This window comes from Sus scrofa, chromosome 1 (genome assembly GCF_000003025.6).
Source record: "Sus scrofa isolate TJ Tabasco breed Duroc chromosome 1, Sscrofa11.1, whole genome shotgun sequence".
Lineage (NCBI taxonomy): Eukaryota > Metazoa > Chordata > Mammalia > Artiodactyla > Suidae > Sus > Sus scrofa.
In genome coordinates, this window is record NC_010443.5 from 263,609,276 (window position 1) to 263,731,171 (window position 121,896).

General features: G+C 40.4%; 2 protein-coding genes, 1 long non-coding RNA gene and 1 pseudogene across 3 annotated transcripts; 1 reads left to right on the forward strand and 3 right to left on the reverse strand.

Moving 5' to 3' along the window:
* LOC110257123 lies at window positions 8,915-45,330 on the reverse strand (annotated as a pseudogene).
* On the reverse strand, window positions 71,779-72,664 carry LOC396787 (olfactory receptor 1J4). Its single transcript, XM_021075919.1, has one exon. The coding sequence runs from the start codon at window positions 72,634-72,636 to the stop codon at window positions 71,872-71,874; it is 765 nt and encodes a 254-aa protein (XP_020931578.1). The 5' UTR covers window positions 72,637-72,664; the 3' UTR covers window positions 71,779-71,871.
* On the reverse strand, window positions 72,710-108,602 carry LOC110257124. The gene is made up of 3 exons (XR_002339365.1): window positions 107,540-108,602; window positions 74,141-74,229; window positions 72,710-72,872 (listed from the first exon to the last, which is right to left on the reverse strand). It is a non-coding gene; the product is annotated as an uncharacterized LOC110257124 (long non-coding RNA).
* Window positions 116,919-121,360, forward strand: LOC100626932 (olfactory receptor 5C1). The gene is made up of 3 exons (XM_013993832.1): window positions 116,919-117,877; window positions 118,392-118,483; window positions 121,227-121,360. The coding sequence occupies exons 1-3, from the start codon at window positions 116,919-116,921 to the stop codon at window positions 121,358-121,360; spliced, it is 1,185 nt and encodes a 394-aa protein (XP_013849286.1).

The following is a 121,896-nucleotide window of genomic DNA, read 5'->3' on the forward strand; positions in this document are numbered from 1 at the left end:
CATGGACTTGAACCCTGGACCCTCAGATTAAAAGTGTGATGCTCTACTGACTGAGCTGCCCAAGCCAAGCAAATTATATTTCAATAAAGTTAATATAGTGGCTTGGTGCTAGAATATTCCACAAACTATCATTCATAATACTGAAAGATTTTATGAACTTTTGTGTCCTATGCTAAAGGCTTTACCCATGCTAAAGGCTTTACCCATGCTACTTAATTAGTACCAAACATAAAACTTACACTCCCAGATTTTTTTTAAATTGCACAGCTTCATTAAGAACTTGTGTTCTTTAGAGTTCCCCTGTGGTTCAGCAGGTTACAAACCTGACTAGTATCCATCAGGATGCAGATTCGAACTATGACCTAAGTCATTGGGTTAAGGATGCTGTGTTGCCATGGGATGCATTATAGACAGCAGATGCAGCACCAATCCTGTGACTCTGTGGCTGTGGTGTCAGCCATCAGCTTCAGCTCTGATTCTACCCTTAGCCTGGAGACTTCCACATGACTCAGGTACAGCCCTAAAAAGAAAAAAAATTCCAATTACTACTGATTTTATCATTGATTAAGTGCTTAGGGTGGTGTTTACCAGCTACTCTACAGTAACTTACTATTTTAACCTTTGTAATTTTATCATCTGGTATATATTTTGAGGCTATATAACCACAACACTTTTCTTAATACAATTAACCCACTATATCTAATGTTCATTGATGATTCTTATTTGTAAAAAACTATTGTAAATGTGGAGGCCAAATGATGATTTTCTAATTTGATCATTTCCTCTATGTTGATTAGCTGTATTCTCCTACAGGATGGAACTTCCCTTACTCCACATGCATTTGTTTCTTCATTGATTTATTTATATCATCAAGGACTCATGAATTCTTATTTACTCTCTGAGTTGTAACCCATTACTGATGTTATTCATTTTGAAGCTCTAATTATCCACATTTGGCTATTGAGAGCCCCTGCCAGCTGGTTTCTGTTTCCCAATGATTCAATGAGCACTTTTTATTTTCATGCTCAGAAAAATTTCCTTGGTCTTTTCATCTCCTTGCCCCAGACCTAAAATCAGCCATTTTTCTAAGTCACTTTGGTTCCTGTTAGAAGACACCGATATTTGAAAATCAAATTTGGCATTACATGTGTTTGTTGCTTACAAGGGTTCTAAGTGATCTCAGAGAATACAGACAGGAAATGTATATAAAAGAAACACAGGATGTAGAAACTAGAAACAAGCAAACTAAAGGAATGGTTACCCCTAGGAGATGGGTCAGGAGTGGGACAGAAAGAATGGGAGATAGAAACCAGACAGATATTGATATATAATTTCAATCTGTTTCTACACATTAAAACCCATGGTTTCAAACTGGTATCTTCAATTCTAGTTTGACAACATAGAGTTCTTTCTAGCCTCTCTTTTTCCATGTACATTGCACCTTTGTCCCAGTGAGGAGTCAGTCCCTTTTCCAGGACAAGTTTACTAATTTACTAAATCTCTGAATACACATAATTTCAGAATCTTGAACCCAGACCACTATTAATGACAAATTAAATGCAACCCCCAAAATTTGCTTCCAAAAATACGCTTACAGTTTTTTAGTTATTGTGATAGTAGTTTATAAACAAAATTCACTCTTCAATAATAACCTAGTTACTTTATTTTCCCCTAGTCTGATTATGGTATCAACTCAAAATATAGTTAGGCTCATTTTTGTTTTATTCTATTTTGATTTATTTTCCATTTCCTTCATAATATTTCTTACTAGGTAAAAATTAACATAGTCCAAGAACTCAAGGAAACAAAATTAGAAACGAAAAAGGAGAAATCACAATGGATACTGCAGAAATACACAATACCATAAGAGAACACTACGAACAACTATATGCCAACAAGTTTGACAATCTGGAAGAAATGGACAGTTTTCTAGAATCTTACAGCCTGACAAAACTGAATCAAGTAGAAACAGACCAATTGAACAGACTGATCACTAGAAATGAAATTGAAGAGGTCATAAAAACACTCCCTACAAATACAAGTCCAGGACCAGATGGCTTCGTAGGTGAATTCTATCAAACATATAAAGAAGAACTGGGGACCATCCTCCTTAAGCTTTTTTGAAAGGTTGAAGAAAAAGGAATACTCCCAAAGACATTCTATGATGCCACCATCACCCTCATTCCAAAATCAAAGATACTGAAAAAAGAAAACTATCAGCCAATACCTTTGATGAATATAGATGCAAAAATTCTCAACAAAATCTTAGCAAACCAAATCCAACAACATATCAAAAAGATCATACACCATGACCAGGTAGGGTTCATCAGAGGTTCACAAGGATGGTTCAACACACACAAATCAATCAGCATCATACACCACATTAACAAAAGAAAAGTCAAAAATCATATGATCATCTCAATAGACGCAGAAAAAGCATTGGACAAAGTCCAACATCCACTCATGACCAAGACCCTCGACAAAGTGGGTATAGAGGGAACATTCCTGAACATCATCAAAACCATTTATGATAAACCCACAGCAAATATAATACTCAATGGGGAAAAAAATGAAAGCCTTCTCACTCAAGTCTGGAACAAGACAGGGATGCCCACTCTCACCACTGCTCTTCAACATCGTTTGGGAAGTCCTAGCCACTTGTCACAGCAATTAGACAAACAAAAGAAATAAAAGGCATCCATATAGGAAGAGAAGAGATCAAACTGTCACTGTATGCAGATGACATGATACTATACATAGTAAGCCCTAAGAACTCAACCCCAAAACTACTTGAACTGATTCATAAATTCAGCAAAGTAGCAGGATATAAGATTAACATTCAGAAGTCAGTTGCATTTCTATATACCAGCAATGAAACATTAGAAAAGGAATACAAAAATACGATACCTTTTTAAATTGCACCTCGCTAAACCAAATACTTTGGAATACACCTGACCAAAGAGGTAAAGAACCTATATGCCAAAAACTATAAAACTTTTAATCAAAGAAATCAAAGAAGATGTAAAGAAATGGAAACATATTCCATGTTCCTGGATTGGGAAAATCAATATTGTGAAAATGGCCATACTACCCAAAGCAATCTACAGATTCCATGCAATCCCTATCAAATTACCCAGGACATTTTTCACAAAACTACAACAAACAATCCAAACGTTTATATGGAACAACAAAAGACCCAGAATCGCCAAAGCAATCCTGAGAGACAAAAACCAAGCAGGAGGCATGACTCTCCCAGACTTCAAGAAACACTACAAAGCCATAGTCATCAAAACACTGTGGTACTGGTACCAAAACAGACAGACAGACCAATGGAACAGAAGAGAGAATCCGGAAATAAACCCTGATACATAGGGTCAATTAATCTTTGACAAGGGAGGCAAGAACATCAAATGGGACAAAGAAAGTCTATTCAGCAAGCATTGCTGGGAAACCTGGACAGCTGCATGCAAAGCAATGAAACTAGAACACACCCTCACACCATGCACAAAAATAAACTCCAAATGGCTGAAAGACTTAAATATACGACAGGACACCATCAAACTCCTAGAAGAAAACATAGGAAAAACACTCTCTGACATCAACCTCATGAATATTTTCTCAGGTCAGTCTCCCAAAGCAAGAGAAATGAGACCAAAAAGAAACCCATGGGACCTCATCCAACTGAAAAGCTTTGGCACAGCAAAGGAAACCAAAAAGAAAACAAAAAGACAACTTACAGAATGGGAGAAAATAGTTTCAAATGATGCAACAGACCAGGGCTTCATCTCTCTATATGTATGCAATTTATACAACATAACAGAAAAAAGGCCAATCATCCAATGGAAAAATGGGCAAAAGACATGAATAGACTGTGCTCCAAAGAAGATATACAAATGGCCATCAAGCACATGAAGAAATGCTCAACAACCCTGATTATTAGAGAAATGCAAATCAAAACTACCATGAGGTACTATCTCACATCAGTCAGAATGGCTGTCATTCATAAGTCCACAAATAACAAGGGCTGGAGGGGCTGTGGAGAAAAGGGAACCCTCCTGCACTGCTGGTGGGAATGTAAACTGGTACAGCCACTATGGAGAACAGTTTGGAGATACCTTAGAGATCTATACATAGAACTTCCATATGACCCCGCAATCCCACTCTTGGGCATCTATCCGGACAAAACTCTACTTAAAAGAGACACGTGCACCCACATGTTCATTGCAGCACTATTCACAATAGCCAGGACATGGAAACAACCCAAATGTCCATCGACAGATGATTGGATTCGGAAGAGGTGGTATATATACACAATGGAATACCACTCAGCCATAAAAAAGAATGACACAATGCCATTTGCAGCAACGTGGATGGAACTAGAGACTCTTATACCGAGTGAGATGAGCCAGAAAGACAAAGACAAATACCATATGATATCACTTATAACTGGAATCTAATATCTAGCACAAATGAACATCTCCTCAGAAAAGAAAATCATGGACTTGGAGAATAGACTTGTGGCTACCCAATGGAGAAGGAGGGAGTGGGAGCAATCAGGAGCTTGGGGTTATCAGACACAACTTAGAATAGATTTACAAGGAGATCCTGCTGAGTAGCATTGAGAACTATGTCTAGATACTCATATTGCAACAGAACAAAGGGTGGGGGGAAAATGTATACATGTAAGAATAACTTGATCCCCATGCTGTACAGTGGGAGAAAATTTAATATAGTCCAAACTATACAAATAAATATACTCATCTCTCCATCTTTTCTAACCTACTCCCACTTCACCCCTGTAGTGAAGCAGTCTCATTAGTTTCAATGATTCCTCACTTATTTCTTCTTGCTAAATGGGAATATATATGTATATATTATTTTCCCTTCTTTTTCACATAGGAGGTAGTATACTATAGATGGGCTTTTATGCATTGCTCTTTTCCATTTAATACTATATCTTGGGAAATCCCTCCATATTGATTCATAGGTATCTTTGCCATTACTTTTCATAGCTTCAAAGTACTCAACTGCATTGATGCTCCATAGTTCCCTTTTGAGACCTTAGGATAAAACAGCAGTGATGAATGGACTAAATGCCACCTCATTTTATACCTCAAATGATTAAAATGGTAAATTTCATGTTGAGTAGGATATTATACCACAATAACATTTTTTAAAGGAAAAGCAAGTCTGAATCTCTACATAAAACACAGAAAAGATCTATAAAATAATAATGTATGGTTAATAAGTTAATCTAGGACTTATCAAATAAAAACATGTATTTAATTAATCAAAAGATATAAATAGAAGTAAAAATAAATATGAAATTTTGTCTCAGAAAACATATAGAAACACAGAAAACATAAATTCAGATACAATCCGATTATATTAGATGTTGAGATCAAATTCTCCAGAAATACAATGATCATCAACCTACATAAAAGAGCAAAACCCAACTTAAACTGTTGACAACTGACACTTTACAGCTGTAAGGACACAAAAAAGTTTAAGTGATGGAAAATATATGCCATGTAAACACCAACCAAAAGATAGCTGGTATAGCTAAGCTAATATCAGAGGAAGTAAATGAGATATGAGGGTAGGTGTCATGGCTAAAGAGAAAACTCCAATCACTCTAACTGCAGTGGTGTGCTCTTCAGTGAATCAGAAAGGACTCCCTATGATAGGAGAGCATGACTTTGTAGCACTGGCCAATTTCTGTAATGTAATTATGTCCCTCCTGGCTGATTTCAATCCACCTGTATGTTGTCATAGACTGTGGAATTGAAAAGAGATGTTCATAATCAGCTTGCAGCCACTACAAGCCAATTTCAGCACATCTTACAGAGAAGAATCAGTCCACAAGGAGCAGAACAGAATGCTAAATCAGTGTGTTCTCAAGAACATAGTATGAAAAATATCTAAGCAAAAATAGACATATCTGAAAAGAGAAAAAGGCAAAAAAACACAGTCATAATTAGGTGACATTTTCTGTGTAGGATTTTTCACATCTTCTATAAGAGATGATGAAGAAGCAGAAAAAAAATAAAGATCAAGAATGCCAATCACAAACTGGACCTTACTGACTTGTTAACACAATATATGACAGCTGAATGCATATTCCTTTGAAGTTACAGAGTTGCCAACCATATGATAATTTTAGGAGGTAGATCTCACTGTGCTCATGTTTGCAATAAGAGGATTTAGTGATTGTGCCTTCAAGAAGTTAGCCCTATTGACAGATATCTATTAACACCTGTTTTATGTCTCTGTTCCTGGGGCTATAGATGAAGGGGTTCAGCATGGGGGTAACTACTGCATAGAAAATGAAGGGATTATGTTTTTGTCACTGCAGTCCCATGATGATGAGAGCAAGTAAACACTAGCAAGTGTCCCATAGCATAAGGATATCACAAAGAGATGGAAGCCACAGGTGGAACAAACTTTAAAGAGTCTCTTGGTGGGAGAGACACTCAGAACTGTGGTCTCTCTACAAATACATGAGTCCAGGATACTACACAAAGGCAGGATGAATAGCCTTTCTCCCACAGAAAAGGTGACCAGATCATTGAGGGAGGTGTCTGAACAGCTCAACTTCAAGAGGGCAGTGAGGTCACAGAAGAAGTGGGAGATTGTATTGTCTACACAGAAGGAGAGTTATGCCAAGAGAGTGTGTGCAACAGGGCATGGATGCAACAGAGGAACCAGGACCCAGCTGCTAAAGAGAAACACAGTTCCTGCCTCATGATGGTGCTGTAGTGGAGAATCTGACATATGGCCACATAACTATCACAGGCTATTACTGTGAGAATGAAATTGTCAAGACAACCGAAAAGGATGAAAAATTACATCTGGGACATGCACCCTGCATAGGGGATGGATTTTTGCTGAGTCTGCATGTTCATCAGCACCTTTGGGACTGTGACAAATGAAAGGGACATATCTGTGAGGGCCAAGTGGCTGAGGAAAAAGTACATGGGGTGTGGAGGCAAGGATCCAGACTGATGAGCAGGATGAGGAGTAGGTTCCCCAGCACTGTGGTCAGGTACATGCCCAGGAACAGAGCAAAGAACACGCCCTGCTGCTCTGGCTGTATGGGAAGCCCCAGGAGGAGGAACTTGGACACACTGCCCTGGTTCTCTCTCCTCGTTCTGCTCTTGCCTCAGCTGGGAATTGGTGAAAGTGAGAAACCTCAATGAACATGCCATAAGATTATAGTCATATCCTTTGTACCATGAAAAGTCTTAATTTTTGCTACCTTTCTCTTTATTTCTCTTCATTGTTAGTGAATGAATCAGTCTTTCCAATTCTGTGTATAATAATACATCAAACCATTACATTAACCAAGGCTTTTCCCAAAGGAATGAATGGATATTTATTCATTTGATAAATAGTTATTAAACCACTGCTTTGTCCCATATTGAGTACAAGACCTGAGAACTCTCTGTGTTCAAGTGAATATCTTTACATCAAGCCATGTTCAAACCTCTATAATTTGCTAAGATGAAAATGTGAGTGGGGCACAAGAGGTATCAATCATTCATTTCCTCTTAAAAACAATATGAAAATCATTTGAAGAGAATTACTGAAGCTGTGTCATCAGCTTTTGGTGTAGTTCACTGCATCCTACGTGTTTTGAGTCACTTAAAATCCCGTTAACAAAAATGTCCAATCCAGTCTTCCAAGCCAATGTCAATTGTTCCAGGCACTGTTCCAAGGGTTTTACACACACTTTCAAAATAAATCTTCCCCATAATCCAAATAAATATTATTATACACATTTTGACCATAAGAAAACAGAAGTATACATTATTTAAATGTGCAAAGATTCATACAATTAGGTGCAAGAGATGGAATCACAACATCGCAAATCATCAAAAGTAACTTATTAACCTGATACAGCATTGCAAAGGAGAGCATTTTGGACTCTACTAAAAGTAAACATTGGAATATTAACTGAATGTTTGTAGCTTTGGAAGCCAAGGAGCCAAGACATGGAAGCAATCAAACTATCCATCAAAAAATGAATGATAAAGAAGATGTGGTAATTACATTTAATAGAATATTATTCAGCCACGTAAAAAATGAAATTATGCCATTTGTAGCAACAAGGATGGAGCTGGAGATTTCCAGATAGAGGAAAACATATGTCATATGATATTGCTTACATGTGGTATCAAAAAAAATGACACAAATGAACTTATACACAAAACAGAAGTAGACCCACAGACATAGAAACAAAATTATGGTTACCCAAAGAGAAAGAGGAAGTATAAATTTGGAGTTTGGGGTTAACATGTAAACACTTCTATATGTAAAATAGATCCTATCAAGTACCAATGGTATAGAATGTGAAACTATACTCAATATTTGTAATATAATATAAGGGAAATCAAAGACAACAAAATATAAGGTATACAATATATTTAAAACTGAATACTTTGCTCTACACCTGAAACTAACATAACATTATAATACACACACACTTTAAAAACCTGTAAAAAATAAAAATTTAATAATAACTCATTGAAAGAAAAAAATTTAACCACACTTACAAATACGCACAAAGGAGTTTGGTGCTTTGGAGATCAAAATTTGAAGGTATGATTTGGGTAATATCACATTTAAGCTTATGGAACAATAATGAACAAGAGATACGAACTAAGGGAAAGAGATTTTTCCAATAACAATGACTTTTTTTTTTTTTTTGTCTTTTTGCCATTTCTAGGGCCGCTCCCACAGCATATGGAGGTTCCCAGGCCAGGGGTCCAATCGGAGCTATAGCTGACAACCTATGCCAGAGCCACAAGACAAGCCACGTCTGCAACCTACACCACAGCTAATGGCAGCACTGGATCCTTAACCCACTGAGCAATGCCAGGGACCAAACACGCAACCTCATGGTTCCCAGTTGGATATATTAACCCCTGCATCACGATGGGAACTCCTCCAATAACAATGACCATTTAAAGGACAGTGAGTTAAAGTGCTAGAGACATGAGTGCTCAACACACTACTTCTTAAGGATTTTCTAACAAGGGCAGTGAGTGAAATAAGAATGTGGTTAAGTGATTCTCACTTGGCTAAAAGGTTATTGTTTCTGAAAAGAATCCACAAAGCCAATGTCATGTCTCTGTTTCTCAGGCTGTAGATGAAAGGGTTCAGCATGGGGGTGACCACTGTGTACATCACAGAAGCAATGATGTCTCTGTCATGGGACTGGCCTGATGAGGAGGAAAAGTATACTGCCATCATTGTCCCATAGAATAGAGACACCACAGAGAGGTGGGAGCCACAGGTGGACAAGGCTTTGCAGATCCCTTTAGTAGAGGGGACCCTCAGGATGGAGAGCCCAATGCGGCCATAAGAGAACACGATGCCACTCAGGGGGAAAATGACAACTGCAGGCCCTGTAGTGAATAGGACCAGCTTATTGAGAGAGGTGTCTGAGCAGGACAGCTTAAGCAGGGCGGCATAGTCACAGAAGAAATGGGGGATGATGTTTTTAGAACAGAAGGACAGTTGAGCCAGGAGGATGGTGTGGGTGAGGGCAATGGCACAGGAGAGGAACCAGGATCCAGCCAACAGACATAGACACAGCTCCTCCCTCATGATGACTGTGTAGTGTAGAGGGTGACAAATGGCCACATATCTGTCATAGGACATCACTGCAAGAAGAAGGTTATCAATGCAAGCAAAAATCATGAAAAAACATGTCTGTATTACACACCCTGCATAGGGAATAGATTGATCCTGAGTCTGCATGTTCATCAGCATCTTTGGAACTGTGACAGATGAAAAGGAGACATCCGTGAGGGCCAGTTGGCTGAGGAAGAAGTACATGGGGGTGTGGAGGCGAGGGTCCAGCCTGATGAGCAGGATGATGAGTAGGTTCCCCAGCACTGTGGTCAGGTACATGCCCATGAACACGGCAAAGAAGAACCCCTGCTGTTCTGGCTGGATGGGGAGTCCCATGAGGAGGAACTCGGACACGTGGCTCTGGTTCTCCCTCCTCATGCTCCTCTCCTGTCTGCTGGGGAAGGAGGGGAGCAGGAATATCAGAGACATTGAACTCATATTGTGGCCACCACATTAGGTCTCTCACCTTCTCATGGAGAAAAAGGATAACTGCCTGCATTTGTTTTATCACCTGTTCTTGCCAAAGCAAGTGACATACCCTCAACGCTCAACATGATTCCTTTCAATGAAAACCAGAGAAAATTCTACACTTTTTCTTTTTAATCAACCATGTTACTGACACTAAGCTAATAACTGGACATAGAAGAATAAATACAACATACAGGACCTCCTCCCTCAGGAGACTATCCCTCAAGGACACACTTGACCAAGGATTAACTAAATGAACCTGAAGCCAGATTCACTGTGTTATAACTTTGGTCACATCAAATTCTTGATGTAGGACTTGGAAGCTAAATCTCTATTAGCCTCATGTTGCCCTTCTATAATACCATGAGGATGCCAATATCACACTTCCATAGATTTAAAAAAATGGTTCTAATTCATGAGGCATTAATCTCCAAGAACAATTTTCTGCATAAAATAAACACCAAAAATTGCATAGATTATTTTTATGAGAGGATTTATATCCCCCCAAAAATCAACATCAAGTTCAGGAATTTAAGAGTATTATGACGTGGTCACTATAAAGGACCAAGAAACTGCCCTAAAATTGAGCAACTGAGCTCTCTCATACTTTTATTTATTTATTTATTTATTTATTTATTTATTTATTTATTTATTTATTTATTGACTTTTCTATTTTCAGGGCCACACCCAAGAAATATAGAGGTTCCCAGGCAAGGGGTGTAATTGGATCTACAGATACCAGCCTATGCCACAGACGCAGCAATACCAGATCTGAGCTGCATCTGTGACCTACACCTCAGCTCATGGAAATGCCAGATCCTTAAACCACTGAGCAAGGCCAGAGATTGAAATCCCACAACCTCATGATTCCTGGTCAGATTCCTTTCCGCTGCTCCATGATGGAAACTCCTCTCTCACAATCTTAAGGTGAGTTTCTGAGCTCATACCCTGTCACAGGGATCAGTTCCTTGCTCAAACTTTTCTTAATGTATGTTTATCTTCTTGCCAAGAAATAAACCTTACTTCAGGGCATGGACCTCCATCTATCTCCATCTACATCTGATCCTCCAAGTCGGCTCAGATCTGGATATTCATCGTTAGGAAGACACCTGAGATCTAAGATGTAGTCTGAGAGGTGAGAGGTACTGAAAGATTGGGGTGTCTCTTAGAAGTCAGTTTCCTGATTGACCAGCACTATTTCCCAATATTGAGCTTCACACTGATAATAATGGAAAGTTAATGAACACAATGGCAGACAAATACATTTTTGCATGATTGCCTCACTGAACTTTTCAAGAGTCCGAGGAGGGAGCATATTAAAACTTCACTTTGGGGAGTTCCCATTGCAGCTCAGCAGGCTAAGAACCCAAGTAGTATCCATGATGATACCGGTTTGTACCCTAGCCTCACTCAGTCAGTTAAGGATCCAGAATTGCCATGAGCTGCAGTGTAGGCTCCAGATAGGGTTCGGATCTGGCACTGCTGTGGCTGTGGTGTAGGCCAGCAGATGCAGCTCTGATTTACCCTAGCCTGGGACCTACCATATGCTGCAGGTGAAGCCCTAAAAAATTAAAAATTCAAAAAAAATTTAAAAACTGCACTATCAACATACTCAGAAGGAGCAGGAAATGAACATGATCATAGTGAGTAACAACTGTAGTCACATTTCTCTCACATGCTTTTAAATATATACTGAAATCTTTGCTTCTATGACTCTATGTTCCTCCCTCTGTTTAATTAGACAAATAGGCAGGACCTCAAGAAGAAATGTTTTGTGATTTGAAGGAGTCCTACTGCTCAGATAACTGTCCACTCTCATATTCCTGCAGACGTTTAGTTTGCCATATGCCTTCCATATCATTCAAACCATCATCCTTTATTTCTCTCTGGGAAGCAGAGAACAGTGTTTGTTCCCTGCATTTTACCATCAGGAGTAGGGATATAGTTATTGCATAGTGGAACCTTGTCTCAAACATTGATTTTCTGATCATTTTTCAGTACAGAGAATCCACCCATTTCTTTTTATGAGGGGTAGAGAAGCTAATGTGAAATGTTAAAAGTGAAAATTTCATGTTAAAACATGCCTGGGAGAGGAAAGCTATATTAACATTATGTAAGATTCTGTCAATAGATGCTCGCTTCTGACAAGGGAGTTGCTTGGGGTTATTAACTGACTCAGTTCACAGGAAGCAAGGAAGAACCAGGCACTTCACCCTCCTGCCAAGCATAGGCTTCTCACTGAAAGCTGCTGGGTCAGACTTAGCCCAGGAACTCATAGATCACCTGCAGGAGAACCACAGCTCCTAATGACACCCAGGAGATGCAATGGGAACAGAAGAGAACAATACAGACATGAAACTTTGATTCCATCAGCACTCTGTGCAAAAAGGTTGTTGGGAAACTGCTCAGTAGTGAAGAGGAGATGATGTGTGACCTAGGAGTGGGGTGTTGAGAGAGATTATAAATGAGCTCATTTTCCTAGCTTCATACCAAATACCATCCCCTGCACAATCAGGACATGGAGATTCAGGGGTGTGGGTCTCCTCGAGGCTACAATTTGCTAAGTGCTAATGATGTGTCTGGCTTCTTCAGCACCGTACATGCAAGGTCTGTCAGCAATTAGCATGACCCCATGGAACAGCACTGGATGCGGAGAATCACCATGGCCAAACCCAAGGCCACCAAGCTATTACATGGGGAATGATGAAGATCTGAGTGTCAAAGTATGTGATTCCAGAAATGAGCATTTCATTTGTAAATGAACTGACCAAAATTGAAGCAGGGTTTCAAAAGTATTGGGCTTCCAGGGGCCCTGCTGGCAGAGTCAAATCACAGGAAAATGGATGCCAATAGCTCTGCAAAGTCTGTTTCCTGAGGAGCTGCCTGTGTATCTTCTGGTCTCAGGCCAGTGGAGGGTAAAAAATGAGAGAACGTCCCCCTACACACAACACACAGATATTTATTTCTTCTCTGAAGGAAGTCAGGCATGGGTTTGGTACCCAAAAGTACTCACACACTATCACAGACACAAACTTGCCAAGTAGAGATTTATAGGTTTTTCTGATTTATTCTGTGAACTAGAGAAGTACAGTCAGGGTATGAGTCAGCTTCACACAAATCTATGCAAAACTCACAAACAAAATACCCATGTACCACACAGCTACACACACAGAACTGTCAAGCATCCTAGACCAGAGGCCTTGTTGACACAAGAAGTCATTCATATTAGAAAAACAAGCAGTGCGCAAGGTCTTATACACAGCACACAAGCAGTAGATGCACATAGAACAGGCATACAATGAGGAAATGTGCAGGCTTCTGTAGTCTGTCACATGGATTATTTGCATCTCTCTATATTCTAGTGTGTGTCATTCAGTGTCTTTGTCAGTTACACATACACACATAGACTCATACAACACCACACACACACAAATATAACTAATGTCTCTGATGGTCACACAAACACTTACACATTGACACACATGCCCGACTAGGGAGGTTTCTGGTCTCCTTCTGAGCTATACCTGTGATCTGAGTTCAAATACCTTCTGCTTCATTCTGTTACCTGAATCCTCACTTTCTGTCCAGAAGACCCAGGGTCCAATGAAAAGAGCAAACCTTGGAGGCCAGAGGATCTGTACAGACTCTCATGGTGGTTCTCCAGCTTCAAAATGATGCACAAGGGGATCTGTCTTTCTGCATCCTAAAGAGACCCCAGAGGGAATCTTCCCCAGTCAACAACTAGAGAAGCAATCCACTAAGGCAACTGCCCAACTTCTTCCTGGCCCTTTGGGAAGGTTGTTGTTTAGAGTCCACAGGGGCTGAGCTGAACCTGGCTTCAGAGGGAGAGAGTCTCCCAGATATGAGTGGTACCTTGGGCTTCAAGTCGAGTCTCTGATGAAAAGCAGGAGTTCCCCCATTTCCCGTGGCTGTCATGCATACAGCTTCTCCCAAGGGTGGTGTATGGTACAGGCAGGATAAGGGCTTCTGCAGGGTCCCCAACACTGACACAGGCTCTCATTAGAACCTAAAGGCCCTTAAAATGTTCATGTCTCCCCACTCCCCTGGAGGTTTTGTAAGGTAGGTCTATGTCTTGTTCAGGAGAAAGGGGATTGAATATAAAACTCAAAAACATTCTGGGTACTTCTCCTACTAAGAGAGCATATTTGAGCAATTTATCCAAGGTCCTTGGACCCAGTTTCTTGAAAGTGGAAATGATAATCATAGTCCGTGTGAGTTGGAAGGATGGTTTAATGAGAACCTAATGAAAGCTTACTAAATGGTTTATTGTCAATGTCTTTGTATCACTAGAGATCAGCTATGGCTCACAACAGGCAATTGTGACTGGTAACTGTTGAATGAATTCATCTGTTCATTCATTCACCCATTCCCTCAAATAATCATTAAGATTCACAAAAGTGTAATACTGATATATTCTCCAGAGACATAACAGATAATAATATAATCAGGAATCCTTTTCTTACCACACATATCCAATTGGGAGGTGATGCAAAAAAATTCAGGCAAAATAAATGGCAGGTAAATGGTAACAAGTGTTGCAGAATTATGAGAATCATGCATGGAACTAGAGGGTTCTATAAGTTAAAAAAAATACCCCAGTGCTAGAGGATTCTTTTACAAAGGAACACAGACACCCCTTCCATCAAGTGGATCCAGGTCTGTAAACTGGTTTACACAATTACATCCCTATTAGACTGGATAAAATTGAAAAGAATGATGCTCTCAGTGTCATTTAAGATGTGATGGAACTGGAACACCAATACGCTGCTCGTGGGAATACAAAGCTGTTTGAAAATGTTTTAAAAAGTTAAACATAAATTTAGCATGCCAGTAAGTATTTGTAAAGGTAAAAGAATGTATATAACTTACATAGATTTATACAAGAAGGTTCATACCAGCTTTACTAATATCAAAAAGCTAGAATCAGCCCAGATGTTCATCAAAAGACTTACTGTTAATAAGTAAGTACGTGTGGGTATATAACTAAATCATGTGTGTGTGTGTGTCTGTGTGTATAACTAAATCACTTTTCTTTACACTTGAAATTAACACTATATTGTATATGAACTATACTTCAAAAAAAAATAAACTCTGGTTAAAGTTAAAAAGGATAAACAGAAACTCTTTAAAAAATAAAAATTAAAAAAATTTTAATAATAAAAAATTAGCAATATTTTAAATGTGAGTGGATGCAACAGCTGTGGTATATCCTTAAAATGGAATGCTACACAGATTTAAAAAATGAACTATTGATACATAGTACAACATGAATAAATCTCAAAATACTTATGCACAGTGAAAGAAGGCAGGGAAAAAAAAGAATACACACTGAACAATTACACTGAAATAAGCTTCTAGAAGATGCAAATAATCCATGTGACAGACACAGAATAGTGCTTCCCCTGAGGACAGATGGGAGAAGAAAAGAGAAGGCAGGAGGGTAGACATCGGAGAAATTCCTGATCTTGATGGCTGTGGTGGTAATTTCATGTGTATATACATATGTCAAAACTCATCTAATGATATATTTTGATTTCTTTACCTTTCTTTAAATTGAAGTTGATTGGCAATGTTGTGCCCATTTCTGCAGGACAGCAAAGAGACCCAGTCCTGTACATACACATTCCCTTTCTTATATCCTCTTCCATCATGGGCTATCCCAAGACACTGGATATAGTTCCCTGTGCTATACAGTAGGACCTCATTGCTTATCCATTCTAAATCTAAAAGTTTGCATCTAATAACCCCAAACTCCCCATCCACCCCACTCCCCCCTCCTCCCCCTTGGCAAGCACAGGTCTGTTCTGTATCTCTATGACTCTGTTTCGATTTTGTAGATAGGTTCATTTGTGCCATATTTTAGATTTCACATGTAACTGATATCATATGATGTTTCACTTAGTGTGAGACTACCTAGTTGCATCATATTGCTGCAAATGCCATTACTGCACTCTTTCAATGGCTGAATAGTATTCTATTCTCTACATATACCACATCTTCTGTAAATATTCATGTCTTGATGGACATCTAGGTTATTTCCAAGTCTTGGCTATTGTGAACAGTGCTGTTATGAACACAGTGGTGCATGCAACTTTTAGAGTTTTTTTATTTTTTATTTATTTTCTTTTCTGCTGTACAGCATGGGGACCAAGTTACACTTACATGTATCCATAATTTTTCCTCCCATTTTTGTGTTGCGATATAAGTATCTAGAGATAGTTCTCAGTGTTAAACAGTGGGATCTCATTGTAAATCCATTCCAAGAGCAATAGATTGCATCCATTAACCCCAAGTCTCCAATCCCTCCCACTCCCTCCCTCTACCCCGGGCAGCCACAACTCTATTCTCCAAGTCTATGATTACATTTTCTGTGGAAATGTTCATTTGTGCTGTATATGAGATTCCAATTATAAGTGATATCATATGGTATTTGTCTTTCTCTTTCTGACTCATTTCACTCAGTATGAGAGTCTCTAGTTCCATCCATGTTGCTGCAAATGGCATTATGCCATTCTTTTCTATGGCTGAGTAGTATTCCATTGTGTATATATACCTCATCTTCCTACTCCAATCATCTGTCAGTGGACATTTGGGTTGTTTCCATGTCTTGGATATTGTGAATAGTACCTACAACTTTTTGAATTGTAGTTTTATCTGGATATATGCTCAGGACTGGGATGGCTAGATCATATGGTAGTTCTATATGCAGTTTTCTGAGTCAAATGCTATAGTCTACGTATATGAAGTTTACTGTATGCCATTTATACCTCCAAAACTCTGTGTGCTTTTAAAGAAACAATAACAAAATCAAGTATGGCCATGTTACTCCTCTACGGAATCCCTTCTAGCAGGTTCCCAAATCAGACTGAGAACCAAAAATGCAACTATAATGGTCAGTTTTATATGTCAGCTTGGCTAGGCTACAGCACCATGATATTTGTTCTAATATACTTTTAGATATTTCCATGAAGGTATATTTGTGGGTGAGATTAACATTGTAATGCACAGACTCGGAATAAAGCAGACTGTCCTCCATAATGAGGGTGGGCCTCATCAATCAGATAAGGACCTTAGGAAAAAGAAGGACCTCCCACAGAGAAGAGACACTTCTGTTGGCAGCCTGCCTTCAGACTCAAAGAGCAACTTTCCCCCGGGTTTCCAGCCTGCCAACCTACCCTGCAGACTTTACATTTGCTGGCCTCCACAATTCTAAGAGCCAATTTCTTTCTTTCTTTCTCTCTTTCTTTCTTGCCTGCTTGCTTGCTTGTTTACTTGCTTGCTTGCTTTTAAGGCTACATCCATGACCTATGGAAATTCCCAAGCTAGGAGTCACATTTGCTACAGCTGCTGGCCTACACCTCAGCCACAGCAATGTGGGATCCAAGCTGCATCTTCAACCTGCACCACAGCTCACAGCAACACCAGATCCCAGAAACACTGAGCAAGTCCAGGGATTGAACCCACATCCTCATGGATACTAGTCAGATTCATTCCCACTGAGCCAAAAAGGGACTCCTAGCCAACTCATTAAAATAAATCTCCATATCTTTTTTTTCCTTCATTTTTTGGCCATCCCATAGCATATGGATGTTCCCAGGGCAGGGATCAGATCAGAGCTGCTGTTTCAGTCTATGCCACAGTTGTGGCAACTGGAAACTTTCACCCATTGTAGAGATGCCACCAATCCCATAATGCCACAACAGGAACACCATAAATCTGTCTCTCATAGACACACACACACACACACACACACACACACACACACACACACTTGTTCTCCTTCTCAGGAGAATCTTGATCAATACACCTACTATGACCTTAAGTGCCCTATGAATCTGGTCCTCTGATGTCTCTATACTTATCACCCACCATCCCTCTCCCACTTAGTCCTGTCCAGGTACACAGGCTCCATTAATGCCCATCCCTGGGACAGACCAGGCACCATCGCCCCTCAGAATATTTGCAGGTGCTGATCTCCATGCCTTTTCCCAGGCAGCCCCATGGCTCACCTCCCTTTCCTTGCAAGTGTCTTTGGATGTTACCTTCTCAATGAGCTCTACCTAGACCACACAGTGTGAAATTATGAACCAGCACTGTTGCTCTCCAAAAATCCCTTTTTTGTTGTTGTTATTTTTTTTAGGGCCAAACCCCTAGCCTATGAAAAACCCCATGCTAGGGGTGGAAAAAGATCTGTAGCTTCTGGTCTATACCACAGCCACCCCAATGCAGGATCAGAGCTGAGTCTGTGACCTACACTGTAGCTCACAGCAATACTGGATCCTTAACCTGCTAAGAGAGGTCAGGAATCAAAAATGAGTCCTAATGTACACTCATCAGGTTCTTTACCTTTGAGCCATAACAGGAACCCCTTACTCTACCTTCTTATGCCTCCTTTATTCACAGAAGTTTTGGCCTATTGAAACATAGAATTTATTTTTTTCAGACATAGAAATCCATTATCCATAGAACTTTCATCCCAGTAAAGAAACAATGACTGTTTTGAAAATAAATAAATTTTATGGTATGTTAGGTTAAAATTTAAAAAAAGAAAAATATAAGATAAAATTATTTCTTTGAAACAACGTAAAAAAATAAAGACATTCATTCCAAAACAGAAAAAAGGGAGGTTAAAACCTTCTATGGAAGAAAAAGGAGAATGATGAGCTCAATCAGGAGGGCTGGAAGGTAAACTCTATAAGGTGATACTTTGTTTAAACTTCTATTCTCAGAATACAGAACATTGCCTGGCATATAGTGACCAATAGTCAATGTTCTTCTGTGCAGAAATTTTAAATTCAGGCATTTAGCATGTTTTCTTATTGGAAGAGAGATCTCTGGAGAAAAGACAACACTCATTTCCAAGACTAAAATTAATCCAATAGCTGTAGAATGTTCTCTACACAAACATCCAATTTAGTAGGAACAATTTAGTCTTCCTGGAATGGAAAAATTGGTAATCAGATTGACTACTCAGTGATCTCTTATTGTCAAAAGCACAATCAAAGTTTATTTAGGTTTAGCAAGCCATCACAAGTACTTCATTAACTTGATACTGCATTGACAAGATGAGCATTTTGGACTTCACTAAAATGAAACAATAGAATCTTAACTGAATATTTGTAGCTTTGGAAGGCAAGAAGCCAAGACATGGAAGCAACCCAAATGTCCATTGACAGAGGAATGATAAAGAAGATGTGGTACATGTATACAATAGAATTCTACTCAGCCATAAAAAGAATGAAATCATGCCATTTGTAGCAACATGGATCAAGCTACAGATTATCATACTAAATGAGGTAAACCAGACAGTGAAAAACATACAAAATATGACATCACTTATATTTGGTATCTGAAAAAAAAAGTTATGGGGAATTTCCATTGTGATGCAATGGAAATGAATCCAACTAGTATCCATGAGGATGTGGGTTTGATCCCTGACCTTGCTCAGTGAGTTGGGGATCCAGCATTGCCCTTAGTTGTTGTATAAATGGCAGACATGGCTTGGATCCTGTATTATTGTGGCTGTGGTATAGGCCAGAAGCTTTAGCTCCAATTCAACCCCTAATCTGGGAACTTCCATATGCCTTGGTTGCGGCCCTAAAGACACACATACAAAAAAGATACAAATGAACATATACACAAACTGAGGTAGACACACTGACACAGAAAACAAACTTGTGGTTACCTAAGAGTGAATGGACAAATTATGAGTTTGGGGTTAACACATACACACTGCTATAAATAAAATAGATAACTAACCAGGACCAATTGTAGAGTACACAGAACTGTATTCAATATTTTGTAATAACATATAAAAGAAAACAATCTGAAAATATATATATATATAATGTATAAGATACTTAATCACTTCACACTATGAAACAAACATATCATAGGCCAACTGTACCTCTAATTAATTACTTAATCAATTAAACAATTTAAAAAGCAGTGCCCAAGAATAGATGACCATAACACAACTAAATATATATATACACATTTCATAAAAGCTGTAAAGGCCTAAATGTAAGAATAATATAACACAGGGAAAAATAAATTTAAACATACTAACACATAGACATAAAAGAGTTTGGTATTGTTAAAGATGCAGATCCCAGCTCCACATCCAGGGATGCTCATTCATGAGACCTGGGGCCAGGTGATTCTCAGGCAGAGAGTTCTTAGGGTGGACTGTGAGGCAACACAGTCCTTAGGAAATCATCAGGGAGATGCCCTGTGTGTGGGAGCCTAGCAGGAAGTGTGGGGAGACCTCCTTACTGGCCCTTCCTACCAGATTCATGTTTCCGCTGACAGGTCATAGCCTAGGATGTGAAGAGGAATTTTTTCCTTTGAAGTGCAAACTCCTATTTGATTTGCTGCTTTAAAAAATCAATTCTGCATAATGATGGAAATCCAAATAAAACAAACATGAAAACAACAGATAAAGTCAAAGAACATTGCCCATCCATTTTTCATTTTTTGTATTCTACAATGGTATTTATCAAGAAAATTTTAGGTTTATATAAGTCCATTTAATTTTCTATCATATTTTATACCTTTTTTCCCATGAGAACTATTTTGATAGTATTTGTATTACTACTTCTATGCATATGAATACATTGAACACATAAAACCACCATATATAGAACTATATAATTTTTAATTTTTAAACTGAGCATTTGTTCAATGAACACATTATTTTTTAAATTTCTTTACTGATAATTCCCCACAATTTTTTTCCACTGTACAGCATGGTGACCCAGTTACACATACATGTATACATACTTTTTTCTCACATTATCATGCTCCATCATATGTGACTAGACATAGTTCCCAGTGCTACACAGCAGGAATCGCATTGCTAATCCATTCAATTCCAAAGACAATAGTTTTCATCTATTAACCCCAAGCTCCCAATCCATCCCACTCCCTCCCCTTCCACTTTGGCAACCACAAGCATATTCTCCAAGTCCATGATTTTCTTTTCTGTGGAAAGGTTGATGTGTGACATATATTAGATTGCAGAAATAAGTGATATCATATGGTATTTGTCTTTCTCTTTCTGACATACTTCACTCATTATGAGAGTCTCTAGTTCCAACCATGTTGCTGCAAATGGCATTATGTCATTCTTTTTTATGTTTGAGTAGTCCCATAAAAAAGGGACATTTGGGTTGTTTCCATGTCTTGGCTATTGTGAATAGAGCTGCAATGGGCTGTCTGCCTGCCCAGGAGCTGGAGCTGGAGGTGTGAGCCAGAGAGGGGTCAATCCATGCTCTCCCTTCAGACAGTGCACCCTGGGCAGGGTCCTGCCTGGGGATCCAGGATGTTGACTGGTGCTTGCCCATCTTCCCTAGGCCCCAGCTGGCAGAAAGGCATAATCGAAGGCAAGGGTCAAGCAAGGCCCCAGCTGGCAGCAAGGTACCATCAACTGGTGCAGGTCGAGCAAGTGTATTTTCAATGAGCAAAGATGAGTGGACTAAGAGCCACACAAGTGGAATATAAAACCTCCTGGTCCAGTGACTGTATCTGAGCTAAAGTGGTGACCTACCATGAAGCCACTCAACATTAGATCCTTTAAACCACTGTGCCATGCCAGGGATCATACCTGTACCTCTGGAGTGATCTGAGCCACTGCAGTTGGATTAACACACTGCACCACAGTAGCATATGGAAGTTCCTGGGCCAGAAATCAAATCCAAGCTTCCTCTACCACAGCTGTGGCAACCTTGGATCCTTAACCCACTCTCCTATGGTTAAGTCTGATGCAGGTGATGTGCATGATACAGACCATGCTTCAAGAAATACTAGTGAAAATGGCATAATAGAAGGACTGGAGCTCAACTTCACTCCTAAAAAAACAAAATTCACAACTAAAGACTGAGCATTCTCCACAAAAATGGATGGGAAACATTAAAAAAGATATCCTGAGGATGAGATTAAGATGGCAGAATAGAAGGACTGGAGCTCAACTTCTCTCCTAAAAACAACAAAATTCACAACTAAAGAAAGAGCACTCTTCACCCAAATGGACTGGAAACACTAAAAAAAAATCCTACTCCAGAAGAAAAAGAGGAGGACACATCAAGAGGTAGGGGGGTGATTTCATGATATAAACAATGCCATAGCTCCTGGGTGGGAAGCTCCACAAACTGGAAACAGACTAGTTCACAGAGATGCAAAATACAATAACTGAAATAAAAAATTCACTAGAAGCAGCTAACAGCAGAATACAGGAGGCAGAAGAATAAATGAGTGAGGTGGAGGACAGATTAGTGGAAATTATGGATGCGGAGCAGAAAAGAAAAAAAGATTGGAAACAAATGAAGAGAGTCTCAGAGAACACTGGGACAATGTTAAATGAACAAAACATCCATATTATACCTGTGCCAGAAGGAGAAGAGAGAGGAGACAGAAAAAATATTCCAAGAGGTAATAGCTGAAAACTTCCCTAACATGGGGAAGGAATCACTCACTCAAATCCAGAAAGCACAATGAGTACCATATAAAATTAACCCAAGGAAGAACACCCTGAAACACATATTAATCTAACTGATCAAAATTAAAGACAAAGAGAAAATCTTGAAAGCAGCTACAGAAAAGAAACAAATGACATACAAGGGAACCCCGATAAGGTTATCAGCAGATTTTTCAGCAGAAACTCTGCAGGCCAGACAGGAGTGGCATGATATACTTAATGTGATGAAAGGAAAAACCCACCAACCAAGATTACTCTACCCAGCAAGACTCTCATTCAGATTTGAAGAAATTAAAACCTTCACAGATAAGTAAAAGCCAAGAGAATTCAACAACCCTAAACCAGCCTTACAACAAATACTAAAGGAACTTCTCTAGGCAGAAAAGAACAAGGGAAGAAGGGAAGAAAAAAGAGCAACAAAAACAAATCCAAAACACTCAATAAAATGGCAATAAGAACATACATATCAATAATTACCTTAAATGTTAATGGACTAAGCGCCCCAACCAAAAGATATAGTCTACCTAAATATATATGCTCTCTTCAAGAGACCCACTTCACTTCTAGCGACACATACAAATGGAAAGTGAGAGGATGGAAGAAAATATTCCATGCAAATGGGGATCAAAAGAAGGCTGGAGTAGCAATACTCATAGCAGACAAAATAAACTTTAGAATGAAGAATATTTTAAGGGACAAACAAGAACATTACATAATGATCAAAGGATCAATCCAAGAAGAAGATATAACAATTGCAAATATCTATGCACCCAACATAGGTTCACCACAATATACGTGGCAACTGCTAACAACCTTAAAAGGACAAATCAACAATAACACATGAATAGTGGGGGACTTTAACACCCCACTCACAGCAATGGACAGATCAACCAGACAGAAAATCAATAAGGAAACACAGGCATTTAATGAAGCATTAAACCAGATGGACTTCATAGATATTTATAGGACATTCCACCCAAAAGCAACAGAATACACATGCTTCTCAAGTGCACATGGAACACTCTCTAAGATTGATCACATCCTGGGCTACAAATCCATCCTCAGTAACTTTAAGAAAATTGAAATCATATCAAGCATCTCTTCTGACCACAATGCTATACGACTGGAAATCAACAACCAAAAATTGTCTGCAAAAAACACAAACACGTGGAGACTAAACCATGTGCTACTAAATGACCAATGGATGACTGAAGAAATCAAACAGGAAATTTAAAAATACCTAGAAGCAAATGACAATGAAGATACGACACTCCAAAACCTATGGGATGCAGCAAAAGCCATTCTAAGAGGAAAGTTTAGAGCAATACAAGCCCATCTCAGGAAACAAGAAAAAGCTCAAATAAACAACCTAACTTTACATCTAAAGCAGCTCAAGAGAGAAGAACATATAAGAGATAAAGTTAGTGGAAGGAAAGAAATCATAAAGATCAGAGCAGAAATAATGAACTAGAAACAAAGAAAACCATAGAAAAGATCAATGAAATGGAAAGCTGGTTTTTTGAAAAGATCAACAAAACTGATAAACCCCTAGCCAGACTTATCAAGCAAAAAACAGAGAGGACTCAAATCAATAAAATTAGAAAAGAAAAAGGAGAAGTAACAATGTACCATCACAGAAATAGAAAGGATCATAAGAGACTGCTATTTGCAACTATACACCAATAAAACAGAAAACCTAGAAGGAATGGACAAATTCTTAGAAAAGTACAATCTTCCAAGACTAAACATGATAAAATAGAAAAGATGAATGGACCAATCACAAGAACTGAAATTGAACTGTGAAGAAAAAAAATCCAACACACCAAAGTCCAGGACCTGATGGGTTCACAGGTGAATTCTATCAAACATTCAGAGAAGAGCTAACACCTAACCTTATGAAACTATTTCAAAAAATGGCAGAAGGGATTTTCCCAAACTCATTCTATGAGGCCACCATCACCTTGATACTAAAACCAGACAATGATTCCACAAAAAAAAAGAAAACTACAGGCTAATTTCACTGATGAACATCAATGAAAAAATCCTCAACAAAATACTAGCAAACCACATTCAACAATACAACAAAAGAATTAAACAACATGATCAAGTGGGATTTATCCCAGGGAGGCAAGGGCTCTTCAATATCCACAAATCCATCAGTGTGATACACCACATTAAAAAACTGAAGAATAAAAATGATAGGATCGTCTCAATAGATGCAAAAAAGCCTTTGACAAAATCCAACACCCATCTCTGATTTAAAAAAAAAACACTTCAGAAAGTGGGCATAGAGGGAATATACCTCAACATAATAAAGGCCATATATGACAAACCCACAGCAAACATCATTCTCAATAGTGAAAAGCTGAAAGAATTCCCACTGAGATCAGGAACAAGACAAGGATGTCCACTCTCGCCACTACTCTTCAACATCCTTCTGGAAGTCCTAGCACAGCAATCAGAGAAGAAAAAGGGATAAAAGGAATCCAAATTGGAAAGGAAGAAGTAAAACAATCACTATTTGCAGATCACATGATACTATACCTAGAGGATTCTAAAGACTCTACCAGAAAACTGGTAGAACTCATCCATGAATTTGGCAAAGTCGCAGGATACAAAATTAATACACAGAAATCAACATCATTTCTATACACTAACAATGAAAAAGCAGAAGGAGAAACTAGGGAAGCAATCCCATTTACCATCGCATCCAAAAGAATAAGATACCTAGGAGTAAACCTACCTAAAGAGACAAAAGACATGTACTCTGAAAACTATAAGACACTGATGAAAGAAATCAAAGAGGACACAAATAGATGGAAAGACATAACATGCTCATGGATTGGAAGAGTTAATATTATCAAAATGACTATACTACCCAAGGCAATCTGCAGATTCAATGCAATCCCTATCAAATCACCAAGGACATTGTTCACCGAACTCAAACAAAATATTTTAAAGTTTGTTTGGAAGCACAAAAGATCCAGAAGAGCCAAAGACATCCTGAAAAAGAAAAATGGAGCTGGAGGAATCAGGCTCCTAGACTTCAGACTCTACTACAAAGCAACAGTCATCAAAACCGTATGGTACTGTCACAAACACAGACATATACTTCAGTGGAACAGGATAGAAAGCCCAGAATCAAACCCATGCACCTATAGCCAACTCATCTATGAATGACCAAGGAGGCAAGAATATCCAATGGAGAAAACTTAGCTTGTTCAATAAGTGGTGCTGGGAAAACTGGACAGCCACATGGAAAAGAATGAAAGGAGAACACTCCCTAACACCATACACAAAAATAAACTCAACATGGATTCAAGACCTACATATAAGACCAGACACTATCAAACTCTTAGTGGAAAACATAGGCCAAACACTCTCTGACATAAACCACAGCAACATCTTCTCAGATCCACCTCTTAGACGATTGACAATAAAAAGAAAAATAAACATATGGGATCTAATCAAACTGAAAAGTTTCTGCACAGCAAAGGAAACCCTAAACAACACAAAAAGACAACCCACAGAATGGGAGAAAAGCTTTGCAAGTGATTCAATTGACATGGGATTATTCTCCAAAATTTATAGTCACCTTCTGCAGCTCCATACCAAAAAAACAAACAACCCCATCAAAAAAAATGGGCCGAAGATCTAAACAGACAGTTCTCCAAAGAAGACATACAGATGGCCAAGAAACACATGAAAAGATGTTCAACATCACTCATCATTAGAGAAATGCAAATCAAAACCACTCTGAGGTACCACCTTACACCAGCCAGAATGGCCATCATCTAAAAGTCTACAGACAATAAGTGCTAGAGGGGGTGGGGAGAAAAAGGAACCCTGTTAAAAACTGTTGTTGGGATTGTAAATTTGTCCAACCACTGTGGAAAGCAGGATGGAGATGCCTCAGAAAACTAAACATAGAATTACCATTTTGATCCAGCAATCCCACTCCCTGCAATCTATCTAGAGAAAACCATGACTCTCAAAGACACATGTACTCTAATGTTCATTTCAGAACTATTTACAATAGCCAAGACATGGAAACAACCTAAATGTCCATCGACAGAGGAGTGGATCAAGAAGAGGTGGTACATATACACAATGGAATATTACTCAGCCATTAAAAGGAACAAAATACTGGCATTTTTAGCAGCATAGATGGACCTAGAAATTATCATGCTAAATGAAGTCAGCCATACAATGAGACACCAACATCAAATGCTTTCACTGACATGTGTAATCTGAAAAAAGGACAGACTGAACTTTGCAAAACAGATGCTGGCTTCACGGACATTGAAAATCTTATGGTCTCCAGAGGAGACAGATTGGGGGGTGGGGGGATGTGCTTGGGTTGTGGGATGGAAATCATGTGAAATCAGATTGTTATGATCATTATATGACTACAGATGTGATAAATTCCTTTGAGTAATAAAAAAATACTAGGATAAGCTAAAAAAATAGAGCTGCAATGAATATGTGGGTGCATGTGGCTTTTTCAAGGAACATTTTGACTGGATATATGCTCAAGAGTGGGATTGCTGGGTCATATGTTAGTTCTACATATAGTTTTCATAAGGTACCTCCAATCTGTTCTCCATACTAGCTGTATCAGCTTACATTCCCACCACCTGTGCAGGAAGGTTCCCTTTTCTCCACACACCTTCCAGCATTTGCTATTTGTGAACTTATGAATGATGGCCATTCTGAATGGGTGAGGTGGTATCTCATGGGAGTTTTGATTTTTGCATTTCTCTAATAATAAGTGATGTTGAGCATTTTTAATGTGCCTTTTGGCCATCTTTATATCTTCCTTGGAGAAATGTCTAGTCAGCTCTTTTGCTCATTTTTTATCTGAGTTGTTAGTTTTTTTGCTGTTGGGTTGTATAAGTTGTTTGTATATTCTATAGATTAGGCCCTTGTCCATTATATCATTTGAAACTATTTTCTCCCATTCTGTAAGTTGTCTTTTTGTTTTCTTTTTGGTTTCCTTTGCTGTGCAAAAGCTTGTCAGTTTGATGAGGTCCCATTGGTTTATCTTTGCTTTTATTTATGTTGCGTTGGGAGACTGACCTAGGAAATATTTGTAAGGTTGATGTTACAGAATATTTTGCCTATGGTCTCTCCCAGGTGTTTGATGGTGTCTTGTCTTATATTTAAGTCTTTCAGCCATTTTGAGTATTTTCAAGCATGGTATGAGGGTGTGTTCTAATTCCATTGATTTGCATGCAGCTTTCCAGGTTTCCCAGCAATACTGTCTTTTCCCATTTTATGTTCTTACCTCCTTTGTCAAAGATTAATTGACCATAGGTGTCAGCATTTATTTCTTCAATCTCTATTCTGTTCCATTGGTCGGTCTGTCTGTTTTGATACCAGTACCACACTGTCTTGATGACTGTGGATTTGTGATTTTGCATGAAATCTGGGAGAGTTTTGCATCCTGCTTGGTTTCGGTTCATCAGGATTGCTTTGCCAATTCTGGGTCTTTTGTGGTTGCATATAAATGTTTGGATTGTTTGTTCTAGTTCTGTGAAAAATGTCATGGGTAATTTGATAGGGATTGCATGGAATATGTAGACTTCTTTGGGAAGTATGGCCATTTTTACAATATTAATTTTTCCAACCCAGGAGCATGGAAAATCTTTCCATTTCTTTATATCATCTTTAATTTCCTTGATTAATGCTTTATAGTTTTCAGCATATAAGTCTTTTACCACCTGGGTTAGGTGTATTCCCAAGTATTTGATTTTTGGGGGTGTAATGTTAAGGGGTGTTGTATTTTTATATTCCTTTTCTAACATTTCATTTTTAGTATACAAAAATGCAACTGATTCTGACTGTTAATCTTATATCCTTCTACGTTGCTGAATTTGTTGATCAGTTGAAGTAGTTTTGGGGTTGAGTCCTTAGGTTTTTCTATGTGTAGTATCATGTCATTTGCATACAGTGACAGCTTTACCACTTGTCTTCCTATTTGGATGCCATTTATTTCTTTGATTTGTCTGACTTCCTCATCTATTGAGATGATCATGTAGTTTTTGACTTTTCTTTTTTTAATGAGGTGTATGACATTGATTGATGTGGCTAGGACTTCCAGTACTATGTTGAACAGCAGTGAAGAGAGTGGGCATATTTGTCTTGTTCCAGATTTTAGTGGGAAGGCTTTCAGCTTTTCTTCATTGAGTATTATATTTGCTGTGGGTTTGTCATAAATGGCTTTGGTTATGTTAAGGTATATTCCCTCTATACCCACATTGGTAAGAGTTTTGATCATGAATGGATGTTGGACTTTGTCAAATGGTTTTTCTGCATCCGTTGAGATGATCATGTGGTGTTTGACTTTTGTTAATGTGGTGTATGACATTGATTGATTTCATGTCTTGAACCATCCTTGTGAACCTAGGGTGAATCCTACCTGGTCATGGTGTATGATATTTTTGATATGTTGTTGGATTTGGTTGGCTAGGATTTTGTTGAGAATTTTTGCCTCTATATTCATCAAGCATATTAGCCTATAGTTTTCTTTTTTGGTGGTATCCTTGTCTGGTTTTGGAATTAGGGTGACAGTGGCATCATAGAATGTCTTTGGGAGTGTTCCTTCTTCTTCAACCTTTCAAAAAAAGTTTAAGAAGGATGGGCATAAGTTCCTCTTTGTTTGTTTGGTAGAATTCTCCTGTGAAGCCATCTGGTCCTGGACTTTTATTTGTAGAGAGTGTTTTTATGACACAGTCAATTTAATTTCTAGTGATAGATCTGATCAGTTGATCTATTTCTTCTTTTTTTTTACTTCAAAAATGTTCTTAGATTTTTGAGACATAAATTACCATGTGTACTTTACAAAACATTCAGCTCATTTTATGAATGAACTGGTATAATTCTTTTTTTAATTTTTTTAATTTTATTGTCATTTCCCCAACACTTTTTTCCACGGTATAGCATGGGGACCCATTTACACATACATGTATACATAATTTTTACTCCCATTGTCATGCTCCATTTTAAGTATCCAAAAAAAATCAGAATACACATTCTTCTCAAATGCACATGGAACAGTCTCAAGAATTGACCACATATTGTGGCACAAAGCTAACCTCAACAAATTTAAGAGTATAGAAATTATTTCAAGTATCTTCTCTGAGCACAATGGCACGAAATTCTTTCTTCTTGATTCAGTTTTGGCAGGCTGTCTCTAGAAGGTTGTCCATTTGTTCTAGGTTGTCAAATTTGATAGCATACAATTGTTCATGGTATTCTCTCATTTTTTTTATCTCTGTACTATCCATTGTGACTTCTTTCTTTTCATTTCCTATTTTGTTTATTCGGGTTTTTCTCTCCTCTTCTTGGTAGTGTCTAGCCAGAGGTTTGTCAATTTGTTTACCTTTTCAAAGAACAAGCTCTTGGTTTTATTGATTTTTCTCTATTGTTTTTGGACTCTATTTTATTGATTTCCTCCTTGATCTTTATGATTTCCTTCCTTCTGCTGATTTTAGGGGGGTTTTTTGATCTTCTTTTTCTAATTCATTCAGGTGGTGGGTTAAGATGTCTATTTGAGATTTTTCTTCTTTTTTGAGGACGGCCTGTATTGCTATAAATTTCCCTCTGAGCACTGCTTTTGCAGCATCCCCAAGATTTTGTGTGATTTTGCCTTCATTAGCATTTGTCTTGAGGTATTTTTTTTCTTTCTCGATTTCCTCATTGACCCATTAGTTTTTTAGCAGCATGTAGTTTACTCTCCATGTAGTATGTTTTTTTTCTCATTTCTTTCCCTGTGGTTAATTTCTAGTTTCATGCCATTGTAGGCAGAGAAGATACTTGAAATAATTTCTATGCTCTTAAATTTGTTAAGGTTAGCTTTGAGTCCCAGTATGCAATCAATTCTTGAGAATGTTCAATGTGCACTTGAAACGAACCTGTATTCTGATTTTTTGTATGTAATGTCAAGAAAATGTTGAATAAGTCTAACTTTTCTATCATGTCCTTTAGGATTTCTGGTGCCTTGTTGATTTTCTGTCTAGAGGATCTGTCCACTGATGTGAGTGGGGTGTTAAAGTCTCCTACTATGATTGCATTCCCATCAATTTCTCCATTTATATCAATTACTATTTGTTGGAGGTATCTGGGTAGTCCTATATTAGAGGCATATATATTGACCGTTGCAATGTCCTCTTCTTGAATGGATCTTTTAAGCATTAAATAGTGTCATTCTTTGTCTTTCCTTAGGGCCTTCATTAAAAGTCTATCTTGACATATAGATTGAAAGTGAAAGGGTGGGGAAAAATATTTCACGCCAATAGACATGACAGAAAAGCAGGAGTCACAACGCTCATATCAGACAAAATAGACTTTAAAACAAAAGACATAAAGAAAGACAAAGAAGGACACTATTTAATGATTAAGGGATCCATCCAAGGAAAGGATGTTACTATCGTCAACATATAGGCCCCAAATACAGGAGCACCCAGATACATACAACAAATATTAACAGACATAAAGGGAGATATTGATGAGAATACAATCATAGTAGGAGACCTAAATACCCCCCTCACATCAATGCACACATCCTCTAGACAGAAAACCAATAAAGCAACAGAGATCCTAAAGGAAACAATAGAAAAGTTAGACTTCATTGATATCTTCAGGACACTACATCCAAAAAAAGCAGAATACACAGTCTTCTCAAATGCTCATGGAACATTCTCAAGAATCGACCACATATGGGGACACAAAGCGAATCTCAATAAATTTAGGAGCGTAGAAATTATCTCAAGTATCTTCTCTGACCACAATGCCATGAAATTAGAAATCAACCATGGGAAAAGCAAAGAGAAAAAACCTACTCCATGGAGACTAAACAACATGCTCCTAAAAAACCAATGGGTCAATGAGGAAATCAAGAAGGAAATTAAAAACTACCTTGAAACAAATGATAATGAAGACACAACCTCTCAAAATCTATGGGATGCTGCGAAAGCAGTGCTCAGAGGGAAACTTATAGCAATACAGGCCTTTCTCAAAAAAGAAGAAAGATCCCAAGTTGACAACTTAACCCTCCACCTAAATGAATTAGAAAAAGAAGAAAAAAAAGTCCTAAAGTCAGCAGAAGGAAGGAAATTGTAAAGATCAAAGAAGAAATCAATAAAATAGAGACTCAAAAAACAATAGAGAAAATTAATAAAACCAAGAGCTGGTTCTTTGAAAAGGTGAACAAAATTGACAAACCCGTGGCCAGACTCACTAAAAAGAGGAGAGAAAGAACCCAAATAACCAAAATTATAAATGAAAAAGGAGAAATCACAACGGATACAGCAGAAATACAAAAAAACCATAAGAGAATACTATGAACAACTACACAGCAACAAGTTTGACAATCTGGAAGAAATGGACAGTTTTCTAGAATCTTACAGCCTGCCAAAACTGAATCAAGCGGAAACAGACCAACTGAACACACCAATCACTAGAAATGAAATTGAAGAGGTCATAAAAACACTCCCTACAAATACAAGTCCAGGACCAGATGGCTTCACAGGTGAATTCTATCAAACATATAAAGAGGAATTGGTGGCCATCCTCCTTAAACTCTTTCAAAAGGTTGAAGAAGGAATACTCCCAAAGACATTCTATGAGGCCACCATCACCCTCATTCCAAAACCAGGCAGAGATACACCAAAAAAGAAAACTATCGGCCAATATCATTGATGAATATAGATGCAAAAATTCTCAACAAAATCTTAGCCAACCGAATCCAACAACATACCAAAAAAATTATACACCATCACCAGGTTGGGTTCATCCCAGGTTCACAAGGATGGTTCAACATATGCAAATCAATCAGCATCATACACCACATTAACAAAAAAAAAAAAGCCAAAAATCATAGGATCATCTCAATAGACGCAGAAAAAGCATTGGACAAAGTTCAACATCCATTCATAATCAAGGCCCTTGCCAAAGTGGGTATAGAGGGAACATTCCTGAACATCATCAAAACCATTTATGATAAACCCACCGCAAATATAATACTCAATGGGGAAAAATGGAAAGCCTTCTCACTCAAATCTGGAACAAGACAGGGATGCCCACTCTCACCACTGCTCTTCAACATCATTTTGGAAGTCCTAGCCACAGCAATTAGACAATCAAAAGAAATAAAAGGCATCCATATAGGAAGAGAAGAGATAAAACTGTCACTGTATGCAGATGACATGATTCTATACCTAGAAAACCCTAAGGACTCAACCCCAAAACTCCTTGAACTGATTAATAAATTCAGCAAAGTAGCAGGATATAAGATTAACATTCAGAATTCAGTTGCATTTGTGTATACCAGCAATGAAACATTAGAAAAGGATTACAAAAATATGATACCTTTTAAAATTGTACCTCACAAAATCAAATACCTCGGAATACACCTGACCAAGGAGGGAAAGGACCTATATGCCGAGAACTATAAAACTTTAATCAAAGAAATCAAAGAAGATGTAAAGAAATGGAAAGATATTCCATGTTCCTGGATTGGGAAAATCAATATTGTAAAAATGGCCATACTACCCAAAGCAATCTACAGCTTCCATGCTATCCCTATCAAATTACCCAGGACATTTTTCACAAAACTACAACAAACAATCCAAACATTTATATGGAACAACAAAAGACCCAGAATCGCCAAAGCAATCCTGAGAAACAAAAACCAAGCAGGAGGCATGACTCTCCCAGACTTCAAGAAATACTACAAAGCCACAGGCATCAAAACAGTGTGGTACTGGTATCAAAACAGACAGACAGACCAATGGAACAGAAGAGAGAATCCGGAAATAAACCCTGACACCTATGGTCAATTAATCTTTGACAGGGGAGGCAAGAACATCAAATGGGACAAAGAAAGTCTATTCAGCAAGCATTGCTGGGAAACCTGGACAGCTGCATGCAAAGCAATGAAACGAGAACACACACTCACACCATGCACAAAAATAAACTCCAAATGGCTGAAAGACTTAAATATACGACAGGACACCATCAAACTCCTAGAAGAAAACATAGGCAAAACACTCTCTGACATCAACCTCATGAATATTTTCTCAGGTCAGTCTCCCAAAGCAACAGAAATAAGAGCAAAAATAAACCCATGGGACCTCATCAATCTGACAAGCTTTTGCACAGCAAAGGAAACCCAAAAGAAAACAAAAAGACAACTTACAGAATGGGAGAAAACAGTTTCAAATGATGCAACCGACAAGGGCTTTATCTCTCTATATATATGCAATTTATACAACTCAACAGCAAAAAAGCCAATCAACCAATGGAAAAATTGGCAAAAGACCTGAATAGACTGTTCTCCAAAGAAGATATACAGATGGCCAACAAACACATGAAAAAATGCTCAACATCGCTGATTATAAGAGAAATGCAAATCAAAACTACCATGAGATACCACCTCACACCAGTCAGAATGGCCATCATTCATAAATCCACAAATAACAAGTGCTGGAGGGGCTGTGGAGAAAAGGGAACCCTCCTGCACTGCTGGTGGGAATGTAAACTGGTACAGCCACTATGGAGAACAGTTTGGAGATACCTTAGAAATCTATACATAGAACTTCCATATGACCCCGCAATCCCACTCTTGGGCATCTATCTAGACAGAGCTCTACTTAAAAGAGACACATGCACCCGCATGTTCATTGCAGCACTATTCACAATAGCCAGGACGTGGAAACAACCCAAATGTCCATCGACAGATGATTGGATTCGGAAGAGGTGGTATATATACACAATGGAATACTACTCAGCCATAAAAAAGGATGACATCATGCCATTTGCAGCAACATGGATGGAACTAGAGAATCTCATCCTGAGTGAAATGAGCCAGAAAGACAAAGACAAATACCATATGATATCACTTATAACTGGAATCTAATATCCAGCACAAATGAACATCTCCTCAGAAAAGAAAATCATGGACTTGGAGAAGAGACTTGTGGTTGCCTGATGGGAGGGGGAGGGAGCGGGAGGGATCAGGAGCTTGGGGTTGTCAGACACAACTTAGAATAGATTTACAAGGAGATCCTGCTGAATAGCATTGAGGACTTTGTCTAGATACTCATGTTGCAACAGAAGAAAGGCTGGGGGAAAAAACTGTAACTGCAATGTATACATCTAAGGATAACCTGACCCCCTTGCTGTACAGTGGGAAAATAAAAAAAATTTATTAAAAAAAAAGTCTATCTTATCTGATATGAATATTGCAACTCCTGCTTTCCTGTCTTGTCCATTGGCATGAAATAGCTTTGCCCATCCCTCACATTCAATCTATATGTGTCCTTTGCCCTAAGGTGAGTTTCTTGTAGACAGCAGATTGAAGGTTTTTGCTTTTTTATCCAATCTGCCACTCTGTGTCTTTTGATTGGAGCATTCAGTCCATTGATATTTAATGTGATTGAGGATAGCTGTGTATTTATTTCCATTTTAAACTTTGTTTTCTTTTTGATTTTATATTTCTCTTTTCTCCCTATTTTTTTTTTTTTGGTTGGATGATTCCCATTTATTTTATGTTCAAATATTTTTCTTTTCAGTTTTTGTGAATGTAATGTTCGGTTTTGATTTGTGCTTTCCCTGTTTTTTAAATATGTTAACCCCTTCCTATATCTGCTTGCTTTAGCCTGAGAGTCATATATGTTCAAACACATCCTGAAAATAAAAAAGAACCTATATTTTCTTACTTTCCTTCCCATTGTATGGTTTTGATGTCTTTATTTTTTTCCAACATCCTCATGTTTAGATCTGCACGCTGGCTTATTTAAGTGACTGCTTTCCAGTTACGGTTTTCTCCAGCCTAATATTTCTTTTCTTCCTTGTTTTTTTTTTTTTTTATTTAGAGAAACCCTTTCAGTATTTCTTTTAGAGTAGCACTGAGAACTATGTCTAGATACTCATGTTGCAACAGAAGAAAGGGTGGGGGAAAAACTGTAATTGTAATGTATACATGTAAGTATAACCTGACCCCCTTGCTGTACAGTGGGAAAATAAAATAAATAAATAAATAAAAATGAATTGGTTTAGTATTGCTGTACTATTTTAGCTTTGGTTTCTTGAAGAAATTCTTTATTTCCCCTTCTATTTTTTTTTTTTTTTTGTCTTTTTTTGCTATTTCTTTGGGCCGCTCCTGCGACATATGGAGGTTCCCAGGCTAGGGGTCAAATCGGAGCTGTAGCCACCGGCCTATGCCAGAGCCACAGCAACGTGGAATCCGAGCTGCATCTGCAACCTACACCACAGCTCACAGCAACGCCAGATCGTTAACCCACTGAGCAAGGCCAGGGACCGAACCTGCAGCCTCATGGTTCCTAGTCGGATTCATTAACCACTGCGCCATGCTGGGAACTCCTCCCCTTCTATTTTAAGTGATATTCTTACTGGATAGAGTATTTTAGGTTGCAAATTTTTATCTTTTTAGCATTTTAAATATATCTTGCCACTCCCTTCTGGCCTGTAGTGTTTCTGTAGAGAAATCAGCTAATAGACTTATGGGGGTTCCTTTATCATTAATGCTTTGCTTTTCTCTTTCTACCCTTAGAATCCTCTCTTTAACTTTTGCCACTTTTATTATAATGTGTCTTGGGGTGGGCCTGTTTGGGTTCAACTTGTTTGGGGCCCTTTGTGCTTTCTGCATCTTGATATCCCTATCCTGTAGGTGTGGACAGTTTTCAGCCATAATTTCTTCAAATATATTTTCAATCCTGTTTTCTTTTTCTTCTCCCTCTGGAATTCCTATTGTGCATAGATTGGCCCACTTTATATGTCCCATAGGTCTCTCATATTGCTCTCATGTTTTTTCATTTGGTTTTCTGTCTGCTGTCCTGATTTGGTGATTTCCATTGTTCTATCTTCCATGTCACTAATTTGTTCCTCTGTATTATTCATTCTGGTCTTTGTCTCCTTTAGCTCAGTTTGCATCTCTGCAAATGAATTTTCTAGTTTTTCTTGGCTCCTCCTTTTTTTTCTAGTTCCTTTCTAAAGGAATCTGCATCATTGTTCATATCCTCTCTTAATTCCTTCAGTATGTTCACTATCTCCCTTTTGTCTGTCAGACTGCAGAGGTTTGTTTCATTGTTGCCTGCTTTAGGTGAATTCTCCTGTTGCTTTAACTGGGAATCATTTCTGAGCTTCTTCATCTTGATTGCGTTTTTCTTTTTCTGTGAATTTGGGGGAGCCAAACTGTAGTCTTGTAAGACTACTTCTATGCAAGAATACCACTTTGTATTTTCGGGGGGGGTTACTATTTATTTTTGGTCTGGGAGTTTGAATATTTGCTGTCTCTTTCTTCAGTGTTTGCAGGCTATTATTCCCAGGAGGCTCAGTATCTTTTCAGGGAGAAGGAGGCAATGGGTGTGGCCAATAGTCAATGCCTTGTCATTGGGCTCTCAAAAGCAGCAAGGACCTGGAGTAAGATGGCACAGGCTTCTCCTAGCTGCAGGGCCCTGGGAAGTGGTAATGAGCTCTACAAGGATCTACAAGGTGACTAGAGCATTTGGCAGTAGCAGCAGCAGGGTGTGTGAGTTCTCAGGGGAGTGAGAGCAACAATGGCTTGTGTTCCATTGCAATGCCTTCCTCCGAAGTGAATGGAAGTGAAGGTGGTGCCTTTCCATGGACCCCTAGTGGGAGAGGGGCATGACCATCTTTAGAGTCAGTGATAGCTGTGGTGGTTTTTCCTTTCCACCTGTAGACCATGCATAAAGCAATACATCTCACTTAGCCGCATAGGAGGTGCTATACAGGCTGCTCCTAGTTGCAGGATCCTGGGAAGGGACAGAGATGTGGGTACTACCCAGAACATTTGGAAGTGGAAACAGCATGGCTGTTGTGTTCCCAGGTGTGCGAGAGCACCAAAAGGTGGTGTTTGGTCACAATGCCATCCTCTGTAGTGCCTCTGAGGTGAATGGGGCTGCAGGTGGTGTCTGTTCACAGACCCCCAGGGGTCAAGAGCCACTCCCACCTCTGCAGCCAGAGATAACTGTGGTAGTTTGCCCCCACCTCCTGTAGACCATGACAGAAGCACCTCATCCTGCTTAGCCCCCACAGGAGGCGCTGCACAAGCTACTCCTAGTTGCAGGTTCCTGGGAAGGGACAGTAATAAGCATCTGGGCACTGCCCAGAGTGTTTGGTAGGGGCAGGTGCAGGGTGGATGTGATTCCAGGGGAGTGAGAGCAACAACAGGTGGTGTTCTGTGACAATGTCCTTCTCTGTGGTGCCCTCTGAAGTGGTTGGGGCTTTAAGTGATTTTTGTTCAGGTATCCCCAGAGGTGGTAGGTCATGCCCACCTCTGGAATCAAAGATAACTGTGTTGGTTTTCCCCTACCACCTGCAGACCATGCAAGAAGCACCCAGTCCCACCTAGCCTATGAAGGAGGTGCTAAACCAGCTGCTCCTAATTGTAAGGTCTTCAGAAGGGACAGTGACCAAGTATCTGGGTGCTGTTGAGCATTTGGCAGTGGCAGCTGCAGGATGGGTGTGTTCCCAGGGGAATGAGAGCAACAGCATATGGTGCTTGGTTGCAGTGCCTTTGTTTTTTCTTTTTTGCCAATCACTGTGGTGACTGGGGTTGCAGTTGGGAGCCCACTCACAAGACCCAGTGGTGGCAAGCCTCACCTCCATCTGGTCTCTGAGACAACTGCCATGTTCTGTCCATGCCACTTATAGATTGTGCAAGAGGCATCATGTTGCACTTATCCCCCTGATGTCCTTGGCCCACACAAGAGGTGCCTGGCTACTGGTAGCCTGAACAAGAAGCACCCAGTCTCCCTTAAATCAGCAAGAGGTTTCCCACTGCACATAGCCTATGCCAGAGCCACCCCATCTTCTGAGGGCCCATGGGCATGTGCATGCTCCAATGCAGGGAGTTTCTTATGGAATATACCCCCCAACTCCCCTCCCCAACAAGCTGCCTTGCCTCTCCTGTGGGCCTGGACCTTCTCCCAGGTTCTCTCTGCCATGGAATTCCCCTCTCCAGCCTGTTGTATACTGATCCCTGCCCATGCAACACTTCTCCTTAGCCCCTCGTGCTGTCACTGGGACAGCCAGCCCCAGTCCTCTCCCTGGGACTGACCTCCAGAGCCTGAGTCTCAGTGCCCAACCCCTGCCCAAGTCTCTCAGGCTGTGGTGTCCAGGCCAGTGGTTCAGGTCATCTGTGCAGCTCTCACTTTGCTTTGCTGTTCTCAGTCCAGCTGTTGTTCTTTTCTCGTGACTTTGAGGTCAGGCTGACTCAGCTCATCTTTCATCAGTTAGGTGGCTTCCCAGGGTGTGGGATCTTTTTCTCCTTCACAGCTCCCTCTCAAGAATGCTAATCCCATCTTGATTCCTTTTCTCTTTCTCTCTCTTGTTTTTTTTTCCTTTTGTTCTACCCAGCTATGTCAAGAGTTTCTTGCCCCTTTTGGAGATGTAAGTTCTTCTCCCAGCATTCAGTTGATGTTCTTTGTGAGTCATTTTACACGTAGATGTGTTTTGGGTTGTTTGTTTGTTTTTTGATGTGTTTGTGGGAGAAGGTGAGCATGACCTCTTACACCTCTGCCATCTTGCTCCACCTCCACAAATCATTCTCTCAATGAATACATCCTGAGCATTTACCATGTTACAGAGTCTATTAATAGGTGCTGAGGATAAAGTGAAAAACCATGTGTAGCAATGCCTGTCAATGTGCTCCCGGTCCTCAAAGTCACTGCCTTCAGTCAGGCTTCTCGCAGGCCTGCTGGAGATGCTGTGGTCCCTGCTCAAAGCCCTGAGCCCCAGCCCCACATGCCAATGAACACATCAATTGTGAAATTTTATTAAAGATTATAATATGCCTTGAAATATCTTTTGTCAGTTATCTAATGAAGACTACTTGAATATCCAAAAAGTACTCATTTTATTTTTTAATTTTTATTAGACAATTAATTTACAGTGTTGTGTCAATTTCTGCTGTACAGCATAATGACAAAGTCTTTTTTTCATACTCTCTTTCATCATGTCTATTAAAGTATCCACCTAATGGTCTCCATTGATTTAGCTCCAGACTGCCTTTGGCGTTCTCTGAATTTGTTTATTTTCTAATTTTTTTTTATTGGAGTATAGTTGGCTTGCAATGTTGTTTTAGTTTTAGGTGTACAGCAAAGTGAATCAGTCACACATATACATATATCTATTCTTTTTCCCCCTATAGGTAATTACAAACTATGAAGTAGATTATCCTGTGCTATACATGGTTTCTAGTTAATCATCTATTTTATACAGTGGTATGTATGTGTTCTTCCCATCTTTTGGATTCTTCCCTCCCCACAATGGTTCCACCTATGGGAACCATAAGATTGGTTTTGAAATCTGTGTTTCTTTCTGTTTTATAAATAAATTCTTTTTATCATTTTTATTAGATTCCACATATAAGTGATATTATAGTTTTCCTTCTTTGTCTGCCTGACTTCTCTCAGGATGATAATCTCAAGGTTCATCCATATTGTTGCTTAAGGCATTAGTTCAGGCTTTTTTATGGCTGAGTAATAGAGAAGAGGTGGTACATGTTGCTTGTTCCTTTGAAAAGAGAATTTAACTGAAGAATGGAAATCCAGGTTGGATCTCATGAATAGAGACAACAAAGCTTGATTACCTTCATTCATCCATGGAATCACCTGAGTCAGAGCTTAAGGAAAGAAAGAAACCTATGATAAAGGAATGTTACTATCACAAATTCTTCACATGTATCAAATACTAAACTCCTGCAAAATATTTTGATTCTGGTTCCATCCATGTTGCTGCAAATGGCATTATTTTGTTCTTTTCTATGGCTGAGTAGTATTCCATTGTGTATCTATACCACCTCTTCCTAATCCAATCATCTGTTGATGGACATTTGGGTTGTTTCCTTGTCTTGGCTATTGTGAATAATGCTGCAATGAACATGTCTAGTCACTTATTATGGGGCTTGATAATGTGAGGAAAAAGTGTGTATACATGTATGTGTAATTGGATCAACATGCTGTACAGTGGAAATTTGACAGAACATTGTAAACCAGCTAAAATGGAAAAAAATAAAAATCATTACACAAATTTAAAATAAATAAATAAATAAACTTTAACCCAAAAAAATACTTTGGTTCCCAACTTCACACTCCAGACAGACTAGAGGTGGGACCATCAGCACAACATTAAATGTTAGTCCAAATGCTAGTTCCATAATGTTGAGGTTTATATTTATGAATAAAATTTGTAAAATTATTGTACTTAAGCATAGGGCATACAGACACACACACACTCAGACAATATCAAAATTTGAAGTGACTAAGGAAAAAACCTGAGGTTCAAAAAAAATATTTACCTAAGAAGATAATAGAGATAATAATAGAGAAAATGAATAATACAGATAGTTCCCATTGTGGCTTATTGGGAAAGAACCTGCCTAGTACCCATGAGGATTTGTGATTGATCCCTGGCCTCACTCAGTAGGTAAGGATCCCACATTGCCCTAAGCTCTGGTGCAGGTCATATATGCAACTCAGATCCTTTGCTGTTGTGGCTGTGGTATAGACATGCAGCTGTAGTTCTGATTTGACTCATAGCCAAGGAACCTCCATATGTCATTGCTGAGGCCAATAAAAGAAAAAAAAATGAGTCATACAAACAAAATTAATCTAAGCATTAATTCACTGTTAGAAATACAGTGAATGAAAACAAACAAATCTCCCTCTAAATCTATTTGAAATACATGAATTTAAAAACATAGCATGAAACAAGGCTAATGAATTAAACTGAAAAATTCACAGTATGTCTCTATCCCAGCAGTAGCATTGTGAATTGAGAATTTATATATAATATTATAGAAGTAGAAAAACCAAAAAATACACAAGGATGAATTTATCAAAGCATGTGCAACACACATTGTTAAAAACTACAAAACATTCGTGGGTGAAATTAAAGAGAACATAAATAAAAGAGATATATTTTGCACATAAATTAGATAAGCCAATGAAATTACAGAGGGGGCTCTCCCCACAATTAACCTATAGACTCAAGGCAATCAGTGTCAAAATAACAGAGCCTACTTTAGAAGTTAATTCTTAATTTTATATAGACGTGAAAGGGAATCAAAATAGACAAAATAACTTAAAATGAGAAACACACCACCAGACGTACTTGACCTAATTTCAATTTCAGTACCTAATTTCAGCAACTCTTTCTTAATCCATAGCAATGGAAACAGCAATAATTGAATGAGGATAGAAATATACATCAATAAATAATTTGGATAGAGTGAATAAGTTTGAAATAGAACTATATATATATAAGTTTGAAATAGAACAATATATATAAGGTCAAATAATATTTTACAAATGCACCAAGGCATTTGAATGTGGAAAGGATATTGTCTCAATAAATGATGCCAGCATGATTCAATATCAACATGTCTTAAATGAACACTCTTGTGTTGCACCATGTGCAAAACACATAACTAGAAATGGGTTGAATTGTTAAAAATTAATGAGAAAACTATTTTGAAGAGAACATTGGACACAAAATTGGAAAATATGGGCTATCAAAATTTATGGAATAGGACACAAAAGTCATGAACTAGAAAAGAAAAAATAATAATTTAGACTTTATAAAAATAAGATGCACCTAATCTTCAAAAGAAACTCTTAACAGAATAAAACAACTAGCTTCAGACTGGCAGAAAATATTTATACAACATATTTCTGATAAAGATGTGAATCCAGAACACAGAGAGGAGATAAGAAAGTCAATTATTTTTTAATACTAGAGGTAAAAGTTTTGAAAGTATGTATCACTAAAGAAGATAGCAGATCAGTCTGTATAGAGACATCCAACATCATTAGCCATTAGATAAATGGAAATGAAAACCATAGCGAGATACCCCAGCAAACCACCTAGAATGGCTGACATCAGAAGACTGTCAATACCAGAGGCAGTGAGGATGTAATTAGAAAATGGGACACTCACTCATACATGGTGGGCAGTAACACATAATGTCGAAGATTGATGAGAATGTGTTGGTCAGTTTCTCATATAATTCAATATACACTTGACCCAGCAATTACGCTCCTAGTTAATTAAGCAAAAGAAACAAAAAAACTTCTTCCAATAAAGGGTTGGATGCAGAGCTATAAACATGAACATATACATGGGACCAAGGTGATACTGATGCATCACCTTTGATGAGGGAAAACTAATGTTCATTGTGCTTGGTCCATGGTCTTGTTAAGCCAAATTTCTTATTGCATTTGTTTCAAATCAAACATATTTTAGATGTCTTGCAATGTTCTCAATTTCCACAGAAGACAAAATGGGTATTCATAGGAGGGAAGGGAGTTGCCCCAGGCCACACACTCTGGCAGGTACAGCCTATAACTTGGATATGTTTTCCCAAATATTCTTCTCTTACAGCTATGTGGTGCTGAGCCTCAGAAGCAGTTTTAATCATATTCATCTTTAACTAAGTACAGAATGAAGGAGGAGAACTATGTGGTCCTTCACTGGATGTAGAAGAAAAGAGGTTATAACTTTGTCTCATAACATAAAACTGGTATCAAAAGGTGAGTAGAAATGATTTTCATGGTGATTCAGAGTGCAGGTATTGAATGAGACAGACACCAAAATCACTGGGGGCAACAGAAGACTCCAAACCACATGAGCTTCCTTTGTCCTCTCATTCCCAGTCTGGAATGAGCTGGAGCTGGAGTATTTTCCAAACACACTCATGCCATCAGACACTCCAGAAACAACTAATCTGAGAGGGAACTGCTGAGTGATGGGAACAGCACTGTCTTAGAGTGATCATTATTTCTAAAATCCAGAAGAATCCTTGAGTCCCTCAGTGGAGAACTGAACTCTTAGCTGTGGATTATTTCCTGGAGCAATAAAGGCTGCTCTACAATTTCTTCTCCTGACCCATCATCACCACCACCAACAACCCAAAACATGAAAAGAACACTGAATGGGAAGCAAAGAAAGGAAAAGCCATACTTTACCAAGTCCCAGTTCTGTCGCCTTGCTATGCCACAGGAGCTGGGTCAGCCTGGAGCTTCCACCAATTCATAAGGACCCTCATGTCCTCCTCCCCAGGCCCTAGCTACCACCATTCTGTCCTCTGCTCTATCAATTTGACTTTTTTAGTTTTCACATAAAATTAGATCATGCAGTATCCGTCCTGTTTTGAATCTGACTCCTTTCACTAGCATAATGGACAAAGTTCCAGTTTTGCAAAAGGAATAAGTTCTCAAGGTCGAATGCATAGCATGATGACTTGAGTGAACCAGACTGTATTGTATACACAGTAATTACTAATGCAGTGGATCATAAATTCTCTCATTGCACACACAAATAAATTAAAATGTTAAGTGTGTGGAGATGAAGAGCACAGCAAGTAACTTGATTGTGGTGGTTATTTCACAATGTACACATATCAAAATATCAATCTGAATACTTTAAATATGACACAATTTATGTATCAATTTAACCTCAATAAAGATATTAAGAAGAGAACAATAAATTCCTGGTAAATAAAAGAAGACTTAAGAACTCTTAGCTATGAAATTGCTCAATATTGTAAATAAGCAATAATCCATAACATCAATTGACAATTCATGGTTTATACTAATGAGTTGCTAGGAAAAGAAAGAATAACTGTAACAAACTGCAATTGTTACCAAATATTTACTGAGTATTCATTTCAGGCTGGGTCCAAGATTAGACTTGCAGGATATGAGGTTATGTGTCTACATGTGTCTGTTATAAAGATGAGCAAATGTCAGTAAGACAAGACTGCTGCCTTGTGGAAGAGTTTCCCTAGGGCCCCCTTCATGTCCCTATTTCTCAGGCTGTAAATGAAGGGGTTCAGCAATGGGGTGACCACAGTGTACATCATAGAGGGAATTATGTCCTTGGCACTGGAGGTGTTGGATGAGGGGACAAAATACAGCCCCATAATTGTCCCATAATACAGAGAAACCACAGAGAGGTGGGAGCCACATGTGGACAAGGCTTTGCAGATGCCCTTGGTGGATGGAACCTTGAGGATGGTGGCTCCAATGTGGCCATAAGAGGCCAAGATACATGTTAGTGGGATGGTGACGACTGCCAGTCCTACTAGAAAATGACCAGCTCATTGAGAGATGTGTCTGAGCAGGAGAGCTTGAGAAGGGCACCAAAGTCACAGAAGAAATGGGGGATGGTGTTGTCAGCACAAAAGGACAGCTGTGTCAGGAGGAGGGTGTAACACAGGACATCAGCACTGGAGAAAATCCAAGATACAGTTACTAGTAAGGTACATAGTCCCTCTCTCATGATAGTGGTGTAGTGGAGAGGGTGACATATGGCCATGTACCTGTCATAGGCCATTGAGGTGAGAAGGATATTGTCCAGAACAGTAAAAAAATAAGAAAATACATCCAAGCTATATACCATGCATATGAGTTTGATGGATCCTGAGTCTGCATGTTCATCAGCATCTTAGAGACAGATGTAAAGGAGATGTCTGTAAAGGCCAAGTGGCTGAGGAAGAAGACCATGGGGGTGTGGAGGTGAGGATCCAGCCTGATGAGCAAGATAGTGAGCAGATTCCCCAGGACCATGGTCAGGTACATGCCCAGGAACAGGGCAAAGAACACACCCTGCTGCTCTGGCCGAATGGGGAGCCCCAAGAGGAGGAACTCAGACACGCTGCTCTGGTTCTCCCTCCTCATGCTCCTCTCCTGTCTGCTAGGGAGGCAGGTGAGTGGGAAATGTCAGATACACTGAAGTCATGATTGTGGCTACCACACTAGCCTCTCTCACCTTCTCATGGAAAAAAAAGATTACCTGCCGCCATTTCTTTTACCACCTAGTGTTAGCAAAGCACATGACACACCCTCAGCACTCAACATGTTTCCTTTCAATGAAAACCAGTGCAAATGCTTCCTTTTTCTTTTTAATAAACCATGTTTCTCACACTACACTGCTATTTGGACATAGAATAAATACGACATAGTCCTTCCATCAGGAGATCAACTCTCGAGGGCTCACCTGACCAAGGACTAAGTAAAGGTTTGAACCTGAAGCCTGATTCAATGTGTTATGATTTTGGTCCCACCACTTTCTCGCTCTAGGACTTGGGATGCTAAGTCTCTCTTGCCCTTTTGTTGTCCCTCTAAATGTGAACATGCCATAATCACACTTGCATAGAGATGACATAAAGAATTCTAATTCATTAGGCATTAATATCTAAAAACACTGTCCCACATCAAAAATTGCATGGATTATTTTGATGATCTGTATCCCCCACCCAAAACTAGTATCAAGTTTAGGAATTTCATAAAACAGTATTATGAAGTGGTCAGCATAAAGGACCAAGAAGCTGACCTAAAATTTATGTTCACTTATCTGAGATCTCACACTCTTAATGTGAGTTTCTGAGCTCATATCTTATCACTGGGGTAAATTCCCTGCTGGAACTTGTCTAAATGCATGTTTACCTTCTTGCCAAGAAATAAACCTTAATTCAGTGCATGTACCTACATCAATCTCATCTAAACTGCTTCCTCCAAGGTGGCTCAGTCCTGGTTATTCTTCAGTAGGAAGATACTTGAGATCTGAGATGGGATCTGAGAGCTGAGAGATCCTGGCAGACTGGGGTGTCTCAGAAATCAGTGACCTGATCAGCACTGTTTCCCAATATTGACCTTCACACTGATAATAACTGACAGCTAATAAGCACAGGGGCAGACAAATACATTTTTCCATGATTGCCTCATGGAACTTTTCAATAGTCCCAGGAGGGCGGTGCTTTCAAAATTTCACTCTCGGGATTTCTCATTGTAGCTCAGTGGGTTAAGAACCCAACTAGTATCCATAAGACTACAGGTTCAATCCCTATCCACCCTCAATGGATTAAGGATATGGGATTGCCATGAGCTGTGGTGTAGGCTCCAGACAAGGCTCAGACATGATGTTGCTATGGCTGGGTGGAGGCCAGCAGCTGAAGCTCTGATTCAAACCCTAGCTGGGGAAGTGCAATATGCTCAGGTGCAGACCCCCAAAATTAGGAATTAAAAAATCTTCTCTATCAACATACTCAGAAGGAATAGGAAATGAGCATGATCATAGAGTTAGTAACAGCTGTCGTCACACTTCTCTCCCAAGCATTTAAAAATACCTTAGAAACTTTTCTCCTATGACCTACTGTTCCTCCCTATCTTTAGTTAGACAAATAGGCAGGACCTTTATTTATTTATTTTTCCATTTTTTTATTACTCATATAAATTTATCACATCTGTAGTTGTATAATGAGCATAACAATCTGATTTCACAGGATTTCCATCCCACAGCCCAGGCACATCCCCCCACCCCCCAAACTGTCTCCTCTGGAGACCATAAGATTTTCAATGTCTGTGAGTCACTATCTGTTCTGCAAAGAAGTTCCATCTGTCCTTTTTTCAGATTCCACATGTCAGTGAAAGCATTTGATGTTGGTGTCTAATTGTATGGCTGACTTCACTTAGCATGATAGTTTCCAGGTCCATCCATGTTGTAAAAAATGCTGGTATTTCATTCCTTTTAATGCCTGAGTAATATTCCATTGTGTGTATGTACCACCTCTTCTGGATCCACTCCTCTGTCGATGGACATTTAAGTTGTTTCCATGGCTTGGCTATTGTAAATAGTGCTTCAATGAACATCAGAGTACATGTGTCTTTGCAAGTCATGGTTTTCTCTAGATAGATGCCCAGGAGTGGGATTGCTGGATCAAATGAGAGTTCTATATTTAGTTTTCTGAGGCATCTCCATCCTGCTTTCCACAGTGGTTGCACCAATTTACAATCCCAACAACAGTTTTTAACAGGGTTCCTTTTTCTCCACACCCTCTCCAGCACTTATTGTTTGTAGACTTTTTGATGATGGCCATTCTGGCTGGTGTAAGGTGGTACCTCAGAGTGGTTTTGATTTGCATCTCTCTAATAATGAGTGACGTTGAACATCTTTTCATGTTTTTTATGGCCATCTGTATATCTTCTTTGGAGAACTGTCTGTTTAGATCTTCGGCCCATTTTTTGATGGGGTTTTTTGTTTTTTTGGTATGGAGCTGCAGAAGATGACTATAAATTTTGGAGAATAATCCCATGTCAATTGAATCACTTGCAAAGCTTTTCTCCCATTCTGTGGGTTGTCTTTTTGTGTTGTTTAGGGTTTCCTTTGCTGTGCAGAAACTTTTCAGTTTGATTAGATCCCATATGTTTATTTTTCTTTTTATTGTCAATAGTCTAAGAGGTGGATCTGAGAAGATGTTGCTGTGGTTTATGTCAGAGAGTGTTTGGCCTATGTTTTCCTCTAGGAGTTTGATAGTGTCTGGTCTTATATGTAGGTCTTGAATCCATGTTGAGTTTATTTTTGTGTATGGTGTTAGGGAGTGTTCTCCTTTCATTCTTTTCCATGTGGCTGTCCAGTTTTCCCAGCACCACTTATTGAACAAGCTAAGTTTTCTCCATTGGATATTCTTGCCTCCTTGGTCATAGATGAGTTGGCTATAGGTGCATGGTTTTAATTCTGGGCTTTCTATCCTGTTCCACTGTTCTATATGTCTGTCTTTGTGCCAGTACCATGTAGTTTTGATGACTGTTGCTTTGTAGTCTAGTCTGAAGTCCGGGATCCTGATTCCTCCAGCTCCATTTTTCTTTGTCAGGAGGTCTTTGGTTATTCTGGGTCTTTTGTGCTTCCAAACAAATTTTAAAATATTTTGTTCAAGTTCTGTGAAAAATGTCCTTGGTAATTTGATAGGGATTGCATTGAATCTGTAGATTGAATAGGCAGGACCTTAAGAAGAAATATTTCAGGATTTGAAGGAGTCCACCTGCTCATATAACTGTCCACACTCATATTCTTGCACCCCTTTAGTTTGCCAATGTCTTATACATGCCTTCAACTTCATTCAATCCATCATTATATATTTGTATATATATTTGTGTCTGTGAAGCTGAGAGCACAGTCTTATTACCCTGCATTTTACCAACAGGAGTTGTGAAATCACTTAATCTCATATAGATATTGCATAGTGGAACTGCATCTCAAATGTTGATTTTCTGATCATCATTTCACTACAGAGAGAATCCACCCATTTCTTTTTATGGGGGGTAGAGAGGCAAAGGTGAAATGTTAAAAGTGAAAAGGTAAATGTTAAATATGCCTGGGAGAGAAAATGGACACTAACACTCTATAAGAATCTGTCAGCAGATGCTTGCTCCAGACCAGGGAGTTGCTCAGGGTTCATGGGGCACAAGGAGGGACCAGGCACTTGACCCTCCTGCTAAGCACAGTCCTCTCACTGAAAGCTGCTAGGTCAGATGTAGCCCAGGATCTCACAAATTTCCTGCAAGAGAACCAGAGCTCCTAATGACACCCAGGAGCTGCAATGTTATCAGAAGGGAACAATACAGACGTGATGCATTGATTCCATCGGCACTGTCTGCAGAGGTGGCTGAGTTATTGCTCAGTAGAGAGGAGGGGAAGACGTGTGTGACCTGGGGGTGGGGTAGGGCTCTCATGTTGAGAGAACCTATGGATGGGGCTGATTTTCCTGTCTTCATACAAATATTGGCACCTCCACAATCAGGACATGGAGAGTCAGGTGTTTGGGCCTCCAATTGGCTACAATTAACTAAGTGCTTATGGTGTGCATAGCTTTTTAAGAATCTTACATGCAAGATCTATCAGCAATTAACATGATTCCATGTAATAGCAGTGGATGCTGAGAATCACCATGGCCAAAACCATGGACACCAAGCTATTACCTGGAGAAAAGACAAAACTCAGAGTGTCAAAGTACATGATTCCAGAAATGAGCATTTCATTTCTAAATGGTTAGACCAAAACTAAAGCAGAATGTTGAAAACACTGGGCTTCCAGGGATACTGCTGGAGTCAAATCACAGAAAAATGGATGCCAATAGCTCTGTAAAGTCAGTTTCCTGTGGAGCTGCCTGTGTGGATACTGATCTCAGGCAGGTGGAGAGCAAAAACATGGGAGAATGTCACAGACACACACACACAAACACACAGATTTATAACTTCTGTGTGAGAGAAGTGAAGGTGTGGGTTTGTTAAATAAAAGAACTAACACACTATCACAGACACATACTTGCCAAATGGTGATTTACAGATTTCTCAGGATTATACTCTCACTAGATAAAAACAGTCAGGGTGTGAGTAAGCTTCACATAAACTATGCAAAACTCAAAAAAAGTCATATATACAAGACAGCTACACACAAAGAACTGTCAAGCATCCTAGACCTGAGGTATTATCGTCACAAGAAGTCATTCATATTGGAAACACAAGCAGTGCACAAGGTCTTACACATGTCACACAAGCAGCAGATGCATGTAGAATAAGCACACACTGAGGAAATGTCCAGGCTTCTCTGACCTCTATATATCCCAGTGTGTGGCATTCAGTGTGTTTGTCAGTTATGCATACACACAGAGACTCGAACAACACACACAAACAGACATACCTTCTCTGACAGTCACCCACACACTTACACACAGACACATGCATGATTGGGGAGGTTTCTGGGCTCCTTCTGAATTATACCTGTTCTCTGAGCTAGAACACCTTCTGCTTCATTCTGTTACCTGAATCCTCACTTTCTCTCCAGAAAGCCCAGGATCCAAAGGAAAAGATCAAAACTTGGTGGCCTGAGGACCTTTACAAACTCACATGTCAGTTCGCCAGCTTCAAAACAAGGCATGAGGAGATCACCTTTTCTACATCCTAAAGAGACCCCAGAGGGTATCCCCATTGGGCCCCAACTAGAGAAGAAGTTCACTGGGGCAACTGCCCAACTCCCTCCTGGCACCTCAGAAACGAGGATGATTAGGGTCCACAGGGGCTGAGCTGCACCTGGTTTCACAGGAGAAAAGTACTCCTGATGTGAATGGAACCTTGGGCTTCTGGTCAAGTCTGTGATGAGAAGAAGGAGTTCCCCCATTGCCCATAGCCTCTGTGTCAAGCAGTTTCTCCCAGGGGCAGTGTGTGGCACAGGCAGTGGAAGGGCTTCAGCAGCGTCCTCAACACTGACACAGAGGTTCATTAGAACACAAAGACCCTTAAAATGTGCACATCTCCCAACTCCCCTGGAAGGTGTTGTAGACCATGGTCTATGCCTTGCTCAGGAGAAGGGGATTGAATATAAAACTCTGGAAAAGATTCTAGGTTCTTCCCCTGCTAAGAGAGCTTACTTCAGCAATTTATCAAAACAACTGAGACTCAGTTTCTATAAAGTGAAAATAATAATCAGTCTTTTTTTTTTTTTTGTCTTTTGTTGTTGTTGTTGCTATTTCTTGGGCCGCTCCCGCGGCATATGGAGGTTCCCAGGCTAGGGGTTGAATCGGAGCTGTAGCCACCGGCCTACGCCAGAGCCACAGCAACGCGGGATCTGAGCCGCGTCTGCAACCTACACCACAGCTCACGGCAACGCCGGATTGTTAACCCACTGAGCAAGGGCAGGGACCGAACCCGCAACCTCATGGTTCCTAGTCGGATTCGTTAACCACTGCGCCACGACGGGAACTCCAATAATCAGTCTTTGTGTGAGTTTGAAGGATGGTTTAATGAGCACCTAATGAAAGCTTACTAAATGTCACTGTCTTTGAATCACTAGAGATCAGCTGTGGCTCACAACAGGCAATTCTGATTGGTAACTGTTGAATGAATTCATCCGTTCATTCATTCACTTAAATAATCATTGTTTCCCACAAATGTAATACCGATATATTCCCCAGAGACAGATTATAATATAAACAGAAATATCTCTCTTAGGCCACACATACAAACTGGAGGTGGCTCAGAAAAAAATTTTAAGGCAAAATGAATGGCAGATAAATGGTCACAATAGCTGTGGAATGATGAGAATCATGCATAGAGCTAGGGAGACTCAAAAAGTTAAAAAAATACCCAGTGCTATAGGATTCTTTTATAAAAGTACTCAGACACCCCTTCAATCAAGGGGCTCCAGCTCTGTAAACTGGTTCAACCACTACACCCCTATTAGACTGGCTAAAATTGAAAAGAATGATGCTCCCAGTATCACCGAAGATATGATGGAACTGGAACATGCATACACTGCTTGTGGGAATACAAAACACTTTGAACCTTTTTTAAATAGTGTGGGGAGCCAAGAAAATGCAGGGACTCAAAACAAGGACATTGCCTGATGGCAGAAAAACCTGAAGACAGGTTCCTAACCAAGGAAGGGAGCTCACCTGAATGGTACATGCCGAAGGTGGGTTTCTGGTCAGGATGAAAGCCTGTCTGCATGGTACAAGCTGAGGGCAGGCCTCAGGTTACACAGCTCTCATTTTGATGTTGATGGGAAAGAATTGGGGCTTTCCTGGGAAAACAATTTCCATGTTTGTGCCAGAGAACATGGATTGTTTCTTGGGTGACCTAGTCTTTCCTGATGTTTTATTTGTTATTCAGTTTTCCTTAGTCTTTCCTGATTATTTACTTATTATTCTTATTCTCCATTCTTATTTTCCTGTGGTGATTTGTGATTTAACAAAATTACAATAATAATACAATAAGAATTTCATTCTAAAGGACTTTCCCCTATTTAAATCCAAATTAATTAAAACATAGTGTTTGTCTACTAACTAGTTATACAGTAAACTTTAGAGTTAGGATTTTAATGAGGTTTATAGAAGTTAGACATATATTATTCTTGATCAAAAGAAACCCAGCTGTGAGTTTTGTCCTTGATTTCAGAAATTTTAGCAGTAGCTAGCTAAGCTGATTTGTATTTTCTCACACTGTCTCTCTGCCAAAGACACTTTGAAGATAGACACTAGCCTAAAGACAGGATTTTTTGTGTTTGTAACTTCTTCAGCTTGTGGGAACTGGCTGGCCATGAGATGGTTTGTGCTGGGGGCTCCTCTTTCCCACATGATATGCTGTGCCTGTTTGTCCTTGAATTGTACTCACTAAATTTACTTAAGTTGAAGATTTTAAAACATGACATATTGCTACTGTACCATGTGATAAAAAAAACAAAGCCTAATAGTTAACCAATGTACTTTTAACACTGTGATGTAATCTGTAGTGAAAAACTGTCTATATAATCAACCACTTATGCCAATAAAATTTGAGCAGTCCAGCCCCCTGAAAGAAGGGACAAAGAGGCTGTCTCCCTATCTTTTGCTGACGCCATCCATCTCCTATTGGGATGTATACACCCTGGCTGCCAGACCTGGTTGTTGGAGCTGGCCTCCGGCACTAGAGTGAACAGGACCAACTCATTGAGAGAGGTGTCTGAGAAAGACAGTTCAAGTAGGGCAGGAAGGTACCAGAAGAAGTGGGCAATGATGGTGTCAGCACAGGACAGTTGAGCCAGGAGGAGGGTATGGGTCAGGGCATAGGCACAGGACAGGAGCCAGGATCCAACCAACAGACATAGACACAGTTCTTCCCTCATGATGATGACATAGCAGAGAGGGTGAGAAATAGCAGCATACCTGTCAGAGGCCATCACTGCAAGAAGTAGGTTATCAATGCAAGTAAAAAATTTGAAAAAAAATATGTCTCTGTTACACACCCTGCATAGGGAATGGATTGATCCTGAGTATGCATGTTCATCAGCATCTTTGGAACCATGACAGATGAAAGGGACATCTGTGAGGGCCAAGTGGCTTAGGAGGAAGTACATGGGGGTGTGGAGGTGAGGATCCAGGCTGATGAGCAGGATGATGAGCAGGTTCCCCTGCACTGTGGTCAGGTACATGCCCAGGAGAGGGCAAAGAACACACCCTGCTGCTCTGGCTGGATGGGGAGCCCCAGGAGGAGGAACTCAGACACATGGCTCTGGTTCTCCCTTCTCATGCTGATATTTTCTCTTCTGGGAATGAAGAGAAAGCAGAAATGTCAGGAACATAGATATTTGGAGCATTTCAGTTACCATGTGGTCAGCGGGTTTTCAGAGTGACTGTGTCAGTGTGCAGACAGATCTCACTGCACTGCACTCACACACTCATGCCTCATCCAGTCTAGTGAGAGGAACACAACATTACTTGTCAGAACACTGACAGTCACATGGAGGAGGTATACGACTTTGATCAAGACCTTCAGTGGAAATACGGAACAGCACATTTTCTTTTTTTAAAGTGGAGACATCATGATAAACACTAGGTAGAGAGTAATAACTAAGACAAAATCCCTGCCATGGCTCTACTGTCAGATGGCTTACATGCTTGTGTCTGTATTACACACATACACATACACAAACACAATACAAACACCAAAGTATTATTTGGAAGATTAATGTACCATGTACAAAATAAAGTGCTGAACACATAAACTTATTTTTATCATTAGAATGACTATAAGAGATACAAAGAGAGAATGAAAGACAGAAAGAAGGAAGGAAGGAAAGAAAGATGAAAGAAAGATAAGGAGGAAGGAAGCAAGGAAGGAAATATGGTAGGAAGGAAGAGAGGAAGGATGGGAGAGAGGAAGGAAGTAAAAGACAAACATGTTTACTTCTGAGGTCTTGCTCTCACATCCAGGAAACAGCACAGGCCCAGATCATGCCCCATGAAGATTAGCAGGTCCACAGATCTTGAATCATTTTCTTTACAAAAAACTTTCCAGAAATAACTTCCTTCATATCTGCCATTGTCTCTCTCCCCCTTCCATCACCAGGGGTTTAAAATAGCTAGATCTGAGCATACAGGCAAAGGGAGGGACATGATAATTTGCCTGATGAGGTGACCAGAGAGCCAAGATATTACAGATGCTATAGGACCAAGGCCCTATATCAAAATTCACAGTTGACTGATTAACAGGACAAGGTTCCAAAATTGACCCCAACTTGTACCCCGGAGTGGAAAAGTTGAAATCATTAAACATTAATGAAGAACACTGGGAGAAGTTCAGTAACCTTCAAACCATCTGGACAAAGCACCACCAACTTAGCATAAAGTTGGCTTTGTTTGGTGCCTGTTTATCTAGAGCTGAGACAAAGGAATAGTCAGGCTGCAAGGCTACATTACCAGGACAAGTGCATACACATATTTCCAAGGCCGTCACATTGGCCTATCTGCTCTACAGCCATCCAAGGAGAGGATAAATAGATTGTGAGTGTATTATACACACAAACAGACACTCAGCATGAGACATAGTGACAAAAAAACAAAACCCCAGGTGCTGCTTTTTGCTACTCTCCAACCTGTACTCATTCTAGACAGAAGTGAGGTTTGCATGGATTTGTACCAACTTACTTACAACTTTAAAATGAAATCTTTTGTCACACAGGACTTAAAAATCAAACAAACAAGAACTCTTCTACACTGTTGGTGGGGAGGTAAAATGATGTGGCCATTATAGAAAACAGTACGGAGATTCCCCAAGACATCGAACTAGAACTACATGATCCAACAATCCCACTTCTGGATGTACACCAGAAAGGACTGGAATCAGGATCTCAGAGATATATCTACTCACCCACATGCACTGCAGCTCTGTGCACAATAGATAAACTATGGAAAGAAGCTGCATGTCCATCAACAGATGAATGGATAGATGTGGCAAATACATACAATGGATTATAAATTTGGCTTCAAAAATGGAAATCCTACTTTTTCTGACAACAAGGATGAAGCAGGAGGACATTATGCTAAGTGATATAAGCCAGTCCTACAAGGACAAATATTGCATAATTTCACTTTGAAAAACTCACAGAAGAGGAGAATGAATGGCAGTCACCAAGGAATGGGGGGAGGGGAAATGGATTGTTGTTGTTTAATTGAAAAAAAAATATAAAAAAGAAATAAAGTGTCAGTTTTGCAAGATGAATTCGTCCTAGAGACCTGCTATACAGCATAATGCCTAGAGTCAAAAAGACTAAACTGTGCACCTAAAAATTCCTTAAAATAGTAGATCTCATGTTAAGTTTTCTTACCACATCAAAAGGACACAAAGACATTTTGAAAGGAGACAGACATGTTGATGACCTTGACTGTGGCAGTAGCTCCACAAGTGTGTGCACATGTCCAAACTCCTCAAATTATATACATTAAATATGTGCAGTTTTTGTATATCAATTGTACCTCACAAGCTGTTTAAAAACAACTTGCAAAAAGCATATGCAGTCGCCCATACAACTCTCAAACCATACAAACTCATACACACAGAAACTCCACTACAAGCACTGAGAATCACTTGTGACCAAACCCAACACACAAATAACATAAAAGGAAGCAACATGCACACAGAAACCCAAGCGCACACACATGTACTGCAGATTTCCAGCCTCCATGGTCTATTATTAGCAATATACAATAGCACAATCCACATGGATGAAAACACTCTATAGCTAAGTTGCTCAATACAGCAGCCCCAGTCCCCTGTGGCTACTGGATACTTGAAATATAGCTAGAAACTGAGCAACTGAAATATAGCTAGAAACTGAGGAAACCACATGTTAATTTCAGGTCATTTTAATTAATTTTAATGTTATGCTACTTGAGGCTAGTAGCACTGTAGGTCAGTGCACGAATCAGTGACTAAAAATACATGGTTACAGGAGCAAGGTAAACACACATTTTCTCTACCTCTTCTTCACAGTCCTCACAGCAATGCACACATCTAGGCCAAGGGATGGTTCCCCACGTTTCTCCAGTCTCTGCTGGTCCAGGCTACTACATGAGGACTCATCTCTTATGCCTCCATGGCCTGAGGATATTTAGCACTTCTATGCCTGTTTACAAGAATGAGAACAATGAGCGGGAAGATCCACATTTACCAAAAGGACTGAAACCCCAGGGATCACACCCCCAAGCTTCTGGTTAGGGAAGAAGACAACTGAGTTAATTGCCAAATTTCTTGTGTCCCCCTGGAGATGGATCCAGTGCAGGGACCAAAAGGGATGAGCTACGGGAGTCCCAGAAGGGTCTCTAAAGTCAGTGACACATCCATCTTCCCTCTGCCTGCTTGTGAGGAGAAGGAGAGGCCATGAACACCCTTGAACTTTGAAGAATCTACAATGGAATCTGCCACTTCATCCACTGCAGAAAGAACCAAACAGAGTAGGACAGCCCTTGAGACTCCACACTACTGACCCTGAAGTATGTTGGAGCTCATATTACATCACCATCATTTATTCCATCCATGTGAAACCACAAAAGACCCACAAAAAAAAGCCATCTTGAGCAAAATGGACAAAATTTAGGCATTACAATTCCTGACTGCAAACTATACTTCAAACATTTAGAAATGATCACAGTAAATTATTGACATTAAAATACACATACAAAAAAAATAGAAAAGAATATGGCACACAGAAATAATCACACACATATGCCCAATGGACCTTTGACAAGGGAGCCAAAGACACAGAATGGGAAAAGGTTAGTCTCTTCAATAAATTGTGCTGGTAAACTTTTTATCCACATACAAACTGGTTATCACTTTGGTGCCTGTTAGAAGACACTGATATGCAAAAATCAAATTTGGCATTACCTGCGTTTGTTGCTTACAAGACTTCTAAGTGATCTCAGAGAATACCGACAGGAAACATGTATAAAAGAATCACAGGAGATGGGATTAAGATGGCAGACTAGAAGGACTGGATCTCATCTTCTCTGCTAAAAACAAAATTTACAACCAAATACGGAGCAATCTTCAACCAAATGGACTGGAAACTTTCAAAAAGATACCCTACTCCAGAAGACAAAGAGGAGGCCACATCAAGAGGTAGGAGGGGAGATTACATGATATAAACAACCCCATACGTCCCAGGTTGGAAGCCACACAGACTGAAAAGTAACCGTTTCACAGAGACTCACCTACAGAAGTAAGAGTTCTGAGCACCACATCAAAATCCCATGTGTGGGGATCTGGAACTAGGAGAAAGAGTAGAATACAGGAGGCAGAAGAACGAATAAGCGAGGCGGAGGACAGATTAGTGGAAATCATGGATGTGGAATAGAAAGAGAAAAGAGATTGAAAACAAATAAAAAGACTCTCAGAGAACTGTCGGACAACGTTAAACCCACCAACATCCATTTTATAGGGGTGCCAGAAGGAGGAGAGAGAAGAGAAGGAGACAGAAATAATAATCGAAGAGATAGTAGCCAAAAATTTCCCTAACACAGGAAAGGAACCACTCACCCACATCCAGGAAGCACAATGAATACCATACAAAATAAACCCAAGGAGGAATAACCCAAATGCATATTAATCAAACTAACCAAAATTAAAGACAAAATCTTGAAAGCAGCTAGGGAAAAGAAACAAATAACATACAAGGGAACCCCAATAAGGTTATCAGCATATTTTTCATCAGAAACTGTGCAAGCCAGAAGGGACTGGCATGATATACTTAACGTGAGGAAAGGAAAAAACCTCCAACCAAGATTACTTTACCTGGCAAGGCTCTCATTCAGATTTGAAGGAGAAATCAAAAGCTTCACAGATAAGCAAAAGCTGAGGGAATTCAGCAACACTAAACCAGCCTTATGATAAATACTAAAGGAACTTGTCTAAGAAGAAAAGAAAAGGCTGCAACCAGAAACAAAAATACCACAAATGACAAGGCTCACCAGTAAAATATATATACAGTAAAGATAGTAAATCATCCACACACAATTATGCCACCAAAATCAGAAATCATGAGCAGAGGAGGGTACAAATGCAGGATATTGCACATACACTTGCAATTAAGAGACCAACAACTTAAAACAATCTCATATACATATAGACTCATATCAAAACTTCAGGATAACTGCAAACCAAAAATCTACAATTGATACACAAACAAATTGATACACAAACAAAGAAAAATCAACACAAATACAAAACTAAAGATAGCCATCAGACCACAAGAGGAGAGAACAAGAGAAGGGAGAAAAAAGAAAAACAAAAACAAATCCAAAACACTCAATAAAATGGCAATAAGAACATACATATCAATAATTACCTTAAATGTTAATGGACTAAATGCCCCACCAAAAGATATAGACTGGCTGAATGGATACAAAAACAAGACCCATACATATGCTCTCTTCAAGACATCCACTTCACTTCTAGTGACAGATACAAATTGTAAGTGAGAGGATGGAAGAAAATATTTCATGTAAACGGGGATCAAAAGAAAGCTGGAGTAGCAATACTCATATCAGACAAAATAGACATTCAAATGAAGAATATTTTAAGGGACAAGGAAGGTCACTACCTAGTGATCAAAGGATCAATCCAAGAAGAAGATATAGCAATTTTCAATTATCTACACACCCAACATAGGTTCACCACAATATACGAAGCAACTGCTAACAACTTTAAGAGGACATATCAACAATAACACAATATAGTGGGGGACTTTAACAGCCCACATACAGCAATGGACAGATCAACCAGACAGAAAATCAATAAGGAAGCACAGGCCCTGAATGATACATTAAACCATAGGGACTTCATAGATATTTATAGGACACTCCACCCAAAAGCAACAGAATACACATTCTTCTCAAGTGCACATGGAACATTCTCTAAGATTGATCACATCCTGGGCTACAAATCAAACCTCAGTAACTTTAAGAAAATTGAAATCATATCAAGCATCTTTTCTGACCAAAATCTCTATGACTGGAAATCAACCACAAGAAAAAAAACTGCAAAAAACACAAACACATGGAGACTAAACAACCAATGGATCACTGAAGAAATCAAAGAGGAATTTTTAAAAAATACCTAGAAGCAAATGACAACAAAGATGTGACACACCAAAACCTATGGGATGCAGCACAAGCCATTCTAAGAGGAAAGTTTATAGCAATACAAGCCCACCTCAGGAAACAAGAAAAAGCTCAAATAAAAAAGCTAACTTTACATCTAAAGCAGCTTGAGAGAGAAGAACAGACAATACCTAAGTTAACAGAAGGAAAAAAGTCATAAAGATCAGAGCAGAGACAAAGGAAGATGGCAGAAGAGTAGGGGGACACGCTCACCATTTCCCACAAACACACACCCAAAAAATACATCTACACATAAAAAGACTCACACAGAACAGCAAATGAATGCTGGCAGAAGAATTTAAACCTCCAAAAATGGCAAGAATCTCTTGACATAACTGAGTAAAACAAGAGAAGAGAGGAGAGTGAGAGAAAGGGAATCAGGACCAGACTGGCACTCACAAGAGGGAGCCGTGAAGGAGAAAGGGAACTCACACCCTGGAAAGTCACACAGCAGACAGAAAGATCAACAGAGTCAGAGGGATCTCCAGAAACTGAGAAAAGTGCAGCAGCAGGTCTGAGATCTAAAAAGGAGAGTGAGAGCCACACAGATCATCTGAACCACTGGCACAGATACCAAAAACAGAAATGCTTGGGTGGGGGCTGGGCACTGAGACCTAGGCCCCAGAGGTTAGTCACTAGGCTCTGGAGGTTAGTCACTGGGTTGGTGGTGTGCAGACAGCCCTAGGGACTAGGAAGCAGTTCATTGCAGGTGGAGGGAGCAATATGCTAAGGGATGGGGAGTGGAAAGTCACAACAGAGGGAACCTGGATCTGCAGGAGAGACAAGGTACCAGTGTGGGGAAGGGGAGAGGAGGAGGCGCAGGCCACCATAGAATACCCCTTGCACCCAAGCATGACTGCTTGCCCACCAGCTGGCAGAGAGCAGAGCTTCCCAGTGCATCTCCCCTCCCCCATCCTGCATGCACCTGGCCAAAAGCCACCTGCCATCACAACGGACTGGCCTCACCACCCACAGGAAGCCATCCACCACCATGGCATTCCAGGGCGCAGCCTGCCCACACACAGGAAGCACTCCACTCCTACAGAGCAAGCCACCCAGCACTGCTTGCTCTCGGGAAGAGCTCAGAGGCCCAGGAGCACAAGGGAAAGCCCTTCCCAGCCACAGGAAGAGTACTTCCACCACAGTGTACACCTGCCAGTCCCACCCACACTCAGGAAGTGCTCCTTTGCCTCAGAGCAAGTGGGATAGCCCCACTGCACTGGGGAAGTGCTGCACTGGAGAAAGCAGCCCAGCACCATCCACCCTCAGGAAGAGCTACATGGCACAGGAGTGCCAGGACAAGCCCTGCATGGCCATGGGAAGTGTGCTTCCACCACGGTGTGCACCTGCCAGTCCCATCCGCCCTCAGGAAGTGCTCCTTTGCCTCCAAGTGACCCAGCTAGCCCTCCTTCCTTTGGGAAACACCCCACTGACTCAAAACAGGCCAGCCAACACCACCTGCCCTCAGGAAGCACTCTGCAGCAGCACCAGGGCAAAACCTGCCCAGCCACAGGGAGTGCACCTCCACCATAAAAAAAGAAAAACACAAGCAAGATGAAGAAGCTCAGAAACCATTCCCATTTAAAGCAACAGGAGAACTCACCTAAAGCAGTCAACAGTGAAACAGAGCTCTGCAGTCTGACAGATATTGAGTTCAAAAGGGAGACACTGAATAATGCAGAGAAACAAATTAGTGACATGGAAGACAGAATAATCAAAATACCCAAACAGGACAACACACAGAAGACCAAATTTAAAAAGCATGAAAGAAGTATAAGAGATCTATGGGATAATATAAAGCAGGCCAATCTATACATAATAGGAATTCCAGAAGGAGTAGAAAAAGAAAAGGGGATGGAAAATATATTTCAAGAAATTATTGCTGGAAACTTCCCAAATCTAAAGGATACTAATTTTAAGACACAGGAAGCGCAGAGGGCCCCAAACAAGTTGAATGCAAATAGACCCACAGAAAGACACATTATAATAAAAATGGCAAAACTTAATGATAAAAAGAGGATCCTAAAGGCAGCAAGAGAAAAGCAAAGTGTCACTTATAAGGGAGACCCCATAAGGCTATCAGCTGATTTCTCTACGGAAACTCTACAGGCCAGGAGGGAATGGCAAGAGATATTTAAAGCACTGAATGGAAAAAAAATATGCAATCTACAATACTCTATTCAGCAAGAATATCATTTAAAATAGAAGGGGAAATAAAAAAATCTCTCCAACAAAAAAAAAGCTACAAGAATATAGCAATACAAAACCCATTCTAAAAGAAACACTGAAAGGGCTTCTTTAAGTTAAAAAAAAAAAAGAGGAAGAACTAGAATAGAGGAAACCACAATCAGAGAGCACTCACTTAAATAAGCCAGCATACAGATCTATTCATGAAGATATTTAAAATAAAATAACATTTTTAAAAAAGACATCAAAATATTAAAATGTGCACAAGGGAAATAAGGAAATAAATAGACTTTTTTCTTTTTTTAAATTTTATTATAGTGGAGTTCCCGTCGTGGCGCAGTGGTTAACAAATCCAACTGGAACCATGAGGTTGCGGGTTCGGTCCCTGCCCTTGCTCAGTGGGTTAAGGATCCAGTGTTGCTGAGAGCTGTGGTGTGGGTCGCAGACATGGCTTGGATCCCATGTTGCTGTGGCTCTGGCATAGGCCGGTGGCTGCAGCTCCAATTACACCCCTAGCCTGGGAACCTCCATATGCCATTGAAGCGGCCCAAGAAAAGGCAAAAAGACAAAAAAAAATTATTATAGTAATGAAGTGTTTGAACCTACAGGAATATCAGACGAAAACACTCAATTATAGGAAGGGTTAACGTACTTAAAAAACAGGGCAAGCACAAATCAAAACTGAACATTACAGGCACAAAAAATGAAAAGAAAACTACTCAAGCAGAAAATATTTGGAGACCATACAACCAAAAACAGAAAGGAAGAATGGAGAATCATAGAATCAACTGGAAAATGAGGTTTAAAATGGCAATAAATAATCATATATCAATTATCACCTGAAATGTCAATGGACTGAATGCTCCAATCAAAAGACACAGAGTGGCAGATTGGATAAAAAAGCAAAAACCTTCAATCTACTGCCTATGAGAAACTCACCTTATGACAAAGGACACATATAGATTGAAAGTGAGGGGGTGGGAAAAGATATTTCATGCCAATGGAAAAGACATGAAAGCAGGAGTTGTAATACATATATCAGACAAAAGAGACTTTAAAATGAAGGCCATAAAGAAAGACAAAGAAGGACACGATTTAATGGTTAAAGGATCCATTCAAGAAGAGGATATTATAATCATCATTATATATATGCCCCAAATGTAGGAGCACCCTGATACATAAAACAAATATTACCAGACATAAAAGGAGAAATTGATGAGAATACAATCATCGTAGAAGAGTTTAACACACCACTAGCATCAGTGGACAGATCCTCTAGACAGAAAACCAGTAAAGCAACAGAGATCCTAAGGGAAAGAATAGAAAAGTTAGACTTAATTGATATCTTCAGGACATTACATCCAAAAAAAATCAGAATACACATTCTTCTCAAGTACTCAGGAACATTCTCAAAAATTGATCGCATATTGGGGCACAAAGCTAACCTCAACAAATTTAAGAGTATAGAGATTATTTCAAGTATCTCCTCTGACCACAATGGCATGAAACTAGAAATCAACCATAGGAAAAGAAATGAGAAAAAAAAACCTACTACATGGAGATGAAACATGATCCTAAAAAACCAATGGGTCAATGAGGAAATCAAGAAAGAAATTTAAAAGTACCTTGAGACAAATGATAATGAAGACACGACCTCTCAAAATCTATGGGACGCTGCAAAAGCAGTGCTCAGAGGGAAATTCATAGCAATACAGGCCTTCCTCCAAAAAGAATAAAGATCTCATATTGACAACTTAAACCACCACTTAAATGAATTATAAAAAGAAGAACAACAAAAAAAAAAACCTAAACTCAGAAGGAAGGAAATCATAAAGATCAAAGAGGAAATCCATAAAATAGAGATTCAAAAAACAATAGAGAAAATTAATAAAACCAAGAGCTAGTTCTTTGAAAAGGTAAACAAAATTGACAAACCCCAGGCTAGACTCACTAAGAAGAGGAGAGAAAGAATTCAAATAAACAAAATTAGAAGTGAAAAAGGAGAAATCACAACAGATACTTCAGAAGTACAAAAAAACCATGTGAGAATGCTATGAACAATTATGTGCCAAAAAATTTGACAATCTGGAAGAAATGGACAATTTTATAGAATCTTACAGCCTGCCAAAACTGAATCAAGAAGAAATAGACCAACTGAACAAAAAGATCACTAGAAATAAAATTGAATATGTCATAAAAACACTCCCTACAAATAAAAGTCCAGGACCCGATGGCTTCACAGGAGAATTCTACCAAACACACATAGAGGACCAAGTGCCACCTTCCTTAAATTTTTTCAAAAGGTTGAAGAAGAAGGAACACTCCCAAAGATATTCTATGATGCCACCATCACCCTAATTCCAAAACCAGACAAAAATACCATCAAAAAAGAAATTATCAGCCAATATCTTTGATGAATATAGATGCAAAAATTCTAAACAAAATTCTCGCCAACCAAATCCAACAACATATCAAAAAAAATCGTACACTATGACCAGGTGGGATAAATCCCAGGGTAACAAAGATGGTCAAAATACATAAATCAATCAATGTCCTATACCACACTAACAAAAGAAAAGTCAAAAACCATATGATCATCTCAATAGATGTAGAAAAAGCATTGGACAAATTCCAACATCCATTCATGATCAAGACCCTCACCAAAGTGAGTATAGAGGAAACATTCCTGAACATAAAGCCATTTATGATAAACCCACAGCAAATATAATACTCAATGGGGAAAAGCGGAAAGCCTTCCCACTCAAATCTGGAACAACACAGGGATGCCCACTCTCACCACTTTTATTTAACATAGTATTGGAAGTACTAGCCACAGCAATCAGACAAACAAAATAAATAAAAGGCATCCATATAGGAAGACAAGAGGTAAAACTGTCACTGTATGCAGAAGATACGATACTATACCTAGAAAACCCTAAGGACTCAACCCCAAAATTATTTGAACTGATCAACAAATTCAGCAAAGTAGCAGAACATAAGATTAACATTCAGAAACTGGTCACATTTCTGTATAATAACAATGAAATACTAGAAAATAACATGGAAATACAACACCCTTTAAAATTATACCCCCAAAAAATCAAATACCTGGGAATACACCTGACCAAGGAGGTAAAGGATTTATATGCCAAGAACTATAAAACTTTAATCAAGAAATTAAAGAAGGTATAAAGAAATGGAAAGATATTCCATGTTCCTGGATTGGAAAAATTAATATTGTAAATATGGCCATACTACCCAAAGCAATCTACAGATTCCATGCAAACCCAATCAAATTACCCATGACTTTTTTCACAGAACTAGAACAAACAATCCAAAAATTTATAGGGAACCACAAAAAAACCAGAATCACCAAAGCAATCCTGAGAAACAAAAACCAAAGAGGAGGCATAATTCCTCCAGACCTCAAGCAATATTACTAAGCCACAGTCATCAAACATTGTGGTACTGGTACCAAAACAGACAGACAGACCAATAGAAAACAACAGAGAATGTAGAAATAAACCCTGACACCAGTGGTCAATTAATCTTTGACAAAGGAGGCAAGAATATAAAATGGGAAAAAGACAGTCTATTCAGCAAGCATTGCTGGGAAACCTGGACAGCTGCATGCAAAGCAATGAAATTAGAACACACCCTCGTGCCATGTACCAAAATAAACTCAAAATGGCTGAAAGACCTAAACGTAAGACAAGACACCATCAAACTCCTGGAAGAGAACATAGGCAAAACATTCTCTGACATCAACCTCATGAATATTTACTCAGGTCATTCTCCCAAAGCAACAGAAATAAAAGCAAAAATAAACCAGTGGGACCTCATCAAACTGGCAAGATTTTACACACCAAAGGAAACCAAAAACATAACAAAAAGACAACTTACAGAATGGAAGAAAATAGTTTCAAATGATGCAACTGACAAGGGCTTAATCTCTAGAATATACAAGCAACATATACAACTCAACAGCAAAAAAGCCAACAACCCAATGGAAGAGTGGGCAAAAGACCTGAATAGACAGTTCTCCAAGGAAGATACACAGATGGCCAACAAGCACTTGAAACAAAGTTCAACATCCCTGATTATTAGAGAAAGGCAAATCAAAACTACCATGAGATACAACCACACACCAGTCAGAATGGCCATGATTAATAAGTCTACAAATAACAAGTGCTGTGTGGGGTGTGGAGAAAAGGGAACACTCCTGCACTCTTGGTGGGAATGGAAGCTGGTATGACCACTATGGAGAACATATGGAGGTACCTTAGAAATCTATACATAGAACTACCTTATGATCCAGCAACAATATGGAGGTACCTTAGAATTCAATACATAGAACTACCTTATGATCCATATCTGGACAAAACATTCCTTAAAAAATATAAATGCACCCGCATGCTCATTGCAGCTCTATTCACAATAGCCAAGACATGGAAACAACCCAAATGTCCATTGACAGATGATTGGATTAAGAAGAGGTGGTGTATATATACACAATGGAATATTACTCAGCCATAAAAAAGAACAAAATAATGCCATTTGCAGCAACATGGATGGAACTAGAGACTCTCATATAGAGTGAAATAAGTCAGAAAGAGAAAGACAAATAACATATGATATCACTTATAACTGGAATCAAATATACAGCACAAATGAATCTTTCCACAGAAAAGAAAACCATGGACTTGGAGGATAGACTTCTAGTTGCCTGGGGAGTGGGGTGAGGGAGTGGGAGTGATTGGGAGCTTGGGGTTAATGGATGCAAACTATTGATCTTGGAAAGGATTTACAACGAGATCCTACTGTGTACCACTGAGAACTATGTCTAGATATTTACAACGCAGTATGACAATGGGAAAAAAAATTATGTATATGTGTATGGGTAACTGGGTCCCCATGCTGTACTCTGGGAAAAAAAATGTGTTGGGGAAATAACAATAAAAAATAAATTTAAAAACATAAAATTTTTAAAAATGCCAAAAAAAGAGATCAAAGCAGAAATCAATGAAGTAGAAATGAAGAAAACCATAGGAAAAAAATCAATGAAACCAAAACCTAGTTCTCTGAAAAGATCAGCAGAATTTTTAAACCCTTAGCCAGACTTATGAAGAAAAAAAGACTCAAATCAATAAAATCAGAGATGAAAAAGGAGGGAAGTAACAGCATACCAGCACAGAAATAGAAAGAATCATGAGACTACTATATGCAACTATACGCCAATAAAACGGACAACCTAGAAGAAATTGACAAATTCTTAGAAAAGTACAATCTTCCAAGACTAAACCAAGAGGAAATAGAAAATATGAATGGACTAATCACAAGAACTGAAAGTGAAACTGTGATTTAAAAACTTCCAAACAAATGTCCAGGACCAGATGGCTTCAAGGCAAGTTCTATCAAACATTCAGAGAAGAGCTAACACCTAACCTTATGAAACTATTTCAAAAATCACAGAGGAAGGGACACTCCCAAACTCATTTTATGAGTCCACAATCACCTTGATACCAAAACCAGACAAAGATTCCACAAAAAAAAGAGAAAACTACAGGCTAATTTCACTGATGAACATCGATGAAAAAACCCTCAACAAGATACCAGCAAACTGCATCCAACAATACATTAAAAGGATTAAACATCATGATCAAGTGGGATTTATCCCAGGGAGGCAAGGGCTCTTCAATATCCACAAATCCATCAGTATGATACACCACATTAAAAAACTGAAGAATAAAAATGATAGGATCGTCTCAATAGATGCAAAAAGCCTTTGACAAAATCCAACACCCATCTCTGATTTAAAAAAAAAACCTTCAGAAAGTGGGCATAGAGGGAACCTACCTCAACATGATAAAGGCCATATATGACAAACCCACAGCAAACATCATTCTCAATAGTGAAAAGCTGAAAAAATTCCCACTGAGATCAGGAACAAGACAAGGATGTCCACTCTCGCCACTACTCTTCAACATCCTTCTGGAAGTCCTAGCCACAGCAATCAGAGAAGAAAAAGGGATAAAAGGAATCCAAATTGTAAAGGAAGAAGTAAAACAATCACGATTTGCAGATCACATGATACTATACCTAGAGAATCCTAAAGACTCTACCAGAAAACTGGTAGAACTCATCCATGAATTTGGCAAAGTCGCAGGATACAAAATTAATACACAGAAATCAAAATCATTTCTATACACTAACAATGAAAAAGCAGAAGGAGAAACTAGGGAAGCAATCCCGTTTACCATCGCATCCAAAAGAATAAAATACCTAGGAGTAAACCTACCTAAAGAGACAAAAGACATGTACTCTGAAACTATAAGACACTGATGAAAGAAATCAAAGACGACACAAATAGATGGAAGCCATACCATGCTCGTGGATTGCAAGAGTTAATATTATCAAAATGACTATACTACCTAAGGCAATCTACAGATTCAATGCAATCCCTATCAAATCACCAAGGACATTGTTCACGGAACTTGAACAAAATATTTTAAAGTTTGTTTGGAAGCACAAAAGATCCACAAGAGCCAAAGACATCCTGAAAAAGAAAAATGGAGCTGGAGGAATCAGGATCCCAGACTTCAGACTCTACTACAAAGCAACAGTCATCAAAACCGTATGGTACTGGCACAAACACAGACATATACCTCAGTGGAACTGGATAGAAATCCCAGAATTCAACCCATGCACCTACAGCCAACTCATCTATGACCAAGGAGGCAAGAATATCCAATGGAGAAAGGACAGCTTGTTCAATAAGTGGTGCTGGCAAAACTGGACAGCCACATGGAAAAGAAGGAAATGAGAACACTCCCTAACACCATACAAAAAATAAACTCAACATGGATTCAAGACCTACATATAAGACCAGACACTATCAAACTCTTAGTGGAAAACATAGGCCAAACACTCTCTGACATAAACCACAGCAACATCTTATCAGATCCACCCCTCTTAGAGGATTGATAATAAAAACAAAAATAAACAAATGGGATCTAATCAAACTGAAAAGTTTCTGTACAGCAAAGGATACCCTAAACAAAACAGAAAGACAATCCACAGAATGGGAGAAAAGCTTTGCAAGTGAATTGACTGACAAGGGATTATTCTCCAAAATTTATAGTCACCTTCTACAGCTCCATACCAAAAAAACAAACAACCCCATCAAAAAAATGGGCCAAAGATCTAAACAGACAGTTCTCCAAATAAGACATACAGATGGCCAAAAAACACATGAAAAGATATTCAACATCACTCATTAGTAGAGAAATGCAAATCAAAACCACTCTGAGGTACCCCCTTACACCAGCCAGAATGGCCATCATCAAAGAGTCTACAAACAATAAATGCTAGAGAGGGTGGGGAGAAAAAGGAACCCGAGTACCCTGTTGGTGGGATTGTAAATTGGTACAACCACTATGGAAAGCAGGATGGAGATGCCTCAGAAAACTAAGCATAGAACTCCCATTTGATCCAGCAATCCCACTCCTAGCAATCTATCTAGAGAAAACCATGACTCTCAAAGACACATGTACTCCAATGTTTATTGTAGCACTATTTGCAATAGCCAAGACATGGAAACAACATAAACGTCCATCGACAGAAGAGTGGATCAAGAAGAGGTGGTACATATACATGATGGAATATTAGCCATTAAAATGAACAAAATACCGGCATTTTTGGCAACATGGATGGACCTAGAAACTATCATACTAAGTGAAATCAGCCATACAATGAGACACCAACATCAAATGCTTTCACTGACATGTGTAATCTGAAAAAAGGACAGACTGAATTTCTTTGCAGAACAGATGCTGACTCACAGACTTTGAAAACCTTATGGTCTCCAGAGGAGACAGTTTAGGGGATGGGGGGATGCGCTGGGGGTGTAGGATGGAAATCCTATAAAATTGGATTGTGATGATCACTGTACAACTATAAATGTCATAAATTCATTAAGTAATTTAAAAAAGAATCTGGCTACAAAAGCATCCCCATTTGGGGGCCCTCATCAATACTTGCCCAAGCATAAAATACACACTCATGGAGGCTCAAGGCAGCATCCCCCACCCCAATTACAAACAAATAAAAAAGTAAGAAAGAAACACAGGATGTAGAGACTATAAACAAGCAAACTAAAGTATGGTTACCCATAGGAGAATGTCAGAAGTGGGACAGAAAGAATGGGAGAAGGTGACTAGACAGATATTGATACATAATTTCAATCAGTTTATACACATTACAACCCATGAGTTCATGTTGGTAACTTCAATTCTAGTTCAACACCGTAGAGATCTTTCTAGCCCATCTTTTTCCATGTACATTGCACCTTTCCCCCATTCAGGAGTCATTCTCTTTTCCAGGACAAGTATATTTATTTACTAAATCTTTGAATAAATGTAATTTCAGAATCTTGAACCCAAACCACTGTTAGTAACAAACTAACTTCAGCTCAAAAATTTGCTTGCCAAAAAAAGTGTTTTCATTTATTTTTTATCATTGTGAGAGGAGTTTATAGACAAAATTCAGTGTCCAGTAAAAACTTAATTACTTTATTTTCCCCTTTAGTCTGATTATGTTATCAATTGGAACTATAGTTAGACTCATTTTTTGTTTTATTCTATTTTGCTTTATTGTCCACAAACTTCTTTTTTGTTAGTAGGTAAAAGTTAAAATAGTTGAAACTATACAAATGAATATACTCATCTCCCCAACATTTCTATCCTATTCCCAGCCCACCCCTGTAGGTAAGCATACTCCTTAGCTTCAAATTGATTTCTGGTGTGTTTCTTCTTGCTCAATGGGAAGATATATATGCATATTTTTTCCCATCCTTTTCACATAGGAAGTAGCATGCTATAGATGCCCTTTTATGCATTGGTTTTTTTTCCATTTAATAATAAATCATGGAAAACCTTCCATATTGATTCATAGATATCTTTGTCATTATTTTTTAATAGCTGTGAAGTACTCAATTGCATTGATGGTCCATAGTTCCCTTTTGAAGCCCTGGAATAAAATGGCAGTGATGAATGTACTAAATACCACCTAATTACATATCTCAAATGGTTAAAATGGTAAATTTCATGTTGGGTAGCACATTATACACCACAATACAAAATTTTTTTAAAAAAAAAGGAAAGTCATATCTCTGCATAAACCACAGAAAAGAATTATAAAATAATAATGTATGATTAATAAGTTAATTGAGGGGATTTGAAATAACAAAACATAAATATACTTAATCAAAAGGGATAAAGAGAAGTGGGAATAAATATGAAATCAGATGTCTCAATTAGAAAACATATAGAAACATGGAAAATATAAATTCAAATACATTCTTGTTAGATTGGATTTTTTTAACAAATATTTATGGTATATTTTAGGTAATGGATATATAGTAAGAAGAAAACAGACTGAATGCCCTGACTTTATAGAACTTATATTTTAGGAGAAACTGATAGACTAGATGTTATTAGATCAAATTCTCCAGAAATACAATGATGGTCAAATTACATAAAAAGAGTAAAACCCAACTTTACACTAATAAGAACTAATGCTTTCCAGATATAAGGACATGAGAAAGTTTAAATTATTGGAAAAGAAATACATGTAAACACTAACTAAAAGAAAGTTGGTATATCTAAACTAATATCAGAGGAAGTAAATGAGATGTGAGGGTAGGAGCCATGGCTAAAGACAAATCTCCCCTCAACAATAAATGCACAGATGTGCTGTTCGATGAATAAGAAAAGGCTTCCTGTCATAGGAGAGAATTACTTTGTAGCATCAGCCAATTTCCATAGTGTAATTATGCCCATTGTGGCTGATTTCAATCCACCAGCATGGGGTCATTGACTGTGGAGTTGAAAAGAGATGTTCATGATTAGCCTGAAGCCAACGCAAGCCAATTTCAGCACTTCTTACAGAGAAGGATCAGACCACAAGGAGCAGAACAAGATGCTAAATCAATGTGTTCTCTATAACAGAGTATAAAAAATATATAAGCAAAAACTGACATATCTAAAAGTAGAAAAAGACAAACCACAATCATAAATATCTGCATATTTTATACAGATAAGGAAAAGGCATAAAAAATTAAAGAAACATTAAAAAATGTAATTGACAAACTGGACCTTATCATCATATTAACATGATATATGATGGATGGATATTCATTTCAAGTTACAGAGTTTCCAATCATATGATAATTTTAGGAGATATATCCCACTGTGCTTATGACTGCAATAAGAGGATTTAGTGATTGTCACTTCAAGAAATTAGCCCTATTGACAAGTATCTCTAAGGCCTGTTTTATGTCTCTGTTCCTGAGGCTATAGATGAAGGGGTTCAGCATTGGAGTGACTACGGTATACATGGCAGAAGCAATTATGTCTTTGTCATTGGAGTCCCATGATGAGGAGAAAAAGTAAACAGTAGCAAGTGTTCCGTAGTATAAAGACACCACGAAGAGATGGGAGCCACAGGTGGAACAAATTTTAAAGAGTTTCTTGGTGGGAGAGACACTCAGAACTGTGGTCCCTATATGAATATATGAGCCCAGGATACTGCACAAAGACAGGATGAAAAGTGTTCCTCCCACAGCAAAGATGACCAGATCATTGAGGGAGGTGTCTGAACAGCTCAACTTCAAGAGAACAGTGAGGTCACAGAAGAAGTGGGAGATGGTATTGTCCATACAGAAGGACAGTTGGACCAAGAGGAGGGTGTGCAACAGCGCATAGATACAACAGAGGAACCAGGACCCAGCTACTAAGGAGACACACAGTTCCTGCCTCATGATGGTGCTGTAGCGGAGAGGCTGACAAATGGCCACATACCTGTCATAAGCCATCACTGTGAGAAGGAAATTGTCAAGACAACCGAAAAGGATGAAAAAATACATCTGGGATATGCACCCTGCATAGGGGATGGATTGCTGCTGAGTCTGCATGTTCATCAGCATCTTTGGAACTGTGACAGATGAAAGGGAGACATCTGTGAGGGCCAAGTGGCTGAGGAAGAAGTACATGGGGGTGTGGAGGCGAGGGTCCAGCCTGATGAGCAGGATGATGAGCAGGTTCCCCAGCACTGTGATCAGGTACATGCCCAGGAACAGGGCAAAGAACATGCCCTGCTGCTGTGGCTGGATGGGGAGCCCCAAAAGGAGGAATTCAGACACGCTGCTCTGGTTCTCCCTCCTCATGCTGTTCCTGCCTTGAGGCAATCATACAGAAGAGCCCATTCACAGGCTGGGAATTGGTGAAACTGGGAAATGTCAATGAACATGCCATAAGGTTATAGTCATGTCCTTTATACCATGAAAAGTTAATTTTTGCTACCTTTCCCTCTATTTCTCTTAATTCTTGGTGAATAAAACAGTCTTTCCGGAGTTCCCATCGTGGCGCAGTGGTTAACGAATCCGACTAGGAACCATGAGGTTGCGGGTTTGATCCCTGCCCTTGCTCAGTGGGTTAACGATCCGGCGTTTCCATGAGCTGTGGTGTAGGTTGCAGACGTGGCTCGCATCCAGCGTTGCTGTGGCTCTGGCGTAGGCCGGTGGCCACAGCTCCGATTCGACCCCTAGCCTGGGAACCTCCATATGCCGCTGGAGCAGCAGCCCAAAGAAATAGCAAAAAGACCAAAAAAAAAAAAAAAAAAGTCTTTCCAATCCTGGCTCCATTAATGCATCAGAACCTCACACTAACCAAGTCTTTTTCCAAAAAAAAAATTATAATAATGGACATTTATTCTTCATTCAACAAATAATTATTGAACAACTGCTTTCTCCCATATTGAGTACTGAGGAGTCAACCAGAACTGAGAATTCTCTGTGTTCAAGTTTACATCTTTTCATTAATCAATGTTCACACCTCTGTAATTTGCTAAGATGAAAATGGGAAAGGGGAACCAGGGAAGATGTATCGATCATTCATTTCCACTTAAAAAAACATGACACTCCTTTCATTTGAAGAGAATTACTAAAGCAATCTCATGGGCTTCCAGTATAGTTCCCTGTATCCTGCCCATTTTGCGTCACTGAACAAACCCTCTTAACAAAAATGTCCAATCCAGGCTTCCAAATCAATGTCAACAGTTCCAGGCATTGTTCCAAGTGTTTTACATGCATTTTCAATTAAATCTTTCCAGTAGCCCTAATCAATATTCTTACACAAATTTTAACAAGAAAACAAAAGTATACGTTATTTAAATGTGCAAAGATACACACAATTAAGTGCAACATGTGGAATCACAACATAGACCTGTCTGACCAAGATCCATGCTCTTAACCAATCAGCATGGAAATAATACTGTCAGTAGTTAAAATACCCAGATAAGCTATTTTATGTCAGCTACCTTTCTCCAAAATTTTCCTAACTCCCTCTAAGAAGTTTATGTCTCATATTTATATATCATACAAAAGATTTTCACATGCTTTAACCTCTCAAAGCAATGACTTTAAGTCAGCTTCATACACTGGGCAAATCTTATGTCTTCATTTTATAAATGTGGAAAGTGAAGCTAAGATCTCTTACCTCCGGTGACTTGGCTTTTTGATGATGGATTCCAGGTTAGTGTTCCTTTAGAAGTTAGGCTGGAGGTAAGGATTACCAAACACATGGCCCTGGAAAAGAACTCAAGATTCACATTCTCACTTAAGTATAGGGGCGGGATAGCAAGTCTCCCTCAGAGACTGAAACAGAAGAACAAATCTGACTCATATTGAACCTGTTTCTTTTACTTTAACCATTGTATTCTATTACTTTTGCTAAAAGTGGAAATGTTGCCTCTAGCCTGAATCATACAGAAGAGCCCACTCACAAGCCTCTGACCTTTAACGGGTTAACACTCTCCAATTCCTAAAGAGATAAAAAGTTGCAGAGCAGAGAATAAAGTTGCCTTGTTGGAGGTTTACAGGAGCACTGTGACCTGACCTATGCGGACAGCTGCAAGAACAGAATATTCCAACACCAAGAAGTTTGCACAAACCAACCATACATACACTTACCCCCTTTAGTATAAGAGAAGCCTGATTTCTAACTCATGGACGATGGTTTTTGAGGAACCATCTTATCCAACTGCTGCCTTTCCAAATACTTTCACTATTAATTGCCCCAACAAATGGTCTCTCAATTTATATGCAGCAAGCAAAACAAGTTTGGAGAGAGTAAGAGGACCAGAATCTTACTTGGCTCACTGGTTATTTAAGCTCATGGCCACCAAAGAGGACAATGACAACCACCTATAAAAGCATGGCCACTCACTCACGTAAATTGTGTTGGTCCACACAAAGAAACCAGAAGAGATGACTGGAAACACCCAGTAACCTTGACTCAGATAGGACCTTGTGAAGGAGGCAGCTGGGCCATGAGCCCTGGAAAGAAGGTCAGACTGTGACCTTGAAATTTCAGAAGGAAGCTTTGGATGGACCTGTTTTCTCAGATTTCTACCTGTCCTACCCCAGACAATATTGAAAGAAGAACCTCCAGAACACAAACATGGAGTCTGGAGTGAGATAATAGAATTGTTTTACTAAAAGTGAAGCAGAGTGTCAAAAACCTTGAGCTTCCGAGGGCCCTGCTGGAGTAGTCAAATCACAGAAAAATGGAAGACAGCAGCTCTGCAAAGTAGATTTCCTTTTCAGCTGCCTGTGAAGATTTTGGTCTCAGGCAGGTGGGGGGTAAAAAATGTGAATGTCAAACACACACACACACACACAGATATTTATTTCTTCTGTGTGAAGGAACTCAAGGTGTGGGTTTGTTGCACAAAAGTACTCACACACTATCACAGTCAGATATAAATGGAGATTTATGGATTTCTCTGGCTTAAACTCTCACTAGGTAAATACAGTCAGGGTGTGAGTCAGCTTCACACAAATACATGCAAAACTCACAGACAAAATATACATGTACAACACAGCTACACACACAGAACTGTCAAGCATCCTAGACCAGAGGCTTTGTCTTCATTAGAAGTCCTTCATATTCGAATCTCAAGCAGTGCACAAGGTGTTACACATGGCACACAAGCAGCAGATGCATGTAGAATAAGCACACACTGAGGAAATGTCCAGGCTTCTCTGACCTCTGTATATCCTACTATGAGTCATTCAGTGTGTTTGTCAGTTACACATACACACAGAGACTTGAACAACACAACACACACACGAATACACATAACTTCTCTGACGGTCGCAAATACACTTACACACGGACACACATGCATGACTAGGGAGGTTTCTGGACGCCTTCCAAGTTACACCTCTGCTCTGAGTTCAGATACCTTCTGCTTCATTCTGTTACCTGAATCCTCACTTTCTGTCCAGAAGACACAGGGTCCAAAGAAAAAGAGCAAACCTCGGTGGCCTGAGGACCTTCCAGACTCTCATGTCAGTTCTCCAGCTTCAAAATGATGCACAAGGAGATCTCCTTTTCTCCATCCTAAAGAGACTCCGGAGGGAATCCACCCTTGGCCCCAAGTAGAGAAGCAGTCATTGGGGCAATTGCCCAAATTCCTCCTGGCCCCTAGGGAAGTAGGATGATTAGGGTCCACAGGGGCTGAGCAGCACCTGGATTCACAGGAGAAAGTGTCACTGATATCAGTGGTACCTTGGGCTTCTGGTCAAGTCTCTGATGAGAAGCTAGAGTTCTACCACTTTCTCTGGCATCCATGTCATGAACTCAACTTCTCCCAAGGGCAGGGTATGGCACAGGCAGTGTAAGGGCTTTTGCAAGTTTCTGCAGCCTCCCCAATACTGACAAAGGCTTTCATTAGAACACAAAGCCCATTAAAATGCACAGGTCTCAGAGTTCCCACTGTGGCTCAGCACGTTAATAACCTGACACAGTGTCTGTGAGGATGGAGGTTCAATCCCTGGCATTGCTCAGTGGGTTTAGGATCCCAGGTGGCTGCAGGCTGCAGTGTAGTTTGCAGATGAGGCCTAGATCCAATGTTGCTGTGGCTGTGGCATATGCCTGCCACTACATCTCTGATTCAAACCCTGGCCAGAAACTTACATATTCCACCAGTATGGCCATAAAAAAAAGTGTACATCTCCCCACTCCCCTGGAAGTTTTGGAGGGTATGGTCTGTGCCTCATACAGGAGAAGGGGCATGGAATCTATAACTCTGGGGGAAAAAAAAGACTCTGGGTTCCTCCCCTACTAAGAGAGCACACCTGAGCAATTTATCAAAGACCAGTGAGACTGTTTTTTCAAACTGAATTTGAAGGATTGGTCAGTGAGCACCTAATGAAACTTTACTAAAAGTTAATGTTTATTATTAATATCTTTGTATCACTAGATATCAGCTATGGCTCACAACAGGCAATTGTGACTGGTAACTGTTGAATGAATTCAACTGTTCATTCATTCACTTAAATAATCATTAAGTCTCCCACTAAAGTAATACTGATATATCCTCTAGAGACATAATACAGAATAATGTAAACAGAAATCCCTCTCTCAGAACACACATCTAAGTGGAGGTTGCTGCAGAAAAAAAGTTATTAAGGCAAAATAAGTGGTAGGTGAATGGTGAAAAGTGCTGGGGTATGATAAAAGGCATGGAGCTAGGGAGACTTCAGAATTTTATGGAGGCCTCTGGTGCCTACTGGTTAAGGATCTGGCCCTTTTCACTACTGTGGTATGGGCTGGATCCCTGGCCTGGGAATTTCTGCATGCCATGGGTGTAGTAAGAAAAAAAAATTATTTTCAAAAAATATCCAGTGTCACAGGATTCTTATACAAGAAACCCAGACATCCCTCCAATCAAGTGGCTCCAGGTCTGCAAACTGGTTTACCCCACTACACACCTATTAGACTGGCAAAAATTGAAAGGACTGATGCTCTCCAGCATTAGTGAAGATATGGTAGAACTGGAACTCTCATACCATACACCTAGCATGTGACTAGGTATTGGTCCAAAGGAAAAGAAAGTAGACTTACACATGACATAGACTTATACAAAAGTGTTCATAACAGCCTTGTTTAATAGCCAGGAACTGGAAACAGAGCAGATGTTCATCAGTGGACTTAATGTATAGAGCAGGGAACAATACTCAGTATTTTGTAAAAACCAATCAGGGAAAAGAACCTGAGAATATATACATGAGTGTGCGTGTGTGTGTGTGTTTGTGTGTGTGTATAACTGAATTTGCTGTACACTTGAAACTAACACAACATTGTAAATGAACTACACTTCAATAAAAAATAAAATTGAATGAAAATATAAAATTAAAAAATAGGAAAACTAAAAATTAAAAAGAATGAGTGATTTAAAATTTAAAAATAATTTTAAAAATTAAAAAAAAAACTGAGATGAATATACCCAACAGCCATGGTATATCCATACAATGGAATGCTACTAAGCAATAAAAAGAATGAACTATTGATACAGGCTACAACATGAATGAATCTCAAAATGCTCAAGCTGAGTAAAAGAAGGCAGCAAGAAAAGAATAGACACTGCATGGTTCCACTGAAATAAGCTTCTAGGAGATGCAAACTAACTTATGAGACAGAAACACATTAGTTTTTCCCCTGAGGATAGATGGGAGGGGCAAAGATAAGGCAGGAGGGGAGACATCAGTGAAATTCACAATCCTGATGGCTGAGGTGAATGTTTCATTGGTCTACATGTATGTCAAAACTAGTCAAACGGTATAATTTAGTCATTTGAAGTTGATGGCATGTCACCCACACCTCAAAAAATCTCAGTGTTTTTAGAGAAATGATAACAAAATCAAGTATGGCCATGGCATTCCTCTATTGAATACCTTCCAGTGGGTTTCCAAATCAGACAGAAAACCAAAAAATTTATTATAATGGTTAATATTAATATTAATATATAATATTAATATATAATGGTTAATATACGTATCAACTTGGCTGAGCTACAGGACCCAGATATTTGGTCAAACATAATTCTAGATGTTTCCATGAAGGTATTTTTGTGGATGAGATTAACATTGCAATCAGCAGACTGAATAAAACAGATGGTTCTCCATAATGTCTGTGGGCCTCATCTAATCAGTTGACAGCCTTAAGAAATTGATCTCCCACAAAGAAGAAGCACTTTTGTCACCAGCCTGCCTTCAGACTCAAACTACACATTTTCCCTGGGTTTCAAAACTGCTAAACCATCCTGCAGACAACACTTGCTAGCCTCCACAATTATACTAGGCATTTGTTTAAAATAAATCAATCTCTCTCTCACTCTCTCTCTCTCGATCTATCTTTTCCTTCTTTTTTGGCGACCCTGTGGCTTATGAAAATTCCCAGGTCAGGGATCAGATCCAAGTCACAGTTTCAACCTATGCCACAGCAGTGGCAACGCTGAATCCTTTAAACCACTGCAGAGAAGCCACCAATCCTTTTGCATCAGAGCAGGAACTCCATAATCTCTCTCCATTATACCCCCTGCACCAACACTATTCGTTCTATTTCTCTGGAGAACCTTGACTAACACAACTTCTATGACATTAAGTGCCCTACAAATCTGGTCCTCTGATATTTCTAAAGCTTATCACCTACCATCCCTCCCCTACTCAGGCCTGTCCAGCTACAGAGGCCCCCTTAATGTCCCTGGAATAGCCAGGCACCATCTCACCTCTGAGCATTTCTAGATGCCGATCTCCATGCTTCTGCTCAGGTATCGCCATGACTCGCTTACCTGTCCTCACTAATGTCTTTGTTTGGATGTTACCAGGAGGATGAGCTCTACCTGGACCACATGATGTTAAATTATGAACCCCACTCCCAGTACTCTTGCTCCCCTTTTTATGCCTCCTTTATTCATAACAGTTTTTAATCACAAAAAAACTTAGAATTTATTTATTTCAGGTATAGGAACCCATCATCCATAGAACTTTCATCCCAGTAAAGAAACAATGACATTTTAAACATAAATAAAGCTTATGGTGGGTGAGAGGGTTTAAAGCTGCTATGAAAAACAAAAGGAGCATGATGAGCTGGATCAGGAGTGCTGGAAAATAAACTCTACAGGGGATACATTTTTTTAGCTTGTATTCCCAGAATGTGGAAAATGGCCTGGCACATAATAGTCATGCAGTAAATATTTCTGTATGCATAAATTATAAATTCACACATTTAGACTTTTCATATTAGAAGTGAGGACTCTGGGGGAGACAACACTCATTTTCCAAGATTAAAATTAATCCGATAGACATAGACTCTTCTAACCCCAAAATCCAATTTAGGGGGAAACATCAGTCTTCCTAGAATAGGGAAACTGGGTAATTGGATTGACTGCTCTCTGCTCCCCTGCTGTCTCAGGCACAATCAAATTAAAGGTTATTTAGGTTTCAGCAAACCATCAAAAGAACTGTATTAACAAGTTACTGCGTTGAGAAGATAAGCATTCTAGACTTTACTAAGACTAAATATTAGACATTAACGTCTGTAGCTCTGAAAGGCAAGAAGCCAAGATGTGAAAGCAATCTAAATCTCCATCAATAGAGGACTGAATAAAGATGTGGTACATATATGTAATGTAATACTACTCAATATAAAACAGAACAAAATAATGTCATTTGCAGCAACATGGATGGACCTAGAGATATCATATTAGGTAAAGTAAGCCAGACAGAGAAAGACAAATATCATATGATATCACTCATATGTGTGAGCTAAAAAATGACAGAAATGAACTTATGTACAAATCAAAATAGACCTACAAATAGAAAACAAGTATATTCATGAGAGGCGGAGCAAGATGGCAGAGGAGTAAGAGGTCACGCACACCTTCTCCCACAAACACATCAAAAAAACACACCTACGTATAAAACTACTCACACATAACATCAACTGAATGCTGGAAGAAGAACTTAAACCTCCAAAAAGAGCAAGAAACACTTGACATAACTGGGTAGAACAAAAGAAAAAAAGAGAGAGAAAAGGAATCAGGACTGGAATGAGAGGGAGCTGTAAAGGAGAAAAGGAAGCCACATCCTGGGAAGCCACCTAACCGATGAAAGATCAACTGAGTCAGCGAGACCTCAAAGTCACCAAGAAAAGCATTGCAGCTGGACTGAGAACAGCAAATCAACGTGAGAGCTGCACAGATCATCTGAACCACTGGCCCAGAAACCACAGCCTGAGACACTCGGGCGGCGACTGGGTACTGAGACTTGGGTCCGGAGGTTAGTCCCAGGGAGAGGACAAGGGATGGAATGAGGGGCTAAGAAGCAGTGCACCACTGGCTAAGGAGGGGAACACCATGGCAGAGGGAACCCAGGAGAAGGCCCAGACTCACAGAAGAGGCAAGGCACCATTATTGAGGAGGGGAGAGGAAGAGGGGCAGGCCACCATAGGAAACTCCCTGCACCTGAGCAAGTGCATGCCCTCGGGCTTAGAGGGCAGGGCAGGTCTGCAGAGACTATGGGTGGCCAGAAGCCTCTTGCTCCTTTAGGGAGATTAGGTGCCTCTTTTGCAGACTACTGGTGTCCAGGCACCTACTGTGTGGGCTAAGGGCATCGGGAGCTAAGTGTGATGTGATGCCTCTTGCACGATCTACATGTGGCAGGGACAGACTGCAGCAGTCATCTCAGAGGCCAGAGGGAGGTGTGGCTTGCCACCACTGGGGGGCATGTGAGTGGGCTCCACCTGTGACATCGGTCACCTCAGGGATTAGCAAAAAGTAAAAAAGAGGGCACTACAACCAAACACCATACACTGCTGCTCTCACTCCCCTGGGAACACACCTGCCCTGCTGCTGCCACTGCCAAAAGTTCTATGCAGTAGCCACATGCCTTATCTCTGTCACCTCCCAGGATTCAACAACTAGCAGAACCCTGTAAAGCACCTCATACGTGGGCTAAGTGAGATGGGCTTCATGCATGGTCTACAAGTGGTGGGGGCAAACCACATCAGTTATCACTGTCTCTAGTGATGGTCATGGACTGCTCCCAATAGGGATCCCTGAATAGGCACCACTTTCCAGTTCCAATCACCCTGGAGAAGGGCATTGCAATCAAACACAAACTGTTGTTGCTCTCACTCCCCTGGGAACACACACAGCCTTCTGTTACCACTGCCAAATGCTCGGGTCACCTGGAATATCTGCCTAGAGCTTATTACCACTTCCCATGGCCATGCAACTAGGAGTAGCCTGTGCCACCTTCTAGCAGGCCCTTGCTACTGTTGAGAGCCCAATGACCAGGCACTGACTGCTGGCATAGCCAATGCCTCCTTCTCCCTGAAAACACACTGAGCATCCGGGTGATAACAGCCTGGTCACACCAAAGAAAGAGACAGCAAATATTAACTCCCACACCAAAAATAAATAGTAACCCCCCCCCAGAAAATACAAAGGGTTATTCTTGCACAGAATTAGCCTTACAAGACTATAGTTTGGCTTCACCAAACTCACAGAAAAAGATGAAGAAGCTCAGAAACCATGCCCAGGAATAGGAACAGGAGAATTCACCTAAAGCAGTCAGCATGAAACAGACCTCTGCAGTCTGACAGACAGTGTGTCCAAAAGTGATGTGTTAAAAATACTGAAGGAATTAAGAGAGGATATGAACAGTAATGCAGATTCCTCAAAAAGGAACTAAAAACATAAGGAGGAGCCAAGAAAAACTAGAAAACTCATTTGCAGAGATACAAACTGAGCTAAAGGTAATAAATAGCAGAATATATGACAAACCCACAGTGAACATCATTCTCAATGGCGAAAAGCTGAAAGAATTCTCACTGAGATCAGGAACAAGACAAGGATGTCCGCTCTCACCACTACTCTTCAACATCCTTCTGGAAGTCCTAGCCACAGCAATCAGAGAAGTAAAACAAATAAAAAGAATTCAAATTGGAAAGGAAGAAGTAAAATGATCAATATTTGCAGATCACATGATACTATACCTAGAGAATCCTAAAGACTCTACCAGAAAACTGGTAGAACTCATCCATGAATTTGGCAAAGTTTCAGGATAGAAAATTAACACACAGAAATTGACGGCATTTCTATACACTAACAATGAAAGATCAGAAAGAAAAACTAGGGAAGCAATCCTGTTTACCATCACAGCCAAAAGAATAAAATACCTAGGAGTAAACCTACCTAAAGAGACAAAAGACCTGTACTCTGAAACTATAAGACACTGATGAAAGAAATCAAAGAAGACACAAATAGATGGAAGACATACCATGCTCATGGATTGCAAGAGTTAATAGTATCAAAATGACTATACTACCTAAGGCAATCTGCAGATTCAATGCAATCCCTATCAAATCATCAAGGACATTGCTCACAGAACTCAAACAAAGTATTTTAAAGTTTGTTTGGAAGCACAAAAGACCCAGAAGAGCCAAAGACATCCTGAAAAAGAAAAATGGAGCTGGAGGAATCAGGATCCCAGACTTCAGACTCTACTACAAAGCAACAGTCATCAAAACCATATGGTACTGGCACAAACACAGACATATACCTCAGTGGAACTGGATAGAAATCCCAGAATTCAACCCATGCATCTACAGCCAACTCATCTATGACCAAGGAGACAAGAATATCCAATGGAGAAAGGACAGCTTGTTCAATAAGTGGTGCTGGGAAAACTGGACAGCCACATGGAAAAGAATGAAATGAGAACACTCATTTAATATTACCAAAATGACTATACTATCTAAGGCAATCTACAGACACAAAAATAAACTCAACATGGATTCAAGACCTACATATAAGACCAGACACTATCAAACTCTTAGTGGAAAACATAGGCCAAACACTCTATGACATAAACCACAGAAACATCTTCTCAGATCCACCTCTTAGAGGATTGGCAATAAAAACAAAAATAAACAAATGTTACCTAATCAACCTACAAAATTTCTGCACAGCAAAGGAAACCCTAAAAAAAATGAAAAGACAACACACAGAATGGGAGAAAATCTTTGCAAGTGGTCCAACTGAGAGGGGATTCATCTCCAAAATTTATAAACACCTTCTGCAGCTCCATACCAAAAAAACAAACAACCCCATCAAAAAATGGGCAGAAGATCTAAACAGACAGTTCTCCAGAGAAGACATGCAGATGGCCAAGAAATACATGAAAAGATGTTCAACATCACTCATTATTAAAGAAATGCAAATCAAAACCTCTGTGAGGTACCCCCTATACCAGCCAGAATGGCCATCATCAAAGAGTCTACAAACAGTAAGTGCTAGAGAAGGTGGGGAGAAAAAGGATCCCTAGTACACTGTTGGTGGGATTGTAAATTGGTACAACCACTGTGAAAGCAGGATGAAGATGCCTCAGAAAACTAAAAATAGAACTACCATTTGATCCAGCAATCCCACTTCTGGGCACCTACCCAGAGAAAACCATGCCTCGCAAAGACCCATGTACTCCGATGTTTATTGTAGCACTATTTGCAATAGCCAAGACATGGAAACAACCTAAATGTCCATCAACAGAGGAGTGGATCAAGAGGTGGTACACAGAGTTCCCATCGTGGCTCAGTGGTTAGCGAATCCAACTAGGAACCATGAGGTGGCGGGTTTGATCCCTGGCATTGCTCAGTGGGTTAAGGATCTGGCATTGCCATGAGCTGTAGTGTAGGTTGCAGACGAGGCTCAGATCCCACACTGCTGTGACTGTGGTGTAGGATGGCGGCTACAGTTCCGATTAGACCCCTAGCCTGGGAATCTCCATATGCTGCGGGAGTGGCCCGAGAAAAGAAAAAAAAAAAAAAAGAGGTGGTACATATACACAATGGAATATTACTCAGCCATTAAAATGAATGAAATACCAGCATTTTTTGCAACATGGATGGACCTAGAAATTATCATGCTAGGTGAAGTCGGCCATACGATGAGACACCAACATCAAATGCTTTCACTGACATGTGGAATCTGAAAAAAGGACAGACTGAACTTCTTTGCAGAACAGATGCTGACTCACAGACATTGAAAACCTTATGGTCTCCGGAGGAGGCAGTTTGGGGGGTGGGGGGATGTGCTTGGGTTATGGGATGGAAATCCTGTGAAATTGGATTGTTATGATCATTATATAACTACAGATGTGATAAATTCATTTGAGTAATAAAAAAATAAAATTTAAATAAAATCTTTAAAAAAGAAAATAGTTTCAAGTAATGCAACCAACAAGGGCTTAATCTCCAGAATATACAAACAACTCAAAGAACTCAACAGCAAAACAATTAAAGAAAGAAAGAAAATTGGGCAGGAGCCCTGAATAGACATTTCTCCAAAGAAGACATACAGGTGGCCCACAGACACATGAAAAAATTCTCAACATCATTTATTATTAGAGAAAGGCAAATCAAAACTACAATGAGGTACCAATTCACATTGTCAGAATGGCCATCATTAGTAAGGCTACAAATAACAAATGCCAGAGAGGGTATGGAGAAAAGGGAACCTTCCTACACTGTTGGTAGGAATAAAAATTGGTACAACAAGTTTGGAAAGCAGTATGGAGGCACCTCAGAAAAATAAACATAGAACTACCATATGACCCAGAAATCCCATTCTTGGGCATATATTCAGATAAAAATTTCATTGAAAAACATACATGCATCCATATGTTCATCACAGCACTATTCACACTAGCCAAGACATGAACACAACCTAAGGGATGTCCATCGACAGATGAGTGGATTAAGAAGATGTGGTACATAGACACAATGGAATACTACTCAGCCATATAAAAGAACAAAACAATGCCATTTGCAACAACATGGATGGAACTAGAAATTCTCAGACTAAATGAAGCAAGTCAGAATGAGAAAGACAAATACCATATGATATCACCTACATGTGGAATCTAACATATGGCACAAACGAACCTACCTATAGGAAAGAAACACAGGGACTTGGATAACAGACTTGCAATCGCCAAGGGGGAGGGAATGGGATGGACTGGGAGTTTGGGGTGAGTGGACGCAAACTATGGCATATGGAGTGGATAAGCAATGAGATCCTGCTGTACAGCACAGGGAACTACATCTGATCACTTGTTTTGGAATATTATAGAGGATAATGTGAGAAAAAAGAATGTATGTATACATACATACACACACACATATATGTGTATGACTGGTTCACTTTGTTGTACAGTAGAATTTGACAGAACGTTATAAATCAACTATAATAACAATTTTTTTAAGAATAGGTTGCATGAGTGATTTGCGAGAAACAGGGCAACTCTCAGCAATGGAAGTGAACAAATTACCACTCCATATGGCTACCTGGATGATCTCACAAAAGTAAGACTGAACAAAATAGCCTGAAAAAAGAATGCATGTTGTTTGAGGGCACGAATATTAAGCTCAAAGGCAGGCAAAACAAAAATAAAATGTTATCAAGATGGTAAGGATTATTTTACTTTGAGAAGAGAAAGTAATGACTAATAGGATACAAAAAAGGAGACTCACCCTGCTGGTAATGATGCTCTCCTTCTAAATCTGGGAACTGATACATACGTGATTGGTTTCTAAGAAATTCTTGGGCCTTACGCTAAGAGAACTATGTCACACAGAAGAAGACAAACACTGTACGATATCACTTATATATGGAATCTAAAAAATACAAGTGAATAAAGCAAAAAAACAATAAGACTCACAAATATAGAGAACAAACTGGTGGTTACAGAAAGGAAAGGGTAGTATTAATGTGGGGGAGTGGGAGGTACAGCTTTTCATGTGTACGATAGGTTCAAGGATATAGTGTACAACATAGAGAATACAAGCAGTATTTTGTAGTAATTGCAAGTGAAAATTAAGGTTTAAATATTGCATTAAAATATTTTCAATTAAAAAATTTTAAACAACCTATCTTGGATAAATCAATAAATCAATTAAAGATTGACCCATATACTATTTAAGCTGAGTGATGGGAGAATAGGCATTAATTTTATAAACATTCTTAACAGAACTTAATGTTTCAAACACTCTTTTTTTTATAATTTTTTTTATTTTCCCACTGTACAGCAAGGGGGTCGGGTTATCCTTACATGTATACATTACATTTACATTTTTCCCCCACCCTTTCTTCTGTTGCAACATGAGTATCTAGACAAAGTTCTCAATGCTATTCAGCAGGATCTCCTTGTAAATCTATTCTAAGTTGTGTCTGATAAGCCCAAGCTCCCATCCCTCCACTCCCTCCCCCTCCATCAGCAGCCACAAGTCTCTTCTCCAAGTCCATGATTTTCTTTTCTGAGGAGATCATTTGTGCTTGATATTAGATTCCAGTTATATAAGTGATATCATATGGTATTTGTCATTGTCTTTCTGGCTCATTTCACTCAGTATGAGATTCTCTAGTTCCATCCATGTTGCTGCAAATGGCATTATGTCATTCTTTTTTTATGGCTGAGTAGTATTCCATTGCAAACACTCTTTTATATGTAGAATATGCTTAAACAAAAACAAACTTATCCAGAAATTATTTTTATAAATTATTAGACACCCTCTCCCAATGCAGAATCTAAGTATTTTTCATATCTCTGTTCTCTAAGATCACTAAATAAGAATGTTTCCTCTTCTATGTGACATTTTAAATCAATGACTATGACCTTGGATCTAGTCTCTATTTATAACTTATTTCCTGGGACATAATGTATTCACCCATTTGGATGGGACTAATTAGGAAGCATGGATGCCACAAACAGAGTGTGGACCTGTTCAGGGTTAAGGCTGGGAGAATGGATCATACCTGCTCCTCACCCAGGGGAGAAACCAGCATGTGGCCATGGAGATAAGCCTGGCCCATCTGAATGGAATTATCACCTTTGCTGCTAAGACACAGGGGGACAACATCAAGAGGGAACAGCTGGCACATTGGATGAGTGTCCCATCTCATCTCTAACTAGCAGGTCTGGGAATGGGCTTCAGGAGACAGTGCCTGTGAAAAGGCAGCAGCTCCTTCCAGCTCCTGAGCCTGGGGCATCACCAGTGATCTGAGTCTTCAGTCTCTCTGGTCCCTACACACAAGGAAGAGTTCTGTGACTCCAGTCAGGTCTTCCGGGGAGACAACAGGACAGCAAACCCAAGCTCCTTCATGTAAGTGTCACAGACTGAGGCTGGATAGCATCTCCAGGTGAGGACAGAGGCACAGGGAAGGTGACAGCGAGCAGAGTCTACCTAAGGCCACATGTGTACATCTGCACACTTGAAAACGCACACATACACACATATACACATGCACAAACACAGCCCATAGAGCCTCTTCCTCTTCATTTCTGCCTTCTTTTCTACATCTCTCTTTGACATATGTTTTCTGGATCTTCTGATCCCCATACAAGGTAGCTAGTCCGGGATTTATCACATCCCTGAAGGTGCAAACCAAAGGCCTTGTGGAGAATGGGTCTCAGACCACCCTTCTATGAGCCCCATCAGTGACTAGGACTTAGCACCTGTGCAATCACAGAGCATAATTCACTCTCAGTCCACTGGAAAAATCATACTTCCCAGAGACACTCTCAACCGCCACACCATGTCAACACCACTAATTCACTCCTCTACTTCCATTTAAAGTTTGTCAAACTCATTCACACCCTTTATTTTTCTTCAGAGTTGATCTAGCAAGGAGTTTCCATTGTGGCTGAGCAGAAACAATCTGACAAGTATCCATGAGGACTCAGGTTCGATCCCTGCCTTGCTAAGTAGGTTAAGGATTTGGTGTTGCCATGAGCTGTGGTGTAGGTGGCAGGCTCAGCTCGGATCCGGCATTGCTGTGACTGTGGCGTAGGCTGCCAGGTACAGGTCATATGCAACTTGTAGCCTGGGAACCTCCATACGCCACAGGAGCGGCCCTAAAGAGACAAAAAAAAATTGATCCAGCAAATAACTACCTAAGATAGATAGACTTATGCCTATGAAACACTTAATAATTCAGGGGCTCTTATGATTATATGACCCAGTAAATCCGACTTGGTTTCCAGATGCCAACATAAATGCACTGCCACTGACGGTTCTGATAAGAATCAAAACCTTGACACTGTGGTGCTGCTGTGTTGAGGATGAGGATGAGGATGAGGATGATGGCTTTGTACACTGACAACTCACAATCTACAAGCCCAGGATGCAGGTGGTACCCAGTACCAAAAAAAAACAAATCTTCTTTAAAAAAAAAAAGCAATAGTAATAACAGATCATATTTAATGAGCGCTATTTGTCAATCTAAATATAACTCACCATTATCAAATTTAATCCTCATAACCACTTAATACAGTAAACATCATAATCGTATTTAAGCCAATAAAAAATGAAACTGACAAGTTTATGACTTTCTCAATATCTGATCAAGAGTAAAGAGTGGGGAAATTCTGTCAGAATCCAGTGGCATCTTATATTTTCACTCACAACCCCAAACGTACATGGCTACCACTGACTGATCACATTATCCCCCCACACCATCACACAGGTCATTTGAATTCCACATCTTAACTGCACATCATAATTCATGAAGAAACTGACACAAGTTCCAGTCTTTGGTCTCTTCAACGATCCTATCAGCTAGGGGTATTATCTACATCTTATAGAGAAGAACAGCAAAGCTCAAGGAGACTAAAAATTCCCCTAATTGAAAAGGCACATGAGGAACAGAGCAGTAAAGCACATCACCCAGAGCCTTGTCACCACATCCTGTGTCCCACGTTCGCATTTCATCACCTGAGACTAACAATGACAGTAACATCACTGCCCTTACTAGAAAATAGACCAAATTCTTTGGACTCTGTCATATTGACAGTCTATCTTTTTTTTCAGTCTATCTTTATTTAAGGAAGATTCTACTCTATTTTCTCTAATTTAGAAGGACATTAGAAACCAAACCAGCATCTCTGACTTCCTGCTCCTGGGCTTCTCTCCACACCCAGATCAGCAGCCTCTCCTGTTTGGGCTCTTCCTGGCCATGTACCTGGTCACTGTGCTGGGGAACCTGCTCATCATCCTGGCCATTGGCTCTGACCCTCACCTCCACACTCCCATGTACTTCTTTCGGGACAACCTGTCCTTCATCATCACCTGCTCCTCCTGCACCAGTCCCCAGTGTGCTGGTCAACATCCAGACACAGAACCACACCGTCTCCTACACTGGGTGACTCGTGCAAATGTACTTCTTCATGGCATTAACCCTGCTGGATGACTTCCTGCTGGCTGTGATGGCATATGACCGCTACGTGGCCATCTGCCTCCCTCTCCACTACACCATGATCATGTGTCCCCAGTGGTGCCTACTGCTGGTCACCACATCCTGGCTCTGCACCCACCTCCTGGCCTTCTCACCCACTCTCCTCATGTCTCAGTTCTCCTTCTGTGCCTCCCATTCCATCCCACACTTCTTCTGTGATCTTCACCCACTCCTCAAACTTGCCTGCTCAGACACCCACATCTTTCAGGTCGTGATGTTTGCAGCAGGTGCACTCTCGGGTGGGTCCCTCTCACCTGTGTCCTGGTCTCTTATGTCTACATCATCCACATCGTCCTCAGGGTCCCCTCTCCTGGGGGAAAGCACAAAGTCTTCTCTAACTGTGGTGCTCACCTGACAGTCGTCACTCTCTTCTATGAGACCCTCTTTCTGGTGTACTTCCAGCCCTCTTCCTCCTATTCTGCAGATACTGGAATGGTGGCCTCTGTGATATATACAGTGGTCACCCCCATGCTGAACCTCTTTATCTACAGCCTGAGGAACATGGACATGAAGGAGGCCTTGAGCAGATTATTCAACTGGGGGAAAGGAGGCTTTCCCAGATTAGAAGCTCAGGGTCCAAGTAATGCCTTCTTCCTGGTTGTCTTCATTGTAACTTTGAAAACCTCGAATTCAAAGCAAGATGGTTCTCAGCATCCCAAGCAGGTTTTTAAAAGGGAGAATGCCTGACTTGGCAGGACTGGGTTAAGATCAACTGACCAAGGAAAAATATACAGCCTGGACGAGGAGTAGCCGGCAACCTCTGAAGGATGACTTGATTACTAGGTACCAGTCACCAAGAAGATTCAAACCAGAGAGTGGGAATCCTCACAAGATGACATCAGACAAAATGTAGGTTCTTGGAGGAAGCCCAATAACAACTCAGTCTATAGTTAACCTGTCCATTCACTACAAGGAATGTTAACATATGCCCATTTGAGGGTCAAATGTCCAAGTTTCAGGGATCACCTCCAAGCCCAGCTTTAGAAACAACTCACTTACAGGGATTAAGCTACACAGAGGAATGGTGAACCAATAAGAAGCGCTATTTGCTGGGAATAAGTGAGGAAGAATAATTCTAGGAGAGGAAACTAGGCACAGATATACTGGGGGCTGGTCCAAAATCACACAACTGTGATAGAACTAAGACTGTGGGGAGTAGTAGCAAAATGGGTTAAGGATCTTGCATTGCTGCAGCTGTGGCATAGGTCCCAACTATGGCATGGCTTCAATCCCTAGCCAGGGAACTTCCATGTACCACAGTGTAGCCAAAACAACAACGACTGTGAGAGTGAGTGATTACAATGTATTGGGACAGATTTGTGGGGTCTGCTTTTGTTTTTTGGGGTTTTTTTTAGTTTTTAAGTTTTGGCTTATTTCAATTTTTGTATATCAGAAAAATATACACTTCTTACAGTAAATTTGTAAAACACAAATAGGAAAAAGAAGAAAATGAAATACCATCTCTTCATTTAAAGACAACCACTGACAATATTATGCATCATTTCCCTCCTTTTTCTCATTGCTCTTTGTCCTTTACTTTGTTGAGAAAATACTGGATGTACAATTATATACGTATTTTTTTTAATCTTATTACAAGAATTTTCTCCGAGTTATTAAATGGGATTACACCAGAAAAAAAGATCCATGACTTATACAATGTTTCACTATTATTGGTTAATTAGGACATGTTTAAGCTTTCTCTATTACAAATAACAAGGCAATGAAAGACTCTGAAATTATTTTTATATTCATAGTAAGTTTTAATATTTTCAAAAGTAGAAATTCTAAGTAGAACTTCCTAGAGGCCCCTTATCCACAGTGCTGAAATGTGCAAATGACTCTGCCCTTCTGTCTACGTCCTGTCTGAATTCTGATGTTCACATTTCCCTTTAAATGTAACTAATATGACAGCCAAAATGGTATCTCCTTGCTTCTGTTTTAATTGTTTTGATTATTGGTAAGGAGACTAGTTCCCTGGGTCTAATATGAAATTTTTTTAAATTCTCTTATTGTTTATTCATGTCATCTACCCATTACCTTCTGGAAGTTTTATTGACATGTATGGGCCTGTTTATATTAAAGACATCATAGCCTTGTCTTCTTTGCCTTGGTAATGTTCCTAGTCAATTCTTTATTACTTAACTTTGTGATTTTTTTAACGTAAGGAAGTTTTTATTTCATTTTCAATTCAGGACATCATCTTTGCAACCCCTTTTGCTAGAGCTATAATAAAAAATCCTCCCTTTGCAGAATTCATATGGTCAAATTTTTAATTAACTTACTTAAAAATTATAGTAATTATTCCATTTTCTTATTAATTTTCTTACAAAAATTATTATTTTATTTTCTTATTGTATTATTTATAGTATAATCATGTATTAGTTTACAATGAAATCATATCATTAAAGTGGTTCTAACACAGAACAGTATTACCTCTGATATTAAAATAAAGAGGATACTATGAATAAATTTTAAATTTAGATTAAATAAGACAAATCTCTAAAAAAATATATAACCCATCAAAAAAGCGAGTAAGAAATTAGACCTATAACATTTGAGGAAATTGGATCAGTAGAGAAAAACCTATCCTCAAAGACAATTTCAGGCCTCGATGGCTGCAACAGTGAATTTAGTTTTATAAACAGGCAAGAAAGAAATCATTTCTGGCTTGCAAAACTCTTTCAGGAAATAGAAATTAAAGGAGAACTCGCCAATCCCCATTTAGAGATAAGCACAACCTAGATACATAAAGTTATGAGAACACTGCAAAAGAGTACAGGAATAGACTGATCTCATTCATGAATTAAATACACTGATTCAAAATAAAATATTAGTAAGACAATTAAAAACAACTCAGAAGAAAATATGATGTTATTGCTACCAAGCTGAGTTTTCCCAGGAATGCAAAGTTGATTTCACTTTCAAAAATCAATCAAAGTGGGTCACTACAATGACAAAACAAATGACAAAAATTATATGATGCAAGAATAATGTCTCAACAGATACAAGAAAAAAAACATTTGAAGATTAGGACAAGATGGCGGAGGAGTAGGGAGACACGCTCGCCCTCTCCCACAAACACGACAAAAAAAGCACATCTACAGAATAAATGACTTGCACAGAACAACAACCAATCGCTGGCAGAGGAACCTAAACTCCAATAACGGCAAGAAGTTCGTGACATTATTGGGCAGAACGGGAGAAAAGAGGAGAGTGAGAGAAGGTGAATCCCAGCGGGACGGGCGCTCCTGAAAGGGAACTGTGGAGGAGAAAGTGATCCCGCACCCTGGAAAGTCACCTACCGGGCGAAAAGATCAAACGAACCGGAGGAATCCCCAGATGCAGAGAAGAGTGTAGCAGTAAGTTGGAGTACGGAAAAGCCGATCAAGAACCCAACGGACCATCTGAACTACGGACACAGTCACCAAAAATTGAGACGCCTGGGTGGGGGCTGGGCACCGAATCCTCGGCTCCAGAGGTTAGTCCCTGGGAAAGGGCCGGGGGACGCCCGGGGGTGGCGCTGGGCACTGAGACCTCGCCTCCGAAGGTTAATCCCTGAGAAAGGGACAGGGGACACCTGGGGGGAGGGCTGGGCACCGAGACCTCGCCACTGAGATTAGGCCCCCGAGAGGGAGCCGGGGGACACCTGGGTGGGGGCTGGGCACCGAAGGTTAGTCCCCAGGCTGAGGGGGCGGGGCAGAGCGGAAACTGCTTGGGAGGTCTAGAAACCATTTGATGGGGCAGAGACTGCCTGGGAGACTAGAAAACAAAGCTGTCGCAGAGGAAGGGAGCAATACTCCAGGGGCGGGGAAGTGGAAAGCCACATCAGAGGGAACCTGGGAGAAGAGCCTGGTCTGTGCCCGAGTTGGGGAGGGGAGAGAAGAAGGGGTGGGTCCCCATAGAATACCCCCCACGCCACAGCAAGCTTACAGGCCCGCTAGCTAGCAGAAAGCTGTGCTTCCCAGAGCATCCCCTCCCCACACCCCCGCCATCCCCTACGCTCTCACCGGACCTGGGGCTGCCTGCCATCCAGGAGGGCTGGCCTCAACAATTGCCTGAAGCCTACCACTGCAGGGGCTGTCCCTGCACAGGCCTGCTTGCCCTTTGGAGGGGCTACAGTTCCGAAGAGCAGCACCAAACACCACCAGCCCCCGAGAAAAGGCCTGCAGCCCAGAAAAGCTAGAATAAGCTTAGCCAGGCTGTGAATAGATCGGCCTAATTCTCAGACGGTTTTTCTGAGTCGGGTTGCCCCGGGGAGGAGACTCTTGGGTTTCCAACGGCCCTGCTACCCACCCAAGCCCCCAGGGGATGCTCTAGTGGATCAGCTGCATAGGACAGCCAGCTCCAGGCAGGACCCAATGCAGCCCAGAAAAGCTGCAACAAGCCTGGCCGAGTCGGGAAAAGATCTCAGATGGTTTTTCTGAGTTGGGCTGCCCTGGGGAGGAGCCTCTTGGGTCTCCAAGGGCCCTGCTACCCGCCCAAGCTCCCAGGGGGTGCCCCACTCCCGTGAAATAACTGCTCAGCACCACCAGCCCCCTGGAAGAGCCCCTGCAGCCCAGAAAAGCTGCAACAAGCTCGGCCAGACTGTGAAAACATCCGCCTACATTCTCAGGCCGTCCTTCTCAGGTGGGCTGCCCTAGGGAAGAGCCTCTTAGGTTCTCAGTGACTCAGATAGCTACTCCAGCCCCCAGGGGGTGATGCAACCCTGAAGAACAGCTGCCCAACACCTCCAACCCCCTGCAAGAAGCCCACAGCCTAAAAACACCAGAGCAAGCTCTACATGACCAAGTGAAATCTGCTATCATCGTGGTGTGGACCTCCCAGTCCTGTCTGCCCTCAGGAAGTCCTCCTTTGCTTCAAAGAAACACTGTTAGCCCCATCAACACTCCAGAAAAGCCACACTGCCTCAAAAAAGATTGACCAACAACGCCAGCCCTCAGGAAATATTCCACGGCAGTGACAAGGCAAACACTACACGATCACGGAGAGTACAACTCCCTCAGGAGAAAGAAGACAACAAGCAAGATGAAGAAGCTGAGAAACCACCCCCAGTCAAACCAAAAGGAGAACTCACCTAAAACAGTCAACAATGAAACAGATCTCTGCAGTCAGACAGACCTGGAGTTCAAAAGAGAAATACTGAAAATACTGAAGGAATTAAGAGACGATATGAACAGTAATGCAGATACCCTCAGAAAGGAACTAGAAAATATAAGGAGGAGCCAAGAAAAACTACAACATTCATTTGCAGAGATGCAAACTGAACTAGGGGCAGTAAAAACCAGAATGAATAATGCAGAAGAATGAATCAGTGATATGGAAGAGAGAATAATGGAAATCACTCAATCCGGTCAACAGACAGAAAACCGAATCAAAAAACTGGAAAGCAATATAAGAGACCTATGGGATAATATAAAGCGGGCCAATCTACGCATAATAGGAATTCCAGAAGGAGTATAAAAAGATAAGGGAATGGAAAATATATTTGAAGAAATTATCGATGGAAACTTCCCAAATCTAAAGGATACTGGATTCAAGATACAAGAAGCACAGAGGGCCCCAAACAAACTGAACCCAAACAGACCCACACCAAGACACATCATAATAAAAGTGGCAAAAGTTAGTGATAAAGAGAGGATCCTAAAGGCAGCAAGAGAAAAACAGAATGTTACCTACAAGGGAACCCCCATAAGAATATCAGCTGATTTCTCTACAGAAACACTACAGGCCAGGAGGGAATGGCAAGACATATTTAAAGTGCTAAAAGGAAAAAATATGCAACCTAGAATACTCTATCCAGCAAGAATATCATTTAAAATAGAAGGGGAAATAAAAATTTTTCCCAACAAACAAAAACTTAAAGAATACACCAACACAAAACCCAGGTTAAAGGAAATATTGAAAGGGCTTCTCTAAACCAAAAAGAAAGGAAGGAAAGGGAAGAAAAAAGAAAAAAAAAGAAGAAGAAGAAGAAGAGGAAGAACCAGGACTGAGGAAACCGCAATCAGAGAGCAGTCACTCAAATAAGCCAGCATACAGATTTAATCATGAACATGTTTCAAACAAAATAAAATTAAAAAGAAAAAAATAAAAAAGAGTCATCAAAACCATAAAATGTGGGCAAGGGATGTTAGGAAATAAATAAACCTTTTTGTTTGTTTGTAAGTTTCTCTTCTTAATTTTAATATAGTAATGAAGTGTTTGAACTTACAGGACCATCAGGCTAAAACACACAATTATGGGAAGGGGTTAGCATAAAAACAGGGCAACCACACGCCAAAACCAAATATTGCATTTGCAAAAAATGAAAAAAAAAATACACTCAAGCAGATAATAACAGGAGACCATCCAACCAAAAAAAAAAAAAAAAAAAAAGAAAGGAAGAATGGAGAACCATAGAATCAACTGGAACACAAGGTTCAAATGGCAATAAATAATCATCTATCAATTATCACCTTAAATGTCAATGGACTGAATGCCCCAATCAAAAGACACAGAGTGGCTGAGTGGATAAAAAGGCAAAAACCTTCAATATGCTGCCTACAAGAAACTCACCTTAGTACAAAAGATACATATAGATTGAAAGTGAAAGGGTGGGGAAAAATAATTCACGCCAATAGACATGACAGAAAAGCAGGAGTCGCAACGCTCATATCAGACAAAATAGACTTTAAAACAAAAGACACAAAGAAAGACAAAGAAGGACCCTCATTAATGGTTAAGGGACCCATCCAAGGAGAGGATATTACTATCATCAACATATATGCCCCAAATATAGGAGCACCCAGATACATACAACAAATATTAACAGACATAAAGGGAGATATTGATGAGAATACAATCATAGTAGGAGACCTAAATACCCGCCTCACATCAATGGACAGATCCTCTAGACAGAAAACCAATAAAGCAACAGAGATCCTAAAGGAAACAATGGAAAAGTTAGACTTCATTGATATCTTCAGGACACTACATCCAAAAAAATCAGAATACACATTCTTCTCAAATGCTCATGGAACATTCTCAAGAATCGACCACATATTGGGACACAAAGTGAATCTCAATAAATTTAGGAGCGTAGAAATTATCTCAAGTATCTTCTCTGACCACAACGCCATGAAATTAGAAATCAACCATGGGAAAAGCAAAGAGAAAAAACCTACTCCATGGAGACTAAACAACATGCTCCTAAAAAACCAATGGGTCAATGAGGAAATCAAGAAGGAAATTAAAAACTACCTTGAAACAAATGATAATGATGACACAACCTCTCAAAATCTATGGGATGCTGCGAAAGCAGTGCTCAGAGGGAAATTTATAGCAATACAGGCCTTTCTCAAAAAAGAAGAAAGATCCCAAATTGACAACTTAACCCTCCACCTAAATGAATTAGAAAAAGAAGAACAAAAAAGACCTAAAGTCAGCAGAAGGAAGGAAATTATAAAGATCAAAGAAGAAATCAATAAAATAGAGACTCAAAAAACAATAGAGAAAATTAATAAAACCAAGAGCTGGTTCTTTGAAAAGGTGAACAAAATTGACAAACCCCTGGCCAGACTCACTAAAAAGAGAGAAAGAACCCAAATAACCAAAATTATAAATGAAAAAGGAGAAATCACAACGGATACAGCAGAAATACAAAAAACCATAAGAGAATATTATGAACAACTAGACGGCAACAAGTTTGACAATCTGGAAGAAATGAACACTTTTCTAGAATCTTACAGCCTGCCAAAACTGAATCAAGAAGAAACAGACCAACTGAACAGACCGATCACTAGAAATGAAATTGAAGAGGTCATAAAATCACTCCCTACAAATAAAAGTCCAGGACCAGATGGCTTCACAGGTGAATTCTATCAAACATATAAAGAGGAATTGGTGCCCATCCTCCTTAAACTCTTTCAAAAGGTTGAAGAAGAAGGAATACTCCCAAAGACATTCTATGAGGCCACCATCACCCTCATTCCAAAACCAGGCAGAGATACCACCAAAAAAGAAAACTGTCGCCCAATATCATTGATGAATATAGATGCAAAAATTCTCAACAAAATCTTAGCCAACCGAATCCAACAACATACCAAAAAAATTATACACCATGACCAGGTTGGGTTCATCCCAGGTTCACAAGGATGGTTCAACATACGCAAATCAATCAGCATCATACACCACATCAACAAAAAAAAAGTCAAAAATCATATGATCATCTCAATAGACGCAGAAAAAGCATTTGACAAAGTTCAACATCCATTCATGATCAAGACCCTCGCCAAAGTGGGTATAGAGGGAACATTCCTGAATATAATCAAAGCCATTTATGAGAAACCCACAGCAAATATAATCCTCAATGGGGAAAAACTGAAAGCCTTCTCACTCAAATCTGGAACAAGACAGGGATGCCCACTCTCACCACGGCTCTTCAACATAGTTTTGGAAGTCTTAGCCACAGCAATTAGACAAACAAAAGAAATAAAAGGCATCCATATAGGAAGAGAAGAGATCAAACTGTCACTGTATGCAGATGACATGATACTATACCTAGAAAACCCTAAGGACTCAACCCCAAGACTCCATGAACTGAGTAATAAATTAAGCAAAGTGGCAGGATATAAGATTAACATTCAGAAGTCAGTTGCATTTCTGTATACCAGCAATGAAACATTAGAAAAGGAATACAAAAATACGATACCTTTTAAAATTGTACCTCACAAAATCAAATACCTCGGAATACACCTGACCAAAGAGGTAAAGGACCTATATGCCGAGAACTATAAAACCTTAATCAAAGAAATCAAAGAAGATGTAAAGAAATGGAAAGATATTCCATGTTCCTGGATCGGAAAAATCAATATTGTGAAAATGGCCATCCTACCCAAAGCAATCTACAGATTCAATGCAATCCCTATCAAATTACCCAGGACATTTTTCACACAACTAGAACAAACAATCCAAACATTTGTAGGGAACCACAAAAGACCCAGAATCACCAAAGAAATCCTGAGAAACAAAAACCAAGCAGGAAGCATAACTCTCCCAGACTTCAAGAAATACTACAAAGCCACAGTCATCAAAACAGTGTGGTACTGGTATCAAAACAGACAGACAGACCAATGGAACAGAAGAGAGAATCCAGAAATAAACCCTGACACCTATGGTCAATTAATCTTTGACAAGGGAGGCAAGAACATAAAATGGGAAAAGGAAAGTCTATTCAGCAAGCATTGCTGGGAAACCTGGACAGCTGCATGCAAAGCAATGAAACTAGAACACACCCTCACACCATGCACAAAAATAAACTCCAAATGGCTGTAAGACTTAAATATAAGACAAGACACCATCAAAGTCCTAGAAGAAAACATAGGCAAAACACTCTCTGACATCAACATCATGAATATTTTCTCAGGTCAGTCTCCCAAAGCAATAGAAATTAGAGCAAAAATTAACCCATGGGACCTCATCAAACTGAAAAGCTTTTGCACATCAAAGGAAACCCAAAAGAAAACAAAAGGGGAACTTACAGAATGGGAGAAAACAGTTTCAAATGATGCAACTTACAAGGGCTTAATCTCTAGAATATATAAGCAACTTATACAACCCAACAGCAAAAAAGCCAATCAATCAATGGAAAAATGGGCAAAAGACCTGAATAGACATTTCTCCAAAGAAGATACACAGATGGCCAACAAACACATGAAAAAATGCTCAACATCCCTGATTATAAGAGAAATGCAAACCAAAACTACCATGAGATACCACCTCACACCAGTCAGAATGGCCATCATTAATAAATCCACAAATAACAAGTGCTGGAGGGGCTGTAGAGAAAAGGGAACCCTCCTGCACTGCTGGTGGGAATGTCAACTGGTACAGCCACTATGGAGAACAGTTTGGAGATACCTTAGAAATCTATACATAGAACTTCCATATGACCCTGCAATCCTACTCTTGGGCATCTATCCGGACAAAGCTCTACTGAAAAGAGACACATGCACTCGCATGTTCATTGCAGCACTATTCACAATTGCCAGGATGTGGAAACAACCCAAATGTCCATCAACAGATGATTGGATTCGGAAGAGGTGGTATATATACACAATGGAATACTACTCAGCCATAAAAACGGATGACATCATGCCATTTGCAGCAACATGGATGGAACTAGAGAATCTCATACTGAGTGAAATGAGCCAGAAAAACAAAGACAAATACCATATGATATCACTTATAACTGGAATCTAATATCCAGCACAAATGAACATCTCCTCAGAAAAGAAAATCATGGACTTGGAGAAGAGACTTGTGGCTGCCTGATGGGAGGCAGAGGGAGTGGGAGCTTGGGCTTATCAGACACAACCTAGAATAGATTTACAAGGAGATCCTGCTGAATAGCATTGAGAACTATGTCTAGATACTCATGTTGCAACAGAAGAAAGGGTGGGGGAAAAAACTGTAATTGTAATGTATACATCTAAGGATAACCTGACCCCCTTGCTGTACAGTGGGAAAAAAAAAAAACATTTGATATCACTCAATATATGCTCATTAAAAAGGTGTGTTAGCAAATGGACATAGAAGAAAATTTTCTTCGTCTGCAAAAAGGAGTCTTTTTTCAAACATACAGCATAGATAATATGGATGGTTTTATATTTAATTCTTCCTAATTCCATGAGGAACAAGATAAAACACCAGCTCTTATCACAACTATCCCACATTGTACTTGAGGCCACAGTACGATAAGAAAAATAGGTAAAAGAAATTCTCTAGGAAAAGAAACAAAACTGCATTTTATTCACAGCTGACAGTTTCATACTATTGCAATTCAAAGGAGTCTATACACGAACCATTCAAATTATTGTGTCTTGATGCAAACAAAAATAAGGGGAAAAAAAAGAAAGTCATCCCCACCATCACTTCACAACATACACAAAAAGTCAATTCCAGGTAGACGAAAGTGCTAATTTTGAAAAGCTACCAGGGAACTCCAGCATGTTATATTTTTTTTACTGAAACAATACATGACTTTTAGAATGATATTACATATTTAAGAGGCTCTCCTCCTTACACATCTCACTTTCTTCCAGCATTTCCTGGAACTGCCCTGATGGTGCAGTGGGTTAAGGATCCAGCTTTGCTGCAGCTGTGGTATAGGTTACAATTACAGCAGAGGTTCAATCCTGGCTGTGGCCAAAAAAAAAAAAAAAAAAGAGTTTCCTCCCCATTTCAGGTCTCGTAAGTATTCAAAACTAGGGTCCTAACTACAATGGGCTCTCATTCTCTCATATCGAGCATATACATTTTCCCTCAGGGCCTTCCCACTATTATTTCCTCCTCTGTGGCACTTTACGGTAAGCCCACCTAGTTTAAGTGCCATGTCATCTTCTAAAAGTACCCTCTCACACCAGCCCACTCTAGTCATCAGACAGGATCTCTTTTTCTTGTGAGCTTCACTAGCCCTTTAGCTTAGCTTCCTAGTCCTGCCCTTCTAAGATCAAGAATAACAATGACTCTTGCCACTTCCATTTAACATTGTACTAGAGGTTCCAACCAGCACGTCTAAGTAAGAAAAAGAAATAGAAGGCATCTAGATTGTAAAGAACGAAAATTATCTCTACTTGCAAATGGAAGATGCTGTATATATTTAAACTCTTAAGAAATCAACCCCCAAAAAACCTAGTAGAAATAATAAATAGTCTGAATTCAATACAATCCCCATTAAAAATCTCAAGCTATATTTGTTGCAGAAAATGACAAGCTGATCCTACAATTCACATGGAAATGCAATAGAACCAGAATAATCAATACATTCTTGAAAAAGATTAAAGTTGGTCGACTCACACTTCCCAATTTCAAAACTTACTGCAAACTAAGGAATTAAGTACTAATTCATGCGTAGACTTCACATGAAAAGATGCTCAACATTGCCAATTATCAGAGAAATACAAATCAGACTGTGATGAGATATCACCTCCCACCTGTCAGAATGGCCATCATCAAAAAGAATGTAAATAACAAATGTTGGCAAGGACGTGGAGAAAAGGAACCCTGGTACACTGTTAGTGGCACTGTAAATTGGTGCCGCCCCAGTATGGAAAACAGTATAGTAGTTTCTCCAAAAACTAAAATAGAACTAAAACTATGACCCAACAATTCCACTCTTGGGTGAATAACCCCCCCCAAAAAAAGCAAAACACTAATATAAATACACATATTACACAATGGACTACTACTCAGCCATAAAGAAAATGAAATTGTGCCATTTGCAGCACTATGGATGGTATTGAAGAGATTATACTAAGTGAAAAAGGTCAGAAAAAGACAACTAATATATGACATCACTTATATATGGAATCTTAAAAGTACAACAACCTTTGTTTTTGTTGTGAACATAACAAAAAAGAAGCAGACTCACAGATATAGAGAACAAATCAGTGGTCACCAGTGAGCAGAGGGAAGAGGGGAGGGGCAAGAAAACTTCAGAAGATTAAGAGGGACACACTATTAGGTATGAAATAAGACACATGGATATATTGTACAGCAGGGGGAATATGGCCAATATTTTATAATAACTATAAAGGGAGTATAACATTTAAAAATTATGAATCACTGGAGAGAGGATTAAGATGGCAGAATAGAAGGACTGGAGCTCAACTTCTCTCCTAAAAACAACAAAATTCACAACTAAAGGCTGAGGAATCCCCACCCGAATGGACCAGAAACCTTAAAAAAGATACCCTACTCCAGAAGAAAAAGAGGAGGCCACATCAAGAGGTAGGAGGGGTGATTTCGTGATATACACAACCCCATACCTCCTGGATGGGAAGCTCCACAGACTGAAAACTAACTGGCTCACAGAGAGAGACTCACCTACAGGAGTGAGAGTTCTGAGCCCCACATCAAACCCTGACGTGCTGAGCTCTGGCCCTGGGAGAAAGAGCCCCTGGAGCATCTGGCATTGAAGGCCAGTGGGGCTTGTGCGCAGGAGCTCCACAGGACTGGGGGAAACGGAGACCCCATTCTTAAAAGGTGCACACAGAGTTTCACGTGCATTAGGTCCCAGGGCAGAGCGAGGTCTCCATAGGAATCTGGGTTAAATCTGACTGCAGTTCTTGGAGGACATCCTGGGAAAACAGGGGTGAATGTGGCTTGTTGTGAGGGAGGGACATTGAAGGCAAAGTTCTCCTGAATATTCAGCAACATGCCTTTCTCTGAAGGTGGCCATTTTGGGAAAATCTGGCCCCACCCATCAGTCAGCACTGAGAAGCCCCAGGGCAAACAACAACCCATCTGGGATCACAGCACCCCCCTCAGTAAACAGGCTACACAGCTGCCTCTAATCCCACCCAGAGACTAAGCCCCACCCACAAGAGGGATTAGAATCAGCTCCACCTGCCAGTGGGCAGGCATCAGCCGCTCCCATTAGGAAGCCTACAGCAAGCCCCCATACAGACTTCAGCCACAAGGGGGGCAGACACCAAAAGTAAGAGAGGATACAACCCCATTATCTGTAAAAAAAAAAGTCACCACACTAAAAACCTATAAAAATGAAGAGACAGAGAACTATAACTCAGAAGAGGGACTAAGGTGAAACCCCAGAAAATCAGCTAAGCAATGAGGAGATTCTTAGCCTCCAGGAAAAAGACTTTAGATTGTTGATGCTTAAGATGATGCAAGGCATTGGAAATAAACTGGAGGCAAAGATGGATAACTTACAGGAAACACTGACCAAAAAAATACAAGATATAAAATTAAACAAGAAGAGATGCAAAACACAATAACTGAAATAAAAAATTCACTAGAAGCAGCCAACAGCAGAATATAGGGGGCAGAAGAATGAATAAGTGAGGTGAAGGACAGATTAGTGGAAATTATGGATGCGGAACAGAAATGAGAAAAAAGATTGAAAACAATGAAGAGAGTCTCAGAGAACTCTGGGACAACATTAAACACACCAACATCCATATTATAGGGGTGCCAGAAGGAGAAGAGAGAGAGAAGGGGACAGAAAAAATATTCCAAGAGATAATAGCCGAAAACTTCCCTCACATGGGAAAGGAACCACTCACTCAAATCCAGGAAGCACAAAGTACCACATAAAATAAACCCAAGGAGGAATACACGGAGACACATATTAATCAAACTGACCAAAATTAAAGACAAAGAGAAAATCTTGAAAGAAGCTAGGGAAAAGAAACAAGTAACATACAAGGGAACCCCATAAGGTAATTGGCAGATTTTTCAGCAGAAACTCTGCAGGCCAGAAGGGAGTGGCATGTTATACTTAACGTGAGGAAAGGAAAAACCCTCCAACCAAAATTACTTTATCCAGCAAGCTCTCATTCAGATTTGAAGGAGAAATCAAAACTTCACAGATAAGCAAAAGCTGAGAGAATTCAGCAACACTAAACCAGCCTTACAACAAATACTAAAGGAACTTCTCTAGGCAGAAAAGAAAAGGCAGCAACAGGAAACAAAAATTCAAAATGACAAGGCTCACCAGTAAAGTTATACATACAGTAAAAATACGAAATCATCCATGCACAATTATACCACCAAAATCAGAAAACATAAGAGGTGGGTACAAATGCAGGACATTGGAGATGAACTTGCAATTAAGAGAACAACTTAAAACAATCTCATATACATATAGATTCTTGTATCAAAACCTCAGAATAACTGCAAACCAAAAGTCTATAATTGATACACAAATAGGAATCTCTGAAGAAGAAATATATCTCATAGTAAATAAGTGCATAATCCACCATGAAGGGGGTCATTTGACATCATTCTTGGAATGCTGAAGTCTTCTTAGAACTTATTCTGATTTCCTCTCCATCAAAGAATTTATGATAATTATAATTAATAATGCAACTGTACAATTAAATAATATAGTTCTACAATTGTGTTATTAATAAACATTTCTCTCCATGGTACAATGTAAAGTCTATAATATCTTGTTTATCATATCACCTAGAATGGTGTAATGCCTTTATTGAAGAATCAATAAGATGTAACAAATTGTGAGGACATATTTATATAGTTACACTGTTTTTTAAACCAATTTGTGTATTTTATATTTTACTTCTTTTCAGAGGGTGTATTATTTTTGTTATTCTTACCAGTTATTTTTTATTATGCTATATAAAATATTTAATGGTATATAAGGCTTTCTTCTCTATAAATTTTAGTTGCATAGTATACACAATTTTAATATAATGCTAATTTTAAAGAAAAATTAATGTAATAGATAATACTAAATAGTAAAGGAGAAAGCCATACAAAATGGGATAAAGTATAGAATAAATTTCCTATTTGTCTCAGCATATTTTCCATTCCACTTCTCCAGAGGGAGTCACTTAATCTGTTTCTTTTTCTTTTTGCTATTTCTTTGGGCCACTTCCGCAGCATATGGAGGTTCCCTGGCTAGGGTGCTAATTGGAGCTGTAGCTGCCGGCCTACGTCGAGCCACAGCAATCGGATCGAGCCGCGTCTGCAACCTACACCACAGCTCACGGCAACGCCGGATCCTTAACCCACTGAGCAAGGGCAGGGACCGAACCCGCAACCTCATGGTTCCTAGTCGGATTCGTTAACCACTGCACCACAACAAGAACTCCTTAATCTGTTTCTTAAGAGCCAATGATATAATAATCTGTGTGAATGTAATTGTGTTTAAATCTATGTATTTTATTTTGTAAAAAAAAATTGAGCACTATGTCAGGTAAATAAAATTAACTGGAAATCCAATTATACACAGATGTGTTCAAGTAGAAAATAAAAAGGATATGGCCCACAAAAAAATAATCAAAAAAGTAAAAATTAAAAAATTAAAAATTAAAATTATGAATCACTATATTGTACACCTGTAAATTATATAATTGTCATACAGAAACTATATTCAATTAAAAGGGACAATGCCATATAGCATAATGCTAGACAAAGGAACACAACTGAGAGCCCACACATAAACCTTCACATTTATGGGCAATTTATTTTCAAGAAGGCTTCCAGGGAAATTCAAGGGGGAAAGAATAGTGCTTTCAACAAACTGTGATGAGACAACTGAATAGCCAGACACAAAAGAATGAAGCTGGACCTTCACATCACACTACATTAAAAAATTAGCTCAGGAGTTCCCATCGTGGCGCAGTGGAAAAGAATCTGACTAGGAACCATGAGGTTGTGGGTTCGATCCCTGGCCTCACTCAGTGGGCCAGGATCTGGCATTGCCATGAGCTGTGGTGTAGGTCGCAGATGCAGCTTGGATCTGGAGTGGCTGTGGTGTAGGATGGCAGCTATAGCTCCAATTAGACCCCTGGTCTGGGAACCTCCATATGCCACAGATGTGGACCTAAAATGACAAAACACACACACACACACACACAAATAACTCAAAAGGATGATAGAGCTCAATGTAAGAGCTTAAACTACAAGACACTTAGAGAAAAGCATGGAGTGAGTCTCTTGTGACCTTAGATTAGGCAATGGTTTCTTAGGTATGACACCAAACTGCTTGTCTGCACAAGAGGTAATAGAAAAACTGGGTCAACAGGAATTCAGCAAAATAACCAAGTTTTGTACTTCAAAAGATACCATCAGGAGAATGAATAGACAACGCACTGAAAGGTAGAAAATATATGCAAACCACATAGTTGATAAGATATTTGTATAATAACAGATGAAGAATTCTTACACTTCAACAAAAAGACTATTAACCCAATTTTAAAATGTGCAAAGGATTTAAATAGACGTTTTTCAATGAACTTCCCACAGAAAAGAAAATCATGCACTTGGAAAATAGACTTGTGGTTGCCAAAGGGGAGGGGAGGGAGTGGAATGGATTGGGAGCTTGGGGTTAATAGACACAAACTATTGCTTTTGGAGTGGATTAGCAATTAGATCCTGCTGTGTAGCACTGGGAACTATGTCTAGTCACTTATGATGGAGCATGATGATGGGAGAAAAAAGAATGTATACATATACGTGTAACTGGGTCACCATGCTGTACAGCAAGGAAAAAAAATTTGTATTGGGGAAATAACAGGAAAAAATAGTTGAAAATAAAAAATAAAATTAAACTGGCCAATTAGCATGTGAACAATACTCAACATCATTAATCATTAGAGAATACAAATAAAAATCACAATGAGATACCACTTCATTTCCACTAGGATGGTTAATTTTTTTTTTAATTTTAATGGTCAATATCCAAATGTTAGCAAGGAATTAGAGTCAGGTGAACTCTTCTATACTGGTAATGAGAACTTAAAATAATGTAGCCAATTTGGAAAACATGGGCAGCTTATCAAAAAGTTCAAACATAGAGTTACCATAGCACCCAGCAATTCCATTCCTAGGCATATAACTAAGAAAACCTACATCCACGTAAAAGCCTGTACATGAATGTTCATAGCAGCACTATTCATAATAACCACAGAGCAGAAACCACCTGAAAAAGCACACAATTGCTGAAAATTTTCTGTTACCTGTACTATCAGTTCAGGTCCACAATAAACAAATGCAAAAACTAATTAGGGGAAAAATATTTTAGGGAAGATGCTTTTGAAAGGTAAAGAGCATAGGAAAGACACCCACACACAAGCCCCTCCATTCACACAAGCGTAATTCAGTTGCCATGGAGGAGCGGGGGCAGAAAACCCACCTGTCTGTTCGCAAACTGGCCTCTGAAAAAAAAAGCCAGCCACCATCCCCCTGCCCCAGAATGGTAGGAGGCAGTTTTCATAAGCAAGGGAACTTACCTACAAGGCTTGTCTTGGTAGCCAAAAGCACTCTCCACCCCTGCTGGCCAGGATCTTGAAAGCTTTTACAGAGGCCCTCAGTGGGTTTAGACTCGCATGTTGTCCAGAGAGTCTCAGCAACACACAGTTCCTTCAAGGCTGCCTCCTCAAAAATGGCTCCCAGCCTGGGAACCAAGGGCAGAGGGTACATTTCAAGGAAATAGGCAGGATCAAGGCGCCTCCAATCAGCCAAGTCCAACTTGCAGGTCAATCAGCAGTCACCTCTTCTCTGTCCTCTCTGTGTCCTCTCCAGATGTACCTGAACAGGACCCTAGGGGGTCTTCCTGGGAAACTCGACCCCCCTCCACTGCTCCACCCTGAGTCCTCAGCCTGCTGCTGGTTTGTAGATAAACGTTAGCCTCCTAGGGCTTCCCCGAGTTCCAAAGAATACATTTAGTCAGAGCCATGAGAAAAATACAGAAAGAAAGGGAAATAATCAAGCCAGACAAAAAAAGAATAACTTAGCCACAAAACAAAATCAAGGACTTTTAGTTCCTCCTCAAGGGCTAAAGGTAATATTCTGAGCCGTATCCTTTGAGTTGTTTGGCAGACACTGAAAGCCCTACCAGGTGGGAAAAATTAACTGCTTGCTAACCACAAGCACGTGGCCTGGTTGGAACCCCAAGTTTAATGATGTTGACTCCTAATTACCTCACTACCAACCAATCAGAGGAATGTCTGCCAGCTGGTCCTGCACCTGCAACCCTCGAACTCACTGTCTTTAAACACCTTTCCCTGAAAGCCATTGAGATTTTTGACCATTAGCCATCTTGAAGCCCTGCAACAAATGCTGCCCTTTCCTTCACTGCAACCCAGAGTAAGGAGAGGCTTTACTGCCCACAGGTGAACAGACCGAAATTTGGCTTGGTGACACCAACACTCTAGTGACCAGCTCCTATGATCTCACATGTCTCCCTCTTCTTCAATGTGCCCTGAATGGCCAGCAAGGGTGTGACTGGCTTGGAGGTGGCTCATTTGGTGGTTATCTGGCTGCATCTGGAGGCAGGTATTGCAGCAACAGTGTAGGCTCCTGCAAGAAAAAAACACAGTTTAGGATAATGATTTCCAAAATAAGTAGCAAATTTTTCCACCACAAGCCCATGATCTGAATCATTTATTAAATCCCCTAGCCTGGGGACTCAGGACAGTCACTTGTGCCCTCATGTGATTTAATAAAATGATACATTCATAGACTCATCAGGTATGAACACACAACACTCTGGACAATGGCACAAGTGCCTCCTTGCAAGGCAGTGATAATGCTGTCCAGGCCATCCTTTTTGGGGGGAGCTCAGGCCAGGAATATTCTACAGCAGTGACAAAGCCAGTTGCTTAACCTAATGAACCACCAAGGAACTTCCCCCGTCAGCAGTTTGGTGGGTTGTCTGTATACTGTGATTTACGTAAAAAGAATACGCATGCCCAATGTTATTGTGTGTGCCCCAGGCCAGGTTTCTGGATCAGTACTGGTTATAGCAAATGAATCAACAGTGGTCTTAAAGAGAAAGACAGATACCATATGATATCACTTATATGTGGAACCTGAAGTATGACATAAATGAACTTGTCTACAAAACAGAAACAGACTGACAGACATAGAGAACAGACTTTTGGCTGCCAAGGAGGAAGTGGGTGGAGGATAGATTCATTGGGAGTTTGGGATTAGCAGATGCAAACAATTATACATAAAATAGATAAATAACAATGTCCTACTGTATAGCACAGGGAACTATGTTCAATATCCTCTGATAAACTAATGGAAAAGAATATGAAATAGAATGTGTATAACTGGAGTTCCCATCGTGGTGCAGTGGTTAACGAATCCGACTAGGAACCATGAGGTTTCGGGTTCGATCCCTGCCCTTGCTCAGTGGGTTAACGATCCGGCGTTGCCGTGAGCTGTGGTGTAGGTTGCAGACACAGCTCGGATCCTGCGTTGCTGTGGCTCTGGCGTAGGCCAGTGGCTACAGCTCCGATTCAACCCCTAGCCTGGGAACCTCCATATGCCGCGGGAGCGGCCCAAGAAATAGCAACAACAGCAACAACAAAAAAGACAAAAGACAAAAAACAAAAAGACAAAAAAAAAAAAAAAGAATGTGTATGACTGAATCACTTTGCTGTACAGTAGGAATGAACACAACATCGGAGTTCCCATTGTAGCTCAGCAGGTTATGAAACCGACTAGTATCCATAAGGATTCAGGTTTGATCCCTGGCCTTGCTCAATGGGTTAAGGATCTGGCATTGCTGTGGCTGTGGTATAGGCTGGCAGTTATAGCTCAGATAAGAGCCCTGGCCTGGGAACTTCCATATGCCACATATGCCATGGGCACAGTCCTAAAATGACAAAAAAAGGAAAAAAAAAAAAGAAAGAAAGAGACTGGGCGTTCCAGGCAAGAGGGAAATGTGAAGTGTTAGGAGACCCACAGGAAGAATATGTGTTGTGAAAAAGGTCATAAAGCTTAAGAAAAATATGGAGTCCCAAGAATGGATTGCAGTCTGGGGTGGGGGCAGGGAGAATGGATGGGGAAAAGGAGCCCAGGGGACCCCTCTAAACAAGCAACATGACTGTGCTCCCCACACAGAGCCTGGGGACCCACTCAGCCAAACTTTTCCAACCTCCCCAGGCTACAAAGCATGTGTCATCCTGGGCATTCCCCTGCCACCGCTGTCATGGAGTCCCCAAAGGCTGTGGAGAAGGAGTCTCCATGGAGTTCAGGATAGCGGGGGTGGGGGGGAGAGGAGTCAGCAGGCAAATAGAGACCCTTCCCCCAGGGGCCAAAGAGAATACAAATCCCCCGGTTCCTATGTCTGGGGTGGGGCATATCTATGCCACCTCCCCCTGCCATCATCACCCCATGGCTGGACTGAAGCTGCTCTGTGGGAAGAATGCCTCACCCACCTCCACCTTCTAGGTATGTCCTACCAACCAACAAACCCTGCACCATCACAGTGACAGCAGCCTGAGACATATCAAATGTCTGTGTGCTGAGGAGCTAAGAACAGGGGCTCCTTAGGAAATGGGGAGGCCACATCCTGATAAATACCAGGAGTCCAACCTCACTAGACTGAAAAGTGTGCATGAGTACAGTGGGGCCTGGGAAGAGAGGAGGAATCAAAGCAAAGTCATCAGCAGAGAGAAAGGAGCTAGCAGATAGGAGCTGAGAACCCTCCAGCAAGCTAGAATCTTAAGATGTCAGAGCCAGGGGACTTCCCATTGTGGCTTGGTAGGTTAAGAACCCACCATAGGGTTCATGAGGATGTGGATTTGATACCTGGCCTCACTCAGTGGTTAAGGATCCAGCTTGCCAGGAGCTGCAGTGTAGATCACAGATGCAGCTCAGATCTGGTGTTATTGTGGCTATGGTGCAGGCCAGCAGCTACAGCTCCGATTCAACCCCTAGCCTGGGAACTTCCATATGCCACAGGTGCAAACTTGAAAGAGGAAAAAAATACATCAGAACCTGAAATGCTTTCCAATATGACCTAGGCTCTCGATTCACCAAGCGTGGTACCCAAACCAGCAGCATCAGCATCTCCTGAGAGTTTGTTAGAAATGCAGAATCTCAGGCCCAGCCCTGTCCTTCTGAGGCAGAATGTGCATTTATCAAGTTGCCTAAGTGCATTAAAGATTGAGAAGCTCTGACACTCAGGGGTCCCAAATCAAGCTACATATCAGAATCACCTGGAATATTTTCTCACAAGTACAAATTTCTATGCCCTGCTCTAGATGAAGTGCATCAGAGTTTCTGACCACTGTGTAGAGCCATACAGTTTTTCACACAGCTCCACCAGTAATTCCAGTGACAGAGGTCCACAGAGGAGACCAGAAACCCCTGATCTGGCCCAATCTGCTTCATCTGAAGATGAGAGGACTGAGGCAAGACAGTGGCAACACTAATTTGGAAATCTTTTAAGAGATCTAATTAGGGTCTCTGCCTAGAGACAAAGAAAATTGGATTTGGTGCTAGATCTGCGTTCAAGCCCCAACTCCATACCTTCAGAGCTGTGTGTCTTATCTCCTTCTTTCTATGGAATTCCATCTTCTTTCCTTCAAGGAAAAAAATGAATGTCCCTGAATGTCAGGATTACTCCTCATGGGCAGTAAGGCAACAGAGAGAAATTAATGGAGAATTCACTCTATGTTTTGTGCACACACACACTCCATAGTAACTGCTTAACTAATGTTTTGGGATCCTTGGGCCCCAAAATTTCAAAGCAATTTCAAAGCCTTGAAGTCTCATGGTCCCCATTTTACAGATGAAGAAGTGGAGCTGTGCTCAAAGCTACCCTGCTCCTCACTTTGTGATGGTAAGTAGGGTTTGCTTCCATGTGAACAGACGGAAACACACAAGGGCTTTGCTACCAGCTGGATTCTGGATGCAGAACTTCAGCCGGCAAGTTGATTTCATTCATGGAGAAGTGTGGTTTGGTGGAGCTGGAGGTCACAGCTTTCAACCCCCAGACACTGTCTGACCTCTAGCAGTGATCCCCACTAAGGAGCAGGGGAAGACCCCTAAAATTCTTTTTTTCTAAAATTCTGGGAGCTCCTGTTGTGGCTCAGTGGTTAACAAATCCGACTAGGAACCATGAGGTTGCAGGTTCGATCCCTGGCCTTGCTCAGTGGGTTAAGGATCCGGCGTTGCCGTGAGCTGTGGTGTAGGTTGCAGACGCGGCTCAGATGCCGAGTTTCTGTGGCTCTGGTGTAGACCAGCGGCTACAGCTCCTATTTGACACTTAGCCTGGGAACGTGGGGGCAGCCAAAGAAATGGCAAAAATAAATAAATAAATAAAATTCTGTATCATGAAGAGTAGGGGAAAGAATTATGCATGGTCCCAAATGTCCAGTTAGGTGAGGGGAACATCGCTTAGGTAATTATAAAATGATGAAGTAGGGTTATAATAGAGAGAGCCCTGTGAGTGGGGTTCCAGAATGAGAGGTGGGGTGGTTGGATGTTCACATAAACTCTCCTGGGAAAAGATGATGACCCCTGAGCTGAGTCTTAAAAGACAAGAAGGGAGCTCCTTGGTAGCCTAGCAGTTAAGGATTCAGAGTTGTCACCTCTGTGGCTCAAGTTACCACTGTGGCATGGTTCCCCTGGACAGGGAACTTCTGCATTCCACAGATGGGCCAAAAAAAAAGGAAAAACAGAGAAGAAGGATCAGCTATGAAAATGGAGATGAGGCAAAGCTGATGAAATCCTTTGAGATGTCCCGAGGCCCTCTAAACTGGGACCCCATCTCTGCTTGGGGCAACCAGCAGTACATCTGATGTACAAAGAAAACCATATATTATTTTATGCTTTCTCTTCAATCTATATATTTTTCCGCAAATTTAGGTTTTTATCTAAATATGTTTATGAGATTTCTCCACATTGATACACAGACAACAGATCCACATTTAACTCCCATGAGGCTACAGACAAACATTAAGGTTTGGCTAGTGTTTGGCCATTACAGACAGTCCAAGACTGCAGGCACTGTTGTGCATGTCTCCAGTTGTGTACATGAGGGAGAGTTTTCAAAACACCAAGAAGTGGAGTTACTAGATATTATGGACTGAATATGTCCCCACCCCACAAAATTCATATGTTGAAGCCCTAACCCCCAGTGTAATTGTATCTGGAAAAGGGGCCATTGGGAGGTATTAGGGTTAGATACGGTCAGAAGGGTGGGGTCCTCATGGCAGAATTACTGGGGTCCTTAGAAGAAGAGTCTAGACAACCTGCTCTCTGTCTCTCTCCACCACATGAGATAAAGCAAGCAGGCAGCCATGAGCAAGTCTGAAACTGGGCCCTTGCCAGAATCCAACCATGCCGACACTCTGATCTGGGATTCCCCAGCCTCCAGAACTGCAAGAAATAAATGTTGCTTAAGCCTCCCAGTCTACGGTACTTTCTGAAAGCAGCCCAAGTAGTCTAAGACATAGGGTATGCATGGTCGTGGATAGTTCATTGCCAAATTGTCCTCCAAATTGCTTAGTTTATATTTTACCAGCACAACCTTATGAACATGTGATATAATCAATTTTTGGTCTATTTTTAGAGCTGCACCCACAGCGTATGGAAGTTCCCAGGCTAGGGGTGGAATCACAGCTACAGTGGACAACCTACACCACAGCCACAGCAATGCCAGATCCAAGCTATGCCTGTGACTTACACCAGAGCTCAAGGCAAGACCAGATCCTTAACTGAGCAACACCAAGGATCAAACCTAAGTCCTCATGGATATGTTGGGTTTGTCACCCCTGAACCACGATGGGAACTCGATATAATCAAATTTTTTATCCAAATTGTGCTCTGAAGGAAGCTCTTCATCATCCTCTCAAGGCACAGGTAAGGTCCCAAACATTTAAACTAGTCTGTTTGTTTGTTTGTTTGTCCACAATCACGTCATGTGGAAGTTCCCAGGCCTGGAATCCAACCTGTGCCACAATGGTGACCTGAGCCACAGCAGTGACAACACCAGGTTCTTAACCCGCTGAGCCACCAAGAAATTCCTAAACTCCTCTTAAAGGAAGGAGAAAGATCATTTGCTCAATTCCAGGTGCTGCACATTGCTTGCCTCCAACAGAAATATTACACCTCCCACTTGACAATGAGAAAACAGTCTGCAGAAGGTAAAGTGACCTGCCCTAAGTTACACAACAGAAAGTGGTGGAACCCAGACTTAAAGCCAAGTCTGCATGATATTAATGTTCACATTCTTTTCAGTTTCATATATTCAACTAATATTTATTGAGTAGTGATTACATACCAGACCCTGGAGGGACAAAAATGAATCACAAAGTCATACTTAGCACATACAAGGACTAAATAAACATTTGTTGAATGAATATTGAACCAAAGCGCTCAAAGCCCACAGGCAAGACAGTCACATAAGCAATATCTGCAATAGAATGAGGAAACACTGTGATAGACATAAGCTCCAGTGCAGCCAGCACACAGAAGGGAGAAGTTTACTTTCCTCTGAGTCATTTGAAGGAAGGCTTTACTTCCGAGATAGTTTTTGTCAAACACAAAAAGAGGAAATGGGTTCTAGGCAAAAGAAACAAGTGAAAAGGCACAGGAGTGTGAAGAAATGTTATATTTTCTGGAAAGTACAGTACCTCTGGTTGCCATAAAAGTGCTTTCTTCCAGAATCAAGGCAAGACATCTAGCTCAATTCATTCAATTAACTGATCCTTCATTAAAAGCCTGCTGTGTGTCAGGCTTTGTGGGAGATGCTTTACATGCATTATCTCATCACATCCTTGCAGCTTTTTTCTCATTATACACATAAGAAAACTGAGGATGGAGAGAAGAAGAGTCCAGTCCTAGAATACTTTCAAATCTATTCTTTCCCCTCCTGGCCACTTCCCCCAGATGGCAGCCACTGCTGCACTATCCCTTCCCAGCTGTCATTCCAATGGAAAGACGTCCTCCCAGCCAACTTCAAGACCCAAAGCTATTTACATTTTGCATCAGGAGACTCTGCACATTTCATTGCCTCTTTTCCTCCTTGGGAAACTGGAGAGGAGAAGGCACATAGAATCATGAGTTTTGGGAGTTCCCCTTGTGGCTCAGCAGTTTAAGGACCCAACACAGTCTCCGTGAGAATGCAGGTTTGATTCCTGGCCTCGCTCTTTGCCTTAAGGATCCAGCATTGCCACAGCTGAGGCGTAGGTCACAGTTGCAGTTTGGATCTGGTGTTGCCATGGCTGTGGCATAGGCCTCAGCTGCAGCTCATAGTCATCTCTAGTCAGGGAACTTCCATATGCCACAGGTGGGCTGCAAAAAGTTAAGAAAAGGAAAAAAAAGGGAGTTCCTGTCGTGGCGCGGTAGTTAACGAATCCGACTAGGAACCATGAGGTTGCGGGTTCAATTCCTGCCCTTGCTCAGTGGGTAAACGATCTGGCATTGCCGTGAGCTGTAGTGTAGGTTGCAGATGCGGCTCGGATCCCGAGTTGCTGTGGCTCTGGCGTAGGCCGGCAGCTACAGCTCCAATTAGACCCCTAGCCTGGGAACCTCCATATGCCACAGGAGCAGCCCAAGAAATGACAAAAAGAAGAAAAAAAAGAATCATGAGGTTTTCAATCCTTGGCTAGACACTAACTACTACCCTAGTCATCATTCATTCATTTAGCAAATTCAAGCAGATGTGAGTTTAGTTCCAGACAAAGTAGTATAGCAATAAAGTGACTCACACAAATGTTTCGGCTTCCCAGTGCATATAAAAGTTACCTTTATACTATACTGCAGTCTATTAAGTATGCAAGAGTTACATGCCTAAAAAAAGCAATGTATGTACCTTAACTTTAAAATATTTCATTGCTGGAGCTCCCATCATGGCACAGCAGAAAAGAATCCGACTAGGAACCGTGAGGTTTCAGGTTCGATCCCTGGCCTCTATCAGTGGGTTAAGGATCTGGTGTTGCGGTGAGCTGTGATGTAGGTCACAGACACACGGCCCAGATCTGATGTGGCTGTGGCATAGGCCGGCAGCTGTAGCTCCAGTTCAACCCCTAGCCTGGGAACCTTCCTATGTCGAGGATGCGGCCCTAAAAAGCAAAAAAATAAAATAAATAAATAAAATATTTCATTGCTAAAAAAAAAAAAAAAAACGCTAACCATCATCTAAGCCGTCAGGGGACCAAAGAAGGTGGTTCATCAGAGATCACCAACCACAAATCACCAATAACAAAGATAATAATAAAGAAAAAGTGTGAAATAGTGTGAGAATTACCAAAATGTTACACGGAGACTCAAAGTAAGCAAATGTTGTTGGAACAATGGTGCCACACCAGCGGGGACCCATATAGCACAGGGAACTCTACCCAATATTCTGTGATAATCTATATGGGAAAAGAATCTGAAAAGGAATGGGTTTGTGTATATGTGTAACTGAATCATTTTGTTGTGTAGCAGAAATCAAATATACTTCAATAAAACTTTTTTAATTAATTAACTAGAAAAAAAGAAAAATGGTGCCACAAATTTAATTTGTAAAAAAAAAAAAATGCATCTGTAAAGCATGATAAAGCAAAATTTAATAAAGCAAAGTGCAATAAAACAATTGAGCACTTACCATGTCCCAGGCTGTGTTCTCAGGACTGTGATATGAAATTAAGACAGGCAAGATTTCCTCCTTCATGAAAGTTAAATGGCAGTGACTTCTCAGCATTAGAAACAAAAGTTCTGAGAGGTGATATGGCTTGTCCGAGGTCACACAGCAATTTTGTTACCAGGTAGGACTAACACCCAAGTCCTGACACCAGTACAAAGCGCTTTCTCCTCCATGAAGGTCATGACCTTTCCCTTACCTCCCTCTGCTTTGTCTTTCCTCAGTTTCTATTCAGCAGGATGAGGCCAGAGAACTTCACCTGGACCAGGGGCGCCCCTGCTGAATTCATCCTTCTGGGCGTCACAGATCGCTGGGACCTGCGCGTCACCCTCTTCCTGGTCTTCCTGCCCATCTACCTGGTGAGCCTGCTGGGAAACGTGGGCATGATGCTGCTGATCTGCGTGGATGCCCAGCTCCACACACCCATGTACTTCTTCCTGGCCAACCTCTCCCTGCTGGACGCCTGCTATTCCTCAGCCATCGCCCCCAAGATGCTGGTGGACCTGCTGCTGCCCCTCGCCACCATCCCCTATGCAGCCTGTGCCCTCCAGATGTTTGTGTTTGCAGGGCTGGCGGATGCTGAGTGGTGCCTGTTGGCAGCCATGGCCTATGACCGCTACGTGGCCATTGGAAACCCGCTTCTCTACACCACAGCCATGTCCCCGCGTCTCTGCCTGGCCTTGCTGGGAGCATCAGGCTTGGGCGGGGCAGTGAGTGCGGTGGTCCACACAACCTTCACCTTCCGCCTGAGCTTCTGCGGCTCCCGGGAGGTGAACAGCTTCTTCTGCGATATCCCTCCACTGCTGGCCATCTGCTGCAATGACACCAGTCTCAATGAACTCCTGCTCTTTACTGTCTGTGGCTTCATCCAGACAGCCACAGTGTTGGCTATCGCTGTGTCCTATGGGCTCATTGTCCGCGCTGTGATGCACATGCGCTCGGTCCAGGGCCGCTGGAGAGCAGCCTCTACCTGTGGCTCCCACCTCACAGCCGTGGCCATGCTGTACGGGACACTTACTTTCATGTACCTGCGTCCCAGCTCCAGCTACGCCCTGGACAGCGACAAGATGGCATCTGTGTTCTACACTCTTGTCATCCCAGCCCTCAACCCACTCATCTACAGCCTCCGCAACAAAGAGGTCAAGGAGGCGCTCAGAAGGACCCGGAGCCGGTGCTGCTGTCCACGGCGGGTGCATGGGTGAGGGGTCCCAGCAGGCAGGTTAGGACTGACCCTGAAGAAATGAGAATGCCCTTTCTGGCCCCTGTCACTGTGTAAAGATGGCTGGTCCTCTGGCTGGGTGTCTGATATCATTTGAGGGACTGAAAAGGGGGAGAAACTGAAGCTTACAGATGGGAGGCAGGAACCTGGAGTATTCTAGACCTAGCAACAGAACCACGATTAATTTGCTGTTAAACTGTCTTAGGTTCCTCAATGTTCATAAAATGTACATTCCTGATTGTTACCAGGTGCAATACTCGCTTCACTTGCCATTTGTACTTTTCTATTTTTTTTTTTTTTGCCACTTCCGCTGCATATGCAAGTTCCCTGGTCTGGGACCCAACCTCCGCCTTTGCAGTGACAACCCCGGATCCTTAACCCACCGCACCACGAGGGAACTCTCGCCACTTGTACTTCTAAGAGGCTGGTTCCCAGAAACACCAGGTAAGAGCTTTGTGAGCTACAATTGCCTCCAGATTTTTGCTCGTTTAAGGTTCTTCATGACCAGTGAGACTGCTCCTGCTCACCTTAACCACAAGAGAGCATCCTCAGACCCTCTCATGCCAAAAAATGGGACAGAATCAGGTGAGGCAAATATCCCTGTTAGGCCACATGTACCATCTCCAAGGATACTAAGCAGCACCAAAACATACATGAGCTCATTCCTAAAATACTAACAGTTGTATTAGAATTTGATCAAGGTTAGATTAATTCAGGGTTCTGGTAGAAGTTAGGGAAGAGTCGAAACTGTGGTTAGGGTTAGAATAGGGTTAGAATTAGGATTCATGTTATGGCTAAGCCTAGAGTTAGGGTAGAAGTTAAAAGCAACTGGACAAATTTATGATTGAATTAAAATTATGTAAATTTTACAACCTGGATTGATTTTAATTAATTGTATATTTGGGATAAATTTAGGAGTCAGAGTTTGGATAAATTTTAGCTCTTAGTAGAAATATTACAAATAACATATTCACACTACTGTATATAAAATAGATGATCAACAAGGACCTACTGTATAGCACAGAGAACTATATTTAATATTTTGTAATAACCTATAAGGGAAAATAATATGAAAAGAATAGCTATATACATAACTGAATCACTTTGCTGTACACTTGACACTGGTACAACATTGTAAATATACTTCAATCTTAAAAAAGAAATATTAGAAATATGGCAGTGGTAGAGGGCAGGACTAATTAAGATTAGAAAAAGGTTTCATTTTTATTGCTAGCTTAAATTTGAATTAGAGTTTAGTTTGTGTTAGAGCGCTGTTAGATTTAAATTGGTACGTGGCTAATGTTTGCGGTAAGTTTAAGCCACAGTCTAAACAGAAATTGGCACAACATTGTAAATCAACTTTAAAAAAAAAAAAAGATCACAGTCTAGTTATTATCAGTTGACCTAGGCTTAGACCTAGATGAGAGTTAGGCAGAAGAAGAGTTTTGGGGTATCAAATCAGCATTTGGGGGTCACTTTAAGACTTATGTAGGGTTGGATAATGGTTAATGTTTTTTAAAGCTTAAGAGTAGAAGCTAATTATTTGTGGATTTAAGTTTTACTGAGTTCAGAGTTCCTGTCATGGCTCACAGGAAACAAATCTGACTAACAGCCATGAGGATGAAGGTTTGATCCCTGGCCTCGCACAGTGGGTTAAGGATCCGGCGTTGCCATGAGCTGTGGTGTAGGTCACAGACATGGCTCAGATCTGGCATTGCTGTGGCTGTGGCATAGGCCAGTGGATAGGGCTCCAATTCAACCCCTAGCCTGAGAACCTCCATATGCCATGGGTGCGGCCCTAAAAACACCAAAAAAAAAAAAAGTTTCACTAAGTTAAGAGCTTGCTCAGATTAGAATGTATTCAGGTAGGGGAGACTGCTCTGTGTTAAAATGACAACATCCAGAGGCAGATCTGGGTTTAAGAGAGGAAATGCCATAAACCTCTTGGGCAACGGTAACCACAGTGCTCCAAGCCTCGGGTCCTGCCAGACCCTTCTGATTCAGTCCTCTTGGGATGTTATCCACCCAGAGTTGACAATTTTGACAGGTATTCAAAATTGTCTCCCTGACTCAGTAACACATGGGCAATGCCTTCTGCCTGGGAAGTCCCTTCATGCAGGAGCAGAACAGAAGTGGACCCCAGGGGTTGTGGTAGGTGCTTCCAAGAGAGGTGGAGCATGGCCAGAGTAGTTCCCTCTGATTTGGGCTGAGATGAGGTCAGGAGTAACAAAGTATGGGACTCCAACAATGCTTCACTGTCACCCCCTAATTGGCTCCCCTTGGAGTTTCTTCTTGGGGCCCCAGGCAGGGGCTGGCCTCACCACTCCAACTTCCTTTCAAGGAGAAATCAGCCTCTGGGTACTTAGATGGCAGGGAAATGGAAGGCTTGCCTGGCTGCCTGGGGGGGTAGGTAATGCCCTTGTTGCGAGGACCAGGTCTCCTTAGTAACTCTGTCTTTCCGGAGATCTCAGACTAATGGAGAAAGGGATGTGGACTATATTGCCTCCTCAAGTCTTGCAAAACCCTTCCTCAGTCCCGTGCAAACAAGGGTGGTTGGTCACCCTATTTCCTGCTGAGCATAGAGGGTACAATATCCCAAACTCACCACATTTTATCAATGGCTTAAATAAATTGAAGCCCCTTCTCCCATCACAAGCTTTTATAATCCTTTCCCAGTTCCTCCCTCCTGTCAGCGTGACAACTCACATGCCTTGACAGTGGTTGGAGACAGTTTCAGAAGAGTTGGCATCTGTGGGACTAAGACTGGGAGGCTTGCCCTCAGTTCGATGACGTTGAATACTCAACGATGTTTACACTCAGGGACCTCCTCTGTGGTCTTCCCTTCTGTTTATGGGTTCTTGGGCTCTCATGACATACACTTTCTACCAAGATCAAGGGAACGTTTCCAGAGACACCTGGCTCCTCCTCTCATCTTGGCCCTACAGGGTGTCCATGGGTCCTTCCACATATTAAGCATCCGTGGAGCAACCATAATCACATAAATCCTGCGCATCAGCTGGAGGAAGTTTCAGGCTACTAGGCTGAGCCTGCTCGATAGATAAGAAAACAAACACAAGTGAAGAGGAGGCATCAGAAGACAATAACAGAGCCCAATCTGGAGGGTTAAGGAAGAGAGACAGTCAGATATTCGTTCCCCATGTGAGAGGCTCAGGAGAGCCCCCCAATGTCTGATCCAATATTCCCCGTTTAAATCTCCTTCAACCCGATCTGCCAAGGCAAGCAATTAGGACCAAAGCAGGTGTGGGGTGAGGAAGACTGGGAGTTTGATTTGGGGCATTTATTGCACAAAATGTGTTGGGCCCTGCAGAATGGATGGGAATTGAAGGCAAGAGGCATTCCATGGTGGGGGTCGGGGAGGATGAGCAAACACAAGGGCACAGAGGTAAAATGACCTCGGCGTACGCAGGAGACTCTAAGGAGAGTGGCTTGATTGGCTGGTGATGGATGTGTTGGGAAAGAGGTGGAGGGAGGTTGGAAGATGGTGGATCCGGGGATGGAGGCACACCCTATGGGCTGGATATCAGGTAGGGGAACTTGGATTTATTTGATAGGTAATAGAGTCATTGACATTTCATATGTTCAAAATCAGCCTTCATAGCTGTTCTGACGCTGAGTCACACAAAGCCACTCCTACCTGGAATGCTACACACACACAGTAACAGAGCCCCCTGTTAGAAACCACCAACGCAGACCCAGTCCCCTATCAGAAACTTTCATGCACAAAGTGACATCCACACAGACACAGACACAGCTACACATTCAGACACACATTCAAGCTCAAGGACACATTTTGTTTGACAGAGACATGATCACTCTCCCCACACCCAGCATACATCACTCTCCCCACACCCAGCATACATCACAGTCCTACACACACATGCATACACACACAGTCACACACACACACACACACACACACACACTCTCACACAGGCATACCTATTGTGACAGTCCCCAGAGGCCCAATCCCTCCTCCA

Coding starts and splice junctions, on each gene's coding strand:
- LOC396787 (XM_021075919.1), bottom strand. CDS start 72,636: ATGTACTTCTTCCTCAGCCACTTGGCCCTCACAGATGTCTCCCTTTCA.
- LOC100626932 (XM_013993832.1), top strand. CDS start 116,919: ATGAGGCCAGAGAACTTCACCTGGACCAGGGGCGCCCCTGCTGAATTC. Junction 117,878..118,391: donor TGTCCACGGCGGGTGCATGG/GTGAGGGGTCCC, acceptor TGCTCGTTTAAG/GTTCTTCATGACCAGTGAGA. Junction 118,484..121,226: donor AAAAAATGGGACAGAATCAG/GTGAGGCAAATA, acceptor TGGGCCCTGCAG/AATGGATGGGAATTGAAGGC.